Consider the following 144179-nt stretch of genomic DNA (forward strand, 5'->3'; position numbering starts at 1 on the left):
ACTGCCTCGTTAAAAACCTTGTTAGGAAAAACCTAGTGGGATAAAAACCTGATCGAAGGGAAAAAGAGTGCAGTACATATAATACTCCCCCTGATTTCAGCATAGTTTACGGAGATGTCGCGTTCCGATTTTGTGAACTAACTGCTCAAATTTCTTCGAAGGAAGTGATTTGGTAAACAGGTCGGCAAGATTGTCACAAGACTGAATTTGCTGGATATTTATTTCCTCGTCCTTTTGCAGATCATGTGTGAAGAACAGTTTTGGGACAATATGTTTCGTTTTATCTCCCTTAATATATCCTTCAGTTACTTGAGCGATACATGTTGTATTGTCTTCAAAGATGATGGTTGGATTTCTGTTATTGCGTTCATTCCACACTCCTTTTGGATATTACCGATCATCGACCTCAGCCATACACATTCTCGTCCTGCTTCATAAAGAGCTATTAACTCTGCATGATTTGATGATGTCGCGGTCAATGTCTGCTTTGTTGATTTCCATGATATTGCAGTGCCGCCATAAGTGAACACATATCCATTTTGTGACTTGGCATTTTGAGGATCTGATAAGTATCCAGCGTCTGCATACCCAATGAGAGCAGCATCTTGTTTTGGTTGGTAATATAAACCAAGGTCTTGTGTCCCTCGTAGGTACCGGAGTAAGTGTCGAACCACTAGGCGAAAATTGCTAATGGCCACCGGTTGAAAACCCCCCATTGCCACCGGTTTTGAACCGGTGGTCATTTGGGGGGTGGCAATACTCAGTTGAAAAGCCATCGGTTCAAAACCGGTGGCAAAATTAAGTATTGCCACCAGTTAACCAGTGGCAAAAACAGTTGGCGCTTTATTTTATTTTTTTGTATTAAATATAAATGCCACCGGTTAACCGGTGGCAATGTCCATTATGTAAATTTTTTTTTTTTTTTGCCTTTTTCTTAAAGAAATATAATAGAACAATAAAATAAAAAAAATAAGAACATCAAAATCCAAATCAAACAATAACGATAAATATAATCGAAAATTTATAATATATAATCAAAAATAAATTACAATATAGATCAATAAAATCGAAAGTATTTCCTACAAAAAAAAAACGAACAATTACAACATATAAATAAAAAAAATTTACAATATAAATCAAAAAAAAAAAAATTTAACATCAAAATCAAAATTCTTGCATCTTGATTCTTCGGCTTGATTTTTCAATTTAAATTAAATCAACATACCTGCACCAATTAAAACAAAAAAATAAATCTATTAAAATAAATAAACTGCAAAAAAAAAAAAAAAAGGACGATCTGCATGTACCCTTTAATCGAATAAAATCAAACCCAGAAAAACAACCCACAAATTAGTTAAAAACCCAGAAAAAAAAAACCCAGATATTGATGACCAAGAACTCAATAAAAAAAACCAGAATTTAAATCGAAATCAAATCGATTAAAATAAAAAATAAAAAAAAATCGACTTCAAATCGATTTCACCCCAGAAAATCCCAAAATAGATTAAAATAAATCGATTAAAATCAGTTTTAAACCCAGAAAAAACACACAAATTAAAACAAAACCCAGAAATTTAATAAAAACCCAGAAAAAAAAAAAGAAAAAAAACTCAGAAAAAAAAACCCAGAAAAAAAAAATAAACAAAATCCCAGAAATCAGTGAAAAAACGAGAATTAAATGGAACTCAAAAAAACAAATCGAATTGATTTTCAAAACGAGAATTAAAAACAAATTGAGAATTAAATCGAACTCAAAAAAACAAAAAGAGTTGAAAACGGATTGATTTTCACGAACTCAAAAAAAAAGGAAAAAAAAACCCATAATTAAATCGAATTAAAACCCTAACCTCGTGCATGTCTTCGCGGTGTTGGTCTTGGAAATGAAAGAGAAGGAGACGAGAAGGAGATCGAAAGATCGAAGAAAGATAGGGGATGAGAAGGAGAAGGAGATCGAAGATAGGGGATGAGAAGGAGATGAGAACAGAGAAGAGAGGGGAGAGCAGGAGAGAGAAAGAGGAGAGGGGAGAGGAGAGAGAAAGAGGAGCGGCTGATGAGAGGTAAAAGAGGTAGGGTTTGGGGTTTATAAGGGGGGCTTTTTTTTAACTGATTATTGCCACCGGTTCAAAACCGGTGGCCTTTATCATTATTGCCACGGGTTTCTTTGAACCGGTGGCAATGTGGTTTTGCCTCATCCCGCCCATTTATTAAGCCATCGGTTTTCAAAAACCGGTGGCCATTGAGCGGTGCTTTTTCAATTTTTCTACTAGTGAACTACCTTCCAATGCCTATATGTTGGTGCATTGCTGTGCCTGGCTAACAAGTTCACAGAGAAAGCTATGTCGGGTCTAGTATTGTTAGCTAAGTACATTAAGGCTCCAATTGCACTTAAGTATGGTACTTCTGGACCCAGAATCTCTTCATTTTCTTCTCGGGGTCTGAATGGATCATTTTTCATATTCAAAGAACGAACAATCATTGGGAAGTTGGTTGGAGTTGCTTTGTCCATGAAGAATCTTTTCAAAACTCTTTCTGTATAGTTTGATTAATGGACAAAAATACCATGACTCAAGTGCTCAATTTGCAGTCCAAGGCAAAATTTAGTTTTCCCAAGGTCTTTCATCTCAAATTCTTTCATCAAGTATTTTGCAGTTTTCTCGAGTTCATTTGGGGTTCCGATGATATTTAAATCATCAACATAAACTGCAATGATAGCGAATCCTGATTGTGATCGCTTTATGAAAATACAGGGACTAACTTGGTTGTTTTTGAATCCTTCTCTCATAAGGTATTCACTCAGACGGTTATACCACATCCTTCCAGATTGTTTTAATCCATAAAGTGACCTTTTTAGTTTTATGGAAAGCAATTGTTTAGGCTTGTGGTTTTCTGGTAGTTTTAGTCCTTCGGGGACTTTCATGAAAATGACTGTATCGAGTGACCCATACAAATACGCAGTCACTACATCCATTAATCGCATTTGCAGTCCTTTTGTGACTGTCAAACTTACCAGAAATCTTAATGTGGTTGCATCAACCACTGGAGAATATGTTTCTTCATAATCAATCCCTGGAATTTGAGAAAATCCTTGGGCTACAAGTTGATGAATCACATTTATATAGGATTTATAGGCACATTTATGCTAAGTTTATAGTTGCTTTTTAGGTCTTTTAGTCGCTTTTTAGGTCGTAAATACATAAGTTGTTTGTTTTGTACTCTATTACGCTCCGTTTGTGTTTTTCTTAATGTTTCAGGTGATTTGATAGACATTTGGACGCTTTCGTAGTGTTTGGAGTTGATTCGGATGATATTTGGATGGAAGCCGATGAATTGAGTTTATTAATTAGAGATCCCATGTATGTGGATGTTGATTTTGATTAATATGTGCATGAGACATGAATATAGCATTCACAAGGGTCATTATGTACTTTACGGAAATGAATTTGAGTTAGAAACGAAGAAAAACGAAGGTTTGTAAAGTGGCAAAACAAACCTTTGATCACTCTTTTGATCATAACTTGAGTTTTAAAGATCGGATTGAAGCGATTCAAATTACGTTGGAAACTAGACTTGAAGAGATTTCCAATGATAGGTCACACGCCCAAAGAAGCTTCCTAGAACAGAAGATATGGCCGTTTCAATCTGAGCAATGCAATCAGCTAGCGACGAGGTGTAACACCGCAGGGCTGGCTGCGCCTCTGCCCCGCGCCCACTCGATGCCACCTGATGCTACTGCCAGGCCGCGGCTAGGCCTGCGCCCGCAGGTCTGGTCGAGCAGCCCTTGAAGCCTCGAGTAGCTTCGTCGTCCCACATCGTACTTAGTCTTCGTGCCACGTCATCCTTTATCATCCAATAATATTGCAACTTATGTATATATTATTTTCTTATTTCTTTTCTTTAATTATTTTTAGATTAGATTAGGAAGTTTATAAATATCCCAAGTGATTAATATTTTCCCTTATGCCTTTTATATCTTTTATTATTTTACATTCTTTTTAGTTTTCTCTCGAACCCTAGTTTCTCATGGCATCTCCATGGATTCTTCCATGGATGATTCTTGGGTTTATTATTTCAATTCATTGATCTATTTCTTGTTTTTAATTATGTTTTATTCCTTAGATTTAGTTTTAATTATTTATTTCATGCTAGAGTAGTTTATTTCTAGGGTTTGGGAATCCATGTTTATATTATGAATCTTGATTGATAATTTTAATATTTTGATTATTGATTTCTCTAATTGATAGTGTTTTATTGTTAATCTTGCAACCTGATCAATTTTTTGATTAATTCATGTTAATAAGAGTTTGAATCGAAAGACCTTACTTTTAGAGGCTTCCCTACAATTAGCAATTCTGATTATGTTAGCGACCGAACTATATATGTTGAATTGAGAGCGTTAAGACCCGGCCGTAGGCTTAGCAATTGCTCTAGATAATTGATTGATTGAATTGTTATTGATATTTGATAGATTTAGAACTATAAACATGGTGAACCATAACCCTAGGTCTTTTTATTAATTATTTTATCCCTCTTTTAATTTAGACTATTTTTCTATCCCAATTTCGTGACATAGTTGAGTTTCTCCATACCTTAGAAGTTAGATAGAATAACCATCTCTAGCTCTGTGGATTCGACCCTACTTACCCTACTACATTGTTAGTTGGTTTTGTTAGGAATTTATTTTTGATAGGTGTACGACAACCTATCACAAGTCTTGCCTTGTATCTAACTATTTCATTTTTCTCATTACGTTTTCTCACAAATACCCATTTGTATCCAACGGGTTTTACACCTGCTGGTGTAAGGGTTATATTTCCAAAAACTTCTCGTTTTTCAAGTGACTTTAACTCAGCCAGCATTGCCTCCTTCCACTTTGGCTAATCACTCCTACGTCGACATTCTTCTACTGTTCTTGGTTCAACATCATTTTCATCAGACACAATGTCGATTGCGATGGAATTCGCAAATGTTTCATCCACGATAACATCTTTCCTATTCCATTGACTCTTGGTAGAGACGTAATTCATTGAAATCTCATTGGTATCGATGTTTTGAACATCTCGTTCATTTCCCGTAGGGTTGTCTTCTTGTTCGTCCCCTTTTGAATTATCATCATTTTCTTTACTTTCATCCACATTTGGTCTTTCTTGACCTTCTGGCGGGGGAACATCATTAGTCTCATTTTCTATTCCATCCAATCTTTTCAATTTTCTTGGCTTAGAATCTTTTGAACCAAGTGGTCTACCACGCTTTCTGCGTGCTTGAGATTCACTTTCTATGGCCTTATTCCCAGTTGGAATTTCGATACGTGCAGGGGCATTTTCTGCTGGTATATGTGATTTTGTCACCTTCTTTGTGTCTACAAATGCATCAGGCAATTGATTTGCAATACTTTGTAAATGAACAATTTTCTTGACTTCTTGTTCACACATGTTTGTTCGTGGGTCTAACATCAACAGTTGTGTTGCATTCCAAAAAAGTTCTATTTCTTTCTCACGTGGGTCCACTTTCTCTCCCCCTAAGGCTGGGAATACTATTTCATTAAAGTGACAGTCCGCAAATCTAGCCGTAAATAAGTCACGCACCAGTCAATGGTTCAAGATATTTAATTATAGAAGGGGATTCAAACCCGACATAAATTCCCAGTCTTCTTTGTGGTTTCATTTTTGTTCGTTGGGGTGGAGCAATGGGAACATATACAGCACAACCAAAGATTTTTAGATGTGACATACTTGGTTCTCGACCACAAACAAGTTGTAGTGGTGAGAATTTATGATAAGTTGTAGGTCTCAATCTAATTAGTGCTGTTGCATGTATTATAGCATGTCCCCAAGAAGATGATGGCAATTTTGACCTCATTAATAATGGCCTTGCAATCAATTGTAATCTCTTAATTAGTGATTCAGCTAGACCATTTTGTGTATGAACATGAGCTACTGGGTGTTCAACATCAATTCCAATTGACACACAATAATCATTAAATGTTTGGGATGTAAATTCTCCAGCATTGTCAAGTCTTATTTTCTTTATTGTATGATCTGGGAATTGTGCTCTTAATTTGATGATTTGAGCAAGTAATTTTGCAAAGGCAACATTTCTACTTGAAAGTAGACTAACATGTGACCATCGTGTAGAAGCATCAATTAAAACCATGAAATATCGAAATGGTCCACATGTTGGAATAATTGGCCCACATATATCGCCCTGAATTCTTTCCAAGAATTTTGGAGATTCAGTAGCAATTTTGTTCATAGATGGCCTTATTATTAATTTGCCAAGTGAACATGTAGAGCATGTTAATTCATCTGATCGAGGAATTTTGACATTTCTTATTGAATGTCCAACTGAATGTGCTATTATTCTTTGCATCATCCCAGTTGCTGGATGTCCCAAACGATCATGCCATAAAATAATCAAATGTTTGTTATCTAACTTCTGGTTAGATACCATATTGATTTCCAAGGGTCGTATGTTTATACGATATAACCCCAAAGAGTATGCTGACAATTTCTCATATATATGTTTCTTGCCATGTTTCTCTGACGTGAGGCATATATACTCCTTTTGATTTGTCGTCATTGTTTCTAGATGATAGCCATTTTGGCGTACATCTTTAAAGCTTATGAGATTTCTTCGAGATTTACTCGAATATAAAGCATTATTTATTATTAATTTTGTTCCATTTGGAAGCATTATACAAGCCTTTCCAGATCCTTCAATTAATTTAGCTGACCCGGAAATGGTGTTTACATTTGCTTGAAACAACTTTAGTTGTGTAAAATATTTTCTATCCTTTAAGATAGTATGTGTTGTTCCACTGTCCAAAAGGCATTGATATTCGGAACTAACTTCAGGCAGATCCATATCTTCATAAAATAAATTTGAGATTAGTTTAGAATAATATCATACAAACTTTTATTGATGGTAGAGATTTAAAGTACATGACTAGAAATTTAAAATACAGGACACTAAGAAAATACATTAAAACATAGCATATGTTACATTAGTAGATGGGAAACCTAATCATTGTTGTTTTCTCCAAGAATGAAATCATTTCCAATTTCAGCATTATCCATGAAATAATCAGATACATCAAGGCTGGGACAAGGAGCATTTTCCTCATTAACATAATTTGCTTCTGCATTTTTCTCTTTGCCTTTTACAGAAGCCTGGTAAAGGTCTACCAAATGTTTGGCCGTACGACAAGTACGTCCCCAATGTCCTGTCATGCCACATCTGTAACATGTGTCTTTTCCTTTCGAAGGATTTTGTTTGTGGCTTCCAGACGACTGTCCCTTCTGTTTTTCAAAATTTTTGAAATTACCGTTTCTTTGAAAATTGTTTCTACCACGACCACGGTCGCGTTCGCGATAATTTCCACGGCCTCTTCCACGGCCATTGTAATTTCCACGTCCACCTCTTCGTGTAGCATTTGACTCGGGTGGATAAGAATTTGTTGCATTTGCCTCATGATGAGTAGCCAAAGACCCAGTTGGTCTCAGGTTATGATTTTTCAACAGAAGTTCACTATTTTGTTCCGCAACAAGCAATACACTCATTAATTCATTGAACTTTTTGAAACCTCTTTCACGATACTGTTCTTGCAACAGTATGTTACTTGCATGAAAGGTAGTGAGTGTTTTTTCAATCATCTGTTCATCCATAACTAAATGATCACAGTATCTCAATATAGACACTATCTCACGTATGGTTGAATTATAATCAATTACATATTTAAAATCGAACCGTAAATTTATCCAGTCAAATAATGTCTTAGGAAGGATCACCCTTTTGTGGTGTCCAAATCTTTCATTAAGGCAATCTCATAATTCTTTGGGATCTTCAACCATCATGTACTCAGTTTTAAGGCCTTCATGTAAATGATGCCTTAACAACACTAAGGCTTTTGCCTTATCTTGTTCAGTAACAGGTTTTACAACAGGCATTGCAGAAGTGGTAGTATCAGTTGTTTGACCAGAGGGACTTTTATTTTCTTTAACAGTGTGTTCCAAGCCTTGAGCTTTCAAATTCATCATTGCATCCACTTTCCATTCCAGAAATTTCTTTCCAGATAAATCTAAGATGTTGAACTGTCTTTTCATAAGGTCTCCCATTTTAGCTACAACAAATTACGTGATAATTAGTTTATAATGACAAATTATATGTACAACTCACATGTTTAGTTCTTCCATATTTATAATTAGGTCAATAAAACACGTGATAATTAAATTTAATAATAATAAACCATAAATAATTTAGTCTTTTCTCCCCCTTGGTTTATTATTGTGAGTAATTACATGATTAGGCAAAAATTAATCATGTTAGTTGCAAAAACGACAACAATAACAGTAGTAACAATAATTATAATGATAACGGTAATATAATTCAATGATGATTAATAACAACAAACAAACATAATAAAACAAAAACAAGTTTTTAATATACTAAAACGACAAAATAAGTGAGTTTTACTTATACATAATGACAAAAATTAATATTGCTACTAATAAAACTACAAGCGCCGTAATTAGAAGGAAATATTGTTTTATCTACTTTAAATCTTCTTCAAAGGTGAAGTTGTGGGTGTTTTGGGTGTTCTGGTTGCCGTCGTCGGGGAACATATCGGAGAAGAAGGGGGTGATAAAATATTTAGGTGATTTTTGGATAAAAAGTGGGAAGGGATAAGGGACTTGTGGTGAAATCGGGGAAAAATCCGTCTTTTATAGAGGTAGGTTTTTCCGTTACTGTTCTGTACAACTGTAAAAATATCATATAATAGTCTAATGTACTGGCATAAAATTATGGTCCATATATATATTTATAATTGTAAAAGGTTATCACACTGGGAATGCAAGCCATAGTGGCCCAAGAGCCCTAATATCTATAAAAGATCATGAGTTCGAAAACGGAAAGAAACACAAAAAGTATGTAAAAGTAAGAAAAATAATAAGTATAAAAGGCTGCATCTTTTTGTTAATCTAGTTAATAATATGCATGCAAAGTTTCTACTAGGCAATTACAATAACTAAAATTTTTTACGTAAAATGAGTATGTAATATCAACATGAATCAAACAAAGAAACATCGACATGAATAAAACAAAAGATGATAGTAATGAATTCACAAGTAAGAGAACTTTCACCGTTGTTTTTGAGGTATATATATATAATACAGTAAATGTTTGAGTTTCTGGTATAGAGGATCCCAAATATGGGCAACTATAGAGCATACTCCTCGAAACATTTAGAAGTAGATAGTATTATTTGTTATAAATTTTTATAAGTAGGTATAAATATACCTGACTGGAAACTGGTGCTGATAACGTGTTAAAGGTTTATCAATAGGAAGTCTTTTAATCAGTGAAAGGAGAAGTAAAGAAGAAGTAAAAATGGGATGAGTAAATTGTAGTATTGCACCGGCAACATGGCTTATATAGCCAAGAGCTTTACATATAATGCCATACAAGCAGTGGCGGAGGGAGAGGAGTACAAGGGGGGACAGCTGTCCCCCCACTTTGGAAAAAAAAAATCAGTTTTTTATTATTAAAAAAAAAAAAAAAAAAAAAAAAAAAGCCTTGCAAATCACGCACAAGGTACAAGTTGTACTGATCCACAAACAAAAAGAGAGCAAAAGTAAGGAAGTTAAGTCACATCACATATCACATATAAGACAAAAAATATAAAGAATAAAAAATACTAAAAGACAAACATAAAAAGTTAAAAAAAAATATTAAGACTTTTACAATTCCTCTAGACCAAAATTGTACTCCACGGACCAGTGGACCACGAGGCTCGAGGCACGAGACACGAGTGACGTCACTGACTGACGAAGTGACGAGACCACGTCCGAGTGTCTGACGCCGGCGACGCTGATTGCGACGGCACACCAACAATTAATTTGTCTCTGATTTTTCCCCAAATTCAAAGTAAGTAACTTCTAATTATAAATTAACCCTCTAAACCCTAAATCTTATTATTTTTTTTAATTGTTTAAGTGCCAATTTTTTTAAAGTGTTAATTGTTTAAATCCTAATTTTCTAATGGTTAATTGTTTGAATTCCAATGTTTAGTTAGGGTTGTCAAATAGTTCACTTTATAACTTGTTATTTGTGTTTAATTGTTTGGTTATTTGGATTGTATGATATGAAATTATGAATATACGATGGTAATTGATATGATATGAAATTATGAATATACGATGGCAAGTGTTCTTACAAGTTCCTGATGAAAAAATCATTGATCGTTTTCAAAATATGAAGACTCGAAGGATGCAATTATAATTTAATAATAAACTTTATGTACTTTTCTCATCTTTTTTTTTTTGAATTGTAGGACTAATTATAAGTTGTCGTTTTTTTATTGGAAAAATACACTTTAATAATCCCAACTATGGGCGATTTACCTACAATAATCCCAACTATCGTTTATTCTACAATAATCCCAACTATTAGGTTAGTTTTCCTCCACCAGTCCCAAACCGGTCAACAAAAGTCAACAACCTATTATTGTAGGTTGTTTGACACGTGTCAGTGTGTGAGTGGTTCTAAAAAAAAAACAAAAAAACAAAAAAAAAAAAACCAAAAAAAAAAAAAATTTGGCAGCCAACACTAACCACCACCTCCACCTCCTGCCGCCCAACCACCACCTCCACCCCTAACCTCCACCTCCACCTCCTGCCGGAAACGATTCCCACGACCCCCAGCCGCACCACCGAAACCCCCAGCCTCACCCACGACCCCCAGCCGCACCCCCAAAACCGGCCAAACCACCCAAATCGCACCAGCAGCACCCATCTAACCCACCCCCGACCTCCGAAACCACCAACCTAGCTTACGCCAACCCCGAAAACTACCAACCTAAGCTACAACAACCCTCGAAACCTGCCCCCTACTTGAATCCGCTGCTATAACTGCCCCTCCTCCCTTCTCTCACCACCGAAACCGACGAATTTAACAAGGGTGATCTGGGTTGGTGGTTGCGGCGCAGGAGAGAGAATCCAACGGTGGTGTTGGTGCAGATTTGGGTTGGTGGTTGCGGGATTGCGGCGAGGATAGACGGTTGCAAGCTTGTGGCCGGGGAAGGAGGATGGTTTTCCGATAAGGATAGGGAGGATGGAGGGGACGGGGCTGGGGAAGGGGACGGTGTCCCGATGGTGGCTGAAGGGAGGAGGGGTGGTTCGGGTGATTTTTGTTTTTTTTTTTAATTTTTTTTCATTAAGCCAATCATGTGTTGACATGTGGCATTTAAAAAACAAAAAAAAAAGTTTACCTTTTCAGCAGGTAACCGGTTTTTGGGACTACTGGAGGAAAACTGACCTAATAGTTGGGATTATTGTAGAATAAACGATAGTTGGGATTATTGTAGATAAATTGCCCATAGTTGGGATTATTAAAGTGTATTTTTCCTTTTTTATTTGTAAAATTTTAACTATAAACCTATCGTTGTGTTTAATTTATTTTTTTTTAATATATTTTTGTCAAATGATGCGACGTTTAGTTGTCGTCCCCCCGGTTGTATATTCCTGGCTCCGCCACTGCATACAAGTTCACAAGTCTTTGGACTTGTGTGAACATTGTGAAATCAAATCAAATAATAGGCATTCACATTTATCTTCTAACATTTTTTAATTTGATAGATTTATCATAGGAAATAATTATTATTATTCTTCTAAACTTTATGTTCCCTATATAATGAATAATGTATTTTGTAACATTTTTAGTGGGGAAAGATTCATAAATTAAAGGAAAAATTGCACCCAACTGGTCATCTAACTTATAAAAAATAACAAAATTAAAAAAAATAACAAAATTACCAAAAAAAAAATAAAATAAAAACCCCAACCTTTAACAAGCAGTACGTGGCAGCGGTGCCTCTATCGTTTCCGGCAGCGACTACCACAAGGCAGCTGCGCCGACAGGGAGAAATCCCCACAACCCATCGCCGGCAAGCCCACCCGACTACCACCCTCGAAACCTCCGGCCTCCTTCACCTTCAAATCACCATCAGCCCCCGTCAACCAACCCCTGTCAAACCTAATCACCACCAGCCCCCATCAAACCCAATCGCCACCAACCTCCATCAAACCCAATCACCACCAGCCCCCGTCAAACCCAATCACCACGCACCATAAATAGCTCTGACAATCGAAACCCTAACTCTGACCACAACCATAAATAAGGTCGTCGGAGCACACGGGTTGTTATTGAAGGTTATGGTGCCCAGTTCCCCCGCCGTTTTCGCCTCCTTTTCATTCCCCGATTTCCTTTCCCCGGATTTGGTGCGTAAGAGGAGAGACGATGGGGCTGTGGTTGTGGTCGTGGAGAATGAAGGAGCAGGGGAGGATGGGTGGTGGTCGTGGCGCCGACACCAGGGTAGGAAAGGAGGTCTGGGCGGTGGTTGGTGCTCCAGGGGAAGGTGTTGGCTGGCTGTGGGTGGGTGGGTGCAGGTTGTGTTGGTTGGTTTTGTTTTCTTATTAATTTTTTTTAATCTTTAAATTTTTTTATTTTTTTTTAATTTTAACCTATCATGATGTGACACGTGTGCAACTAATCACAAGTCAGCAAAATTTACCTCTTCAACCGGTTCCAAGTCATTTGGGTGCAATAAAAATTAATACCCCCTAAAGTTGGGAGTGACGGTGAATAATCCAAAGTAGGGATTATTATTAGCGGACGAGGCAAAGTTGGGATTAATGGAGACAATTTTTCCTAAATTAAATAAATTGGTAATGTAGGTCGATGAGAAATATGCGTAATTGAGAAGACAACCCTAGTTTATAATTAATAAACTTCATACCGTGTGTGTTGTTTTTTTTTTGAAAAAATTGTCAAAATAACTCAAACAACCACCCTAATTAAGAGATTTAATTCCAGTTCACGATTACCACGCGCGAAAAACCATTAAAGTCTTCTTTAATTTCAAGTATTTATCTTTCTTATTTAAGAAAACCACATCACCTTGTACTGGTTGTACATAATCCTCATTGTACACCAAATGTATACATGTGCATATGTAAAAGAACATGACATTATGATAAAAGAACCTAACGAATGACCAAAAAATGACCAAAGACTCCCCATGGTTGCCCAAAATAACTTTGGTCATGATTTTGCAAGTTCCCATTTCCTTCCAATAGTATTTTGCCACCGATCAACTATTATACTCATGACCAATGCTTTGTCTTGATCATTCCAATGACCGAGTCATCACAATCTCTCCTCCCTTATTTTCTTTCTTCCAAATTTTTAATACCAAAAGTTCTTTCTCTCTTCTCATGACCAGGTCATTGGTCATCCAATGGCCTCCCTCTAAGAGCATCAACATTCATGGGGCTCGCCATACTTTCTCTTACTTCACCTCATTTATCCACATCACTTTACACTAACTTTATCACATACCCCCCATATCTTTCCTATTTTATAATTCCATATCTACATTCATAACTTCCCCATTTACTTTCTTTCTCATAATTTTCCATACCCCATCACCTTTTCTCCCTCCTACTTTCAATTTATCAATTGAAAAAGGTGCATGGTTAATGGGTTTTGACATTCAATTGTGCAAATTGGGCCAACTTGAATTTTTGGAAGGCTTCTAATCAAATTAACATCCCAAAATATATTTAGTAAATGAGAAAGTAATAACATCGATAGAAAGGTCCCCATCTTCATTTTTTATCAACGAGATCTTGATTTCCAATGAATGTGGATGCTCTAATAAGATCAGAGGATATATATTTTTTTAAAAAGAGAAAAGTCCCTTTATTGCAGCCTTGCAGGTGTTGGTATGCAACATTAAAATCATGTACACTTATAATTATAACAAAAGCTTAAACTAAATAATTGTTTTTGGCCCATTGATGAGACTACAATTTAAACTTCTAAATTGATCCATCATACATGCTTAGCATGTCTTAGCATGTACTAAGCAACCTTGATTTTCTATGTGGAACTCCCTGTATGTTGAATTTGTGTATCATGCTTATTCCATTCCCTATGTATTGAACAATATATGTTCGATTCTCATGAAATAAATCATACATGGAAGCAGACATAAATCACACTAGATGGGAGCAGTCAGCCAGATATTCAGTAGGAAGCAGAAGGCTTGTATACATAAGATGGGAGCCAAGAATTCATCTCCTTTGTGAATATTTGAATCGGATAACGAACGCTCCTCTGCGTTTCAGTTTATGAATCCTCACCACTCAGATCACCCCAGCGGACATTATGCTTAGCAGCAAGGTAATGAGATCCAACAGGTCCCCTGCTTCCATAAGGGTATAGCTCTGGTGCTACCTTTTTCTCCTCTAGTGCCTGTAACAACGGCGTGAACAACGACCAAGCAGCATCTAGCTCATCACTTCTAATGAACAGCCTACGTTCTCCTTCTATTGCATCCAGAAGTAATCTCTCGTATGCATCAGGTATTTCTCCTCGATACCTTCACAAGTTAGTAGGCACTGTCAGGAAGTTGCGGATAGACCTTATCTACTTTTTTCTCTCAGGTCAATAACAAGAATCCTTGTTACTATCCACCTAAACTTGCGTTTCAGCACTTTTTAGGAGGAAAAACAAAATCATATGCAAGCAATTGCCTTGGGAATAAATGTTTCCAAGTCAAAAGGCCGGAGACATATCTTCCAATGAAATTTCTGATAATATTAACACATGGTTGCAAAAGTATATACGAGTAGTGACTAAGAAAGCTGAATTTTATAATATTACTTCTGCTCTAGCATAGTAACTAGGTACGGAATACTTTTCAAAAAAAATTTATATGCTTACCTAGCACTGTAACACAAATTAAGGTCACTGCGGTCTAATCTCATACCAAGGCCAGGAACCTTATTGTTGATTTTCAAGAAAATCGCTTCATCAGGTTGTACCCGGAGCACAAGCTCATTGGTTGCTTTATCCAAATCAGTACCAAAATTTTTCTTGTATAAGTTTCCAGGGACATGTCTAAACTGCACTCGTATTTCAGCTCTGCATTTCATATGGCATTAACTTTATTGCCAAATGTGACCAATTCTCAAAAACAAAAAAACATAGGAGTAATAAAGATGTGTGCAAACCTCCTTGTATGAAGAGCTTTCCCAGCTTTCATCAGGAAAGGAACTCCATCCCATCGAGCATTGTCAATGAACAATGCTGCAGCTGCAAAAGTTGGAGTGAGACTATTCTTTGGCACCGTTGGATCATCTGTATATCCAGAGTAAGATTTGTTCCCTTTGGTGTGACCCTTGTATTGACCCACAACCACATCTTGAAGCTGAAGTGGTCGCATTGACCTAAGTACTTTCACCTAGATGCATGAGAGAACGATAAAACATCTAGTCCAAAAGGGAAGCAAAAGAATTATTTACAGAAATACTACGTAGTATAAGAATACCTTCTCATTTCTGATGTCCTCAGCTTCTAAGCTAACAGGTGTCTCCATTGCAAACAAGGCTAGTATTTGAAGAAGATGGTTTTGCATTATATCTCGGATTATTCCATAGTTATCAAAGTATCTAAGAGCAAAATCAGTTGAAAAAGTTAATTCATATGCTTAGTGATATATTAAGCAAATTTGAGCCTTTATAACTTACCCCCCTCGTCCCTCTGTACCAAAATCTTCAGAGAATATGAACTGGACATTCCGGATGTAGTTCCTTGACCATAGAGGCTCAAAAACAAGATTTGAAAAGCGTAGAACAGATAGATTCTCAACCAGCTCCTTCCCCAAATAGTGATCAATCCTGAACAGACATTCAAGTTTAATATGGTAAAAAACCTCTATATCTAATAATACAATAAAATATTTAACACATTAAAAATATATCAAGTTATCAACTGTAATCACACCTGAATATCTGGTCCTCAGTCAAGTACTGCTTCAAGCTTCTAGTAAGCTCACGAGATGAATCTGAGTCACGTCCAAATGGCTTTTCCACTATAACCCTTGTCCATCCACTTGTGGAAGAAGCTCGATGGCTTAAACATCGGACTACATCCACAAAAATGTTTGGTGGTATTGAAAGGTAATATAGCCTATTTGGCAGTCTACCAGCCTACAGAGATAGAAGTCAAAGTTCCAATTTTTAAAATCCCAATAATTGAACATTATCCAACCAGGAAAAGATACTTCTCGGCTTTATACAGCATATTATTGATCAAGACCTCTACATGTAAGAAAACTTATACTATAAGTAACATTAACCAGTAAGTAACAACAGTACTTTGTCTGAATAAAATGTGGCTGTGTTCAGTTAATGGCTAGCAAAAAATGTGGCTATTCATCTTATATACATTGGAACATGGGACATGCCTTCCATGTTCAAGCTTTTGGCTACAAGATATTTCAAATGAACACCAATGCAGTAGCTATTCTCTGATATATTCAGTGTTTTTGATTGACATTTAAAAACATGGGAAGTGGAATAATGTGGATTTGTACGGTCGGCAAAAAGATAAGATGTTCTAGTGTTCTATTACCCACAAAATAAATAAGTTGCTTACCAATGTCCCTCTAGGTAGGTAGAACCGTAGAACTTCCTATGCTCAACCAATTAACATCTTGCACTTAATTGGAAGTAAGACTACATGGCAGAAACAACTCGTAGGAAATACTACTTCCTTTTTTTTACTTAGCTTGTTCGAGTACTAATTCAGTGTTAGGAAGAGGAGTGAATAAACAAAGATAAATACATGTAATAAGGAAACAATAATGAGAGCTTTCTTGCTCTTGTATGCAAATGGAGAGGTTCGATGTCTTGAGTACCCTTGGGTAGTTTTGGAGATTCTCTAACCTAGATATATCTTACATTTTATATGACATAATGAATGGTTTGGTTAGTAGGTTGGTTGACTTAAGCAACAGGAGTACGGGACAGAATATGATGAAGATTATTCAGTTAGTCTTGCATATGCCAAGTAGAGTAATGAAAGAAATGGAGTAAAGAGAAAACTAAAGATTTCTCAATGTATGCTGGCATAAATCCACTACGAGTTGCACCAATTTCTTTTGATCAGGTGTGTTAAGTCATGAACTTACACCACCTTTGAAGTTCTATTCCAATCATACATAGAGCACGTATACGCTACCTTCCAAATTTTGTATCACATCATGCACTCATAAAGTCCTAACAGATAGGATGTCGAATAAGGATCAAGTTACCAGACCTCATACAATTTTTTGTTGCAGAGAGCTTAGGAGATATAGAAGGATTATAAGGTATAAAGCTGTTTGTTTCCTGGAGATTATTTATATTCTTATCTCCTAGTATAAATGCTTGTGCTCGTTTCTTTATGCCTCAATATTCAGCAGAGTAGCAAAACTCTTTACAACCCTATCAGTCTATCACTTGACATTTTTCAGTCCCGGTGTCAAGATCTTTTTGCTTACCTATTTCCTTACATTCTTCAGTCCCATGGACAATTTTGAGGTGCCAAAGTAGGCAGCCTCCATTGGATCAAGTAGTAATTATCGTATTTAAAATCAGATACTTTACCTTCTCAATATATCAAAAATAAGTTCACAGGCTCACAGCCTAACCCTAGAAGGTAACAAATAATATACACATTTGAGTTCAGTTAGAGAAAGTCACTAAATAGCAGGTGTTTTACCTCTTTTTCCTTAAGCTTACAGTCCAATCCTGAAAAGTCGTCCTCAGAATTATACTGGCCTGAATGGTAAAAGCATCTTTGCAAAAAATGATCCATTTTTTCACCACAATTTTCCCTGAAAGATCTCATTTTGTTAATAAATGCAAAGTTGTTCATGAAAAACTAAGCAAAACAGAAGGTTAACGTTCGACATACCTCTGGTCTACTCTACAGGTTAAGGTTTTACTGATCATGTTCCGCAGGTCTTCATCGTTCATTTTAGTTCGTGAATAACCAAAGATTGTGAAGCTCTGCGTTAAGTTGTTGCATGTAACACTTATACATACAGTTTCGTTGCAGTTGCACATCACATTGATACAATAATGAAAGTAAATTTAACATATAATTCATATCTTAAACAAAGACAAATTACCTCAGGAAGAAAGTTTTCATAATAGAGAGCAAAAAGTGCAGGAAAAATCTTCTTTTTGGCAAGATCTCCGGACGCACCAACTACAATTATGCTCAGCGTGGGCTCTTCTTTGACAGATTCCAATAGGGGAAGTGACTGAAATCCTACTGACGAATCAATATTCTTTGCAACATTTGGGTTTGCGGCCACACCTTCACAAACCCCAAGAAATTGAACATTCATAATGAAAAAGTGTAAGAGATGTACCATATGATAATGCAGATGAAGGATTTTTATGATTACAAATTTTGCACAAAGCTATCTAGAAATCAATCACTAAGATCAAAATCAAATAGTTTATAATATAGGTCTTAATGCCAATATTTACAAAAGCAAGAGATCCAAACAATGCAAGTGGGTGAACCTGCCTAAACTCCTAAAGTGAACCCCTTATCATTCTGTAAAAGGGCAGACAAAACAAAACAAGATTCTATTGTCAGAATTCAAGCATTGCCATCTTTTAGTTCCAAATTGATTAAGGGAAGAAAGATAAGATTGTTAGGAGCAATGCCATCATTGGAAACCAAATACCATTAACAAAATAGTTACTTGGGCAAGTAACTATGATTAAGAAGCAACATGGTGTAATTTTGTGAAAATTATTAAAATTTTAAACACGTCACTTGAGGAATTGATAGCATGAAAGCAATAATTTAGTATAGAAACATAATTATTCTGTATACTATGAGAAGACAGAAGAGTATAGAGCAATGTACAACCAAAAAAAATGAAAAAGGGTGAATATGGGAAAAGAACAGGATAGTATAGCGACAATTCATAAGAACAGGACAGAAAACTACCTCATTGACGTAGTAGGCATTCAAATTTTGGATTATATTTAATAGTACTTCACTGAAATTAGTATGTTGAAGATATTGCCAAATTGGCAACTTCAACAAGCTCCTGCTGATTACATAAACTCTTTGATAACCAACGATTTTAACAGATGAAGAAAAGCTAAACTAATATTTGTCCTCATTCCTCACTTTGGAAATAGTAGTTCCCTTGACTTTTTGGACATTGTAGTTATCTTCCAGAATGATACGAAAAGAAAAGGCAGATTGCAGAAAAGAAGCAATGATCGAAGAAGGTAAAGAGTGTTGTTCCTTAAGTTTCATGTACCTTCATCTCCAACTTGCAAGAAGTACCTAACCACTTATGATCCAGAAAACTGGGTTGATTATATGGTCCAGCAAAATTATTCCTACCACGTGGCACTTAGCCTCATTTCTTGGCTACCATCACCATGACATACACTCAAATGACTGATGAACCTAGGCCTAGTTATCCTGCAGCATTAAAACCCTGCTATATTCTCCTATAAAGTCGAATTTAGAATTTCACACATTTTTTCACAAGATACAACAACAAGAGCAATCTAAGTAAAGAAGTGCTTAAAAAGTGGTACTAGGGGAGAAAACCATAGATTGGTCTGGATATCTCAGACCATTAATTAAGCTAAAACATCTTCCTTGGACCCTTACTAACTAATCCAAGCAAGTAGTTGCTTAAAGCCTCAATTTCTATTATCTACTATATGAGTATATGACCATATCTTACACCAAATGGAAAGTATCATTCACAATATTTCCAAAGTAGTGCTCCAAATGCATTTTCTCACATTATCAATATTTATTCCATTGTTTGAATTGAATAATGTAAATCTTAACCACCATTAGGAAAAAGAACTCAGTAGCAGTTCAAAATGTGGTCGTTGAATACTATAGTTGTTAAAAATCATAGAGGCAGTAGCTTTTGATTATCCAAATCACAATAATGCCACAATGTATCTCCTTAAAAATCACAGTTAGACCCAAACTACAATAAACAATCTAAATTTCAGCACAATTTTAAGGCATCCCTAGACAAAAATTTATGATTCTTGTAACTAATAATTCTACTATATGAATGAAAGCAGCTATGATAGCACAGCTAAATTGAAATTCAATCGGAAAAATGAAACTTGCAAGAAGCACTATATCTACCAACCAATTTCTTTAACAATAATTATAGCAGCCCAAAACAAGAATAACTTATGTTACTCTGCTTCTTTGTTTCACCTATATACCCGTGTCGTATACTCGACACTTTGGACCAACACATACATCACACTCTATTTTGGACCAAAATCAAGCAAAAATTTCATAACATATGAATGTGTCACATTTGGGCACGTAATCACGTCCAACGCTTCTAGTGGAGTCTGATTAACATATATATTAAACTATTAAATATTTAATTCAACTAAAAGAGCACCACATTAAAGAAGAAAACTTACCATCTTGAAGAGAAACATCATTTAAAGGATGCCCATTTGAAAATTCAGAATGAAAACACTTTGTTTGGTAGAATCTTGAAAGAATGTGAGACACCCATTTGGAGGAATAGAGCTTTGAAGGCATAATAATGGAAGAAGATGGCAAGAAACAAGTTCCTCCATTTTTAAGGGTAATTGGAGAAACTTTAACAGCTGCTATGGAAGATGAACAAGCACTCAAATGCTTAGCCATGCAATAAATTGGTAGCAAAATTTAGAAGTTTTTTGTAAAAGATCAAATTTTTACATGAAAAATATCTTGGGTTTAGATTTGAAGGAAAGAAATTGAGGATATTTTTTATACAATTTGAAAATCAAGAAGATCAGTAAGTAGAAAACTGTTCAAATGAGTAGGATGGTAGGGTCATTTGTGATCTTTAATATGAGGCTATGAATATTTCTTGCTTTCTTTGTAATATACCTATCTTTGCAAATTACATGGGCAATGGGCGGTATCTATATTGGCTTTTTAAGGTGGGATTGGCCACATTATTTAGTTTTTGGATGTTAGCACCCGTCCTATTAAGAACATAGCCAATGGTTGCCTAAAATAAATTGGTCGTGAAATATATAATTTTTATGGATTTATGTAGGGATGACCATTAGCAATAGTCCAGTCCGAAAACAGTATAATGTATCACTGTGAAAAAGTCTACAAACACATTTTTAGGTAAAAATCTTAACTTGACTTAAAATAAACCCAAAAAGTCCAACTCATTTTTATGGGGTTGAGTGTGATATTTCATGCTAATGTCTGGCTTGATTGAATTTTTATCACCTTTAGTTTCATCCCAATTGTAACACACATTAGTTTGCTATTATCTTGTGTTTGTGAGTCCAAAATTGTGGTCTCATGTTTTAGGTCCAACTAGAAATTTATTAGTTGACTTCTAAAAGAAGCTTAGAGTGGTGTATTTGTTGTATGCTTGTATTGTATAGTCAACAAGGGGCAAAGGAGCAGCAAAAAGTTACATGCACAAAAAGAAAATCACATAAGGAGAGGAGCAAAGAATGTTTGAGAGAGTTACAGTTTGAATTTCTCAAGAAAGGCTTCACAAACACATCATTTACGTGATATTATGACTGTTGGATTTTGTTGTAACTTGATCTGATTGTTGTTGAGGACACATAGAACCTCATTTTGAAGGGTCTAAACAACAATTTGAAAGCCTTAATAAGTTAATACGGAGTAAGTTTTTGCAATATAGGTTTCCAACAACCAACTTCAACAATCAGGTTGATTGGTAATTGCGACAATTCATCCTTATCTTAAGCAAACAAACCAAATTAAGCTTTAATTAAGTGCTCATTTTAACTTTGACAATGAGATACAAATAAAACACTTTGCCACAAATATCGTGTTTGGACATGCCTATGATACTAGTTTCTCTGTATATCACGAGCGATTTCTACACACTTGCTTAAAAGCTATGTGCCATGGCAAAAACAATTGAAAAATAAAGATTCTTTTATGATTAACCTATCATCTAGTATACTTTACAATATGTAATTCACATATATAAACGACTCAATTCTATCGATGCACCACTAGCTGACTATGGCCCTGTTTGGAAGTAAGTTTATTGGGGGTATATTAGCTTATTTGACTAACTTTAGCTGATTGACTAGTCAAACAAGCTAATACAAGTGTTTGGTAGTAAGCTTATTGAAAGAGCTTATTCTACTAAATAAGCTCTTTTTGAAAAAGCTCATTTTAGGAGCTTTTTCATTAATTATTGTGAAATGATACTTATAACCTCATTTAATTTAAAATCATATCTAAACTACCTACCCCACAATTAGCTTATTGGTAATTTCACATACTCAGTCACCTTTAATCAGTTGATACAATAAGTTAGTCAAATCAGTTAATAAAATCAGCTAGTCAAAATCAACTAACTCAATCAGTTTCAGCTTTCAGCTTTCTCCCAAACAGGGCCCATATATGAAGGGTAAAAGAATTCTAGACACAGGAAAAATGTATGGCCCTATTTGGTAGTTAGCTTATTGGAGGTATATTAGCTTATTTGACTAACTTTAGCTGATTGACTAGTCAAACAAGCTAATACAAGTGTTTGGTAGTAAGCTTATTGAAAGAGCTTATTCCACTAAATAAGCTCTTTTTGAAAAAGCTCATTTTAAGAGCTTTTTCAATTAGCTTATTCATTAATTATTGTGAAATGACACTTATAACCTCATTTAATTTAAAATCCTATCTAAACTACCTATCCCACAATTAGCTTATTGGTCATTTCACATACTCAATCATTTTTAAGCTATCAACTATTTACCAAACACTTTTATATAATCAGTTAATACAATAAGTTAGTCAAATCAGTTAATAAAATCAGCTAGTCAAAATCAGCTCACTCAATCAGCTTCAGCTTTGAGCTTTCTCCCAAACAGGGTCTATGTTTTTTTGGCCTTTTGGGCTAACCATATAGGTGACTTCAGATGCGTGTAATCAGTCCAAAAACTCAGGAGAAATTTGGCCAAAGATATCAGGACATGATTCCCAGTTGCCCTGTTCCCTGGCCTCCTAATACCCTCCGACTAATAGATATGTGTCGGTTTCTTTATCCTTGGCAAACCACCGTGGCTTCCAGCCCCTTTCTTGCATTTTTCGAGCCTGGAATGGCAAGCAAAAAACAGTTTTTTACTACATCGTCTTTCAAAACTACAACCTTGAAAGATTTGTTCCCTCAGAGAGAAAATTAAGGAAAAACATAGGGAGCCAAATTCAATAATTAAACATTGCTATCACAAATTTAATTACCTGCCGCTGCCTTTGCTCTAGCCGCAACTTCTCTGCATTTTCCTTCTCATACTCCCCGTTTTCCAGGTACCGCTGGTCGGCCTTAGCCTAGAATCAGTAGGGGGGCAGCTTCTCCTATAAAAACAAAAACATAAAATAAATAATCCAAACCCACAAAAAGCACATATAACCCTCTGAAGATATATTCCCAAATTCGTTAGCTCTCAATAATAATAATTGAAAAATAGAGATTGATTACATTTTGAGCTTACATTTTTGGGTGGTAATTTGAGCTTACAAAAATCGGGGAAAAAAAATCAGTCAAAAGGGTCAAAATAAGTGTTAGATGGGGCCTACAAACGGAAAATCCAACGAATTTTTGAAAATGGGTGGTAATCTGAGCATTTATTTAATTTAAAGGGTGGTAATTTGAAATAAAAAATTAAACGGGTGGTTAGTTTGAAAATGGTTACATTTTTGGGTGGTAATTTAAAAATTAACCTAAAAATAATAATAAAAAAGAAAAGAAAGTGAGTCATTCAAGGACTTTGCTTTGCAGTATCCATGCTTAGCAATTGCTCAGGAGGTCTTGTTTAACTAGACTAAGGCGCAGCTCTTAAAAATGAATCAATCTGCAAGCTCTAATTCAATTAAAACAATGAAACTAACCAGATTGATCATTCCAACAACTGAGATAGTCCAGGGATGACCTTACTCTTTATGGGTGGGCTCAAAACATTTATATTACCAATCAACAGTAATTAAAGGTAAATCAGGAACTGTAGCAACTAGCAAATAGAATTTGAGCAAAATTAAAGAAGGGACATTGAATTTCAGTAGTTACCTTAAATCCAGGAGTAAGCTCACTCAATGTCATTGCAAAGCGAGTTAGATTATATCTGGTAGGATATCTGGGAGGCTTACTTCGCCTCCACAATAATCGGGCTTATGAGACAGCATCTCCCTTTCCTTTACCTAAGCAGTCACCATTTATCATAAGCATAATGCATGTTTTCATCCCACTTTCCAAACAATGTAACAACTGTTTTCCCATTTCTTTCTTGCACTATACCTTGAACCTGGAAATAAAGATGGGCAACGGGCCGTGCCGCGGTGGTGGGCGTGCCGTGCCGTGCCAGCTCCGCGGCGGGCCGTGCCATGCCGTGCCTAAATTTGGCAAACCCCAGCCCACGGCACGGCACGGCCCACGTTCCTGTGGGCCGGGCCGCGGGCCAAATCGTGCCACTTTTTTTTTAATAATAAAAAACGATATATATATATATATATATATATATATATATATACATATATATATATATATATATATACATACATATATATATATATATATATATATATTTTAGCACAACTTAATTTTATATAAATATTGTTATTAATTTATGTTTAGGTTAATGTTAATATATTTTGTTTTGAACAACTTTATTTTAATTAAGGTTAATAGGTTATATAAATTATTTATCTAATTATGCTTAAGTTTATATAAATAATTTTATTAATTTAGCAAAAAACAACAATACATATAATAAAAAAAAATTACGAGTGTCGTGCCGACCTACGGGCCGCCCACCGTGCCTCGTGCCGTGCCCGTGCCGATTCCTAGATTTTTGTTCACGGCACGGCCCACAGGTGGGCCGCCGTGCCAGGCCCGTGCCGCCCGCATGCCGGCACGTCCCGTGCCCATCTTTACTTGGAAAGCAATCAGATATTTAGAAAGAAGGTAAAATTTTCTTGATGTGTTAAGCATCAACATAAACCTAGTCCTCTTAGTATTAGAACAACAAGGCAAGGTCAACTGTCAAATTTAAGATCACCATCTTCAAATAACACACAAGGTTACTAGAAATTCAACTCTAGAACAAGAACGCTGTACAATTTTTAATCCAGGGTATAAATAATTATGCACAATCCATACATTAACTTATACACTACCAAGTACTTGCTAGAATCTTAAACACGAGAGCAAGGTATCCAATGGAGAGAGAAACAAGTTCACTACAGTTGAAAACTTGAAATAGAAGAAAAAACAAATGTTATGTATTTCTGCTTTAGTTTTCCACATTTTCTAGACCTATTTAAGGGCAGACGAGGGTAATGAGCCAGAAGCTTAGGTGTTTTCTACATCAAATCTACCTGATTTAAAAACACAACCGGAAAAGATCTTTTAAATTCATTTGAGTGATTTAATAAATTAGTAATGTTACCCATGATAGGTCAAAAGTATATTAAACCAACTCCTCACAACCACACACACACACACACACACACACACACCCACCCCCCCCCCCCCCCCCCAAAAAAAAAAAAAAAAAAAAAAAAAAAAAAAAAAAAAGAAAAAAGAAAGAAAGACTGAACAAGGCTGGAAATGCAAAAAGAAAAAGGCCTTGATTCTCTGGAAAACAAACAGTAGACAGTGACTAAAAAAGACAGGATGTTAATTTACTGTTGGTGAAGAGTGAAAATCATCCAGGTTTGGCTCGGGGAGGAAGAGGGACAGTACCTGTCGAGGAGTTCGGTCAATAATAGACTGCTCCTTGAACTTCATCTTGCAGGAATACTCCCGATTTCCCTGTATAAGCATCGTACCATAGTGTTTGCAATATAGCTTTCCTAATATAAGGTTGTATATGGATGTGGTTACCTAAAAATAAAAATAACTCTGTAATTCAGAAATTGAGCATAAGGGAACACTTCATATTAGCCAATAGCCCAATAGTAGTTTATATAGCTCACCTTACTCCATTGAAAAACTTCTCCATCATCAAACCAAGGTAAGAATCCCAACAGGATCAAGTTGTATAAAACTTACTTTTCAAATTGCTGTCTCCCCATAATCTCCAACCATTTAGATCACAATGACAGGCAACAATCATAGGATGATGACTTACCTAGCACAAAATAACAAACCTAACGATTCAGTATCCTTGTTCTAAAATAATAACCCAGGCTATTTTATTTCCAGAACTTCAAGGTCTCAATTCCGAATCATCAAAAGAAAACTAACAAAATGACATGAAAAGCATTATCCACTACAAAATATAATTGAAAAATTGAAATCACTGATAAAATATTAACATGGCACTTTCAGGTGAGAGATAGAAACCTTTTCTGGGAAAAACCGGAGTCCTTTTTCAGGAATATCAGCTTCATAAGTTTCTCACAACAATGGATTAAATGGCTAGCAGATTCGTCCCTCGGTGGAGACATAGCCAGGAACAGCAAACACAGCTACATTGAAGATAATCATTTTAACTACATAATCAAGAATAAGAATGTAAATTAGTTCACGGATAGATTATGCAATGAGCACAAAAAACCAATCCTAACAAAGGTTTGAGCCATATGAAACAATTGTTAAGCCTTTGTAATTTCTATACAGCGCATGGATAAGACACAATTTCAGTTTTCAACTTCCCAACAACAACAGGCCAGGTGGGGAGTACGCTAACCTAAATTCACACATCTGAAAAATGACTGGAAAAAGAAAATGAGAAAGCATCCTCAAGGGAATCAAATTGAACAAGATTTTCATAAAAGAAATAAAATACATCATGAAATCTCATCTCTGTCCAATTAATGCAGATTGAAGAAATTTGACAAAAGCTGCAATATTTTTGTTTGAAGTAGGCACACAATATCAAGCACAAAGACAAGGCACATTCACCAATTGTGGAATTCTATTTCTGGCAATACAAATAGCATATTTAAAAGACGATAAAGATGAGACAAAACAACATGACATGATTTTGAATATTACCTTCTTTCCCCATGCGTTTGCCCTGTCAAAGAGATACGAATACTCCAATTCTTCGAAGCATTTTTGAAGAGAAGAGATTGGTTCATTAATATAAACAGGAAGACAAACTTTTGTAAGATCTTTTCCAATGTTATCTTTTATCATAGACCAAAGACTAACTCCTTTCTCTTTCTACTTAGGATCAGGCAATTTCTTTCTCCAAATATATATATATATATATATATATATATATATAATCTGTTCAAATGCAACATTTTCGAGCTCCAGATAAGTCCATCTTCAATTTGATGTCAGAAGCTGACAATAGGGATACCCAAGATTAAGTCTACACCCTTAGATGGCATTACTGCAATACTCCCTTGATAGAAGAAAATGCAGATAATTAAAAGCAATGGGGAAAAGGGATGCACAAGATGACGGCAACCAAGGGAAGAGTATTCCAGCTGATATCAGTTGGATACTAATGAACAGATTTCACTCATATCATGCATAATAGCTCGTCTGCCTTGACATCAAATCCAGTACTCCACCATCAAACACCCCAACTTGAGTACACCATAGGTACTTGGAAATTGAATTCATCACCAAATATTCACTTATCACAATTGGTGTACAAAGTTCAATAATTAATTTATTCATGTACACATAAAAAGAACAAAGTAGCCAAAACCAAAAATGTGCGAATAATATGATTATTAATATAATACTACATACTTATTACTAATGATGTAAAACAAAAAACTATGGAAGAGAAGATAAGGCATCCCTGACAAAAGAAAATAGTACTAGAAGGCCAATCAAGTTCAGTTGATATGAATAGTTGATCTGTTTGATTGATGAAATTGAAACGCTAATACTCCCCAACAAAGATGATTAGGATTTGATTCCAGAGATTTCTCTCTCTATCTTCAATTCTTGGCTGTTGACTCACTCTGCCAAACAACAATTGGTCCTTTTTTTAGTCGCTTTCCAGCTCAATCTCACTCCTGCAGCCTGCAAGTGCAACATAAATACCATGTACTACTTTTTATTAGATCACCTGTTTCAGGCATCACCTTCAGCATTCTATATCTCACTATCTTGTTATTTCTAGAATATATTTCTTGTATAGTACATGTAAACTGCCATTACGCATGTCACTCTAGAATTCCGGCTTAGATGGGAAGATAGATTTGCTGTCAAAATCTATAATAAATGTTGCTGTACTTCAGATTATTCACGAAAAGTTTATTAGTTTGTTCGGCTTAAGCTTAACCAATCATTTACTTTGAGACACATAACAAAGTAATCTTAAGTTTCTTCAATAACTAGAGATGGACTTTGAACAAGCAAGTTTGACATGCACAACTGTTAAAGTGAAGCAACAATTCAAAACTAATTTGATAAAAGGATAAAGAAGCTAAAAAAGAGTATTCAGAGATTTAATCACAGAAATTAGTGGTGGGCATTGGGCAACTTCAAATAAATGCATAGGGTAACTGGGATTTGAAAGCAACAGAAGCTTTATGCTTGAGTTGAAATTTGGTCCACCATTGTGTTACTGTACAAGTCCAATGTGACTAAACCAGACCAAGACAAGAATGTCTATGAGGATGAATCAAACTCTTCTTCTTCTGTTAAACAAACTGCCCCAAAAAATCTCTGTTTCCATTTTTGTCATACTGCTATTATCTATTTACCCACATTTATATAATCGTATTACGTAGTATTATTATTTATGTATTTTCATTAGCTATTCTTTATTTCCGAGGTAAGGAAAATGACGAACCCTAAGGTCAAATTTCTAAAGGCTGAGGCCACCTTCCTCATACAAGTACAACCAAGTCCTTTTCAATATAAATGACTTGGTTGTACTTGAAATTGGTGCCCACAAGATACTTCATAAGACTTCAAGTCTGCAAACAAACAAAACTGGGTACTACGGCTACTCTTAGGGCTTATCTCATAATATCATGATAATCTAACATAGGAAGCATTATTATTATATGCATGTTACTCGTATACTCGTATTCTAACAGACAGCCATCTATTTTTCAATTGTTTTGGGACGGGCTCTTGCCCAGAACAACAGCTCAAGGGTACCCAATTGTTCGAGCCTAACATAATATTGTGAATGTGAAAATAAATTAATGGTCTTTCATAGTCATTATTACAAGACAATATTTAAAGGACATCCTAAAAACAAAAAGGAGCCAAACAAAAAAGGATGAGTATTCCAAACCTTATTAGATATTTAGATATGAGTACACGAGTGTGGACTGTGGGTGTGATGAAGTCAGTCACAAATGCTATCTAAGTTCTTTATGGACCACCTCTAATTGCACTTCCAGACTGATGGAGTAAATAATTGTAAGCTTTTACTCTTATAGAAAACAGCAAAGTCAGGGCAGTTAGTTCGACAGGCAAATGGATAGGGTCAGATCGAACAAAGTTGCTTGCTGACATTAACAACGGATGAAACTTTGAATCACAACAATTAAACACACCAATAGCTAATGCAACCAAAATATCAAGTACACAAGCAACAAACCCAGGCACATCCCCCTAGATGTTATTTATTTTGTCATTCTGTATCACCAAAACATTGGTCAACATATTTCAAATTGTGGCAAATGAAATATAATAAGATCTAGGTTGAAAATAGACACCATAAATCATTCAAATCAATGATATCTGACATGCTTCCAAAAATACATTAAATCCGACTCTGAACAGGATTGCACTACTATACGCACAAATAAAAAGGCAAGATTTAACATTTTTTTAATTGTATCTTTTAATAAATAAATGAAAAGAGAGGTAAAGAAAACCTCATAAATAGCACATGAAAAAGAATGGTAGAGCACTCTTCAACTCAATTTGTGTCTGACTAGTCCTTTGAAGAAGTCAAGGCTGCCACGCAATAAAAAATTAAGTATATTAGTCATTAACTGACAAAACTTAAAAGATATAACTGAATCATCAAATTAAAAGTTGTTGACTTGCAATGTCCTCGGGTCTTTAACAATTCATGTAAATTAAGTTAAAGAAACTTTGAATGATTGATCTAAAAAGAAGCAATTAGAAATCAGAGGTGCTAATACAGAATAAGATGAAATGATCAATAATATCCAGCCGGTCTACCAACCCACCAAAAAGAGTAGCATAATAATTTTGAGGAAAAGAAATAATTTGGCACGTTTCTTTAGTATAATATGATAACAATTTGCAAGTACCTTCAAATATAAAATTTTAAACAAATTTGGATTGAAGCCATTATCAAACTTCTCAACCTCTTCCTATTCCTTCAACATGCAGACAATAGGAGATCATGTAATATTGGTAATAAGACTAATAACCTCCTATATTTTCCTGCCTATGCAAACCCACACAATTGATTCTTCTTTGTCATAATACTCTAATTATTTTGACAACAATTGTCTGCCTTATGCTAATGACCTCTAATAAAAATGACATCAACTTTTATTCTTTTCTTCTATTAATACTTGTTCTTTGAGATCATCAACAGAACATGAGAATAATAATTAGATTCAAAAAAAATCTTTCAATCTTACATCATTTATAAACTTCTTGTCTTTTCAATCCATGAAATAATTCTTCTAATCATCCAGGATATAAAAAGAACATCTATAGATCTAATACTCCAATATTTTTTTGTTGTATTCCTGCTATTAATAAATTGATATCATAAAGTTGTTTTCCAATGATCAGTGGGATGTGTGGAGAAGGGAGATAAGTCCTTAACATTCCTTGAAAGAGAATTTGAACCAATATTCAAAACACTCATACATAGCACACCACTTACGTGTATCATGGTTCACAAACAATTAAAGGGTATCCTCTCACAATATAATCCTCCGTCAGTCCGTCACTCAATGATGCACAATGGCATTGCTTTCACCTGCTTGAAAGGCATTATGCTAAAGGGAAATGATGCTTTGGAGCAATTAGGAGATTTCCTAGAAATAGAGCGGAACTCTGCTTGTGGCAACAACATGCTATTGGGTACCACTCCCAAATATGGGTTCAAAATCAATACGTTCAGTCCCATAAATTACAGATTCGATACTAATAATCACGTTTATAAAATTTTAAATTCAAAGGATATTATAGATTTTTGATCTAACAGTAATTTATATACACAGCTTGAGAGCAGAAAACTACCAAAAGAAAATGGTGAAAAGTTGCAAAAAAATATCACAATGCATGTATCCACAATATGAAAAGGTTAAATAGTCCTCTATAGACTGCAAGAGGCTAGTAAAGACCCATGGAGATTGCACATCACTTTTGGCAAAGAAGGCTTTCTACCAGGGTCCAATAAAGGTCTCCATGGTGTCACATAAGTTATGGTGATAAAGTGACCACCATAAGGCCTCCCATTGGTTCTACTCACATATTAACCCCAATCTCATAATGGTCCCATGGGTAGCCTTGTCTTCTTCTATATCAATACAAAACTCTTCATGCTGCAGACAACAATTATCTTCTGAAAGTGGCTAAGGGCGTAGGAGACTTACCAGCAACATCAAAACCGAGTTATGTTAGACATTAGCTATAGCCTTTAGCAAGACAGTTAGCATTGGTTTTAACATTTGCAGGCTTCACAATAAATGTTGACATTTATGATTGGGCAATGGGAGGGTCTATTACTCTATTATTCATGATTAAAGGCTGCAAATTCTGCAAGAATGAGCCACTTCATATCTATTTTCATTTATGATCAGATTACCAATATAGGCTGTTTTAGAGCTTGAAAGATTTCTACTCAGGCTTTCCAAGGTGCTAGGTAATGGGTCCCCAAAGCCTACTGACGGTTATAATACATCTTGTACTGGTGCCCCGGGAACCCTCCCACATATCCACTAGTTGTATTTGTTCACTGGGTATCGGAAGATCTTCAAGGGCTTGCTTTACAGCCTCATAAATAGTATGTGCTAAATGCTATCTGGATTAGGCCCATTACCAGTAAGGTGGGCAAACTCGTCCCATGCTTCACCTCTAAAAGACAAAAGGAAACCTTGGAAAGACCTAGTCAGCATATGAAATCCAAGTAACTGAAAAGTCATGCTCTACCATACAAGCGGATCAATGTTTGGCCATTATGCAGAACAAAAGACTCTGCAGTAAAAGTATCACGAAAAACCAGCTAAGACGTCCTCATTTCATTCTTTACAAGTTACCACTGATATTTTTGATCTTTCAACACTACACCAAAACCAGAAATACACTATTCAATTTGACACCTTTGTCAATAATGCAAGGATTCACCTCTTTTCCAAACAAGGCTGATAGAAGTGAAGGATATAAACTGCAGTGTGGCACCTATAGAGAGCTGCTCCCACAAAGCATTCTAAAAGGTAGGCTACTATTGTGAAATAAAGCCAATAAGCTGTCCCTCAAATGAACAATGCAGGTTCTTTATGCTACGAAAGCATGTACTTAATCAACATTGGAAAAAAGAAGAACTATGATGACATTATTACAAACCTATTGCCATCTGGGTGAAGTTCACACATTTGACCATCATCTCCAATTGCCAATAGATATCCCGATGATGTCAATCCCTGCAAGAAAAATCAATATATAGTACAAGAACCAAAAAATGCCAATATATCCAATGCAGATACCAACAAAACAAAACTTGCTAGATACTAACGCCAAACAAATATTTAGGGGTCTAAGCTGCCAGTGGCGTATACAGGATTTTGGAAGTGTGGGTTCGGAATCATCAAAAAATATAATGTTTAGGTTATCTGTTTTTTTTTTTTTTAATTGCAACGTTGGTGATTTCATGCTTGTCAATGCACATTTTACAATTAAAATATCTTAAGTTATATTTTTATAAAATTTATAAAAACTTGATATCATGAAAGTACTTTTACAAGACGAATCTAACCAGATCCCACTTGCTTATATAAATTTTTTCCAACGTATGAATCACAAAAATTGATCAAAGGAGTGTAAATATCGTAAAATTATGAACATTGCAATTAAAAAAGAAGGTAGGAAGTATAAATTAAAATTTAATACATACGTTCGAATTTTGAATTACAATTGATAACATATAACTTACTATAATGGAATACCCATAAAAAAAATGGTCTACAAAAGTTAGGGAGAGAAAGTAAAGGATTTGAAATTTTGAGTATTGGGATTTAGTGAAGTAATTAAATCCAAAGGGAGAAAAATTAAAAAGGATATTGAGGTTTAGTAAAGTAATAACAGCAAAAGGGAAAAAAAATATTAAAAGGCAAAAGGGGGAAAAAATTACTGAAAAACAAAAGGAAAAAAAAAATACTAAAAAGCTAAAAAATAAGCACCAAGAAATCGAACAACAGACCTCAAAGCATAAGCAAAGATTAAAAACACTGAGTTACCAGTGAGCTACGTTGTACTTCCTGTATAACTTGTGCACACAAATTGTATATAAACATTTATTTTCGGATCCACGGTGGGTTCAATGAACCCACCGTGGATCCGCCACTCTAATAAAGTTATCATTCATCAATTATACCTTGGAATTTTCTAAATGTAAGTATTCAAACTAACAATTATGCTTTTCCCATTATCTTTCAAAGATCTTACTGTGCATGCATAACCACATAAAAAGTAATGAAGAATTGGAAGTACTAGACCAGGGCACATGATTGACATTATCCTTTTATGACATGTATATGTGCATATGCATTGCTTTGAAGTATTACCTGAATAGTAGCAGCATTATCCACTGTTTGGCCTTCACGTGTATCCTGCACAATAACTCTTTGTCCACTGCAGGTATACAACAAAAGAACATCAAGTCAATACAACTGAATACTTGAATGTGAACTATATTGGGTGATTAAGAACTAAACATAACATGATTTATATCATCAGTCAAGGAGTTTTTACAAGATTTTTTTTGTAAGCAATGATCAGAAATAAAGCCCATTTAGAATCAACAACTATTCACATTTGGATGCAGAAGATTATCCCTGCTCCAGAAATTGACAAAAATTTCGGTCCCTAGAAGAATCCATCAAGAAATTTAGGGGAATAAAGATATTTATTGAATAAAAACCTAACAGAGGTCACTATACTTCTAGCTAAATATACTACAGAAGCTGATCAATATGCAGTGTCTCAAGTATTACATTTATACACACTTAACAGTCTCTATATTGCAACCCTTTGAAACTCTGCATGAACCTTAAACTTTTGGAGGATCTATATAGTTCAAAATATGGTTTATGCCTGATCCCAATGCAAATTTGTGCATACTGTTTTGAATAATTAATGAAGGCTGCAAATATAAAATACCCTCAACCCACTTGTTCTGTAAATGTAAGAAATAAAAGCTTTGCATAGTGCAGTCAACTTCGTAATTTAGGCAACAGCAACAATTTTCCCCTTTGTCTTGCTAATGTCATCCAGTTAAAATAAGAAAAAGCATTTGCAAAAAAACGCTTGCACATTATAAAATCCAAAACTTCTGAATAGTTTATACCCCCAAAGTAAGTATTTCTAGTTTGCTACATACCACAGGGAAGGCTTACAAGGCATTATAACTAAGGGGTATGAATGTCCAAATACTTGTAAATTGCGAAAGTAATCAAGAAGATAGGGTTATTGAGGCAAACCAATATAAGACAACCAGTATAAGCAATTTTTTTATGTAATTGAGGTTTAGAAAAGACAGGCCTGCATCTAACCTGTGCAACCAAGTCTGGTAGTAGAGTTCCTCTAAAGGTTTGAAACCTGAAAGAATAACAGAATCATCAGTATTCTACAAAATAATACCTTTTAATTTTCACCATTTCTAATAAAGCTCTCCTCTCAAGTATCAAACGAGTAGATGAGGGAAGTCAATTAAATCTTACTCCATGCAGAATGACGCAAATATATGTAGTCACTGTAGAATGATTGATCTATCATAATTAAGATTTCTTTGGAGTTTTATGCATCCATTTGATTAAATTCAAGCTTTTGTCAAAATTCGTGAATTTTACATCTCATTAGCACCTGTATTAGTAATAAGTCTTTTATCGAGTTTGAAGCAATTCACATATACTCCTTCAGACAAGCAGGGGTAAAGTGGCATAAACATTAAACAGACAGTGGAAAGGAAACTAAATAGAGCTAAAAGCTAACTATAAATAGATTGAAAAGAGTAAACTTGGTTTACCTTGGCTTAAGAATTGGTCAAAGAAATTCTCAAACTTGTTAAAGAAGGAGGCCAAGATGTCTTCTTTCCGTAGTTGGCAGGACATAGAGGCTATTTGTTGCAACCTTGCATTCAAGCAAGTCGTTGGCTGTTTATTATCCACATTTAATCCAATCCCTGAAAGAGAAAACAATGATCTTGGAGTAAGATATAGGCATACAAGCAATACAACAGATCATTTGCATCAAACTACAACAGGATGGCAATAGGAAGTTATAATAACCATTGAAAGGGGGGGAAAAAAGGTTTGCCGGCATTTACCCACACTGATATTGAATTTCTTCGATTTATAAGTGGATGTGCAGAGTACCCCACCAACCTTTAAGCCATTTAAGTAAAGGTCATTTGGCCACTTAATTTTAACCCCCAACTGAGGCAGGCCATTGTTAAAACAAAGATCTTTAATAGCTTCTGTAAGTGCAAGAGAAGCAATATATTGCACTAAAGGCACTATTCGTCCATCCTCCATCTGTAGCGTAAATGAAAACATAAGACAACCTGGTGGAGATTCCCAAACATTTGCTGATCTTCCTGCACATTTAAGCAACAAGTACACTTATATCAGCAAAATTCACATTCCTTCATTTGTTAAGATGAAGCACTTTGATTCATTTAACATACTATATAATATCAATTTATAATTATTTATACTCTGTAACACAAGCACGTGTGATCTTGTTGCATTCGTGCCAACGATTATTTTCTAAATATCAAAAAAAATTTAATTCAATTTAACTTAATAACTTAACGACATTAATGATCAAAGTTAGGCATTGACAAGCATGAAGTAGTTATATGTTACTCGGACTCTTCATTTCACCTCACGTACGCGGACACTCGGACATGGGTATGACACCCGGACACTTCATTTTAGTTCAAAATCATAGATTTTTTTCCCAAAATAGCCGAGTCGGATGCTTGGATTCGCACCCGACGTCGGACATGGGTACTCAAGTCCAAGTAACATAAGTTAGGGGTTTGAAATGATGCATAATTCACTGATTTACAGAATGAGTTGTAATGTTGAGTAAATTATAACCAGTACAAACTATATGTGAAAGCTTAGCACAACAATCAATGTAAAATGCAGAATAAACTGAAATAATAAAAGCTGATATTAAAAAAAAAAAGGTACCTTTGCCTTTGAACTGAACATCAGCAACACAAACTGATCCAACAGGAAGCTCACTGAAATTACTGTTACATCACCAAAAATACAACAATGAATATCTGAATAAGGTGATTGAAAGAGTAACAATAAACAATGAAAGAAAAGGAGAAGTGAAAGAGGGATACTGTGAAACGACGTCGTGGGTAGAAGGTAAGCGAGGAGACCAAATGAGAAAGCGTCCAAAACGACGAGTAGAAAGAGAAGTGAAGAAGGATTCCACATTAAACGATGCGTTGGTAGGTCGGGGAAGGTGAGATTGAAGACGAAGAGATGTATTCGCATTCGTATTGGGGAATTGAAATTGACCACTATTATTAGAATTGGAAAACAGAGAATTAGCAATATCTTTCTCGGCCGACGATTTTCCGCAGAGAAATAAGAGAAGATGATCGGATTCCATGGCTTTCACTTTTGGAGAACGACAACTCAAACCCCGGAACATTTTGGATATACTCCATTCATTTCCAATGAAAGATTTCAATTAGGGTGTGCCTTCGATTTTCGGTTTGAATTTAGCCCAAATTTGATCCAATTTAATTCAAAATATAATTTGGTTTTCAATTTTCAATCTAATTCGATCCGAAGTTCTCTCCTGATCCAATTCAAATTAAAATTTGGTTATTTGAATCCGATTCGAAAATCTAAATCATCAATACTTCAATATTAATATACTAAAGTAATCCCCAACCTTATCCCTATTCCCTAAGGTATACGTGTTGCGTTTGTATTAAAAAATTTCCCGCCAAAATTGTTTTTTTTTCTCTTTTTTGTTCATGAAAATTAATAACATATCAAATAAAATAAAAAAATAAAAAAAAAAAAAAAAGAATATGCAACCTAAACAATAGAGCAACAATAAAAAATTTAATAAATAAAATATTTTTTTGTATATTCCCTTGAATCTTTAATCGTTAATATATAAAATTTATTGTTCGTTTTCTATTCTAAATAAGGATATTAACTTAATTTTAAATTAATCAAATTAAACCCAAATCTCCTTTTTCCTCCTTTCTCTCTCCTCCTTTCTCTCACCAAAACCCTAGCCTCCATTGTTGAATTTTGAAGGGGCTTCCATCGATTTTAATCGGTGGAAAGCCCCAATCCTTATTTCTTTATTGTTTTTTTAGGTTTATAATAATGTTTCCTCCTTTTGGGAGGAATTTTTCTCCCTCGAAAGAAAGGGTTTCCGATCTCCTTCGAAAGACAAGGGTTTTTCGACCTCCTTCGAAAGACAAGGTTTATCTCCTCTTTTCAAGGGAGAAATTTCTTAGTTTTAAATCCATGGTAGCAGATCTAATGGATTGTCGTGAAATTATTTCGTCGGTGAAAAAGTTATCAAGTAATCGAATACGAACAGATGAATCAGAAGGAAAACATCCTCACGGCTACAAAGGATCGTTAGATTGTCTCTCCAACAAGGCTGTAATTTTCAGCGATATAAGCGGGAGATGCTCCGCAGTGCAAGATCTACTCGACGATCGTAGTTTTTATGAAGGAAAATTCTATTTGATTCAATATCTTATGTATTTGTTAACGTCGAATCTCTATTGTAGATGTCGTATGACTTTTAATTAATGAAATATTTTTGCTATTCAAAAAAAAAAAAAAAAAAAAAAAACTCAATTTTAAATTCATAAGATCTTAGGAAACTAAAATTAGTGATAGATACTCTACATTACTGTATCTAATCTATAATAATTTGATAACATAAATAGATACTTCTCAAACTTATAGTAATTTATAAAATAATTTATTTTCTTGTGAATATTCGAGCATTGCTCGGGCAAAGAACAAGTTATATTATACAAAGTATTATTTATTAGCGTCTAATACAATTATAAAAACAAAGCTTTAATATCAATACAAGTCTTCAAGATCATGTTTAAAATAAACAAAGCTTTTTTAGTGCAGCAGGCCACATAAGTCAGTAAAAATAACGGATTACGCGCGCATAACGGGGTTATTATTCATTCGCATAATGGGTTTACTGGTTTTGTCCGGGTTACTTGTATTTTTTTTTCAGGACTTGTATTTTTTTTTCAAGGGTTACTTATATTTTTTTTTAGGGGTTACTTGTATGGATTACTTATTCAGGGGTTACTTGTATTTTTTTTTTCAGGGGTTACTTGTATTTTTTTTTTTCAAGATTTACTTGTATTTTTTTTTTCAGGGGTTACTTGTATTATTTTTTTTTAAGGGTTATTTGTATGAGTTACTTATTCAGAGGTTACTTGTATGAGTTATTTATTCAAGGGTTACTTGTTACTTATTCAACGGTTGCTTGTAAAGCCCATACCAAACCAGTAACACCCTACAAGTAACCCTTGAGCAAAACTAGTAGCATCCTACAAGTAATCCCTAACCAAATCAGTAACACCCTACAAGTAACCCCTAACCAAACTAGTAACACCCTACAAGTAACCCTTGACCAAAACCAGTAACACCTGACCAAACCAATAACACCCTCACCAAACCAGTAACACCCTTGAAGTACCCCTGACCAAACCAGTAACACTCTACAATTTTTGACGTAGAATGTTTGATCTAAGATTCCACAAAGAAAACGAGCTCACATTTCTTTGGTTCTCATCGATTTCACTCCTTCAAATGTTGTTGATGATCTTAAGCATAATTACTCACAATTTTCCATAGCAATTTAACTCCCAATTTCTACAATTTCGGGCTTTAATTGCAGCAATTTGGCAAAGAGGAGAGAGAAAATGGCTGGAGTAGAGATATGGTTGTTGGTGATGTGTGGTTTGGCTTGAAGAAGAAGCTAAGAAAAGAGGGGAGAGAAAATAGGTGGAGTACATATATAGTTGTTGGTGATGTATGGTTTGGCTTGAAGAAGAAGATAAGAAAAGAAGAGAGAGAAGAGTTGTGGTATTTTTAAAAAAATAAAAATAAAAATTGTGGCCGGCCACACCATGTGGCCAGCCACATACAAAAATTTGTGTAAAATAAATAGTTCAACATTAAGTCATTAATTAATACAAAGTTTCCCTAATAATTTTATGTAGTACTCTGTAGTAATTATTTGAGCTAAACTTCAAAAAACAAAGAAATTCATCTTTATACAAGCTTATTTTACAATTTGGTTTTCGATTTGAATTGGATCCAATTAGGGTCAATTCGAATTTTCAAAAAATCTCAATCCGATCCGATCTGATTTAAAGTTCGGATTCGATCTGAATTGATAATTCGGTTTATATTGGATTGGATTTCAGTTTTAATCCAAATAATGGATACCTCTAATTTTAATTTCATAATTTGAATTCTTAGAATCCTTAGAATTCAATTCCAAAGTATTTGTTTGGGAAATAGCTAGTAGAATTTCAATTCCTGGATTTCAAATTCCATATGATGTATGAAGAATTATAGATTGTCTACCGATTAGACCATGTATACTTGACCTTAAAAAAACTATTCAGTTAAAATAAATTCAGTTCAGCAAAATTAATTTCAGTTTAGTAAATTAATTTTAGTTTAGTAAAAATGATTTCAATTCAGTAAAAACCAATAACATTAAAGAGAAAATATAACATAAAATCAGTAAAAATAATTTCAGTTTAGCAAAAATAATTTCAGTTCAGTAAAGTTAATTTCAGGCTCTGTTCACTTCACCTTATAAAAATAATATTCAGCAAAAATAATTTCAGTTCAACAAAAATAATTTCAGTTCAATAAAAATAAGTTCAATTCAATATAAATCGGTATCTTTAAGAAGAAAATATAATAGAGAATCAGTAAAAATAATTTTAGTTCAGCAAAATTAATTTAAGTTCAATAAAATTAATTTCAGCTCATTAAAAATAATTCAAGTTCAGCAAATGTAATTTCAGTACAGTAAAAATAATTTCAGTTTAGCAAAAATAAGGTGAAGTGAACGGGGCCTTAGTCCTCTAAAGTTCAGCTAAAATAATTCCAGTTTAGTAAAAATAATTTCAGTGCAGCAAAAATAAGAGCGTGAGCAGGGCCTTATTCAGAGTAAGGCTCTGTTCACTTTGCCTTATTCTTACTGAATTGAAATTATCTCTGCTGAACTTATCTATATTCATTAATTAAACGTTAGTAATAGGTTAATGACTTGTAATTTTGACCAAACTTACGTACATTATGATAATCGTAGCGTTGAGGGGTGTGCGTGTAATAGGTTAGTGACTTGTAATTTTGACCAAACTTACGTACATTATGATAATCGTAGCGTTGAGGGGTGTGCGTGTAGCGCACACACCAACGACTAGTTTTCTTTAAATAAGGAAAACAAGGGATGATAAACAATGAGCGATTAAAACTCTTAGGCCTTGTTCTTTAGAGTTATTCTACTATGCTCTGCTTTGTTTAGTAATAATAATATTAATCAAATTAATAATTAATATACTGCAGTTAATAATAAATAAATTATTTAATAACATAAATAATTAATAGATAATAACGTTAAATCATTTTGTCCATATAAGTCCAAATTAGAAGTCGATTTCATATCAAATTGGGTCACATTGAACCTTTAAATTGTACTAAAAAAATTCCTTTTTTTTGGGGGGGGGGGGGGTTGAAAGTTACAAGAGCGGGTGATGATAATCAGATAATCGATCTCAAAATCTCCGAAAATTAGAAAAAAAAAAACTCTAAGCATTTAAGTTATCCCTCCCTTTGTACTCGGAAATTTTAATTGAACCTAAGGACTACATTTAACATTGGCCCTGTTTGGTAGTTAGCTTATTGGGGGTATATTAGCTTATTTGACTAACTTTAGCTGATTGACTAGTCAAACAAGCTAATACAAGTGTTTGGTAGTAAGCTTATTGAAAGAGCTTATTCCACTAAATAAGCTCTTTTTGAAAAAGCTAATTTTAGGAGCTTTTTCAATTAGCTTATTCATTAATTATTGTGAAATGACACTTATAACCTCATTTAATTTAAAATTCTATCTAAACTACCTACCCCACAATTAGCTTATTGGTCATTTCACATACTCAATCACCTTTAAGCTATCAGCTATTTACCAAACACTTTTATATAATCAGTTAATACAATAAGTTAGTCAAATCAGTTAATAAAATCAGCTAGTCAAAATCAGTTAACTCAATCAGTTTCAGCTTTCAGCTTTAAGCTTTCTCCCAAACAGGGATTGACTTGGTATTTAAATCCGCTGGCCAATTACCAAAGTCAACAATGGCGTATTGACCGAGTTCGTTGTTAACCGTACGATACAAATACAAGTATGAAATATACAAATACAATTGTCTGCCCAATAAAGATTTATGTACGTGCACTAGACAGCATCACAATATAGACAGCATAAAGTTCGCTGATAAAGATTTACTCCGTATTATTAAGAAAATCAAACTTCGAGAAGTTTAGCTTACTACTCCATAATTACTGGAATAGATTATAGATGTGATCCTTATAATCTTACATTTCTTACACCCTTGATGAGGTTAGAGACATGATTACCACATTTACAGAGTACCATATTAGACTATTTTTTCCAGAGACCTTGGTTGTCATTCATTCAATCATTCTAATATCCAATACATTCCTCGGACATACAATAATAAGACATAAAAAAGTCCTTATGAATCAAATTATTCTAGCAATATAATAAGATTTCTATATTTGATTAATATAAATTTTGATGAAATTAGAAATTAAAATTTTTACCTTATGAATCAAATTATTCAAGCAAAGTACCAATTGGTTGTTGGTGTAGTGGTGATTGGGACTACACTTGGTAGGGAGGACCCGTGTTCGATCCCCCGCAACGATAATCGGGAGGGGACTGGAACCTAACCACCCAGAACTGATCCCCGAATCCAGATTAGCCCAAAGGGTGAACCGGATGGAACACAAAAAAAATTATTCAAGCAAAGTCAACTTTAGGAAAGTGATCTTATCATGCTATGACATTATAAGTGCACTCATTTCAAATTATAATTCATTAACTCTTCTTATCACTTATAACCCTAACTCTACTAATTAGTATTGTTGATTTTTACCACAAAATGTGAAACTTACTAGTGACCTAACCCATTTAAATTAGAGAAAAACCCCCTTTAAATAAACCTGCTTCAACGTGTTGCTAGTTTGACTTGAGTTGTTTACAATCCGAGACCCTTATACCATCAACCATTTACAACTTGTGATCCATTTGATCTAACTGTTTCTACTAATTTGTGAGTTGTTTAACTACTAATTACTACTTGTAGGGAATACACAATCAGGCGTTTACACTTCTACACGAGCAGGTTAAAACTAATTAAGCACATCGTAACTAGTACATACTAATATAATTTTTTATTTTTTTTTTGATAAGATAGTACATACTAATATAATTAACTAGACTTATAAATGTTATAGTGGGTTGTCAAAAAAAAAAAAAAGTGTTATAGTGTTGTAATCTTGTACTCATTATAAATATAATAGCCCATAATCTGTAGTCTAATAAACGATGATCCATGTATAACAAAATTTGGAACTTAATCTAATTATGAATCAACGATGATATGTATATAACCTGATATTGAAATGATGACCAGATATAAAACTATACTTGTTAATCCCCGTTTACAACCTATTTGTGTCAATAAAATCTGAAAATGATTCTATAAATCAATTTAAAATCAGACAAAAATTAATAAAAAAGAATCGACCCACTAGTTATCTTCCCACCGAAACTGGCTAGCTAGCTAAATGATCTCGTTTTATCCCTTATTAACGTGTAATCGATAAACCAAATGCGATCCATACATTATAGACCCAACTATGAGCTAACCCGATATGACTCAAACCCACTTTAATCCAACTAAAACATCTTCCAACCCAACCAGGTCAATCCAACTCCATTATAAGCTGACTAGATTATGACCATATTGAAATTAAAATTATAATTTTACAAAAAAGAACTACTAATTCCGTTTTAGCCTCACTTGAATCCAAATCATCAACTCGAATTGACAGTGCTATTGTCCATGACTGCCACATCATAAGATCCTTAATTAGGACTTTCGAACAAAATTTCACAATTGACGGACAACAATTAATTTGTATACGGCGGGGCTGTTAATGATTAATTAGTATTGCTTATTAAATCACATTATGTCTTCAATTAGCAACAAAAGAAGAAAGCAAGAAAATATTAAGTAATTCATCATTGAAGAAGTATGCCACGGGGCAAAAGGTAGGTAATAAAATGGTTTGGAAATCTTTTTTTGTCCCACCAAAAACCAAAAACATTTTTATAAAAAATTAGCTGACTTCAATTTGTTGGTCTCCTTTGAAACTTCCACCTTTCTTCTCTTGTTCTCAAAATTCCACACAAATTCTGCCAAAAACATCAATTTTAATTTAACCCCACCTTTAATTTCATAATTGCATTCTCAAAAACTTTATATTATACCACTATATAAATACCACTTCAATATCAGAACATTCAAACCATCTCATTTCATCTCATATTATCTATTCACATATTTTCTCTCTTATACCAAAGTTTCCATTTTTTTTAAAAAACTTTGGTATATTAAGATTTTGATCAATCAATCAAAACCCAGAAATTTACTCAAAAAATGGAGCAATCAGTGCAATTCAACATAGTTAAATCAATGAAGAAAATGCAATCTGCATATTTTTACTCTCTTTTCTTGTTCTCTTCTTCATTAGTTTTACTAATCTTACACTTGATGAAATCCTACAGTAGTGTATATCTTACTTCTATTCTGAAATTCAACATTGACAGGAACCATGTGTTCCTAATCTGTAATGGGATTTTAGTAATCCTTGTGAAAAGCTCGTCTTCGCTTTCCATGTCACCGTCTCAGGACAGCAACTCTGATTACAGCAGTAGTACTAGTAATGCAGCTCAGAGTTTGCCAAGACCAGTAGTACTAGGTGATCAGAGAAAACAGCAAGAAGAGTTTTCTGCTGTAAGTTCAGAACAGAATGTTGCTACTGATGTAAAAACAGCGCGATTTTTGACAGTTGAAGAGACTGTTATTACTGAAGTACTTCAGGTTCAGCATCAGAAAGTGGTGGTTTCAGAAGGTGAAGTTGTTCATGTACATCAGCACAATGATGATGATGTTTATGATGATCATAACGATATTATCGATGATGATGAGGAAGAAGACGACGAGGGTGCAGAGGAATTGAACAAGAGGTGTGAGGATTTTATTAGAAAGATGAAGCAGGGGATTATTTCTGAACACAGAAATGATCTAGGATTAGCTAGAAATTATATCTGCTAACTATTTCATCTTTTATTTTTGGATCACCTATTAATAGTAGCATCTTGTAGACTATGGTTGTAGTTTTTGTAATTATAGTGCAACCAAGAAATATAATTCTCAAGGAAATTTGGCCACTCTAATCCTATTCTTGATTTAAATTTAATCTACAATTCACGCTATACTTGAATTTTCTGAACAAAGAGCAATTACTTGTATAATCAAAAGCGCATAATCGGGATTAAGACCCAATTATTCATTATATTACCTTAAGATCCTTCGGAGGTTTGAGTAACTAAGGGCCTAATCTAATTTACTGAACTGAATTAAAAAATTAAGCTGAAAAGAACAAACCTAAGAGTTAAAATAAACTATTATTACTCTTTCATGTGAGGGGAAGTGATAGAGCTAGTATAAAACATATTCCTGGATCTCAACCATCAACTTAAGTTTTGGTTGAGTTGGTCCACACCATCAACTTAAGTTTTGGTTGAGTTGGTCCACTAACATGGTATCGGAGCTAGTGTGACATAAAGGTTACGGATTCGAATCTCATCCACCCCTCACTTTCAAGTGGAATATTAAGCGTTGGGTATGAGGATGGTCCTTTAACATGAACTATTATTAGATTGCAATGGGATTGAGTCAATTTTTGATTACTCTCTAGATTCTAGATGTGTGAACATAAATTATGTATTTCAAACAAATTGTCAAAAGAAAACACGAAGACTTGGAAGTTGGGATGAAAGTAAACCAAGTCAATGATGCAAAGATACAGTTCAGAAAGTAGAAAATTGACAATTATTGAGCATTGACGTGAGTATTTAGCTTGACTTCCAGTCTTCCAGAGATATAACGAACGACCCAAAATTTAGCCTCAACCTCAAGGCATAACTTGTATTCTTCTTCTACAACAAAGACAACGACAATGACGACGACGACAACAATGCAACAACAACAAAAACCACCTTGGATGGGCTATCATGAGCCATCATTCGAAACCGGCAGTAAGCATTGGAGCAAGGAATGCAAAGTCGATTAAGAAAGGAAACAAAATAGAGTGCAAATGTAAAAATAGGACAAATTAGATGATATGGGAGAAAACATATAGATAAGGAGTGGAAAAGTAGTGCTAAAAAAATTAATTTGAAGATGTAATTAAATGAAAAGAGGATAAATGAAAAGGGTTGGAAAAAAATAATGAGAAAAGAATAAAATATAGTAAAGTGAGTGGAAAGAAAATAACGTAAATTTCATCCGTTTCAAAATAATTGACACGGTTAAACTTGATACATATGCTTAAACTCATATCATCGCTCTCAACACTTTTCATCCAAGTTGTCGTAGATCTTACTCTACCCCTCACAATCTCATTATTTTGCCACTCTTCAAGCCTCCTAAACGATGCATCACATCTTCGTCTTACACGATCAAATAACTTTACGCGATTCTAACTTGTCTTATACTAATATGTGTTATTATTAGCTAATTGTCATTTGTCACCTTCCTACTTAGCTTCTTTTTTCAACTTATCATTTCTAATTAAGCTAGTATGCATTGATCTCTAATGTTTCTAAGTTAGTATCCTCTCTAAGTTGTCCCATGCATCCATTGTGGCATACACAGTATATAAAAAGACAAATTTACTTTTCTTAAAATCTATGGGGCATGTCGGAATCATATAGGAACCCCCAGTAGCATTCTTCTACTTGAACTAATTCATTATTATTTTTTGTATTTTGTAAAATCGATAGAATGAAGAACCAAAACCCTTGTAAAGTCACTTGGATTGTAATATGACACAATATTGCTCTATAATAATCTCGTTCATTTCATACACTCTCCGCTACTCAATCTTTGTAGGAGTATAAAAATTTGTTTCAATGGATCGATCCATTACAAACAAATTTATTCAAAACACATCCTAAAGTTGTACATGCATGTGACTATTAATTTGGTAACAAACTAATTAAAGGGATAATGCAAATTAATCTCTGTAATCCAAAATCAAATAAAATAGTTTAAAGGGATAATGTAAATCAATCTCTCTAATCCAAGATCAAATATAACAGTCAATGTATGAATTGGATTAAAATAGATATGAATGTGACACTTGATATAACAAGGTATCCAGACAATAAGCCGCTGGAATGGGGCCTAAAAGATGAAAAAGAACGGAGAATTGAAAGTAACAAAGAAAAGTGCATCTTTTTAGTGCACACCTCCTTTACATTATTTTTCCCATCTTCAAATTTTAACAATAGTACTAGTAATTTCTTTATCATAAGTTGGTCCACAAGGCACATGACATGAAAAAAAAGAGGGACAAAGGTGGATATTTCATTTGCAAGTTTTGTAATATAAATCTTACCCATGTTGATTTTTTACATTATTCATATATTTTTCGATCAATTATTTTAATTAGTATATATTTATAGATAATTATGTTGTCAGATTAGTCTCAATATATATACATGCTTTCAATATATTGACTTTTAAAAAATAATTTATGCTTATATGAATAATCAAACACAGTAAGATCAAAATTGTATGTTTATTAGCAAACGTGAAATCTCCCTTAAAAAAATTACCTCTTTTATCCCTTAATTATTGCTCTACATGACGGACTATTCTTAAATTTCCATTTATAATGCGTCTTAAATCATACATACATCATTTCTTAAATACACATAAAATTATGAAGAATTATTAAAACTTGATGTTATAAAATGAGCTGTGCCCAATTAATTCCCTAGATATTGTCTTTTTAAGTAACAGTGGAGGGGTACATGTGTCTTTTCGTGTACTATTTGAGAGGTACATGTGTAATTTCTTAAATGTAAGTTGTAAACAGTTAATTAAACAGCTCACTAAAAGTACTGAATAAATGACCAAGCTTTTTCAATATATTTACAGAAATACCACCAGATTAACAAAAATTCGTTTATGTGACAGATAAACTTGTATTTGCCCTTATAAAATTATGCATTGAGACGAGTCTAACAAGACGGAAGACCTCACTAAAAATTAGTTTAAGATGGGAGGAGTGTAAAATGGGTAAGATATCGTGCGATGAAGGGAATAGTACGTAAAATCCACCACTTTGAAAAGCAATAGTGTAATAAATAACAAATCTCAATAGCGTGCAAAGACCGCATCATCTCTTGCCCCATTTACTCACTCTCGCTTGGTCTTTGAGTGCTTCATATAGGGTGCTACATTGACAAAGCGAACCCACAACAAACATTATTAACTTGGGACAAAATTATAATGCATGTGTTCTTACTACTCAAAATTATATGCAATATATGCTCGTGCTCTTCTAAATAATGCGTGCTCCTTATCAACATTTGTTCTTACTTTTAATGAGAGGAAAGGCCATGATTCTAACTAGGGGATGTTTTATGCTACTCCGTATGAGTTTTCGTATGGTCTGTATTGTTTATAGTGGCGGATCTTAGACTAAAATGTACTAGGCTCTATGTTTAAATTGTCTTTAAACCTTTAACCTCTATTTGAAAATTATAGATATTTAACCTCTATGACACAAGAATTTATATCTACATTTAAGCTGATCAATTCTATTTATCTAATAGCCTAAAAAAAAGTCATTGTATACCATATACCTTTGAGGTTGAATGAATATCTTCGTCTTAATCATTCATGATGATCTATTTTACACTTTGGTGTGTATAAAGGTTGAGATATTTGTTCATGCTCGTCTATTGACATCTTGTATCTTACTTCTTTTTGAATCGATTTGGACGCATCATTAACTTTAATACAATAATAATCACACAACATAGTGTTATTGGTTGATATATATGTTAGGTTGTGGATAAAATGTGACATAACATGAAATACACAATGAGATGAAATGATCATTAAAGTTATGAGGAATATTTTGTGCTTATGGATTGAGCTTTCATATACCAATTTGAGATATGCTTTAGTTAATAATTTCAAAATAATTTGGAACTATCTTATGCAAGATATATAAACAAATGAAGTGGATTTTGAACTTTGTGGAATTCGAAAATGACAGCGCCAATAAGTGCTAGCTAGCCTTACTAATCACCCTTATCTAGCTCCTACTAGTAGTATTATTGACAATGTTGTTCATTTACGATAAAAAGAAGTAATTAGGTCATCATCAAACCAGCTCAATTAACAACCTTATCTATTACGCAAAAGCTAATGAGCGCCTCGGGATGTTAGATAAGATAATTAAAAGTGGAAATATTAGAGTAAAATTAACATTAATTATACCGAACGACACGTGATTTTGTCATGCATTCCTAACTTAATACCATTTGAACCAATATGATTATTCCTTATCTAACACCTCGTGACGCTCGTTAGCAATATCCTATCTATAACTCCTTTTGTTTCAAAATGATCTTTGTGTATTTCAAAATGATTTTTCCACTTTCCATTTTAATTCCTCACTTATCCTCATTATTTTCCTATATTACCTTCATTTTATGGTCTCAATTCAACAAAAAAAAAAAAAAAGAAGCTCAATGTACTTTATTCCAAAATAATAAGTTGTCCCAATGTACTTTTTTTCAAAAAAAAGTCTTATATTTGAATGGTCCAAATGTACTTTATTCCAATACTCTTTCCTTAGCTTAATTTACACAAAAGATTCCAAATAAGAAGATCATTTCGAAACAAAGTATATATACATTGTAAAGATCTAGCCGTCGTAGAAAGTATCTTACTCCCATTATACCATAGTATAACGTATCAAACCCCAACCTATCTACTCTGTATCTAGGTTAGGATCTCCATCGGCTCAACTCCAATCAAATGTCTAGACCGATGAGAGCCAGCCTAGCATAAATCATAGCTACCTCTAACCAAACCTCACACACGATCCGATCAAGCTTAAAGCTTCAATTCTCAAAGTACAAATCTCTTTGATTCTTTACTATGTAAGTGCTGGAAAGAGAAAATTAAGATCTAAACAAAAACAGGTAAAACACATACAAAAACTATTGTAGATTGAATTAAGTTTCCTAGTACCCAAACAAGATTAAGTGGGTAGCTATACACAAGCAGGAAGACACAACACAAGCCCTACTAATTATTCCTTTAATTTTATTTTTAGATTTTAAAGCCAAGATGATAGTATGGTCCCCAACATTGTAAACAATAACAAGACATAAAGAATATTTCTGGAGTTTTGTCCCAGTAACATAAACTTAATTATCCAACCGTGCAAGATTATTATTAATAGTATGCTTAAGACTGAAATTAATGTATCATTTAGCCATAATATTGTTTAATCTAGCGGTCGGAACTTCATTAATTAGGCATTTAATGTTGTTAACTTAAGCAAGAGGTCTACTCCGTACTAATTTATACTCCATTCGTGCTCATATAAGCTTTCATTTTTCAATTTTTAGGTCAAATTAAATGAATCTTTTCTACTGTGAATTTCAACAAAAATGCTACTATGACTTTCTAGTACTCCATCCATCCCTTAATATAAAGCCTTTTTCTAGCATTTATTACTCACATAATAAAGAGAAAACGACTTTAAATTTAGGAAGGGAGGGAGGGAGGGAGGGAGGGAGGGAGTAATTCAAATAAGATTAATAGATAATATTCTTTATCTATTAGATAACATTTTCTATGTTCATTTTGTTTTCATATATGCATTCTTATTACCATGCAATTGGCAACCAGGAATATAAGAGATATATAGAGTATATTTATCGTACAATTGGGTGTATGTACTTTGAAAAAGGTACTTGTATAACATAGCCAATTTTTTTGTGCATGTGCTCACAAGGTATAAGCACATGCAAATACAAATTGAACCTTAATTATTTTACACAAAGTATTTTACACAAAGTACAACCGATTGTTCATTAAAAAATTAACTATCATGAAAATTAGCAGATAACCCCAGGTATGGGGCGATTAAAGTTAACACAGTACAATGAAATCAAGATTGACATGATAAACAGAAAATTAAAATTGATATTCCACTTTTCTCTAAATTTATGAGATTTAACTTTGGATAACTATAAATTAATCCTACTTTGGAAATATTAACAATAACAATATCAGATTATTTACTTTATTTATTGGTTATATGAATAAATTTCAACAAATATAACTCTGTTTTAGCAAAAATAAGTTAAGATCAGCAAAATAAGTTAATGTCGTACATAATGGACAGTGTGTTTTTTCCTTCACAGGAAGTAGCTGAAAATGTAAACATTAGCCTAATCCATTGAATTAACACGTCGACCCAACGAATTTCTGATCAGATCGGGTTAACTTTCCCTGGCTGTAATATTTTTACCATTCTTTAAAGTGAGTAGCTAAGCAGTTCAGATTCTGTCAGAATGTATGTCAGCTGCTACATCAAAGCAATTCGTACGCATCCGATGTCTCAAGAAGGACAGAAGGTACCAAACTGACATAACACCAACAGATGCGGAAGGCAGCAGCCAAAAGAGTTGAAGCAGAGTTGTCATGTTTCTTCTATGAAAAAGAAATCCTCAGTAGTCAGTACTGCTGATCTGATACTATGTGAATAATTTAATTAGATCTGATACTATATTTAATCTTCTTGCTTAATCTCGACCTCTAATCCCATATTTCGAGTAACAACAATTAACGCTCTGATAATAGCAAAACTAAAAAAAACTAGAAGGGCACAAACAGCACAATGATATTAAGATAGTTGATTCCTTGCATTACCTTCAAATTTCCATTTGACAAGTAGAAACACCGAGCTAAATTCTTGAAGTTCGGGGTCCTCAGCCAGTCATGCGACTATTATAAACTTGACAAATCTGTTTGAGGAAGGTTTCCATAGCAACATATATAGATGCTGCAAAAGTGCAAGGCTGCATCCAAGCCACCTATAGAAGCAAACAAACATCATATACCAGTTGGGTTAGCCACAACGAAATCTCATGTATCCCAACTATGTAAAAACTGAACTATGTGTCATAAGATGGACATATGTTGGACAGTAAATCAATGTGTTTACATCAACTAGATGAATGTCAGACCTGAAAATGCACACAAACAAAGACGATAAGAGACTCATGATATGAAAATTTTTGGGGGCCAAAATACAATAACTACACTTTAGAGGTTAACTAACTGCACTGCTATTTTGAGGTTGATGTTAACAGAATTGAATGTGACTAATCTCCACCGTTTCACAATCTCTGCAGACGATGTGGCACATCATTAGTGTTACTGGCATATGTTTATCCATCAATCCCAATTTTAAAAGAAACTTTTACTGGCCCACACAACATAGAGGTAAAGGTGTAGAACATCAGAAACAAAGTCCCTTACTCATGATCATGGTTTGTTACTGGCCTTACTGCAAAAGAGAAACTTTCAGTAATCGAAATTCTGCAATACAGAATGGGTGGTGATTTGATCACTTAAATAAAGGGTTATAACTTCAAAGGTTACCGGTTTCCCAGCAAAAAACTCTCTTAACTTCATTTTCTATTACGAGTTTAACATGTAAAAAGAACACGCAACAAGAGCAGTAAACTCACCTGCGATCTTGAATTCTGATCAGTCTGCAAGGAGCGAAGAACATTGACTTCTGTCGGACCTGTCAAAATTTGACCAGTCTAAAACCTGACCAGATCCAAACCTGACTATAACTAACTAGAATTCTTGAGAGCCCATGGACAATTTTTTTTACCAAAACAAAAGAGAGTTGAAATTTGACCTAAAATCCCCACCCAACCCAAGTCCCCTTAATATAAATTGCAGATATGAATTCCCCACTAAAAACTGGTTGAATACAAAATACACTTCACACTTCAAACCCCAAAAATTGAATTGATTGACCCGAACCACCCTATTTGATGCATATTCTATTATTCTGTGACAACATCAGAAAGGTTCTGAAATAGAAAAAAATTAGACAAACAGAAAATTTTATTCTGAATCCTTTTTGACAAAGACTAATTCATTAGCTCCTTGTAGCAAAGAGATTCCACGATGTGACAAGTACATTACTATCCACCAATTTCAATTACAATGAGAGTGAACCATGCATATATGATGTATCTACTAGCTAATACAAGATCTAGAACTACTTATACTCATTTCTCAAAGATTTAGAAACAGTAACATAGCATGCATTGTACAGAAACAGCAATTTTTTTTTTTTTTTTTTGAATAAGAATTCACATTGCAACATTGCAAAAGTCATGGATGACAACGCAACATCATAGCTCCATCTCTGATAATTCTATTTACTTGAACCAGTATTCCAACCACAATTTAATTTGCAGAGTAGTCTACATTGACTTATTTTTGTAATCTTCTAATGTCTTGTAAACCATGGCTAGACTCAGCAATTGCTATTGTAGACAGCTGATCCACTAGAAAATTCAAGATTCACTAAAATTGTTAGTTAATATTTCTGGAACTTCATCAACAGGCATATTTTTAACTTGATCAAGGAGTGCTGTGAGTTCCTTATGGGCATAGTTAAACCGCTCCTTAGAAACCAAGGACTCAGTCAGAAGTGCGTCTGTAAGAGAATGTAAGGCACGATAGTACTCTTCTTTGACCAGTTGAGAACTTTCCTGGTCCATAGGTAAAAAAGAATTTTCCCATCTCCACCTAATTGGAAAATAATGGTATGGAAGTTGAAAATAATTCTTAGTAATAAATAGTCGAAGAGCATGCCTGCACAGGACTCCTGACTGTTCAAATCCCTTACACGAGCAGTGGATTTGCTCACCTTCCTGAATCCATAATAGAAGATACTCTTCTTCAACTTTCTTATAATGGCGCGCGACATAAGATCCTTTGGCCATTTCTATAATTGCATATTGCACAGACAACACGAGTTCATGCTGATACACACTAAAGGCATATGGTGTAAGGATACCTTGTGCATGTTCCTCAATAGGCATGCACGTCTTGAGATGTAAAAAAGGTAAATCCTCCTTGGCTCCATAACCCAACTTTGCAGCAAGTCCAACCTGCAAAACAAGAATGCTAAAGCTTACAGATATAAGCAATAAACAATTAGATGTAATCATACATCATAACAAGAATACCTGCTCAAAGAAGACTTGCAAGCATGTTTGCTCATTCAAGACGCCTTTCAGGAAACTATCAACAGATCTCATGTATTCAGCTGTTGTGATTCGGGCGACAAAGCAATCCTTAATAAATGAAAAAGCCCAGCATGCTCGACATGACCATAAAAGAGAGATGTGTTTATCCGACCCAAGTCCAAATTTTGTGATCAAATGGCTCCAGAGATGTCCAAAATCCTCTGTACTTTCCACATAGCACACCATTTCAAACTCGGACTTAAACTCCGAATATTTCAGTCCAAGAGGCAAAGAGAACCAACTACTCAGCTTAGACATAATGTACCACAAAGATATAACATGTTTTGTATTAGGCAATTCGCTTACTATGGAGTCTCTTAACCCTGGCTCAAGATCAGTCACTATCGTCTGCGGTCTTCCTCGCATGAATCGCACAACTGTCTGTTCGAAGAAATAAAGCTTTAATGACAGGGAAAAAAAGAAGTTTAAGTATAAAGAAAGAGAGATAAAGTTAACCTGTAAGGCCCACACAATTGCATGGGGATTTTCTTCCTGGACAAGAGCACAGGCAAATACAATTGGCTTGCCATGATTATCTATACCAGACAATAAACCCAGAAGCATCCCGTAAGTAATGGATTGATAAGTAATGTCGAATTGAACAGCATCACCAAAAAGGTTAAAGGCACGAACAGAGTCGCCATACGACCATGCTATGTTTTCGACCTTGCCATTTGCATCTGTTAAAAAATCAAAGATAAAATCCCCATCCCTTTCTGCCATGGCCTTGCAAGCTTCAAGCAGCTCCATCATATCAGTTACCCTTTTCTCAGTAAGAAGAGCATCATTTTCTTGAACTGTTTTCTTGCAAGTACGGAGAAAGTTTCTAATGTCTTTCTCTATGAAAGGCAGTTGCCCAGGTTGAACACCCTTTTCCAGTTCCAAGATCTTGATTATCCTATTAACAGGAAAACCAGTTTTGGAGAGTAAAATAATCCGTTCTTGATCAGCTTCTTGTATTTTCCGGTATGCAGGAAGTAAACGCACTTGATCATCTTCTAGCAATTCATGGTTATGTACATTACTGAATTGGGAAACATACCACTGAGTAACACAATTCACGATTTCCTTAGTCAAGTATAATTTTGCATCACATCCACAACGTACTGATTTGCGATCTCTGGGATGCTCTACATTAACCTTTTTCCTAGGTTGATTGAATCCGGAACGATAACAAACAAAATCCCTTCTATAAACACCAAGATTATGGCTTTCAGTAGATCGTGCTTTCCTAATTGAAAACCCATTCCTCCGAGCAAAGTTACTGTAGAACTCAAAAGCTTCATCATCACTTTTAAAAATCTGACCCACATAAGGTGCAAAGATAACTTCAGAAGAAGACGATAATGATGTCCCATTTTTTGTTGGTTGACAAGCTTGACCTTGTTCCTCCCCTTCATATTTGATAAAACACTTCCAGTCTCCACAGGGGCATTGCTCCTTTTGAATCCAAATGTTATTTGCTGGTTTCATTGCTAATTTAAAGGTACAATAAGAAATATTTCCAAATTTCCATTCCCACCAGCATAAGAAATCCACTCATATTTGACATGTTGAGAGATTACATGTATTAAAAACTAAGCTGATTTATTTGGTGCAAACTATCTTGGATATATCCTGAAGACCTAGTAACCCAAGCTTATTTGGTGGTCTTAGTAGGTTGACAAACAGAAGAAAAATGCATTTCAACACAGGTGAGATAAATTAAAATGGGCCACTTTAGAGACTTACAGCAATCAGGATTTATTAACTGTATTTTGAACTATACAAGCTTCATCATTTCTTTCTCAAATTCAAATCATTTACTTTCCTTCCTTAATTAAGGGATTAAACAAGATCTATAACATATTATTTAGATAAAAAGTAATACTTTTTCACTAAAAAGAACATACATCTAAAAAGGATCAAGAATCAAGAGTGAACTTAAAAGCCCAACAAAATGATAATGCATGCCTATCACATTAAAACTATCTATTAAAATTTAACCTAAAAGTACAAGCATAGAACAACACTGTAAGAAGCAAGAAAAACAAATCTACCCCACCAAAACTTCCCAATGAGAAAATTTGCTTACTTTATTTCAGTCCCATTTTTCCATCCACGTCACCCAGGGATAGCCACGCCAGCTGATTTCTAATCTCTTATTCCCACCAAAAACATAGTTAACCTGCAAATGCTCCAAAAAAGTCTCTATAAGAAAACCTGTCTAATCTCCAAAACTGTATATAAATTAAACCACTTCCACATAAAACAGAGCTATTCCACAATGCATGAACATCTGGCTCCAAAATTCCACACTACAAAGACACAAGATTAAGGGTCAAGCACATAAGTGGTTTCTGTTTATAAATGTAATATTTGATGCTCATCCTATCCTACATGTAGTCCACATCAATGACATAATTACCTTTAGGATTTGACTTTATTAAGTTAACTAGAGAGTGGAAAATAAAGGAAGTAGATGGAGTGGTCTTCAAGCGCTTAAAAAAAGCCTACATGAAGAAGAACCTTTAATCTTTAACCAATTTCTCTTATCCAAAGACCCCCAAAAGAGGTGCATTTTTCTAAAAAAAACACAGCTAATTTGCAAGTTCATCCAACCTGAAGAGCAAGTTTAGCCCCAAGTCTTAAGACTTGGGGTGACATCATCATTTTGAGTCTTAAGATTTATACTTAAGACTTTTCCCATTTTTCTTCAAAAATCTCAAGCATGTCTTAAGTTGAGTCTTGAAATTTCAAGACTCAACTTAAGACTTGAGATTGGGACCCACTTCACTTTTATTTTTATTATCCTTTTTTTTTTTTCACTTTTCCACATATAATATGTCATATATTTAAGTCTTAAGGCTAAAGTGATAAATTTGTGTAAGTCTTAGTGAGTCTTAATAAGAATTTGATGACATCATTTTCAATGGGGAGCACCAAAAAATGATGTCACATCCAAGTCTTGGGGCTAAACTTGCTCTTAATATAAAGGGTTTAGCATTATTTTATATAATTGCAGAGTCAATTCACCATAGCCCTACAAATCCCCAAAACTCAAATCTCATGCATTTGAGTTTTTTCATTTATTTATTTATTTATTTTTAATTTTACTTTTTTTACAAACCAATAAGTACCCAAGTACCCATCCCACATTCCCACAATATTATTTATGTATTTTTTAATTTAAAAAAAAAAAGATCAATAAGGACAATAACTACCCATCCCAACTTTTTTTTTTTTTTTTTTTTTTTTTTTTTGTATTTTTGTATTTTTTCAAGGGACTGCAACAATTAATAAAAATTCACTTATTTTTAAACACTACTAACATTTTACTTTGTGTTACTTTCTTTCGAGTATAATATATGTTGTGCATTAGCACGGATATACAATTCCTTTATCAACAATTCGTCATAGCACTCTAAATCCCCAATCCTTCAATTATATGCATATTTTTTTGGGACTATCCTACAAACAATTTCCACTTCTCTAATCATAAAAATAAAAAATGTACAGCATGCTATTTGCGCGACTGGCGTCACCGAATAGCTATTTGTACGACTGGCGTCACCGAATAGCTACTTGCAAAAGACCAAAAATAGACCTATGACACTAACTAAGTAACCCCTATAAGGCTATAACAGAACGGGTAACCTCTATAGATTTAACAAAGTAGCCCCCATAATAGCTAGCTACATTGCGTGGCCACCCACATATAAGAGTTGGCCCTGTTTTTTGAGTTTCTCACAGATTTCAGCAGAGCACAACAGGTGTCGGCAGCTAGATTACTAAAACTCAATAGGGCAGATTTGAACAAAACATTGTAAAGCAGATTAGACCACAACAACTCTAAAAAAATAAATGGCCTAAGTTACTGCATCAAATCAACTTCCCTATTTGAAATATATTTTTTCTAATGTAAAATATATCTCATGCATTTTGCACGACTACAATCTAGTTAAGCAAATGCTACAACGAACAATACGTCAGTACTCTCTAACAAAGATTAAAAAATGAGAGCAAGTATGTGCAATGGACCGAGCCAAGCAACCTGTGAGATTCACCTATGCAAGGAAGAGGCGAGGCCAAACAGGAAACTTGGCCCATGAAGGGGAGAATACACATATGAACATCAGCACGGAAGAGCACAACAAGACAAATCACACTTGAAGACAAATTGCAATCATCAGCCACCAAATCAGTCTGAGAACTTGTGTATATAAATGAAAGGGGCGGGGGGGGGGGGGGGGGGGGGAGTTTTAGGGCAGGCATTTTGTAATAGAGTTATCTCTGAGTGTTGTGGGCTAAACCCACTGTTGAGAGTTGTAGGCTAAACCTACTGCTGTGTGAAACTTTTTCTGCCATTGTTAGACATAATCAAGATTGAAGCTTTCTCCCTCATTTGCTCTGTTTCTATCTATTTCTTACTGTTGTTAGTAGAGTAGTTGTCTGAGTCCATCACAGACTCAAATAAGTAAAAAGTCAATATTGACGTTCCAAATACCACATTAACACAAGGTTTGTTGATATAAGGGCTTCTTGATCTACCATAGTACCTAAGCCTTTTAGGCTCAAATCCATCATCAAGATGCGAAAAGCTCCCATGCTCCTAAATTATGTGGCATGAGCAGAACTTCAGGATTTAAGACAGAATCGGCAAAAGCTTACATGTCAGAATTCAATAGCTACTGGACATTAAATTACATCAAGACTTCAACCAACTCGATAAATCAATGTGTCTTAAGTGGTTTGTCCATTTCCAATAGTGTCAAAGGTCCTTGATACATGACTTGTGGAATGTAATAAACAAAACCAAAATGGTTAAATTATTTCCCTGTAGTTCTTATATGTTGTGAAGGGAAACTTTATTGTCATGTATCTCAGGTAGCAAGGCAGAAACAATTTTTCAGGGCATAGAAACAAATCAAACCATAAATGCCATGCACGAACATCTTGGCAAGTTGGCATATCTCAAGTAGAAAGAAATTTATGTTGTGTTCTCGGTTGTTTATGTTGAAGAGATAGTTTATGTGGAAGATTTCAGATTTCAGGTTTCGCTTGCAAGCATACAATAATGATTATACATCACAATAGGGAGGACCCTTATTATATTGTTCTCAAATTTACTCAAGTGCAACTTATAAAGCATTTTATGACATGAACATATTCCCTATGACTGACCTAACCCATTGGCCGGAAATAGATGTTCCGAAAATTTGCCTAGGCCTGTTAGAACAACAATTGGTAAACCTCCAAGAAATAGGAGAAATGAAAAAGGAGAAGAAAAGAAGGAACAAGAGTTGGGACCATCAAATGCTCTAAATGTAATGAAAGTTGAAGTATGCACATATTGAAGAAACTTCCACACACTAGATATCACTCTTTGTCTTTGAACAAAGTATACATTTTGAGAATGAACGTAAACTGACTTTTTTTTTTATTTTTTATTTTTAATATTATTATTAAATCCCAAAACATTCTACTGCAATTGTTGCATGGTATTAGCATTGAGTTGACTTTCAATGTATAGTGAGCAACTATTTTTTCGGATGAACTTAATATTATATACTAACGTTGATGTTTAATAGGTGTTCACTGCTTAATTTCAATGTAGTATGGATTGTGAATGAAAGGATTTATAATTTATTGCTTGGATTATTTGTTCAAAGGAAAGGTTAGATCTTTGTTAAAAGGAATGGATGTCAGTAAGAGTAAAATGATGGTTGTCTTTGTAAAAGAAGAAATGAATGGGTTCATTTAATTAGCGATTAGCTATTACCGTACAAAGTAACAGATTTATGAACTATCACCGTACCTTTTCATTTATTTTTTTTTCGAATTTAGGCTCATTTTGAAGAATGTTGTATAAGTTAGGGTCATTTTGAAAAAAGTGGTATACTACAGGGTCACAATAGATAATTTTCCTTAAAATTATAATTCATTGGTTGAATTCTACAACAAGGAGAGATAAATAAACTTCTGGAAAGCCTTTCTTCAAAACTAATATGATTAGACGACATGACACAAGTACTATATCCATCTAAGCTATACAAAGTCCAAAACAATTTCCTATGCTAGCAAAACTCCATCCTGCTTAAAATAGCATTATCACTGAATGTTACATTTAAAGCCTAAATAAGATTATCATCCAATACCAAACACCTGAATGCCTTGCATTTAAATCCAGCTAAAAATCATGAAATGAAACATTGAGAACATAAGTAAAGAGAATTTTCTTACAGAATGTATCGTAATCAAGTAGCTAACAAAACTACACTAGTTCAAATCACAATTGCAGAAATTACAAGTCAGAAGTATAATTTTCTAGTTAATTTCTAAAAATTTACTTCATTTTTACAAAACACTGATAGCCAAACCTGATCAAGCGACTCTTTTGGCGGCCCTTCCAACTTTATCGAAAACAACCTAATCTTAACATCTCCCTCTTCCCCACACACAGATACCTCCCCCTTCAACCCAATCACCACTACCAAAAAAAAAAAAAAAAAAAAAAAAAAAAAAAAAAAAAAAAAAAAAAAAAAAAAAACCTAAAACTTTGAAGAATTCCACTTTATTCAACAATTAAGAATACAGAACATGCCTAATAAATACTAAAATCCACCAAGCAAGAAGATGTTAATCAGAAAAATCAAACCCAATTACACAGATCAAATGCCTACTTAATCAAAGAAGTTTTACTTAATCAAAATCAGAATAAGTAGGTTTGATAACTAATAACTATGCAGCTTCAATTATGAATATAATGAAAAGAATGAGACTTGATTACCAATCCCTAAAACAATTGCAGGAAAATAATTTTACAGTGCGTATAATCAATCAGATTTCACGTAGTTGACGCAAATCATTTGGTATGATTAACAATTAGAAATTTGGAATTGAAAATAAAATTCTAAACAAGAAATCAACAAAATAAAAAATTAAAAACAGAAGTAGGGGAAATTTGATTGACTTACCTTTGAAAATGGGAAGAGAGAGAGATAAACCCCTTGAAAACCCCTTTCTTTCTCTCTCTTTACTCTCCAGTGCACTGCATTGATACTGCAAAGATGAAGAAGTTGTAGTTTATATTTTGTAAGTCTTTGAATATTGAATTTAATTACTTTTCCGAATGCTACATTGCTAGTAAAAAAAAAAAAAAATTGTCTATTTATATGCAAAGTACCAAATTAACTTGAAGATTGAATAAAATTTCCCATTTGGGATAATTGGATAAACCCTTACTTACGAACAAGTAAACTACTCCATCTGTATTTTCTCAAAAAAAAAAAAAAAAAAAATCACTCCATTTGTATCTGAAATACTCAAATATTTAGGCCTTGTTTGGTAGTAAGCTTATTGGGGGTATATTAGCTTATTTGACTAACTTTAGCTGATTGACTAGTCAAACAAGCTAATACAAGTGTTTGGTAGTAAGCTTATTGAAAGAGCTTATTCCACTAAATAAGCTCTTTTTGAAAAAGCTCACTTTAGGAGCTTTTTCAATTAGCTTATTCATTAATTATTGTGAAATGACATTTATAACCTCATTTAATTTAAAATCCTATCTAAACTACCTACCCCACAATTAGCTTATTGGTCATTTCACATACTCAATCACCTTTAAGCTATCAGCTATTTACCAAACACTTTTATATAATCAGTTAATACAATAAGTTAGTCAAATCAGTTAATAAAATCAGCTAGTCAAAATCAGCTAACTCAATCAGCTTCAGCTTTCAGCTTTCTCCCAAACAGGGCCTTAGTATATTATTTTATGTGTAATCGTTGCACGTAATCTGTAACGGAGGTAGTATAAGAGTATCATTTTGACCTTACACCACATACGAGTATTTGATTTTATTTATTTTACTAATACTAAGCTACTCCGTAGTATATTATATGGTATATAAAAAAATGTTACATCGTATTATGTAAATTTTTATTGGATTACTAGATTAGCTCCCGTGCGATGCACGGATATAATAAAAAGAATTTATAGTTGTATACATGCATTTTCAATTATCACTCAAAATATGTAAAACCTGTTGAAACCCATTGTAGCCCACTTATGAGTGTCCCACATTGGAGAAAGAGGAGAGATGGTTTCACTTTATAAGGTAGAGGAGTACCTCCTACTATTGCCAATTGGTTTTAGTATGGAAGCTCCAAAGCCTTGTTTGTGGACCAAATTCTCCTCCTCCTTGTTCAGGTTGCCCAGGCCCATTTCATATTTTTTCAAAAATTTAACATGGTATCAGAGCTTTCTTCCAAATTTTTGTTTATGTTTCCTATTTCTTGCTAGTTGTTTGTTCAAATTTCTGGGTTAATCTTCGTCTTGAAGTTTGGTTGATTGATTTGGTGCGTTTGTGCGTATATAGCTGTAATTTCTTATTGATTGATTGCTGGATTTTTCTGGGTGATTTTGTGATTGCTGAACGATATTTGCTTTCTTTCTTGGCTGGAAATTGTTGAAAGTGTTCAATTGAACTCTGGGTGTTTGTTGAAATTCTGGGTATTACTTACTTAGATTGAAATGGCGCAAGAAACCGTGAGAGATGTTAGTCAAGATCCATCTAGCCCCTATTTTTTGCATCCGTCTGATTTTACTAGGTTGAAGTTAGTTTCAAATGTTTTTGATGGTACAAGTTATGGGAACTGGAAGAGGTCAATGATAATTGGTTTAACAGCAAAGAATAAAATGGGTTTTATTGATGGTTCATTGCCTAAACCAAATGTGAATGTTGTAACTTTTAAGGCGTGGAACAGATGCAATAGTATGGTTATTGGTTGGATTATTGATGTTCTGAACCCACAAATTGTTGGGAGTATTCTTTTTGTTGATACAACAAGAGAAATATGGTTGGATTTGGAAGAAAGGTTTGGGCAAGCATCTTCTGCTCAGTTGTATGCTCTACAACAGGATGTGCTAAATGTTAATCAAGATGCATGATCTATCAATTTCTGAGTACTACAATCAACTCAAGAAATTGTGGGATGAATTGGACAATCATTGTCCCTTACCAACTTGTACATGCAACAATTGTTCTTGTTTTCTGGCACAAAAGTACCTCAAGATTCAGCATGATCAGAGGTTGATGGTGTTTTTGATGAAATTGACAAACAATTATGCTAATGTGAGGTCTAATATACTCATGATGCCTGCTTTGCCTACTCTAGCTCAGGCTTACAGAATGGTGCTGCAAGAAGAGAAGCACAGGACACTTAGCATTATGAGTCAAAAGTCAGTTGATTCAGTTGCTTTTGCTGCAGACAGAAGAAGATATGATGATAGAAATCAATTTGGAAATAGAAATACTGGTTGGTCATATGGGAGAGGAATAAGAGAACTATAAACTACTATTGTGACCACTGTAAAATGACAGGGAACAGCATGGAAAGATGTTTTAAACTGAAGGGCTATCCACCAGGTTATAAGGGTCCTCAACAACAGGCTCAGGGAAGAAAGTTTGCTAACTTTGCTGATACTTATTCAGAAGATAGCAAGGAGAATTTTGATTAGTTTTCTGAACAAACTGATATGACTGGTTCAACTGGAGTGCCCAACCTGACACTTGAAGAGTATCAACAGTTCAAGGCATTTCTAAGCAAACAACATGCAGATAATGCAAGTGGAGGTGCCATGTTTGCAGTTCAGGATCAACACAACCTGACTCCTCCTCTTGTTCTTGGTAGAGTTGGGAATGGTCTATATTTTGTTGAAGATAAAGAGAGAAATTCAGACACAAGGACTGCTAATTCCTCAGTTGTTAATGCTACCAGTCTGGCTTCTATAGAACAGGCTAAGTTGTTACACCTAAGATTAGGTCATATTCCTTTTAGCAAGTTAAATATAGTACAGAATAAAGTTGATTGTTCTAGATTGGCAGATGATGTAATTTGTAACATTTGCCCTACAGCTAGACAACACAGAAAGTCTTTTCCTCACAGTAGTATTAAGACTACTCACCCTTTTGAGTTAATACATGTAGATGTGTGGGGACCATATAAGTCAGTTACACATGATAAATGTAATATGTTTCTGACAATTGTGGATGATTACACTAGGACTGTTTGGGTTTATTTAATGAAATCAAAACTTGATTCAGTAGATATTTTGATCAGATTTGTTACTTTTATTAAGAATCAGTTTAGAGCTTCTGTTAAGGTTCTTAGGTCTGATAATGCAAAGGAGTTGTGTGAAGGCAGAATTTTGGGTTTGTACACATCAAAAGGGATATTGCATCAGACCAGTTGTAGTGATAACCCTCAGCAAAATGGAATTGTTGAGAGAAAACACAAGAATTTGCTTGAGGTGGGCAGAGCATTATATTTCCAGTCTAAATTGCCAGTGCAATATTGGGGAGATTGTATCCTATGTGCAACATACTTGATTAATAGGATGCCTTCTGTTTCCTTGAGTAATGTAACACCATATGAGAAGTTACACGGGGTTAAACCAGATAAAGAGCACTTGAGGGCTTTTGGGTGCCTATGCTATGTTTCAACTCCAAGACAGAACAGGGCTAAATTGGATGCAAGGGCTGATATGTGTGTTTTTGTGGGATATTCACCAACTCAGAAGGGCTACAAAGTTCTGAATTTTGATACTAAAAGGATTAGTGTTTCCAGAGATGTGGTATTCCATGAGAAACACTTACCATTTCATTTCAATCATTCTTCTACTCCACCTTTTCCATTTTTTCTCCCTGCTCATACACCTTTCCCTTCTGTTCTTGACTTTGAATACCCTGATGTTTTTCATAACCCAGAAACTCATACACAAACACATATTCCACCAATAAACAATGTTGTTAATGTGTCTACTCATTTTGATACACCAACAACTACACCTAATACTGAGACAAGTTCTTCTACCACTATTCCTATCAGACATTCTGACAGGCCTAGGAAGCCTCCTAGCCGGATGAGTAAGTATGTTTGTGGTGTTGCTCTTCAAATCCCTCCTAATCACTGGTGTAATCTGGTATCATATTCAGATTTCTCCTCAGAACACAAAGCACTGATTGCAGAAACAACTTGTATGAAAGAACCAGTGTCCTATAAAGAAGCTATGACTAACTCTAATTGGGTAGTTGCAATGGAAAAGGAGCTGAAGGCACTTGAAGACAACAGAACTTGGGAATGGGTTGATTTACCAAAAGGGAAGAAGACTATAGGCTGTAAGTGGGTTTTTAAAATAAAACTCAAGAAGGATGGAACTATAGAGAGGTTCAAGGCTAGATTAGTGGCTAAAGGCTACAATCAAAAGTATGGGATTGATTTTGAGGAGACTTTTTCTCCTGTTGTCAAAATGGCAACTGTCAGAAGTATCATTGCTATTGCTACTCATCATAGTTGGCATATTTTTCAACTTGATGTCAATAATGCTTTTCTTCATGGGGATTTACATGAAGAGGTTTACATGAAACTGCCTGAAGGTGTCTCTAATCCTAGTAGTAAAGTCTGTAGGTTGAGAAAATCTCTATATGGATTAAAGCAGGCTAGTAGACAATGGTTTGAAAAATTGGTTGCTGAATTGAAGTTTTTGGGGTTTGTCTAATCTAAGAATGATTACTCCTTATTTATGAAGTTATCTGGTTCTCAGGTTACAATCACAGTTGTATATGTTGATGATGTGATTATAACTGGAAATGATTTGGTTCAGATTCAAGCCTTGAAGTCTCATCTTCACACTACCTTCAGTATTAAGGATTTAGGACACCTCAGCTATTTTTTGGGAATGGAAATTGGTTATTCTGCAGCTGGTATTACAATGTCTCAAGCCAAATTCACCGGGGAACTTCTGGATGACAGTGGACTGGAAAATTTTAAGTCTGTATCCACCCTCTTCCTTTGAATACTAAATTGCAGGCTGATTTGGGTTCTCTTTTGGATGATCCAGTTTACTACAGAAAGATGGTTGGGAATTTGAATTTTTTGACTAGCACAAGACCTGACTTAGCATTCACAGTTCATAGTCTAAGCCAGTTCATGCAGTCACCTAGGGATTCTCATTTGCAGGCTCTGACTCATACCTTGAATTATGTTGCTTCTACAATTGGTCAAGGGATCATTTTCAAGGGTGGTCTTGATTTGAAGCTGCAAGCATTTTGTTATTCAGATTGGGCAGCATGTGTGGATTCCAGAAGATCCATTACTGGATATATAATGATGTTGGGTTGCTCTCCTATCAGTTGGAAGTCAAAGAAGCAGCCTACAACTTCAAAGTCATCTTCTGAAGCAGAATACAGGGCTATGGCCTCTTCTTCCTCTAAAGTTGCATGGTTGGTCAGAATACTTGGAGAACTTGGCATTTCTGATTTGTAGCCAGTAACTCTTCACTGTGATAATATGTCAACTATACACATAGCCAGAAATCCAGTATTCCATGAGCGTACCAAGCACATAGATATTGATTGCCACTTTACAAGAGATAAAGTGCTTGAAGGGTTGATTCAACTGACATATTTACCTAAAGGTTCTCAGATTGCTGATATTATGACAAAGGTGCTTCCTTCAGTTCAACCTGTTGAAGTCCAAGCTTGGGATGTTTACTCCACCCCAAGCTTGAGGGGGGATGTGAAATATAGAGTTGCAACAACCAACTTGCCACGCCAGCCTTTGGTAGTTGGAATATTAAGTCACACTATTATTACTTGTTTTGGTTAGTTAGAATTGCAGTAGCTTAGTATAAAAGCTTATCTTCTTTACTTTTCTATTTCATTCAATAATTGTAATAAACACAATAGATTTACTCTCTCTCTCTCTCTCTCTCTCTCTCTCTCTCTCTCTCTGTGTGTAATCTTTCAATTCATTCAATGAAGTTTTAGTTCTAGTGCTTGAGCTCAAAGACTCTGCGGATAGAGCTATGATAGCAAGAAAATCTCTGTGTTCTTCTTCCTGATTTTGCGTAAGTTTTGCTTCCGATTAATCAGATAACATGTTAAATTTTTGAAACAATATAAAATAGGTCTGGGCAACCCGAACAAGGAGGAGGAGGAGAATTTGGTCCACAAACAAGGCTTTGGAGCTTCCATACTAAAACCAATTGGCAATAGTAGGAGGTACTCCTCTACCTTATAAAGTGAAACCATCTCTCCTCTTTCTCCAATGTGGGACACTCATAAGTGGGCTACAATGGGTTTCAACACTCCCCCTCACTTATGAGTGTCCTTAGAACTTCAGAGCTAACTAGATAAGGCCAGATCAATAATCCTCTTAGGGGCTAGACATCTTGTCGAGGTATTTCCTTATCCAGTAGCGATTAAATACCCAGTTTAGAAGAGACCCACAACATGGGCTCTGATACCATGTTATCAGATTAATCGGAAGCAAAACTTAAGCAAAATCAGGAAGAAGAACACAGAGATTTTCTTGCTATCATAGCTCTATCCGCAGAGTCTTTGAGCTCAAGCACTAGAACTAAAACTTCATTGAATGAATTGAAAGATTACAGAGAGAGAGAGAGAGTAAATCAATTGTGTTTGTTACAATTATTGAATGAAATAGAAAAGTAAAGAAGATAAGCTTTTATACTAAGCTACTGCAATTCTAACTAACCAAAACAAGTAATAAAAGTGTGACTTAATATTCCAATTACCAAAGGCTGACGTGGCAAGTTGGTTGTTGCAACTCTATATTTCACAAAACCTTTGTATTAATCAACACCAAACTACAAAAATTAAAATAGTACTCTGTATAATGAAAAAAAAAAAATAATGTTTACAACAAAATTCATTGGAAATTTGTAATTAGATGGACTAGTCGCATATATATAGGGTTAATATTTGTTTTCCTTAAGATTAGCTATATCTAACTTAAGATAAAATTATTTTGTAGTCAATATTTAGCTTTTCCAAAAAAATAATTTTTTTTTAAAAAAAATAAATAAAAAAAATTGGAAGAGAAAAAAAAAAGTTTAGGTAGGAAAAAATTTAAGGAGAACCTGATATGTATACAATTAAAAAAAAAATGATGTCAGCGGTTATTATTTTAGTATTAATTATAGATAGATTATAGATTTACAATTGCATGTTTTTATAATATCAAATAATATAAGTGACCCCCAAAGTATTTTATCTTTGGCGGAACTTGATTTGCAATAAATTTTCCGGCTAACTTTTCCTCAAAATATAATATAAGTGAAAGTACAAAACAATTAAAGATATTAATGATCAAAGTTATGCATTAATAAGTATACCAGTCAATATATATATATATATATATATATATATATAGGGGAGGGATCCGGTAAGAACCCACATCTATGTAAGAACCCAACCTTATATAAGAACCAATATCAATCGTAGGATTAGATTGAAATAAAAGGTTAAGATTATTAGAGATTATATTAGAGAGTAATTTCATTCTTGTAAATATCAAAACATTCCACCTATATAACATAATCCCTAATTTTCTCTCTTCAAAATCCCTAAAACTATGAGAAAATACGACACTTTCTCTCTCCTACTCCCAGAAATCTTCATTTTTGCTGCAATTTGAAAGAAATTTTTGCGATTTTCGGTCAAATTCTCTTGCAGTTCGTCAAATTAAGGTATGATTTGTTTGATTATTTTTGTTTGTTCGAATTTTTTTTTACCATTCGACTTTTTGTCCGTAAAATTTTCCAGATGGATGCAATTATAGTGAAATGTAGTTAACTAGTTATTATCAGATCGAATTTTGTTTGTTTGTTCGATTTTTATGAAAATTTGAGAAAAATATTTAGATTATGGTACGAAAATGGCATTGCTCTTGGGGAGAAGGAGTGAAGGATGGAAAGTTAAGGTTTCTTATTGTTTTGCAATGGAAAATGAAGTTCATTTGTGGCCGTGGGAAAATAAAATGAATTAAGTATGAGTATTGGAGAAGTTGTACAAGCCATAAATAAATTTTTGAGTAAGGAGATAATTACAAATTTACAATAGCTAAGCCACCTGGAAGCTAGAAGGTTTTTTTTAGATTTTAGAACATAGGTAAAAGAATCTTAGAACACAGGGATCGGAGAAAAAATTTAGAATATTGGAAAAAAAAAATTTAGAACATAAGTAGACTAAATTTAGAACATAGGAAAATATACTTTAGAACATAAGTAGACTAATTTAGAACATAGGAAAATAAACTTTAGAACATAAGTAGACTAAAAAAATTAGAACATAGCAAAATAAATTTAGAACATAGACAAAATAATTTAGAACATAGGTAAAAGAATATTTAGATTTTAGAACATAGGAAAAAATTTAGAACATATGGAGAAAAAATTTAGAACATTGGAAAAAAAAACTTTAGAACATAAGTAGACTAAATTTAAAACATAGGAAAATATACTTCAGAACATAAGTAGACTAATTTAGAACATAGGAAAATAAACTTTAGAACATAAGTAGACTAAAAAAATATTAGAACATTGGAAAATAAATTTAGAACATAGACAAAAGAATTTAGAACAAAGGTAAAAGAATATTTAGATTTAGAACATAGGAAAAAAAAAAACTTTAGAACATAGGGAGAAAAACTTTAGAACATTGGAAAAAAAAAAAAACTTTAGAACATATGTAGACTAAATTTAGAACATAGGAAAAAATACTTTAGAACATAAGTAGACTAAATTTAGAACATAGGAAAATAAACTTTAGAACATAAGTAGACTAAATTTAGAACATAGGAGAAAACTCAAAGTATAAGAATAAAATTTAGAACATAAAGAAAGCTCACAGTATAAGAATAAAATTTAGAACATAAGTTGAAAAAAAAATGAGAACATAGTAAAAACATAGGGGAAATTAGAACATAGGATAAATCATAGAAAATGAGATTAAAAAGGTTTAAATCATAGGAAGTAGGTGATTAAAACATAAGTGAAAAAACTTTCGCACATAGATAGAAGAAATTTAGAACATTAGAAAAAAAAAAATTAGAACATTAGTTTAGAACATAGGATAAAAATTTAACACATATGAAGAAAATAAAAATTTAGAACATAGTAAATAATTAGAACATAAAAAAAAAATCAGAACATAGACACAAAAAACTTAGAACATAAAGAAAAAAATTAAAACATAGGCAGAAAAAATTTAGAACATAGAAAAAATATTAGAACATAAGAAAATTTAGAACATAAGAAAAATTTAGAATATGAGAAACAAATTAAGAACATAAGAAAAATTTAGAACATCCAAAAAAAATTTAGAACATACAGAAAAATTTAGAACATATAAGAAAAAAAATTTAGAACATAGAGAAAAAAACTTAGAACATAAGAAAAATTTAGAACATGGGAAAAAAATTTAGAACATGAGAAAAATTTTAGAACATATAGAAAAAAAAAGTTAAAACATATAAATTTGGAACATAGAAAAAAAATTTAGAACATAGGCTGAAAAATTTAGAATGTAAGAAAAAAGATTTCGAACATAGGAAAAAAAATTTAGAACATAAGAAAATTTTTAAATCATAGGTTTAGTTCATAGGGAACATAAAATTGAAGTATCTGTTTAGAACAAGAAAATAATTTAGACATAATATAAAAATTTAGAACATAGACAAAAAATAATTAGAACATAGGAAAAAAAAAAAACATATTTTAGAACATAGGAAGAGAATTTAAAGCATAGTATAGGTTAAATTTCAAGTTGGAGTACTCTATTTTTTTTTTTTTTTTTACAATGTATGGTAAAACCTATTAGCTCAAGTGGTAGAGCACTATGCAAATGCATAGGGGATGTAGGTTCGATTCCTACATAGGTTGTGTCTCTAAAAAAAAGAAATCAAATTAGCACTAAGTTATCCAAAAAAAATTAAACATTGGGTTTAAATGATCAATTACTATGGAAATTACGTTACAACTAAACTTTTGTGCAAAACTCACGTCGTTACATTAGACAAATGAGCCTACGTGGGATTCGAACCCACATATTTTGTGCATTTGCACAATGCTCCCCCATTGAGCTAGTAGGCTAATGTATATAAAACATTCGAACTTAAAAAATTAGTAAACAAGTGAGCAAAGCATTTGTACTATGTTGCTCTACAAAGCTATTTGTCACTACATACAATCCAAAGTGAGGGATTTGTAGTTTCATACCCTTAAGCATGAAGCAACACATTCTCTACAGTTGGATTTGACCACAATGCAAGTTTAACCTTGTAGGGATACTAAGTAGTACATACAAATGCACAATTCTTTAACAAATATAAGATTCATATACATACGCAAACCTAAGGGTGGAGAGATTTCATAGGTGCTACTTTGCATCCTAATTCATAAAAATATTGACATTTGTTTTAATGATCAAAAGATGAATGAAGGATCATTTTCCTTGTCTTGGTGATTTGAGGGAGCTTTGACACAGTGTGCTCAATGTGCCGTGGTGAACTTAACTGGTGCTTACTAGATACATATTCAAATCTGTAAAATATTATATGCAATCACTTAAAAGGATATATGCAACTAATGACTTTCTTGGACTATAGCCTACAAAGAAACTCAAGCTTTGTGAGAACAGGTTACTAGCATATGAGTGCCCTCTAGTGACTCAAAGAAACAGTTCTTAGTTCTAACTATACTCCAAAATTCCTTCTAATCAAAGCTTAAGAAGTCAAGACTATTGTCATCAGTAGCACATCATTATCTCTTTGATGCAAGACACACTAGGAACCAAGTTGGTAAATTACAACAAAACTCACATAGAGAAGATACAAGTTAATGATATATATATAGGGATTGAATGAAGGTACAACTTGAGGATTTTTAAGACTATTATCTTTAGAAAAACAAGCTTACTGTTCATTATTCACAACACCAAATACAATAGAACATGAATAACTTTAGAACATTTGCGTAATAGTTTAGAACATGTGCACAAATATTTAGAACATGATCAATTATAGTTCAAAAAAATATGAAATGAAGGGTCATACATTTAACCAACAAGCTAGAAATTAACTTGATTGAAGAACATTGATGAAGAAGATGCCTACATTTGATTAACTTTAGGATCCAAAATAAGATATGATAAACTTGAAATTCAAAATAAACACACTTAGTCACACAATCAATAAAATGCAGAAAATTAGACTCAAAATTCAATCAAATGCAGAAAAATTAGACTTGATAATTCGATAAATGCAACAAAATCATTAAAATATCATCAACACTATTGTACTACGTAGTCCTTGTTAGAAAATGCTTAACAACCACAAAGCTAGATAACTCTTTAGAACATAAAGATCAAACTTTTGAACATGGAGAGAACATTAAGAACGTACATAATAAACTTTGAAACATACATGTACAGTTACATTCCTCAGACACAAAGAAAACAAGAGCCGAGAACAAACTAGCATCAAAATCGAAAAAGAAAATCGAACAAAAAAAAATCAAAATTAGAGCAGAAAAATTGAACAATCAAACTGATAAATAATCGAACAAAATAAATAGAAATCGAATAGAAATCGCCAAAAAAAAAATCGAACCTATAATCACCAAAAACAAAATTCTTTAGAAATCGCAAAAATATTGACGAGAACCTTAATTTAAGAAGAATTGGCACAAAATTGGAGAGTTCAAGCAAATTCAAATGAACAATTTGATGAATCTTGCTTTAAAAGCTTTAAATAATTGAACAAGAGTTGCAAAATTGGGGAAGAACTTTAGAGAGAGAAATTGGGGAAGAACTTTAGAGAGAGAAAAATGTTGCACCAAAGAGAGAGAAAGAGCTGACTTATTTTATAAAGTTTCTATTATACCATAAAAATTTCATTAATTACAATACTGCCATTATTTTGATCCGGGTTAATGTAGAGCGTTAGATCTCAATAGATCTAATGGCTGAAAATAGTTCTTATATATAATGAGTTCTTATATAGAGGAGGGTTCTTACATGAGCCTTCCCCTATATATATATATATATATATATATATATATATATATATATATATATAGGGGAAGGCTCTCGTGGGAATTTTTCTTATATGAGAATTTTTCTTATGTGAGAACACTCTTTATGTTCTAAATTTTTACTCGTATGTTCTAAATTTTAAATATGATGTTCTAAACTTTTCCTTAGGTGTTCTAAATTAAATCAAATGTTCTAATTTAGTATTCACATGTTCTAAACCATAAATTAGTTAAGTTTGATGTCATAAATTTTAAATAACTTGTTCCAAAATTTTAATTTATATGTTCTAAATTTCAAAACGTGTGTTCTAAGATTTTTAATTATATGTTCCAGATTTTAAAGCGTATGTTCTATTTTTTTACACGTATGTTCTAAATTCCTTACTCACACTTTCTATATTCTATATCAGTTTGTTCTAAATTTTTATTCACATGTTCATAATCTTAAATCAGATGTTCTAAATTTACTCATATGTTTAAAATTTCATAAAACAAATTTTATAAATTTTTAATCACTTGTTCTAATTCTTAAATCAAATGTTCTAAACATATTACTCACACAAATGTTCTAAATTATTACTCATATGTTCAGAATTTTAGTTTGAGTCACATGTTCTAAATTTTTACTCACATGTTCTAAATTTTTACTCATATGTTCTAAATTTTAAATCAGTTCTCATATAAGTATGAATTCTCACATATGAACCTATTCTCACCGAATCCCTCCCCTATATATATATATATATATATATATATATATATATATATATATATATATATATATATATATATATATATATATATATATATATATATATATATATATATATATATATATATATATGGAAAGGCTCTCGTGAGAAATTTTCTTATGTGAGAACACTCTTTATGTTCTAAATTTTTACTCGCATGTTCTAAATTTTAAATATGATGTTCTAAACTTTTCCTTAGGTATTCTAAATTAAATCAAATGTTCTAATTTAGTATTCACATGTTCTAAACCATAAATTAGTTAAGTTCGATGTCATAAATTTTAAATAACTTGTTCCAAAATTTTAACTTGTATGTTCTAAATTTTAAAACGTGTGTTTTAAGATTTTTAATTATATGTTCCAGATTTTAAATTGTATGTTCTATTTTTTTACTCGTATGTTCTAAATTATTTACTCACACTTTCTATATTCTATATCAGTTTGTTCTAAATTTTTATTCACATGTTCATAATCTTAAATCATATGTCTAAATTTTACTCATATGTTTAAAATTTCATAAAGCAAATTTTATAAATTTTTAATCACTTGTTCTAATTCTTAAATCAGATGTTCTAAACATATTACTCACACAAATGTTCTAAATTATTACTCATATGTTCAAAATTTTAATTTGAGTCACATGTTCTAAATTTTAACTCGCATGTTCTAAATTTTAATTCACATGTTCTAAATTTTTACTCACATGTTCTAAATTTTAAATCAGTTCTCATATAAGTATGAATTCTCACATATGAACCTATTCTCACCGGATCCCTCCCCTATATATATATATATATATATATATATATATATATATATATATATATATATATATATATATATATATATATATATATGTATATATTTTACTTCTACCGTACTTATTTGTTTGCGCTACTTGACTTTTTACGGTTCTCAAGATAGGTTTAAAACACATAAATTTTTTTTTTTAAAAAAAAATTGATATCGGTAAAATACAGAATGAGACGAAAAACTATATGATATAGGCTAGTAACTCTCTTTAAATTCTCCTATGCAATATGATTATGTTTGTTATCGTTGCTGCTATGCCTGCTAGAGTAATCATGACCGATTGTGGCTGGTATATCAAGCAAAAATACACCTACTAACATATGCAGAAACATCAGCAGGCCTGTTGAAGAAATATGTAATTTTCACAGTAGATCATCAAACAAAATTTGAAGAATAGGTAGTGCACCCCGAACCACAAAGGCACAAACATAGGTGCTTGTTATACCATGAACATCGTTCCAATCTTCCAAGTACACACACTCATTTAGACATCAAGTCCCCAAATTTGGTCGGTGATATACAAATCTCCTTTGAAAAGGGTGTTGGAAGTATCAGAATGACATTCTGTAAATGGTATATTATTGCTTGCCGATCAGAAATCAGGTTCACTCAGGTCCCTTTGGTAGATGATCAATTGACCATCATCATCTAAGACCAGTTTTCAAACACATAAAGAAAGAAAGCTCATGAATAATACTAGCTACAAACAAAGCTATAAACATTAAGAACGCCTCAATTAGAACTTGTCCCCAATCTGAAGCCATGTCACCAGGGCCTTTTTTCTGTCGAAATTCTCTCTTGCTCCGATCTATATGCCTTGAGCTACTTCAGAAAAGCCTTTTTTGCTCTAACACAAGGCATTGTTCCAAAGAATCTCTACTATACAAAACCACTGTCAATGAGCTTTCTATTCAGACTGACCTCATCCTGGGATTTCTGTGAAGACAGGCAAAATGATCTTGGAATTAGTCAGCTTCAACTTTAAAGGATGAATATACTGGTTTTTGCAACCACTTAGCATAACAGCCTTAAGGGAGACATTACAATCACCTGATTGATTAGATGGCTTACAAAAGGAAGTCCCTTCATTAGCTTTGTTTTACCTTTTGCTGTTGTATGGCTCATAGCGGGCACAGCCGGCAACGTGCTCTCGTATACATAAACAACTCGACTACTTAAAAATTTAAAATAATAAGATGAATACATGACACAAGGACAGGTATTATCTGTTTTTGCTGTTTGGGAGGCCTGATCTTGTTCTTTCTGCATATTTGAGAGACTGGCACCAACACCTTTAAATTGAAAAAGAAGAATGTTGCTTTCATTGACAATTTAAAGGTAGCATGTGACTTATTCACAAACCTCTACTCCCTGCATCATAAGAGATACACATACATTTGATGGATATATCAATTTATCAAAGAATTAGAATCTAATCATCTTTACCACCCCCCTTGCCCCCACCCCAAAAAAAAGGGAAGAGAAAATAAGAGAGCATTCATCAGTTTCACAGAAATTTGTAAGTAGTCTGAAATCTCTGAAGACATATTATTATTAGCCAACATTCGTTTTGTTGCATCCTAGCTTTATAAAAAACTCTCAATTCCTAAGTGATGTCCTATGTGAGTTCAATGGCTTGTACATAACAAATTTGAGATCTAGGATATTGCGCAATATCTGGAAGGCAATATTTTACAGGGTAAATTATTGCTGCAAAATCTAATTGATAATGGTAAGACGTAATGTTTATGTTCAGACAAGCAATGGCTATCTAAAATGAAATATTAAAGTGTGTGTGTCTGTCTGTCTGTCTTGCAAACTAATTGGAAAAACAATCCATTTACAGCCACTTGCTTCAACCAAAATATAGTATGAACTTACAGTGCCTTTTTAAAAAAAAAAAAAAAAAATGGAAGTATATACCAGGAACTTTAAAATGACGATAAAACTGCTTATTAATAAATATACAAGTAGATTTCTATAAGTTGAGGAGAACAGTACCTAAGGCCACTAACCCTGAATGGATAACAAATGGAGCTAATAAAACCTGAACAAGCTATATAAAACTTTACCTGGTGAGGAAGAGACAAATGAGCTTCCAATGGTCGATCTGTCCATGTAAAAGATGCACGATAAGTAAATGGCAATAAATAGTAAATTTATAGAACAGAAGCAATTTCTATGGAAATATTTTTTCCTGTTGCCTGTTGGTTGCACTAAAGATGAAGAAAGAACATTTAAAGTAAAATTCTTACAGCTTACCTGCTAGTTTAAATAGAAACAATTTCTTAAATTGGAGCTTGATTGACAAGAAAGAGTTTCCTGACACTTGCAAATCCAGAGATGGTTTTAGAAAGCTCTTGCTCCTAACCCTTGCAAAGTATTCCTTTTTTTCTCACATATTGCTCCAACTCTCCAAGAAACAGGGAAACCATACCCAAAGGCCCCAAGGTTGGAGGAGACGCCATAATCTTATATAAGCCATATATCAGTCCCCCATATGACCGATGTGAGACTCCAGTCCCATAACCTAGCAATGGACGGGCACCCTCTCCTGTTGAGCTCAAGGAGTAATACAATCCATTTGCAAGTCGGTTCTTCCTGCTGCTGAACCTGATTTTTACTGTTGAGAAGTTTGAGCATTGCTTTATATTTGGCAAGTTGTTTTTGGTTGCTAAATCATTTTTATGCTTCATTAACAGCATAAAATCAAACCATGGCAAAGCAGCATATCCATTTCTTAAGCATAGTTGCCCGGCTAAGGTTTCCGGCAAGTGCTATAGAAGAGTGCAACCAAAACTGAAGCTCGGCCTGTTCTGCTAGACCCTGTATTGATAGGGCCTGTTTCATTCCCCAAAGCTTTTTCAAAGTCCCAAAAAAAGCACCTCTCAGGCTCGCAACCATAAGGGCTTTCCCTTTAAGGCTGCTTCCCATTACTCAATAGAGCAATCTCTCACTCCTGTTTGCTTATTCAGGATGGAGCAGGCAGCTGTGTACATGAAGAGGAGAAGAGAGGGTGACAGGGTGGTTGCTTACCTTTAAGGTTTGAAAAAGGGTTAACAAACAAAGTATATCTTTTGAATAGGGCTGCTTTTGCCACTGTTTGTGTAGACTTCTGATTTACCAGCATAATTCAACTGCAGTCCACAAAACAAGATTGCAAGATTATTCTGCTTCACCCACAACTCATCATATTAGTGTTCTACACGAAATATTAAAAGATTAGTCACAGCAGTATCATTTCCACTTCCATGGTTCCATCTCATGTTTGTAAACTTGAAAGGCCTGAAAGATTTCATATTCTGTGGACATAAATGTCACCAATAATCCCCACATGAACACTCACCATCAGTAAAATGATGGAATCTGTTAGAGTCTCGCAGCACAATTTGGCGACCAACAATTTTTGATATGTATCGAAAAGCTGAGTGACAATCACCACAAACTCGCAGATTTTTCATTATCCTGATGGTGGAATTTGATGTGCGAGTAAGGACAAAGGCAATGGCCAGTTTCTCACTGTGATAACTCAGGAGTTCTTCCTTGCTCTCTGATTCAAGATCATACAAAGCAAAGCTTGTCTGTGGTACATAACCAGCCTCCCTCATCTTTCTCAGCAGTTCTCCAAGTTTTTCATATATTGCATCTTTCTCTGGGTGTGATTTGTCTCCTGCAACAAACACATGGACGCCATCCCTCATAGTGACCCAACTGCACCCAGCTTGCTTCTTTGCTGCTGCTAAACTCATTGCAGACCGGGTAATGGCCAAGTTTTCCCAATTTGATCCTGCAGCATACATGTTACCAAGAAGTACATAATTTGCGCCATTTTCGGGCTCCAGCTGCAAAAGCATCTCTGCAGCTCGCTTACCTAATTCACTGTTGCGACCACTGGTCCGACTGCAAGACCCCAGAACTGTTCTCCAAATAAGATTGTTTGGCTTCATAGGCATTCTGTCGATGAAATCTTCAACTTTATCCAATTTACCTGATCGCCCAAGGAGGTCAACCATACATGAAAAGTGCTCCATTTGAGGTTCTAATCCGTAGTCGCTGCTCATAGACTCAAAGTACTTGAAACCTTTTTCAACTAATCCACCATGACTACAAGCTGATAGGACTCCAACAAATGTGACATGATTTGGAGGTTGACCTTCTTCCTTCATTTGTTCAAAAATCTCTAAAGCTTTGTTGGCAAACCCATGCCTTGCATACCCCGAAATCATGGTATTCCAGGTAAATATATTCTTCACTGGCATCAGGTCAAAAAATCTTGTAGCATAGTCTATCCTTCCACATTTTGCATACATGTCAACAATTGCACTTCCCACCACAACATCAGATTCCAGATGAGCCCTGATTTGACAAGCATGGACTTCCATCCCACGCTCCAAAGTAGCAACTGAGGCACATGCACTAAGAACAGTTGCAAAGGTGAAGTGGTCTAACTTCTGACCACTCTGCATCATGAGCCAAACGAGATCAACAGCCTTGGATAAATACTCATTATGTACGCAACCAGATATCATGGTGTTCCAACTAACCTCATCTTTCTGAGCCATTCTTGAAAAGATTGATTCACAATCTTCCATTCTGCCGCATCTCCCATAACAAGAGATGAGCGCATTTTCAACTGTAATGTTATTTGCAAAGCCATAATTGAATGCCAATGCATGAACCTGCGGGCCTAATTTAGAAAGAGAAAGAGAATCAGAAGAAACTGCAGAAAGTATATTCACTAATGTCACCCCATTAAGCCTCCAGCCCGATCGCATCATCTCCAGGATATACTTCACAGATTCCGATGCATATGTTTCCGAGTCAGCCAATGCACCAATAATAGAATTCCAAGAAACTTGATCATGCTCTGGCATCAAAGTAAACAGTTTCTGGCATTCTTTGAAACTTCTAGTATCTGCATACATCGAAAGTAGTGCATTGGAAACTGAGACATCAGAGTCAAGTCCTAATCTAAGTGCTTCTGTATGTACTTGCGCCCCTTGCCTCAGCCAACCCAAGCTAGCACATGAACTCAAACAACTTATCAATGCAAAATTTGTGGGCCTAATTCCAGATCTCCTCATACGGCAGAAAGTAGTAAAAGCATCTTCAAACAGTTTGTTTTGATCAAGACCAGCTATCAATGAGTTCCATGAAATTAAGTCTCTCTCGTCCATTTGTTCAAAAACTGCACAAGCGCTATCTATAGCCCCACATCTTGCATACATATTGATAAGGGCATTGGCAACTGCAACTTTAGCATCCCTTAGGCCACTTCTGATTGCATAAGCATGGAGTTCTTTACCCTTTCTTCTCCCTTCTTCCAGTTCATCAAATTCAGCAAAAGCACTTAATAGGACCACATAAGAGTCCGGATTGACTTCAACCAAATGTTTCATCCGTTTGAAAACATCAACAGCTTGTTCTCCTCGCTTTTGATTTACTAACCCAACCATTAAGCCATTCATAGTGACTGCATTTCTAGTACTCATACACTCAAAAATCTTCCATGAATCATCAATTAAACCAAACTTGGCCAATCCACTGACTAAAGCACTTCCTACATACAAATCATCCAGAAATCCAGATTTTTGCACTCGCGAGGCTATCTGCTGTAGTAAGCTTGAGCCAAATAGTGAAGAGGAAGATGCAACAGCGATTAAGCTACTCAATGTATACGCATTAGGCTTAAAATTAAACCCTGAACCTTCATGTTGCATCCTTGCAAACATCTCAAAAGCACCGATCGCGTCTCCTCTTTTAGAATACACTGAAATAATAGAGTTCCATGATACTGCAATCTTCCCATCTATTTCATCAAACACTCTCCTAGCATCATCCCCCGACCCCAAGCAACAGCTTCCATACATCGAAATCAACACATTACCAACAAGCACATCATGAGCATAACTCATCTTCGATATCATACCATGAATTTGCAAACCAAATTTCAGATAATCAGGCCCCAAATCTTGGCAAGCGCGTAAGACACTACCAAATGCATAACTATTAGGGGCATAACCCGCAGAAACCATGTCCCTAAAAGCAGCACATGCTGCAAGCAGCATACCATTTTGACCGTAACCCGAAATCAAGCAAGCCCAACTAACCAAATTTCTCTCAGGCATTTCATCAAACACCTTGCGTGCAGAAACAAGATCACCAAATCTAACATAAACATTAATAAGGGTATTAACAAGAAACAAATCTGCTTCAAACCCATGTTTGTAAATTCCAAGATGAAGCTGGTTAGCTTCAATTGAGGAACAAGAATGCTGGTACCGATACACGAAAAAGTCTCGAATTTCAGAGCTACAAGTGTGTTGCAGAGGAGGGTAAGAGGAGGAGAAAGGAAGAAAAGTATCATGGTGGTCGACAATGGCGGCGCAACGGCTTCTAGGATGCGAAGAAGTGGTGGCTGCTAGCGTAGAGAAGCGAAAGGAGCACCAAGTGATGAAACTCCGTTGGAGCACTCGGAGAGACATTTACAGTTTACTTGGCGTTCAATTCGTTCATACTTTATATATGGCGCCAAAGTTTAATACCCGTTATCACGGGTTTTACGATTCAAAAAGGTGGTTGTAGGTTGTGACTTTGTAAAGCCGGTTTGCTTCATGTTGGCTAGTTCTTGATCTACAAAGGTCCTATTAGCTATGTGTTGCGCCGTGATGACAGACGTAAAAGGCTCGATTTTTAGCACAAACAGAATAGCAGCAAATATGGTGGGAGCAGGATCTTTTCATTGAGCATTTTTGTGAAATTTTTCTGAATGACTGCTACAATATTCTTGCTGCCTTATATATGACAGCACCCAAAAGTTAACCTAGGGAATTGGCCTCTTAGGACCACTAGGAACATTACAGATCATTACAGAGCAAACAAAAATATACTGCTAGCCTATAACAGCACTAACAGACAAACAATACTCTACCTACTACAGCATATATTACTACTCTCTATTTCATCACTCCCCCTCATGCTTAGAGTGAGGAAAGTGACTGAACTCCAAGCTTGGACAAGAGTTGATTCATTTGTTCCACAGATAGAATTTTGGTGAACACATCTGCTAGTTGTTGAGTGCTGTGAACATAGGTAGGGGCAATAACACCTTCATTTGACTTGTCTCGAATGAAATGACAATCAATGTCAACATGCTTTGTCTTCTCATGATGAACAGGATTAGCTGCAATAGCTAAGGCTGCTTGATTATCACAGTACACAGAAGTTATTCCTAGCTTGTTCATTCCCAGATCTTTCAAGAAATTTTTCAACCACATTACTTCACAAACAGTCAAAGCCATTGATCTAGTCTCTGCTTCAGCAGTGCTTCTAGCAACAACATATTGTCTTTTGGATTTCCAAGAGATAGGAGAGTTCACAAACAGAATACAGAACCTAGATGTTGATCTTCTGGTATTCTGGCATCCTGCCCAATCTCTATCACAGTAGGCCTTTAGTTCTGCACTACCCTTTGAAGCAAGAAGTATTCCTTGTTGAGTGGAACCTGACAAGTACCTAAGCACTCTCTTAGCACATTGATAGTGCACATCAGTTGGTTTATGCATGAATTTACTCAATACATGGACTGTAAATGCTATGTCAGGTCTTGTGATTGTTAAGTAAATTAGTTTTCCCACCAGCTTCTGATTTGGCTCAGCATCCTTTAGCACACTTCCAGTGTCATCTTTCAGCTTTAAATGAGGGTCCATGGGGAGCTTGAGTGGTCTTGCATTGGTCATTCCATATTCTTCCAAAATATCAGCAGTATATTTTCTCTGTGACAGAACATTCCTTAATCACTTATGTCAACTTCAATGCCAAGAAAATATCTCAGTTCACCCATGTCTTTCATATTGATTTGAGAGGCTAGGAATAATTTTGCTTCATTCACAGCTTCTATGTCATTTCCAGCAACTATCAAGTCATCAACATAGACTAGGATCACAGTCAAGCTTTTGCCCTTTTTCTTACAGAACAAAGAGTAATCATATTTTGACTGTGAGAACATGTTGCTTTTCAGTGCTCCACTCAGCTTTGCAAACCACTGCCTAGGAGCTTGTTTAAGCCCATATAGTGATTTTTTTAGTTTGCACACTTTGTCAGTTTTCAAGGCAATTTGCTCCCCCTCTCCTTGAACACTTATTCTGCTTCCAATTCCTGTATACCCTTGTGGCAACTTCATGTACACATCTTCCTGCAATTCACCATGTAAAAAGGCATTTTTAACATCCATTTGATGCACATTCCAGCCATCTAGGGCAGCAACAGCAAGAAGAGATCTCACAGTAGTCATTTTTGCTACAGGAGAAAATGTTTGGTCATAGTCAATACCATACACTTGCTTGTTCCCTAGGATGACAAGTCTTGACTTGTCTATTTCTTTCTCTCCATTAGGTTTGTATTTGGTTTTATACAACCATTTACAACCTATTGCCTTCTTCCCTTCCGGCAGGTCAGCTATTTCCCAAGTGTCATTGTTTTCTAGGGCTTCTAATTCCTCATTCATAGCATTGACCCACTCTTGGTTCTTAACAGCTTGTTTGAAGGAATTTGGTTCAGGGTTTTTTGTGACTTCAGACATGAAAACAGAAAATTTATTGCTGGTTGGGATATTGGCAATTGGTTCTATCTTTTCAGGAACAATTTTGAAACAAAGATTGGACTTTCCTATCACATAATCTTTGTGCCATTTAGGTGGCACATGTGGTCTACTTCTCCTTCTCATTCTATCTCCATTATCATTTTGATCATTATGAACAGTTTCATAGTCACCAATATCTTCCTCAATTTCCTCTATATGCCCCAACTCCAACTTTTCTTCCATTGCTATCTCTTTATTATCTTCTATTCCCTTATTATCAATTTGAATTCCAGTGTTGTCTATAATTTCAGTTTGAGTTTTACTATGGGGATGAAATAATTTTTAAGGGCAAACAGACTCAAGAAATTTCACATCCCTACTCACAAAAACTTTATTTTCTGCCAGGTTCAGCAGTTTGTACCCCTTTTGATTTAAAGGATATCCTAAGAATACACATGGCACACCTCTCATGCTAAATTTGTTTACATTTCTACTTGGATTACTTGCCGTAGCCAAACATCCAAAAACTCTTATGTGACTATAAACTGGTTTAGTTTCAGTGAGTACCTCATATGGACTCTTGTGATTCAAGAGTGGTGTGGGCAACCTGTTGATTATGTACACAACTGTTTGAACACTATCACCCCAGTATTGCAAAGGAATTTCAGCTTGAATGAGAGCTCTTGCCATCTCCAAAATATTCCTGTGCTTCCTTTCAACTCTTCCATTTTGTTGTGGTCTGTCCACACAACTTGTCTGATGAACCATTCCCATCTTTCAGAAGAGCTTCTTGCAGCTCCCATCATCAAACTCCAAAGCATTGTCAGATCTTATCACTTGCACTTTCTTCCCATATTGAGTTTTGCTCATATGAACAAATTCCTCTATTCCACTAAATGCCTGTGATTTCTCTTTCAACAGCTTTACCCATGTCACTCTAGAGAAGTCATCCACAATTGTGAGAAAATACTTCTGATTGCATCTAGTTGCCACTTTATATGCTCCCCAGATATCTATGTGAATCAGTTCAAATGCCTGTTTTGCTCTAGATTCACTCAAGGTGTAGGGAAGCTTTGTAAATTTTGCAGCAAGACATGTCAGACACACATCTTCACATTTCTTTTCAACCCCCTTCAACTCTTCAATTTTTCTAATCTTAGTCATAGGAGCATGACCTAACCTCTGGTGCCATAGAGTTGGCTCACTCAGCTTGTTCACATTCTTCATAGTCCCTGGTAGTGTCATTGTTGATGTTGCCTGTAAAGCCACTTTCTCACTATGTTTCTTCAGTTCAGCAAGTTTCTTGATCACATCTTGCATTGGCTCATTTATGAGATAGTACAGACCATTCTCTGCCTTGCCTATCCCTCTGATTTCTCCACTCTTCTTGTCCTGTATTACACAAAACTTTGCATGACTCATTCTCCACCAACTTTTGTACAGACAGCAGATTATGTTTGAATACAAGAACATACAAAACCTCTCTGAGTTTTATTCCATTCTCTAGGCTCACACATCCTCTATGAGTAATTCCAGATGTATGACCAGTTGGCAGGTTTATTTTTGCCTCATTTATGCATTTCTCAGCATTTTCAAGCATCTCAAGGTTCCCTGTCATATGATCTGAGGCACTTGAGTCAATGATCCAGGCTACCTTTGTTGCATCAGCATAGTGACAGCTCACCATGCCTGCATATGTAAAGTCAAGGTCATCTTCTTCTTCTTGTCCTGTTCCAGCAGGCTTTCCCACATTTGGCCACATTTTTACCAGTTGTTCCAGCTAATTTACATTGAATGGCAGTGTAGAGGAGCTGTTGCTTGTGCTTCCTGCTTCTGTGTGCATATTTGCAGCAATTCTGCCACCTCTTCCTATTCTACCTCCACCTCTATTGCCTCTTCCACCTCTGAATCCACCTCTATTATTGGTTTTCATTTTGAAGTCCTATTGAGCTTTTGGATGTCCACTTGGGAATCCCTTCAGATACCAGCATTTTTCCTTGACATGACCAAATTTTCCACAGTGTGTGCATGTGGTTTCTCCTGTCACACCCTCACTATTACCCTTGCTAAACATTGCCAAGGGTTCAACTTCTTCTTTCACAGTTTTCAGCATTGTTCTCTGATTCTCTTCTTGATGTAGGGTGTTACATGCCGAGTCAACACTAGGCAAAGGAGTTTGCATAAGCAAGTGACTCCTTAGTTGACTGTGACTCTCATCCAGTCCATTTAGGAACTGGAATAACTTCTGTTCATCCTGATGTTGATTCAGGGCAGTAAGAAATGTTGTGATTTCTGCATTGGTGGTGGTTATAGGAGGCAGAGTCGTCACGTTTTCTAGCTCTTCCCACAAAATTTTTAATTCTGTGTAATAATCAGTCACACTTTTGCTTGACTGCTTTGTTTCATAGATTTCCTTGTTCAACTGATATTTCCTTGAACCATTTGCAATATCATACCTTTGTTCAAGTTGTTTCCAGATCTGAGAGCAGTTGCTGATGAACATGACAAATTTTTTGATAGAATCTGATACATTTCCTAGTATCCATGCTATTATCATGTTATTACAGACATCCCATGCTTCTTATTTAACCCTATCATTCAAGTCTCTTCCTACAGTTCCAGTCACAAACCTATATTTTCTTTTGGATCCAAGATTGATTTCCATTGACCTTTTCCAAGATCTATAATTACTTGATCCTTCCAGCTTTTCTACACTAATAGAGTTGCTTCCATCAAATGGATGCAAATATAAGGGGCTAGTATTCTCTATTACAGTCGACATATTTTAGTATGCAAGGAAACAAGGGATTTCTAATAATAAATATATCAACTTTATATATTACTTTCACAGATCTACAGTTCACAATATTAAAGAGCAAATTTTTAAACTTTACTGTATAAATGTTGCTAGTATACTGACCTTTGCTCTGATACCATGATGAAAGACATAAAAGGCTCGATTTTTAGCACAAACAGAATAGCAGCAAATATGGTGGGAGCAGGATCTTTTCATTGAGCATTTTTGTGAAATTTTTCTGAATGACTGCTACAATATTCTTGCTGCCTTATATATGACAGCACCCAAAAGTTAACCTAGGGAATTGGCCTCTTAGGACCACTAGGAACATTACAGATCATTACAGAGCAAACAAAAATATACTGCTAGCCTATAACAGCACTAACAGACAAACAATACTCTACCTACTACAGCATATATTACTACTCTCTATTTCATCACGTCGAGTTTTTGAAATGCTTTGAGTTTTTGAAATGCTAGTCAAAGTATAATTTAAAAGTTAGGGTGCAAGTTTAATTTTCGGTTTACATATATTTGACTTATTTTCAATTCTATTTGAGTTTAGTTTCAAGTTTTAAATTTTCAAACTCCACAAACTTTAATCCAATCAAAGCTTCAACCCATGTATCAATTAAAAAACAAAAAAAATCACACATTTTAATTTATATCATTGTAGACACCCATTTGTGTCTCCCCAAAACCAAACTCGGTGATGAGTACCTTTCACGTCGAATCATAATCGAATGAAACGCAAGTGTGGAAAGGTTTAGTGTTGCGGAAAGTTTTATTTCTTTTTCTCTTCTCCCTGTTTTTGAAAACTTTATTTTAAAGAAAACAGCCAATCCAGTTTGGTTGGTCCATGATATGGGTCCAATAGTGGTGTAGTTGGATGGGGTTTGCAAAGACCTTTCCAACGATATATTATAAGCCCAATTCCGATGAATATTGAGGAAGTTATGGCCAATTTACTAAACTGGGCCCGGTTTGAGCTTTAAGTACGGCCTAATGATCTAGGGGAGGGCCTAATATAATTTATCATTCCTAATTCAATTAGGACTCTTCAGAGTTTTAATCAAGATCAAATAGCTTTTTCGATGGAAATTATATTATTTTATCTTCTAGTACGGTAAGTTTATCAGATTTTCGAAAACGCGTTGAAAATCGCTTTGGCGTCCAACCCCAGGCCTTGGCGCCTGGAACCAGGATTGGCGCCAGGCGCTAGCCACTGGTGCTGGCGTCAACTAGCCAGGGCTGGCGCCAAGGTGTTTTTGCGATCTTCAGACTCTGTTTTGTTAAATTATCTTTTTTTGGATGATTTTCTCTATAAATATCGTATTAAAAATTCCGTTTTCATTCACGAAGAATCATCAATTCTCTTCTTCATTCATTCTCCTCATTCACAAGTCATTCATTAATTCTTTTCATTCATTCATTCATCCCTTTCATTAGAATTCTTTTCTTTTATTCTTTTTTAAACTTTGCTTTTCTCATACAAAATTCCGCATTCGCAAGATCTAGAAACACCTAGCCATATTCGAAGTTGCCTTCGCCCTAGACGTGAAAGGTTTTAATTTCTGAGGGTTTGATCCCAAATCTCTCTTTCAATTATTTAATTTAATTGCTTTGATTATTATTTTTTCCTTAAAGTTACTAACATGTGTATTTTGTTATTAGAAAGAGGTACGAGGCATCCAAGTAAGTATTTTATTGATTAATTGATTTATGATGTAGAATCATGTTTATATTGTTATTATGATATTCCTAGTATCATGTCTAGGATATTTTTTTAATATTAAGTATGATCAAAAGTACGATGCTTCCTATATTCTTCCTAATATTTATGATTGTTAGTATCATGTTAGGGCTAAAGATTTGATTTTTATTGCTTAGTGACATGCTAGGGTTTGTTATTAATCTTGTTAGTATCATGCCTAGGATCTTGCTATGTTTATTATGCTTTAACATGATTATGATTATTATTATTATTAATGATGTTTATTATTTATTATGTTGCTTGATGCTTATTATTTTATTGTTATTGCTTGATCACCTTTATTGCATGTTTAAAGGGAATTTGTATTTGCAATCACGCTTAATAAGATAATTAATAATCTTGTTGAGGGTTAATGTGATTATAATTCAAGTGATCGCCAATAATAGTTTATTTGTGCATTAAATTCAACCAACATAGATAAACAGGTTTAGGGTTAATCCTATTGATTGCATGTTAGTCAGAAAGCGCACATGAATACGAGCAGAATAAAGTAGAGGCCTATTATTAGGGCAGGTTCAATCTCTTTTAGGTAGGATTTGTACCTTCATCCCCGAACCCTTATTTGGTTCATGACCTTATGGAGTTGACGATCTCTTGGATCGTTAAGGGGTGTAACCTTCACCTCGTGAATGGTTTACAAGTTCCTTAAAAACTTGTTGGCGACTCTTTTGCTCTATCTTCTTCCCTTTTGGACGCCACCGTACTTTAGTGTATGATCACAGTGGGGTTCAAGCTAGTGGGATTTTAAAGGCTTGAAATTATTCCCCACAATCATAAATTTCTTTGTTATGCATTTCTATTTTAATTTGTATTTTACAAATATGTCGTAAAATCTTACGAAGTAGTATATACTTTTATCTTCTGAAAATTGAAGTTTTAAAGGACACTACTACTCCATACTCCCTCCATTTTTGACAAACACATCCACTACAAAAATTTGGCCTTTTAGCAACAGGTGAAATCCGTTGCTAATTGCTAAAAATCCGTCGCTGGACATAGCTAGCTACGGATTTATCAACGGAATCACTCCGTTGGTAAAAACCTTGTCGCTAAATGAATTTAGAGACGGAAAAACAAAATCCGTCGCTGGACTTAGCAACGGAAAAAAAAAAATCTGTCGCTGGATTTAGCAACGGAAAAAATAAATCCGTCGTTGGATTTAGCAACGGAAAAATAAATCTGTCGCTAGCTTTAGCAACGGATTAAAAAATCCGTTGCTAGATTCAGCAACGGAAAAAAAAAATCCGTTGCTAGATTCAGCAACGGAAAAAATATTTTGAATCGAAAAAAAAGCTGCTATTTGGGTCGACCTCACTCGGGTCAACCCGACTCGGCTTTCCATGTAACGCTCCTTGAATCTCCAATCGCAATATTACTGTTAGTAGGAGTCGAACCCGTGACCTCAATGTCAAATATTGATACTCTTACCAACTATACCAAATATTATTTGTTTACTTTTACGCACATAATTGATAATAATGAAAGAAATATTAGAGACGGAATTTAAAATCCATCTCTAGTTTAGAAACGGAATTTAAAATCCGTCTCTAATTTAGAAACGGATTTTCAAATCCGTCTCTAATTTAGCAACGGATTTTCAAATCCGTTGCTAAATTAGAGACGGATTTGAAAATTCGTTTCTAGTTTAGAGATGAATTTAACTTACATAATTCGTCTCTAATGTAATATTTTAAATAATTAGTTTAAAAAATTATCTAGAGACGGAATAAAAAATCCGTTGCTCATATTAGCAACGGAAAAAAAAAATTCTGTCTCTAACTTAGCAACGGAAAAAAAAAATCCGTTGCTAACTTAGCAATGGAAAAAAAATCCGTCTCTAAATTTAGCAACGGAAAAAAATCCGTTGCTAAATTCATCAACGGAAAAAAAATTCGTTGCTAATTTAGCAACGGAAAAAAAAATCCGTTTCTAATTTAGAGACGGATTTTCAATTCCGTTGCTAATTTAGCGACGGAATTTTTAATTCCGTTTCTAAATTAGAAACGGATTTTTAAATTCCGTCTCTAAATTAATTTAGAGACGGATTTTTTGATTCCGTCTCTAATTTAGAAACGGATAAAATTCCGTCGCTAGAATTTCGTTTCTATATGGACATTTTTTTGTAGTGATCATAAAATCTTACTTTATACTTTGGGGTTGTTTGGTAAGTAGCTTTTTGATGGCTGTTTGTATAGCTTTTGGCTTTTGGAAGTGGTCAAACAGCCAAAATTTGTGTTTGGTTAATTGGCTTTTTGGTTGGCTAAAAAGCTAGCTTTTCCGCCAAAAGCCAAAAGCTAGTGAGAGTAGCTTTTTTGGGTTGGCTTTTTGGCTTAAATGATAACAATCCCTCATGACACCTATTATCATTCTCATCTCAATTACCTTTCTCTCTCCAAAAATAAAAAAAACCCACTATTATACTACAGATAGAATTTGGGAGAAGTTGGGGTGAAGGTATCACTTTCACTAAAGCGTCGGGAGCGGCGGAGCATAAATTCATAATCAAGATCCGGCATCTGCATGACTACATTATTCGGTAACTTTTTTTTTATTATTATTATCTTGTTTTTGTGGTTATTAAGTTATTTAGATTTGTAGAAAATACTCATTTAATTTGGTGAAATTTGATGTAGAATTTACCATGAAGCTCTTCAATTATCTTTTAATTAGGGAAGAATTTAATAAGAAGCCTTATTGGTTAGTTAAAACAAAATTGTTGAGATCTCAATTTGCAAATGTATGGGTTCTGTTTTGTTTTTTATAAAAAAGAAATTTTTTTTTTTAAAAAAAAAAACAATCTCATCAAAAAAGTGAGATCCCAACTAGCTTAATGCATGAGCAAAATGAAGAGGAAGCAAAATGACGTCTTTATTGGTGTTTGCTCCTTAGATTTACTACTATCACCTTTTTCAACCAAAATTTAATTATACAAAATTAATTTGTACAGTAGTTGCTAACATGTATTAGAACATTGAATTTGCAATTTACATCTTTTAGGAATGAATTTGCAATTTACATTTTTCGTATGCCCTGTCCTTGTGAGTATAATTTTCAGAGTTTGAGTTTTAAAACTTGCTATTCTATACGTAATTATTTTGTTAAATGTAGTTGTTATTTACATCTTTCGTATCACAATTTTGGTTTTTCATTATGTTATGTAGTATATGAGCTGAAATAGCTGTGTAATAATGTTTTTACTTACTTGTTTAGATGGCCCCAAAGAAAAGCAAAAGTAATCACATAGGGGAGAGGATAAATGATGGAGAAATCCAAGAATTGGTGAATGTAAATCGACTAACTTGGTCCAATGAATTAATCCACATACTTTTTTATCTTTGTATTAAAAACACATTGTGGAGTAAAGGAAAAAATGGTGCTATTACTTCACACAAGTTGTGGAAAAAAGTGGTAGAAAATTGGGAAAATACCACAAACTTAGCATGGGATAAAGGTCGGCTTAAAAACAAATTGGATGGAATGAGGCCTAAATGGATACTTTGGAAACAATTGAAATCGAAGGAAACCGGCTTAGGGTGGGATCATGAGAAAGGAACGGTTTCCGCAAGTGATGAGTTGTGGGCTTTAAAAATAAAGGTTAGTTTTTTAATGTTATCATAAGAGTGTTGTTTAATGATTAACAAGATGGGGGGAGGTAAGAAAAATTTTAACTCTTTTTTTTTATTTGATAGGAAAATGCAAAATTTGAAATCTTTCGTGATGAAGGAATTGAACCTGAGCTTGAATACAAAATGGATCAAGTTTTTGGGGGATGTGCCCAAGGAGCCGAAAAGTTTACTCCAGTGGCCGATCTTCCTACAATGGATGATGAAGCATATGTTCCTTCTCCAACCATTAGTTCTCATCAGGCTCATTCTCCTTATGTTACTGATTATGATGAAGTAGGTTCTAATTTGGGAAATGAATGGGATGCAATGTGGAGGGAACAAAGCCCTTCATCCCCTAACCCCATATCCACCCCTAATGAGATCAATGATAAAGGAAAAGGGAAAAGGGTAATGGAGAGTGGTTCCTTTCAAAGTAACAAGAGTTCAAGGTCTGAAAAAAATAAAAATAAAAAGTCTAGAGGGAGTGCTGCCCTTAGTGATAAAATTGATGGAATGATGGAAATAATTGCTGAGAGGAATAGTTCCTCTAAAGAGTTTCAAACTGCTATGGTGAATATGATGAATTCTATGAATGTTGCTACACCAAAATATAGTGTGACTGATGCTATGGCTAAATTATGTTCCATGGATGATTTTGATTCTAGCTCACTTGAATTTTACTATGCTTGTACACTCATTGAAGATCCACAAAGAAGGACAATCTTTTTAGAATTTCCGGATGATAAGAAAAGAGTTGAATACATTCGGTTTATGTATGCACAAAATGTGGGACACAAGTGATATGTGCTACTGACTTTACTAACTACTTAGAATTGCATATGGTAAATTAGGAATTAGATTAAGAATGTAACCATATGCACTTTTGGAATCTTATGCTAGCTTTTGTTTGTTAGAACTTATTCCAAAATGGCTCTTTAAGTCCATAATTCATATATATCTTCTTCTGTAAGTGTACAACAAAAAGAAATAGGAAATGTTGTACGCATCCCCAACCCGTGTATATGTTTATGTTTTATAGAGAAAAATTGTATGGGTGTTAATGGGATTACTTTTGCTACTTTTGTTGGATGATTAAAATTCATCCTTGTTTTGTACATTTAAATCTTATATATATCATATTAATATTAGTTATGTTATATAATTGATTTTGAAATTAAACTTGTTTGTTTGTAGGTATGGATTATGATATGCAACTTAAGATGCTCTTGTTATGCAAAGAGTACTTATATGAGGAGGATAATTTTTGGGATTTGATTGCTTGCAACACATGTTACATTACAAAGTATTATTTGAACCATATATATAAGGAACCTTGTATGACCTCGTTTTTAACCGGCCAAATGTGGATGATTGAGTTACTTAACGGTCATGAGACACGTTGTTTTAATTCTCTTAGGATGTACCCTCCTTTATTTATGGAATTATGCACAGATTTAGAAAGCAAGTATGGTTTAAAACCATCGTATAGACTGGAGTTAAGGGTGAAAGTGGGTACTAAACTTTGCCCAAAGTCGCAAATAAGGGACTCAAGTTTCAGTTGTTGCATTTTGAGTACTGAACTTGGGTAGAGTACTCAATGGAGGGAATATTCCGTGCCGGTAACTTCCATTTACCTGTTATAACCGGTTTTGATGAATATATATATAAAAAATTAAATATAGGCAATGATGACACTGCCTTGAGTAGAGAGAAAGGAGCTGTTGTTCTTTCCCCAATGCTTGCTCTCCTCAGTGTAATAAGTGGCGGGAAATGGCCTTCATGAAGCTTCTTGGGTAAGATTTCCCTAAATTACCCTTTCATCACTTCTAATTTCAGACAAAACCCTTGAGTTCACTCTTCCCTATATAAAGGATCTAAAGGGGGGGGGGACCTTTCAGACACATTTACTCCATTAACACCCAAAAAAGGAAGGTTTCTATATTCTTCATGTCTTGGCCCGCCACTGATATTTTTGAGGAGCAACGACACAAACGTGCAAGGTTGACAAACTCAGAAGGTATATTCCATTTCTTTTTCTGTTTGTCCATGATTGTTGTGTTTGTTTGTTGTTCAAAAAGTTGTATTTTGTGTTGATATGGAGTTAAAAAGTAATTTAGTTGTTGATAAAGGTTTGTGGTGTGATTAAACTAAGGTTTTTGTTAATTATCAATTTTTTAAGTGTTTGACTTTGATTAAACTAAGGAAATAGTCTTGGTTGTTGTGTGAAGCTCTGTTTTTAAGTGTTTAACATAAGGGTGTGACTTTGTTTTTAAAACCCTTAGCTTAAGCAAAAACTTTACCTTACTATTTGAGGTAAAAAAAATTGGCCTTTAGGTATAGACGCTCTTGCCGATGCTCATCCCCTTTTCAGCCAACAAGATGTGTTGGTCACTAACATCTTCAACCGCCTACTGTGGGAGGACCAAGCTGCTGTGGAAGGCGTCTGTGTGAAGTGGAGGGTGTGGTGGCGCCTACGCAACCTTGCCTTCAGTTACCCCTTCTCTGGCCCAAGGGAATCTATTCAGGAGTGGATTCTCCGGGATATCCTGTTCAATGACGGTCGTGACCTCCACGCTTGGGTGAACAAAGACATGACCGTCTACTTTGACGGTTTCCCACTCCTCTTTAAGGAGGACTAGGTGATGAGGGGTGGGTGTCTAGGGGGGCAACACTCATATGCTTGTTTTTGGGGGTGTTGCCTAGTTTATTAAGCTTTTGGGGATCCTTTTTAAATTTATGTAAAAATTAATCATGTATGTAGGTAGTTTGCTGATGTGTCATGGCATAAGTAGGTTTTTGGTGTGACAAGATTATAGAACTAGTTGTTCTTGTCACTTTGCCATGACACACTTAGATGGTTAAGTTTCTTGTAGGCCGTAGTTCTTGTTAAGCCTACCTTTTGAATGACTGTAATCAATGACAAATATTATTATGATGAATGAAAATGGAATTATGTTTTATGTATACACTTCTCTTAGTAAATTTGTTGCTATTGCCTGTCTATTCATTGTCATTGCTTTCTTTGCACTTTGTATGCACACAAAATGATCATTTCTGTATAAGACATTTTTAAAAATACACCTCAACAGTGGACATGGATTGACAACCTTTTATCATACACAGATATGCTGCACTTGAAACCATGTGTGATTGTTCATCATGGTGGTAAATGGGTTGATGAATTTGAAATGGTTTACAGTGGGGGAAAAGTGACTACATTTGATGAGTTACCAGAAGATGTTGATGGTAACTATGTCAAGCAAATTATTGATAGCCTAGGATACAAAGACATTGTCAAAGTGCACTTTTGGGATCCTAGAAAGGATTTTGGAAGTGGTATAAGATATTTGAGGTTTGACAATAAGACATGTGATCCTTTTTTAACTTTTTTACTTGAGTTTAGGGCTGTAAACATATACACAGTACATGAGCTAGTTGTGGTTAGGAACAAAACATCAAATTTAGGACATGGATTAGGTGGCCATAGGTCATTTGTTGAGCTTCTTAGGAGTACTGATGTCCCCAGTTGTGATGATCCTTTCCTAGACTTTGATCCTGATGGATCATATGAAGATGATGATGAAGTTTTAACAGCTAGAACAATGTTGAGTGATGACAAGAAGTACCAAAAGTGTTATGATGATGAACTGGAGATGTTGAAGCGTTTAGAAGAATCAAAAGGGAAGGGTATTGGTGGATATGCTAGTGACTCTGAGGACAGCAGTGATTATGGCTCCCCATGTCAGTCATCTGATGAAGATGACATTGGTTATCTGGTACAACCTGGTACCAAGGCAGTGAGGGAGAGGAAGGGAGCTCAATTAGGCAGTGGTAAGTTTTATGTTGGGCAATCATTTGAGAATGCAGCTAGCTTCAAGAAAGCTCTTAGTGATTATAGTATTGAGACAGGTAGAGACATTGCATTTAGTAGAAATGACAAGAACATGGTTGGTGGTCGCTGCAAGAACAAAGACAAAGGATGCCCATGGAAGATATGGGCATCTTGGGAAAAGGGTAAAAGAAATTTCAAGATTAAAACACATTTAGGTGAACATACATGTGGTAGACAACCAAAAAGCAAAAAAGTAGCAGCTTCTTGGGTTGCTGCAAACTTCCAGAACAAATTCAAAGTCAATCCCTATATGAAGATACATGACATAATTGAAACTATATGGCTTGAGAAGGGGTTGAAAGTCAGTAGGTATCTTGCATATAGGGCAAGGAAAATAGGACAAAGGTTGATTGTGGGGGGAGTATGAGGAACAATTTGGTCTCCTACCAAGGTATGCTGCTGAGGTGTTAAGAAGTAATAGGAACAACACTGTGAAAATAAAGATGGCTGCCAATGTCTTTGAGAGAATTTACATGTGTTTTGATGCACTCAAGAGAGGATTCATAGCTGGTTGCAGGAGGTTCATTTCTCTTGATGGTTGTTTTCTTAAGGGACCTTTTGGTGGTCAACTTTTAGCTGCTGTGAGTAGGGATGGGAACAACCAAATGTTCCCAATAGCCTGGGCAGTGGTAGAAGTAGAAAGCACAGACACATGGACTTGGTTTTTAGAGCTTCTAGGTGCTGATTTAGGTCTTGTGCAGGGTGCTGGTTACACTTTCATGAGTGATCAACACAAAGGGCTACTTGCTGCAGTGGCTAATACCTTTCCAGAATCTGAGTCTAGAGTGTGTGCAAGACATGTTTATTATAACTTTAGAGGTGTGTTTGGTGGAGGTCTTGAGTATAGAAAACTTTTTTGGAGGATTGCCAAAAGCACAACTGAGAATGAGTTTGAAGCTAATATTCAGAAGTTAAGGGACATTTGAGAAGATGCAGCCAATGACCTGATCAACAGGAATTACAAAAAATGGTGCAGGGCATTTTACAGCCCTCTCTTATGTTGTGATAGTGTGGATAACAACATGAGTGAGGTATTTAATGCTTACATTCTAAACTCTAGACATAAACCCATCATAACAATGTTAGAGGATATAAGGGAGGGTTTAATGGATAGGATGCACAAGAAAAGGGATCAAATTGCCAAAAAACAAATTCAGCTTTGCCCTAGGATCCAACAGAAATTAGAAAGATCCAAAATATGGGCAAGGGGTTGGAATTCCTACTGGGATGGGGGGTTCTGTTATGGTGTAAGGGAGGGTGCAACTCAAGACAAGTTTGTTGTTAACCTATCTGCTAGGACTTGCAGCTGTAGATCTTGGCAAGTGAGTGGCATCCCTGGTAAACATGTAGTGGTTGCTATGTGGAGTAACTCAGACAGCCCTGAGCCATATGTGAATGAGTATTTCACAAAGGCAATGTACTTAAAGGCTTATGCACACCTGTTAGAGCCTTTAAATGGACCCTAGGAGTGGCCAGTAAGTACTGACCTTGTGCTGCCACCAAAGTTAAAAAAGATCCATCACAGACCCAAGACAAAAAGAAGACTACAGGCAGCTGAGCTTACAGGTACAGGGAAGTTAAGGAGAGTTGGTACTGTGATGACTTGCAGTTTATGTGGTATTCAAGGTCATAACAGTAGGGGATGCAAAAATGTGCCTAAAGAACCAAGGAGCAATGCAAGACACCAGCCTACTACTGGAGACACTCCAACAGACACTCACTTGCCAATGCATATGAGGGGAGTGGGAATTTACACTTACCCAAATGGGTTTCAAAGAGTTTCAAATGTAAGCAAATAAGTCTGCCTTAATGAACATATTACTTACTTAAAAGCTTTGCCTAAATTGACTTGTAATTTTTTTATTTTTTTTTTTAAATGTAGGCTGGATCTAACCAACATCATACTAGTTCAACAGTTCAACAGCCACAGCCTGTTCATAGAGCATTCTACTCAGATTTTGAAGGGGATCAGACTGTTTATTCTTTTACTCAGGATTATCCCTTTTCTAGCCAACAAAGCCAGGAAGATAAAACAACTATAACAACACTTGCATTGCAGGTAACTTCATTATAGAAACTTCATTTATTAATCAGCAATTCAACAACAACTGAGTTTATGTCAATTGCATTACAGAACCTAGCAAGACAAAGAAGAAGCAACAACTCTTAAGGTAAGCTTTTACTAAGCTAAGACTACTTCAATACATAACATACAAAAGAAAGGCAAGAAAAATTACAATAAAGATCCACATTTGCCACCTGCAGGAACTTGGACTACCCCTTTTGAACTTCAACAAGGTATGTTCTGCCATCAACTTCCTCCCATATTGGTTGGCTTCACAAAGTCGTTTCCTCATTGCAATAATCTCATTTTTCAAGATTTCTTTTTCCTGCATCAAACCTAGTATAACCTCACTCTGCCAATCTGTTGGTGGCTCAACATCTGTCCACTTGAAGAACTTACAACCCCTGGTATCTGTCTCTGCATCATAATCTGGACATGCCAGAAACCTTCTACTAGGGTTGTCCTTTGTCCAAGCCCTGGCCCTAGACTCAATTAAAACACAGTGACACCTTCACTAGTGGAAAAAAGGCCATCCGTAGCGGGCAAAAAGGGCCCATCCGTAACGGGCAGCGTTCGTTACGTATGCGGCCGTTACGGATGGCCATCATTATTCGTAACGGGCACTGTCCGTTACGAATAACCCATTATTCGTAACGGTCACCTAAAATGTCCGTTACGAATAACCATGTCCGTTACGAATAATGGGTTATTCGTAACGGACATTTGAAATGTCCGTTACGAATAATGGGCTATTTGTAACGGACATTTGAAATTTCCATTACGAATAACGGGGTTATTTGTAACGGACATTTCAAATGCCCGTTACATACAAATAACCCCGTTATATGTAACAGACACATGTTTTGCCTGTTACAAAAAACGGGTTAATAGTAACGGGCATAATATCTGCCCGTTACAAATAGTGTTTGTCCTAATTAAAAAAAATCAGCATATGCTGGATAGTGGATAGTTTAGTTTGGTTAATGATTTTATTAATTACAAAAAGTAAATAATATTAAATAATAATTTATACAAGTATACACTTCAAATATAATTAGCAAAAGCCATACATTCAAATGATTTTATCAATTAAAGAAATTAAAAGAAGTCATGTACTTGCTAATTGCTATTGAAGCCGTGTAGTCCGCATTGAACTATTGAAGCCGCCGGAGAAGATCTCAATAGAATTTCTTGCCGTACTCTCGGCTTACTCGTCACCATACCCAAACTTGCATCGCCATGATAACCAGATTTTTTTCTAGCCTTATCCCAAATTCGCTCCCCTACACATCAAACCCGAACCCCAAGTTAGAGATATATAAAAGATCTTGATAAATCATGCTCTATAGTTGCATAAACGACTCTTTTTCTCTTAAGAAACGAGACTATGAACAAGAATATAAACCCAGAATTTATAGGCAAGATGATCGAAGGAAAGGAAATTAACATATATCCAAGACTTCATTAATTGCATGTTCGGTAATAATGCAAGATGATTTCATGCAAACAGCTATGAGCGTAATGATACATAAACAGAAAAAAAGACATGTCCGAACCAATTCTATGAACTTTTGAGAATGAAGCAGAAAACAAATGGGAGAGTTGTCATCCTGCAATAGGAAAATATTGACCAGAAACCAATTAGAACTGATATATATTCAAATAGAGCAACAGGAAGTTCTGTGCATGCAAAGTATTTGCAAACAGCAAAGTACTACCGTTTCGAAATCATGGTTACACTTTCCTAATTTGGCTGTTTCAAAATAATGGTTAAACATTGACTTTTTCCAATTTATGACATGTGATGTGAGTATGTGACCCACATATTTTATTCATTTCCTTACATATCATTACACTTTTGGGTCCACGAATTATTTTTTCCGTTATTGTTTTCCTTCATGATTCAACTTAACCCATTTCACTCTTACTATGAAGCTAAACTATGAAGCTCAAACAACTCACCAGGATAGTCTGAGGATACCAGTCACGAAGTTTATCAAATGCAGCATCAATCTTCCCTGTTCTGATCAACTTCATAACCAAGACGAACATGTCAATACCAAGACTCAAAGAGCATCTGGCAACAAATTGGACGCTAAGAAAGAATGACAAATTATAAAACAACCAAACAAGGTAATTCTTCTAGTAAAGAAATCCCACTTTTAAACAGATTAAGCAGAAAAGATGAAATGTACAACATTTTTGTTTTTGAATATAGTACTCCGTAATATAGTTGTATAAATGTGGATTCTGTCAAAGCTAAAGCATTCTAGATTCAAGGTATAGCAAGTATACTATCTAATCAAGTATAGAGCACAGTAAAACTAGAAGTTGCATTATTACTGATAGTATAAGGAATTAATGGATGCAAACTCTACAAAGGCATTTTGTCTAGATATACGAAAGGTTGAAGTGAGCAAATAATTTAGAATGTGATCAAAATTGGTAATCAAAATAGATAGATTTGTTACCATTAACATATATCCAAATGACATACATCAGATGAATCATGTTCGGTTTACCATTAACATATATCCAAATGACGTCAGATGAAGCATTGTCTTATGGGAAGACACGAGTATTAACAAGCACAATGAATACTAATGAAAATAACAGTGTTGGTATACACAGACCTGCTTCAGCAAAGCTTCATCAGTTGACAGCTTCAAGTCATCCTTAGTGTCACCACTACCAGTCAGCAGGCTGACCTGAAATATTATTTTGGTTAGACACACCCAAATATTGGAGAACAAAGCCAAACAAAATCACATTAGCGACTAGTATACTTACAAAACCATCCTCAGTTATGTCAACGAGTTGATAATCAGTACGAGTGACATGGGGAACCTGCAAAACAAATATGAATTCCATTAAGTTCAAGAAAAGGACAGTATAAAGAAGAAAGAAGACGTGGATAGGGCCATACATCACAATTGTGAGAAGATGGAACAATATCCTCAAGCTTCTTCCCATTGAAAATATCAATACCAACAAAGTTAAATTTGGCATGTCCGTGCTTGCCAGTCTTAGAAGTGGATACTTCAACAACCTGCAATATCAAAACAAATATTGTGGTGAGTAATTTGATTTCAGTTAGCATTCTGAGTTCTTGCAATGCTAACAGAAGTTCTAAACTTTGATGTTATACAAAAATTGCTCTTGGCAACGAAAAGAGACACGGGAACACAAGAACCTTTACTAAAAACCATTGACAACCCTTTTGATTCTCGTCCCTTGATCTTCAAATGACTAAGAACTAACCAAAATCAAGAGCATCCAAGGATCACAGAAAGAAAACACATAGTACAGTCAAAAGATTCATTAACGTCTGCACATCAATAGCTCAAAAACTTTATCAACAGCCATCTCCGGCGTGAAAAACCTGTGCCCACAGTTGGATTTCATCGAACATCAATAACATACAGCATAAACAAATGAATGTGATTGTATATATTGTTTCACATAAATAACACTTTCCAAAAAACATGCTAATTAACACAATAAATAACAACATTTATATTATTCAACTCTCCAAACAAATCAAAATGCTTTCTGAACCTTGTACATCTAGCTGACTGATTTCCTACGCAACTAAAATCCCTCATAAAACTATCAGAGCAATCAATTTCTAAGAAAAATAAAATAATCTCAACCAAAAAAAATGAGGACTTTATAAAAAAAAAAAAACCTAGTCATATTCATATTCAACTGAAATACCTAACCATATTATCAGGAATAAAAAAAAAACAAAGAAAAAACAAAAAATAGAAATCAGACTAAAACACAATAAAAAGAGGGGAAATCGCAGCAGAAATCGAAAGAGCCATCATTATCATACAAAAAATCTGACAGAAACCCTAGAATCCGAGCCAAAACAAAGTCAAAGAATAAAATACATATAGTAGTGCAATCAAAATGTTCGCAACAAACACACAGCTAGTCTCAGAATCAATAAAAAAGTACAAGTCAGAACTTTAACTACACAATCAGCTAACTACTGCAACATAATAATCAGGGAAAACAGCAACAATAGCATAAAATTCCTACTAAATGCATCTTTATGACCAATTTAACACCAAAAAATTCAAATTATCAAACAAAAAAGACCAAGAAAGTAGTTTATGCGCTGAATAAAACCCTAACTCAAGATCTCCAGAAAAAAAAATTACAGAAAAAACAAAATAAATACCTCTTAATCAAGCTTTCCCGGACAAGACCAATAGAAGGAAAAACCTTCTCATCATACTCCAATCTGATGACGGACCCTAAGAGTCTGAAAAATATGAGGAAGACGATTCTGATCAGGGCGAGACAAAACCCTAAGAGTAAGATTCACCATTTGAAGATCCTTAGTACCAGAAATTGATGAAAAATTGTGAGGTCGAGTACGAATATCGAAGGTGTAAGGCTTCTGGAGCCATGGAATTCGGACATGAGTACCTTCGCCGACAATTTCATCGAGAACTCCGCGAAATTGGTCGAAGATGACGGCCTTTTCGCCGGCGTCGACGGTGTAGAGGGAGTACGTAATAGTTCTTCAGACATTCTAAACACTCTAACAAACAAGAGAATAAAGGAATTAGGGTGGTGAAATGTAGGAGATTGAGTGAATTGAGTCGTAGAAGAGAGAGATTGAATTAGCAAAATCAGAGAGGAGAGAGGAAAGAATGGGGGATGTGTGTGTTTGACGGCTAGGACTAAGAGTGTGAAACCCTAATCTACTAATGGGCTCCTCTTTTCAGTTGGGCCAAATATTCGTAACGGGCACATGGTGTCCGTTACGAATAAATATTTATTCGTAACGGGCACATGGTATCCGTTACGAATAAGCTAAGTATTTATTCGTAACGGATAATATTTTGCCCGTTACAAATAATATAGGATTCGTAACGGACACCATGTGTCCGTTATGAATAAATATTTATTCGTAACGGACAATATTTTGCCCGTTACGAATGTATTTAATGTAACGGGCATAGCTTTGCCCGTTACAAATAACCCGTTACAAATGAAACTTTTTCCACTAGTGCTTGTTGGATTTGAACTACCATATCCTAACCTAACTCTTGACATGTTTTCACTGATTTTTTTTTTCCTTCACAGATTCAACCAGAATGGAGAAGCAGATTGTTTTGGATAGCATATGATGGATGAAACAATGCATATATTCTTTTTATAGTGTGTATCATAGCTGTTTAGGGTATTTTTACCCTAGACACGTGGACCAATGAGCGGTCGCCACGTGTCTTGTTCAGGATGGCCCACGTGGCTCAACATCCTCTTGACACGTGGGCCGATGAGAGGTTGCCACGTGTCGAGCTCAGGATGGCCCACGTGGCTCAATGTCCTCTTGACACTTGGCGTCCTCAGATGTGTTTCTGGAATGGCGGTTTTCAAAGGCCCAAACTTCTAGGAGCGCCGTAAAACGGCGCAGCTCACTAAAATCTAGGTCAAGTGACCTAGGTAGGGGCACTTTTCCCAACGACCCTATAAATAGGGAGATATTTCCCCACTTTGGGGACACATTCAATCATTTATTACACCCTTATTCTCTCACAGCAGAGAAAGACCTGAGCTTGGAATCCGAGCAGATCCCCACCTAAATTTCCGTTCTCTTTATTCCGTTTCCAGTTACTGACTTGATCGTCGGAGGCGGAGCTCCAACCACCCGGGGTCTCCGTTGTTTTGCAGGTACAGTCCAGCCGAATCAGACTTCGTGACGTAACTCTCCCAAGGGACAAAATCACCCAAAACATTTGGCGTCGTCTGTGGGGAGAGTACCTCGAAGATGGTTCAAGAGTCTGTACCACCCCCTAACCGTCTGGGTGAAGACCCAGAAGTTTTTACAGACCATGAGGAGGATGAAGACCCTCAGGTCGAAGCTTTTACAGCCGAAGACGGCTCTCTCAGAACTAAACGCATCCATCCCAGAGACACTCTAGAGCGGGGTGCCTCCCAGGCGGGTCCAAGTCGACCCTCTGGGCAGCCGGAAGGGGAAACCCAAACGGCAGCTGGATCAGCCCCTGTCACCCGAGACGAACTCATGAGGTTCATGACAAGTTTCAAGGGTGAAATTAAAGAGCTGATCACCAAAAGCCGGGCTACCCCAAGTAAAGGTCAGTCGGCGAAAAAGAATCCTCCAGAGAAGGGGAAGTCAGTCAGAAACCGGCAGCCCACTCCCCATCCAAAGGAGAAGGCAGCCGGGACCATTGATTGGTAAAAAATTCTCCTTCCTGGGAGGAACACCAATAACACTCGCCGGCCTCAGCAGCCGGTGAGAAGTAAAAAATCAACTATTGATGCCCGGGAGATCATCAACCGGAAGAGAAACCAATCGCTGTCTGAGTCGGCTTCAACGTCGAATTTTCCAGATAGCTTCAACAACATTTCTGCAGGGAGTGCACCCTCCTTGCATGAGAGTCAGACAGGCGGTAATACCGTCCATTCTGGCCCTCATATGATTGGAGCTGTCCCGTATGTGCCTACTCCGGCTTACGGGCAGTATCCTCCTCACTTCATGCAGCCGACCTTTTTTGGGGGTCAGGCGGCATATCCAAATGTCCAGCCATTGGACTGGCAGCTTCGTCTGCTGCGCCTGGGTGAACAACCTTCTGCGTTCACTCGGAAGATAACCGAGGCGGCTCAGCCGGCCAAGGTTAAGAATGTGTTGGTTGGTACCTATGATGGTACCACCAATCCGGAAGATCACCTCATGGCTTACACCAACCTCATGTATCTGCAGGGGTTGGATGATGCCACTTGGTGTCGATGCTTCCCGGCTACATTGAAGGGCATTGCCCAACAATGGTTTGACAATCTGACAGCCGGGTCCATAGATAGCTTCAGGAAGCTTGCCTTCCTGTTTGCTTCCAACTTCTCAATGAACATCCCTGCTAAGAAAACAAGCCTTGATTTGAGCATTGTTAAGCAGGGAGAGAGAGAAGGGTTGCGCTCATATGTCAGGCGGTTCAACCTGATCAGAATTCAGATTCAGGGGCTGTCTGATGAGGTAGCTTTTACAGACTTTTTTAAAGGTCTGAGAGACGGGTCGACCTTTAAGTTCGACCTAGTCAGAAAAGGGGCTTTCACCCTACAGGCGGCCCTGAGGGAGGCGGAAAGCTACATTCAAGCTACCGACCTCTGCTCGCCTGGTAGCTAGTCGGACTCTAAGAAGTCTGACAAGCAGAAAGACAACCGGCCTGCTCATCCGGCAAAAAAGAAAGAAGATAGCAAGAAGAGAAAAGAGGTCTGGGCGGTTAGTGACTCTGACCAGCCGTCCCAGAAGAAGAAGAAAGAATTAAAACCGTACGTCCCAAAGTACGAGTTTAACAAGGACTGCAACTCTATCCTCATGGAGATAAAGGACCGGCTGTCCCTTGAGAAGCCGAATCCAATGAAAAGTTTCGTTCAATCCAGGAACAAAAATAAATTTTGTCAATACCATGAGGAAGTTGGCCATGACACCAACGACTGCTTCAGCCTACAACGGACGTTGGACCATCTGGCTGACAAGGGGATGCTGAAGTCCTATATTTCTAAGTCCCCAGCCGGGGCAAAAAAGAAAAACAAGGGTCAGTCCTCCAAGACTACCCCCCAGCCTGCTAGTAGTTCGGATACCGACAAGGAGTCGGTCTACACTATAGCAGGCGGGTTTTCATGTGGTGGCCCTACCATAAGGGGCACCAAGAGCCATCTTCGAAAGATAGATAAAGATGATGATGAGCAGGCGGAAGCCAGCTCCTCCTTCCCAGACGTCTTGATCACTGAGAAGGACAGGGGCAGCGTCCGCCGCCCGCATGATGACCCGGTGGTCATTGAATGTAAGGTTGCCAACCAGCTGGTTGGACGAATCCTTATTGACACCGGCAGCTCATCAGACATCATCAGCCTCCGGTGCCTGCAGAAGCTAAAATACAATATCAACAGCATGCATCCGGTCACCCACCCCTTGGTTGGTTTTGGGGGTGGGATGGTCTACCCAGCCGGAAGGATCGACTTACCCATCCGGCTGGGAGAGAAGGGACAAGGGCGACATATTGTCGTCAGGTTCTTGGTCGTTGAGGAGTTGACCGCCTATAACATTATCCTTGGCAGGCCAACCCTCAACGTAGCCAAGGCGGTAATCATCCCATCTCTCATGCTCATCAAGTATGAAAAGGATGATGGCACTGTTGGTTCCCTGAATGGGGATCAGAAGACGGCTCGGGAATGCTACCTCTCAGCCGTCAGGGACACTGTAACCCCAGGCGTCAAGGAACCAATAGACCTTGACAATGTCAAGGATGTTGATCCAGCACCTGCCCCACCAGCAGCCGGTAAGAAAAGAAAGGCACCTCTGCTGGTGGAGGTGAAGAAGGAGAAAAAATAGCAATCACTGACCGGTGAGCGATCAGATGAGCTCCGTCCCCAACCGACTGGCGAAAGCATTGATCTCGTTCTGGATGACAGCCGTCCAGAACGTACTGTTAAGGTTGGGACGGTTGCTCATGCTACTTTAGGTGCAAGCTTGCACCTTCTGCTGAAGGAATTCAAAGACATTTTTGCCTTTGAAGTGGAAGAGATGCCAGGCGTCAGCCCGGATCTCGTTGTCCACAAACTCGCCGTGGACCCCAAAAAGAAGCCCATCCGGCAAAAGAAAAGAAACCACGGCGAGGAAAGAAGTCAGGCGGCAGCTGCCGAAGTCAAAAAGCTGCTAGACGCCAGGTTCATTCGGCCTTGTAATTTTCCCGACTGGGAGGCCAATGTGGTCCTTGTTAAGAAACCGAATGGGACCTGGCGCATGTGTGTTGATTACACGGACCTCAACAAGGCATGTCCAAAGGACAGTTATCCGCTTCCAAAGATCGACAGTCTGGTCGACTCTACAGCCGGTCACGCCTTGATGAGTTTTATGGATGTCTACTCCGGCTTCCATCAGATACCCATGTGGAAGAAAGATCAAGAGAAGACGGCCTTCGTCACTGATCAGGGGCTATTCTGTTACACGGTGATGCCGTTTGGCTTGAAAAATGCGCCGGCTACGTTCCAACGGATGATTAATACTGTCTTTGTTAATCAAATTGGGAGGAATGTAGAGGCATACATTGATGACATGATAGTCAAATCCAAACAGCAGACGGATCACCTTGCTGATCTCCGAGAAACCTTCACCACACTCAGGCGGCATAAGGTCATGCTAAATCCTAAGAAATGCGTCTTTGGTGTTGAGTCTGGGAAGTTTCTCGGATTCCTAATTGATCAAAGAGGGATAGAGGCTAACCCTGAGAAGATACAGGCGGTGATTGACATGAAGTCACCCCGCACTGTAAAGGAAGCAGAGAGACTAACCGGTTGCCTGGCTGCTCTGGGGAGATTCCTCAGCCGGTCAGGTGACAAATGCCTTTATTTCTTCCAAGCAATCAGGAAGAAGACCAGATTTGAATGAGGGGATGAGGCTGAGGCGGCCTTTCAACGGCTAAAAGAACACCTTCATTCTTTGCCAAGACTTGTTAGTCCATTGCCTAGGGAGGTGTTATACATGTACTTAGCTGTCTCAGATCATGCCCTCAGTGCCGTTCTCCTTGCTGAGAGAGACGGTGTTCAGCTTCCGGTCTATTTCATTAGCCATGTCTTAAAAAATGCTGAGCTCCGGTACCCCATGATAGAAAAATTTGGCCTTGCTCTGTATATGGCTTTCAAGAAATTGAAGCCCTACTTCCTGGCTCATCCGGTGGTAATCTACACCGACCAGCCCCTCAAGCGGCCAATGTCTACTTTGGAGTCATCCGGAAGAATGTTGAAATGGGCTATTGAAATGCAAAGTCTTGAAATCACTTTCGAACCTAGAAAAGCAGTGAAAGGTCAAGCGTTTGCCGACTTCATTGTTGAAATGACCCGACCGGTGCAACCGGAAAATCTTGACCAGGTTTGGAAAGTGTATGTAGACGGAAGCTCAACAAAGAACGACTGTGGTGCAGGAATTATATATGAGTCCCCAGAGGGGGACAAATTTAAATATGCACTGCGGTTTAAGTTTCAAGCCTCAAATAATTAGGCGGGATATGAAGCCCTGCTAGCCGGAATCCGCATGTGTAAGGCAGCAGGGGCAACGAAGATTGACGCCTATTCTGATTCACAGTTGGTCGTTAGCCAGTACGAGGGAACATATGAGACAACTCATCCGGCTATGATCAAATATCTTCAGGCAGTCAAGGAAGAGACTGGGGCACTTGAGGAGTTCCGTCTGAATCAAGTGCCCAGGTCAGATAACAACCAGGCGGATGCATTGTCCAAATTGGCTTCATCCGCCTGCTGTGATACTCCTCGGTCGGTCTTTTGGGAAGTTCTTGAAAAAAGAAGCATACATGAAGAGCCCATTGGAAACCTAGACCGAAGCTCCACCTGGATGGATGTCATCCGGGCTTATCTTTCAGACGGCACACTTCCTGATTCACCACAGGAAGCAGCCGTCTTGAAGAAGCGAGCTGCAAGCTTCGAGTTGAAAAATGGAGAACTCTTCAAGGCTGGGTTTCTTAAACCCATATTGAAGTGTGTTACCCCAGAAAAGAGGAAGGAAGTTCTCAAAGACTTGCACTCGGGATTCTGCGCCTCCCATATAGGCGGCAGGTCCCTAGCCGTCAGAGCCAGACGACACTACTTTTGGCCCACTCTTGAAGCAGACGCCAAGGAGTTGGTGAAGAAATGTGACAAGTGCCAAAAGTTTGGAAAACTTATTCATCGCCCGGCTACTGATCTGACGGCAATCCACAGCCCAATCCCATTTGCCAAATGGGGCATGGATATCTTGGGTCCTTATACGCCTGCTCCAGGCGGAAAGCGCTACATTTTGGTGGCTGTGGATTATTTCACCAAATGGGTAGAAGCTGAGCCGGTTAAAAACTTCAAGACAAAGGATGTCATCTCTTTCATCTGGAAGAACATCATCACCCGGTTTGGGGTACCTATGTCTATGGTGTTTGACAATGGCCCTCAGTTTGAAACTCCCCAGCTCAAGACTTGGTTAGGAGATCAGGGTATCTTACATTGTTTTGCATCAGTTGGCCGACCCTAAGCAAACGGCCAAGTTGAAGCCTTCAACAAACTCATCTCAAACGGCATTAAAAAGAAAATTGAACGGGCCGGTGGCTTATGGGCAGAAGAGTTAATTCATGTCCTATGGGCCATCGGGACTACTGTGAAAGGGGCAACCGGCGAAACCCCATTTCTCATGGTATACGGTGCTGAAGCCGTTTTTCCTATTGAGCATTATGAGCCGACTCTCAGAGTTATGCTCTATGATGAAGAGGCAAATTGGGAGGCCATGCGGCTGGCATTGGACTCCCTCCCGGAGCGTAGGGGCAATGCTGTCCTGCGCCATGAGATATACCGTCTGAGGATGACCAGAGCCTATAACAAGAGAGTGCACAAACGTCCTCTTAAAGTGGATGACTTTGTGTTACGGAAAATGGAGGCAACCGGTAGGGCCAATGAGCTGGGAAAGCTAACTCCAAATTGGGAAGGCCCCTACCGGATTTATGAAGAAGTAAGGGATGGCACCTACCGCCTGGAAACCCCAGACGGCAGGCGTCTGCCTAGAACTTGGAATGTAGACAATCTAAAAAAGTACTACTTCTGAGATTGTAAACTTTTTGTAAACAATAAGTCAATTAATGAAGATTCAGACTTTGTTTGCAAAATCGAGTTATTGCTTAATTATCCATCCGGGTAATACCCAGGCGGATCTTTCTTTGCCTAACTAAGTTTGACGCTTAGTAAAGGTTACATTTATTGGACCGCCTGGGTAATACTCGGATCCCTTGTTTATTTAAATTTAATACTTTGTTTATTCAACTGCCTAATTATCCGCCTGGGTAATACCCAGACGGACCCGCTTGCTTAAAAAACTAAAGTTTGATACTTAGTGTAAATCCAATACTGACTAAAAACTAAGCACAAAAACGTTTAGTGGCTATACAACCGGTCTCAAACAAGACCCGAGGCTAAAAAGCCGGATGGTTGCTCATTTTATAAAATCACCTGTCCCAACATGGACAAAGGTGTCCGGCGACACCCCTTCGGGTGCAATCGTCGCAGAGGACAGGCTATGTGTCGGTTCTACGTACCAATGCAGACGGCAAAAATTGAACGACCAAATTGGCCAACTCATAGCCGTCTGACCAAAATAGCCTTTGAAGAGCGAACAAGTTTCCAGATACCGGATGCCAATATGCATTAGTCGGTCCTTGGTAGAAATTCTTACTTGGGTTATTTATTCCAAAGTTGCACTCACCTCCCCTATTGGGGCAAAAGATTGTGTAAAGGCTACGCATTAACCCCAGACGGAATTTAACCGCCTGGGTAGGAAGCTCAAAGAACCCGCTTTTATGGCCGGCTGTGCACTTGGTTTGGGGCAATCACCATTGTGATTGATTGGCCTAAAAACACTCCATACTTCTCCAAGTATCAAGTGTTTTCAAGCCAATCAATCAGCCTGGCACTAAACCAACCGCACAACCGCCCAGGGGCAAGAGCACCCGGATTGCAAAATTGCCGCATGCTTTTTTAAGTTAGGCAAAATACTATAGAATTGCAAACATATGAATAAAAATTCAAATTGAAAAAACTCGAAAGACATATATAAAATCCGACTGAGTCGGAATACTTCATTTATATAAAATGGCACAAAGGCCAGAATAATTGTTAACCGGACACATCCGGTGACGAAAGAAAGTGGAAATGTTAATCTAACCCCATGGTTGGTAAAAAGATACAACAAAACACGGCATGCAAGCTGGTAAACAACATTGTTGGCATACTGCCGCAGAAAGGTGGGAGGACCGCCTAAGGCTTAGGCAGAGTCTTCTCCGGCTGAGTTTGGCTGGCTTGGCCCTCTTGCTGATCATCCACCTGCTCCTCATCATCAGAGACTTCATATCCCTGCTCAGAAGCCCAGTCTTTGAAGCGAGGCGGTGGAGCATCACCCAGTTGCTGGGCATCATACACCTCAGTGGCGTAATCATACCTCAACTTATAGACCTCAAAGTCTATTTCTGGGTAAAGGAGGCCCCAGGTGATCTTCAGTCGGGCCAAGTTGTCCCGCTCATTCTCCTCGGTCAGCCGGGTCTGCTCTTGGGCCAGCTCATCCGCCTGCTTGTTGCGCAGGGTCATGAGCTCGAGCTTCAGGCGGTCATTGTCAATCCGGAGCTGGGCATTTTCTTTGTCAGCATCCTCTAATGCCTTGAGATCAGACTTGGCATCTTTCAGCTGCTTGTCAAGGTCATCAGCCCGGTTGTTAGCTTCGTCGTTTGCAGCCGTTAAACTCCGGATCAGCTCCTCCTGTTTCAACTCTACTGCTTTAATCTTTAAATTACACATATAATCAGAATGTTCAGCAAAGTTGAGGTTTTCTAGGGCCCTCCGTTTGGCGTCATTTACCTCTTCTTGCTTCCGCCTGAAGGGGCCCCGGAGATTGTCCACCCTCACCATAGCCTGAGTCAATAACAGTCGGTTAAAGAGTTACTTAGTCAAATTAAAGATGAAAGACATCAATATAGAAAAATCATGTACCTCAGCCAGAGAGCCCATTATCCGGTCAAAGTCCACAACCTGCAGATCAGGTATGGATGCCTTCTCGGACCGGGTGAGGGTCCTCACCATCCGCTTTGCGAAGCCTGGAAGGTCCGGCTGGTCAGAAGTCGGACCTGCATCAAAAGTAGTGCTATGTGAGATAGAAGCAGCGTAGCTGGCATTCATCCGTTGCCGGCTGCTGACGGACCCTTTTGAAGAATCAACCTTAGTCTTAATTCTCATAAAATTAAGTGGCCAAGGTATTTCAGTCCGTTCCTTACCGTGAACTTCCGGATGGGTCTCCGGCTTGTTCTCCTCCCCAATGGTTGCCGCACCGCCTGCAACCTTAGGTGGCTCGCCACCCTTCGAAGTCGTAGAGGCTTCCGGCGCTTTCTGCTGTTCTGAGATTTCACTCAGTTTCTTCAGAACAACAGGGGATTTTCCCCCAGTCGTTGGACGACCGGATTGGGCAGAACTTTGCTTCTGGGGGGGATCCTTCCTTGCGGCTTTGGCAGCCGGAGCCTTCTCCAGGTCATCTCCCTGCCTTTTGAGAAGCTTGGAGAATGATCGAGGGATTCTCTTGGCGGACTCCTGAGAAAGAAGCAAATATAAGTATACCCAACCGGTATATATATATATATATATATATATATATATATATATATATATATATATATATATATATATATATATATATATATATATATATATATATATATATATATATATATATATATATATATAAATGCAAACATTAAGTCAGGCGGTCTTACCCCGTCTTTCTTGTTGTCCTTTGCCTCGATGGCTGCCTTTTTGGCAAGAGACGCCTCCTTGCGCAATTGCGCCGCTGATTTAGCAGGAGTCTTGTCCTGGTCAACCATATTCAGGGCTTCTTCTGCAAAATCAAGAATTTCAAGTTAGAAAGAATCAAGGCAAGTTTGCAATAAAAAGAAAAATAACAATTGTTCCGGGTGAGAAGTATTCTACCCCTGGGAAACATTGTGCTCAGTCCGCAGGCGGATAAGAAGCATTCATCTTTGAAGAAGTCCGGATGGGGGATCCAGTTCTTAGGAACAATAATGTGAGTCCCATCCCCCATGGGCTCAGTTGTAGTTTCAAAAAATCCCGGCTCCATGATTTGCTCCCGGGCTTTAGTAGATAGTGCCGGGAGAGAGCATTTGCGTCCAAGAAGAGCCGGCTCGGTGTTGTACCGGCGCAGTGTCCGGTTGTGTCTTAGGGTGGGGGAAGAAACCAGATAAAACTTGTCCTTCCAGGCCACCCGGACCATTTGGACACTTTGTCCAAAGTCATTAAGTATTGGGGCAAGGTAGTCAGAGTATACCATGCCCCATGGCCGCCTGGAGCCTTGCTCAAATAGTGCATGTGAGCGAAGGCAGAGAAGCTGGGGTTCAAATTTTGGAAATCGCAGGCGGCAATATAACTTAAAATGTTCACCCACGAGTTTGGGGTGAGCTGCCAAACCCCCATATCGTACCCCTTAAGGATTTTCCTAATCCCGGGGTGGAGGAGGAACCGGAGGCCGGCTTCTATTACCGCCTCATAGCAGATGAAGTAGTCATATGCATGATCTATGTCGTCCCCCCAGGCCATCACAACATCAGCCGGAGGGACAATAACTTCCCATCCCCTTCCAAAGGGACGTTTCTCTTTAAAGGCCCTGAACCCGCTGTTAAGAAGGGCAATGTTGCTCGGCAGCATCCGGGTTCTTTTAGGGTTGGGGTTGTCAGCTACTTTGGGCGGCTGCTGATAGTCAGCCGCAAAATCCCCCTGGTCAGAGCCGGAAGACTCTGCTCTTGATCCCTGGCCGGCCTCAGTGTCGCCGGCTTCATTGGAGGAGGCGGTCCCTCGCCGTCTACCTCTCTTACTCCAGAGCTCCCGGATGTAGAGGGAGCCTCTTCGTCGGAACCACTCTCCTCCCAATCCCTCTGATCCCCATCCGGGAAAACCTCATCGGCTGGCACTCTCATGGTGCGCTGGCTCTTAGACCGCCTGGCCGTTTGTTTCGTTCTGGCCATTGTGTCCTGCACAGACACAGAGAGGGAGGAATTCGGAGATGAGCATATTGGTTCCGACAGTCCAGAAGAGGCACCCCCTGTTCTAGACTCAGCCGTTCCGGGGGATCGGCTGAGTGTCCTAGGCAGTGCCGAGTGGGTGGATGGGGAACTCATTTATATTTTTTATTTTCTAAAGAAAGCCGGACATACAGGCGGAAAAAATGGTATGTAAATCGAAAGGGAGAAAAGCTAAAATGGTACAGGCGGTTACCTTGCTTTGACTCTGAAAAATCTGAAAACCGCTACAGCCGGTGAACTTCCCTTTATGGAGGGTGGCCTCACCGAATTGACAGACTCACCTCAAGCTCAAAAATTATATGTTTCGAGCATTAACCAGAAATCTTTTATTGAAATCAATGAGGAAGGTACCGAAGCTGCTGCTGCTATTGCTTGTACAATAATGCCATTGTGTTATAGAGAACATGAAACATTATTGGATTTCGTAGCTGATCATCCATTCTTGTTTCTTCTAAGGGAAAACAAAATTGGAGCCGTGCTATTCACTGGACATGTTGTGAATCCGCTTTGAGAGTTAAAAAGTTCGAGTTTGAGTTTGAGTAGTGTGAATCAATAATAATCCCAAAGATTTATATATATAACAATAACATTTCATGCTTTGGTTTGATTAGTATATTTGGGGAGCATTAATTTAATTATGTATTGCTTTTCAAAAAAAAAAAAAAATAAAAAAAAAAAAAAATTAATTATGTATTTATTTCAATCGCCTTATTTTTGTTGACTTTTTATTCTATTTTATAGTCCTTCATTTCAATTGCTTTATTAAATAACTATGTCTGTATTGAGCTTTTGCATGACCATTATTCATACCTAACTGACGCATATATAAACCATTGTTTGTATGTTTGAAATTGTATGTTTGTACTAGCGGAATTGGATTTAATTTTGTAATTGCTGTGATCAAATAGATCGAGTTGCTTGAATTTTTTGCAATAAGCTATGACAATAGATCAGACATTGAAATAGAGTTGGTTGAATTTTTTTTGCAATATGTATCCATTCCAAAACAAAGAAAACAAACAAGAAAGATCGAAGAGATTTAAAGGATTTTTTTTTAAAAAAAAAAAAAGAAAAGAAAACTGATAAGAACGTGATAATTTTTTAATTTATTTTGTTCAAATTTTTAAAAAAAAATAAAATACAAAGTAAACTATATCAACGGTTCAAATAAATCAATAAAAATAAAGGGGGTGTTAAACACCGCCAACAATATTTATTAAAATCGCCAACATTTGATGTAAAGGGACAATAATATCCTTATTCTTTTTTTTTTTCCTCTCTTTGACCATCCACAACTACCAACCCACCATTGCTGTCACCAACTACCATACAACCATTGTTCAGAAAAACTACCGTACAACCACATTGGGTAGAGGTAAAGGGCAGTAGCAGCATAACAATGAAGGGTAGCGGCGGTGCGACAATGTAGGGTAGCAGCCACATGGTTATGGCTTTGTGACAGTGAAGGGGTCGGCGAGTAAAAGGCAGCGGCGACCGGCGAATACAATGGTGAGGTATTGATGGAACGGTGGGGAAGGGGTTACATTTTTTTAATTTATTCCGGCGTCATCAATCAGCATTCAAAACCGGTGAACGTCACCGGTTTTGGCCTCCGGTTGACCGCGGTTACCAGTGTCCAAAATTAGTCAACCAGCACAGTAACCGGTTTTGAACGCCTATTACCATGTCGATTGACCTGATTTGTGCGTTGGTTGTGTTGGTCGCCGGAAATTAAAAAAAAAAACACCTTCATGCCGACGAGGGAAGGTGGTGGGTCATCGTTTGTTGACTGCCTTTGTTGGGTGACACATAAAAAATAATATGGTATCTCTTGGTGGTGTGGGCGTGGGCATCGGTGGTGGGTGGTGTGGTGGTCGTGGACTTGTGGTGGTGTGGGTGGTTGCTTTAATTTTGTGGTGGTTGATGGATGAGTTTGAGTCTTGATGGACTTAGGAGAGAGAAAGCCAAATGTGGATGAGTAAGGGTGATTTTGTCCTTTCATCCTTTTGTTGGCGGTATTTAGCGATTCACAAAATAAATGGCTGCCTGTAGACACCCATTTGTGTCTCCCCAAAACCAAACCCGGTGATGAGTACCTTTCACGTCGAATCATAATCGAATGAAGTGAAAGTGTGGAAAGTTTAGTGTTGCGGAAAGTTTTAATTTCTTTTCTCTTCTCTCTGTTTTTGAAAACCTATTTTAAGAAAATAGCCAATCCAGTTTATTTTAGTCCATGATAAGGGTCCAATAATGGTGTAGTTGGATGGGGCTTGAAAAGAGCTTTCCAACGATATATTATAAGCCCAATTCCGATAAATATTGAGGAAGTTAGTTATGGCCAAATTACTGAACTGGGCCCGGTTTGAGCCTTATATGCGGCCCGATGATCTAGAGGAGGGCCTAATATGGATTTATCATTCCTAATGCAATTAGGAATGGTTTTGGTCTTCTAGGTTCTTCTAGAAGGTTCTTTTCATTCCTAATTCAATTAGCATTGATAAATTGACTTTTGTTGACTTTTTAGAGTTTTAATTAAAATCAAAGAACGTTTTTGAGGAAAATACGATTTTATCCTCCTTTACGAAAATTTATATCTGATTTTAAGAAAACGCGTGAATTTCTGAGTCAGCGGCAAACGCCAGCTGTAGCGCCTGACGCTAGGCTTGGCGCCTGGCGCTACGCTTGGCGCATGGCGCTAGCCTTGGCGCCTGGCGCTAAGGTCAGCGTCTGGCGCCAATGGTCGGTGTTGGCGCTAACATCGTTTTATCCGCGTTAGAACTTTGTTTTGATATTTTATCTTTTTAATTTGGTTGATTTTCTTTATAAATAGCGTTCTAAAAACTCCGTTTTCAATCATCAACAATCATCAATTTTTAATCTTTCTAATTCTCACCAACTCTCATCAAGATTCTCTTGATTACTCTTTCTCTCTTTTCTAAACTAGCTTTTTCACAAATACAAAATTCCGCATACATTAGACTTAGAAACACCTAGCCATATTCGAAGTTGCCTTCGCCCTAGACGTGAAAGGTTTTAATTTCTGAGGGTTTGGTCCCAAATCTCTCTTTCAATTATTTGATTTAATTCTTTGTTGATTATTATTTTCCTTGAAGTTACTAACGTGTGTATTTTGTTATTAGAAAGAGGTACAAGGCATCAAAGTAAGTACTTTAATGGTTTTAATTGATGTTATGATATAGAGTTCATGCTTAGGTTGTTATTATGATTCCTAGTATCATGTCTAGGTTAAATTTAAAATTAAGTATGATTGTTATGATGCCTTTTATGTTCTTTCCTAATATTCATTTTAGTATCATGTTAGGGTTAAAGCTTTGATCTTTATTGTTTAGTGACATGCTAGGGTTTGTTATTAATCTTGTTAGTATCATGCCTAGGATCTTGCTATTATTATGCTTTAACATGATTCATGATTATTTTTAATTGTTTTGATTATGAATATAACTTTATTTTGATTATAATTATTATGATTATGTTGCTTGATGCTATTTTTATTGTTATTTCTTGATCACACCTTTTATGCATGTTTAAAGGGAATTTGTATTTGTAATCACGCTTAATAAGATAATTAATAATCTTGTTTAGGGTTAATTTGATTATAATTCAAGTGATCGCCAATAATAGTTTTATTTGTGCATTAAATTCAACCAACATAGATAAACAGGTTTAGGGTTAAACCTATTGATTGCATGTTAGTCAGAAAACGCACATGAATACGATCAGAATAAAGTAGAGGCCTATTATTAGGGCAGGTTCAAGCTCTTTTAGGTTGGATTTGTACCTTCATCCCCGAACCCTATTTGGTTCAAGACCTATTGGAGTTGACGATCTCTTGGATCGTTAAGGGGTGTAACCTTCACCTCGTGAACGGTTTACAAGTTCCTAAAAAACTTGTTAGCGACTCTTTTACTCTATTTTCTTTCCCTTTGGACGCCACCGTACTTTAGTGTATGATCACATTGGGGTTCAAGTTAGGGGTAATGCTTGAAATATTCCCTACACTACCATATCTTATTTATACTCCCTATGATTTTTTTTAAGGAATGGCCTTTTCTTTAACACAAATTATCCAAAAAGGCAGGTGTACGTTAATTATTTGTAAAACGGGTTAAAGTTACGTTAAAAATACTTAAATTAGCCTTTATAATATGTAATCACGTATTTATAAGAAATTACACATTAAAATAAAATTCCGACCAAAGACAAATTAAATGTTACCCTTCAAGTGGTTAAAGTTACCATAAAAAAAATTTAAAGTTACACTCAAAGTCTCTAACTGACCGTTTTACAATAAAATTAATGTACTCTCGTTGTACACAAGACTTATTCTTTCTTTAATTGACTTTCTATGATTATCTTAGGGCCTGTTTACATTTACTAAACTGAATTGAACATATTGGAGCTGAAATGAACTGAACTGAATTGATTAGAGCTGAACTGATTGAAGTTGAATTGAACTGAACTGAATAGCGATGAAATGAATACTTTATGAGAGAAGAAAATTAAGAGCTGAAATGAACTGAACTGAACTGAATTAATTGAAGCTGAACTGAACTGAACTAAAATTATACTGAAGTGAATAGGTCCTTAATTTTTTTTTGAATAGGAATAGGTCCTTAATTAATTCCTTTGAGTTGGTTATTTCTCCTATAGTTTCCTATTAAGGCAAGGTGATATTATTGTGATTGCAATATTATTGGAGGAATTATTTGTAAAGTTTTTTTTTTTTTTTTGAAGAAAAGTTAGTGCCTAATTATATTAAAAGAGTATCCGCAAATACATATGTGGAAATCTCGCTAGGGGCATGATTTTCCCAACATTGTTCAACACCACACGTCACTAACTTAGCTAGATGATGAGCTACAAAATTCCCATCCCTCTTAACATGAGACCAAACAAGAAAAGAAAAGCAAATACTAGCCGCCACAAGATCGACTAACACACTGTCAACCAAAGTAAACGAAAAAGAGTTTTTCTGCATTCTAGATACTAAAATCTGGGAACCAGATTCAATGATCACACGACCATAACCATGTTCCTTTGCCTTCTTAACACCAAAGAGCGCAGCCCTGCATTTAGAGACTAGGGGATCCCATCGAGCTCTGACCCTACGAACCGCAGCAAACAGTACTTTGCCCTCGCTGTTTCTAGCCACTGCACCCATCCCAATCCATCCTTCTTGGCTAACGAAAGCATCAACATTTATTTTAATAACATCAGCAGGGGGCGGTGACCAGACAACTCGACCAGATTGCTTCGAAGCCTTGATTGAGCCATAGATCTTCTCTAAGTACATCCCAAAATCAGCCACCAATTTACTCTGTTAAGCACCAAATCCTCTGGATCACAGACTTGTTCGAAGACCCATTTGTTGCATCTATGCCAGACAAACCACGCAATAAATAAAGAGCGTTGATATATGTCAACACTCAGCTTTTTCGCCCAATGCACCAGAATATCACTAAAGCAATCAAGCTCCCCGTAGTCGAGAGCAGCAGCACACCCACTTCTCTCCCAAAGCTGGGTAGCTGAGGGGCATTCAGTAATAGCGTGGACAATTGTCTCATTGGCACCACACCACGGACATCAAGGGTCTTCCAATAGATGTCGATGAGCAAGAATCCCTTTGGAAGGGAGGGAATTTGAACAACACTTCCAGAGGAAATGTCTAACTTTAGGAGTCACCTTAGCTTTCCATATTTCTTGCCAACACCAATCAAAGGAATCAGTGCTGTAGGATTTGCCCAAGTGATACGCTGAACTAACCTCATAAGATCTATGTTTAGACCATGGCCATATTAAAAAATCCGCAGGAAAGCGTTCACTAATAGGAATAGCCAACACCACTTCTTTGTCACGGTCTTTGAAAACACGGTCCAGCTTGTTCAAATCCCAACTTTTGTCCCGCACATTGATCAAGTCAGCTACCATCTGAATATTCTCATCAGTTAATCTGTCACTCGTAGCAAATTGATCCCCATCCTTAAAGAGCCAAGGGTCATCCCAAATCTTGATGCTTCTCCCATTCCCAACTCTCCAAGATTCCAACACAAGGGCTTTGGAAGACCAAATACTCCTCCAAGAGTAGCTCAAATTAGGACCAAGAGCTGAATCAAACACCGATGAATGTGGGTAATATTTTGCCTTAAAAACTCTGCCAAGTAAGAAGTTCTCATTATTCGCCAATCTCCAAATTTGTTTTCCAAGTAAGGCGTCATTAAAAACCCCCAAATCACGGAACCCCATGCCCCCTAAAAATTTAGGATGACATAATAGGAAGTCCCAACCCTTCCAATGCAATTTCCTCTCCTTCAAATTCGACCCCCACCAAAATCTAGCCATCATAGCATGGATGTCGTGGATAAGAGAATTAGGGAATTTGTACACCCCCATCAATTATTTGTAAAGTTGGAGAATGTATTATGATAGAGTTATGGCCGGGAAGTGGGGAGTCAACGGAATCATTTTACAATCGCCTGTAAATTGATTCTTGGGAGCATGTGAACAATTTGATTTATTTTGTTTTCAATAGATCGATATCAGGATATTATTTTGTAAATGGCATATGCATTATCTATACTATATATTAAAAGGTGTTTGTAAATTTGTGTGTGTGCCACGTGTATCCTTTCTTACACCAGTGCTATGCCAAATCATCATTCAATGACCTTTAACATCATGCCACATCATCCTTCAATGTTCTAAATTAAAAATGCATACAGATTAAGAGAATCGAACCAAAAACTTCATTGATCAATGAAAACTACATATATTACCATATTAGCTAGAAATAAATTATGTCCTATTGACTCACATTTATATATAATTATAAATATTATAATGTAGAATAAAAACTAATAAATCTAAAATAAGTTATTTTTGTTCATTGTATTCTAATTTACCCACAAAATAAAAGTTAATAAAATTTTAAAGCGTCTAATATAAAAATAAAATTATTCAAAGTATCACCCGGAGCGAAGCCCGAGTCACACACTAGTTTTTAATGAATAGACGTAGTGAAAAATTGAGAGAAATTATAACATCCTCGATTCACTAGTTAATACGAGTAATAAACAAAGTAAATCCAACGAGCAATTTTCCCTTAAAAAAATTAATCGAAATACTCCCTCTGTCCCATAATATAGTTTTTGTCTGTGTTATTTCACGGTATTTAAGAAATAGGAGGAGAAAGTGGATAAAGTATATTAATAAAAGTGAAAAGTACAATCATAGACAAAAATTAGAGAGAGAAAGTGGAAAAAAATACTAGACATGCGCAAAATTCAAAGGTAAATTAGGAAGTACAATTAATAAAGTTAAGAAAATGAGGATATAATGGTATATACATACTACCCAAAAATGGAAGCAGGAAGAACATTTTGGTTCTCCAAAATAGAAAAACAGGAACTATATAATTTACTTCCTCCGTTTTTTTTTTTTTTTTTATTATTGCACTATAAGGGTTGGGTACAAATATTTTGGTAGTTGAAAAAGGTAAGAGAGAGAAAATTTTTTTTTATTATTGCACTATAAGGGTTGGGTACAAATCTAGCAAGTTAGCTAAAATAATCAACAGTTTCTTCTTTGTGCAGTGAGTAGGATGAGCTTGTATGTCTTCAAGGATTTTTTTTTTTTTTTAATTTTTTTTTTACTTTAATTCCGAGTAAAAATTTTAGCAGTTTTTACTAATTATTTTAGAGTACAACTTTTTATTTGTATTTATTTATTACTAGGTTAGTTCCCGTGTCTGGTACGAAAATTTTCAATAACCATACTTAAACTATCATTATACTTCCTCTGTTCTTTTTTACTTGACCTGTTTCTTTTATTACGCTTGCCAATGCAAAGTTTTAGCGATCAATAACTTTAATTCTTTATGAGTAAAAATTATAAAAGTTGTATATTCACTACAAAAATAAAAGTTTTTTAGCAACTAAGTTTGACAACAGATTTTTTAAACGTTGCTAAATAGCAATGAATATAATTTTTTTCATTGCCTAATTAAAAGCAACATTTTATGCTTTAGTATTTTTAATAATTAATGGCTACATGTTTTTTATTTGTTGCTTTTTAAAACAAATTGTCTTACTAGTTGTTACTAGATGGCATCATATTTTTCTCTTGTTGCCATGTAGTAACAAACTATGCCAACAAATATTTTTTTTGTATTGATTTAGAAACAAACAAAGGCAATGAATTTTTTAATTGTTGCCATTTGAAACAAGTCATCTAAACTTTTGTTGCTAGATGATAACGTATTTTTTTTATTTGTTGCCATTGGAAACAAGTTGTGTTACATTTTGTTATTAATTTATATGTAGGTCAGTTTTTGCTATTATGTATAAAATTATTGTGAAGACCCTTTTCTTATTATTTGTTGCTATAATGACTTCAAATAGAGACAGATTTCAATTTTGTCTTTAATTTGGAGACGGAATTTTTATTTTGTCCCTAATTTAGAGACAAATTTTTCAATTTTGTCTCTAATATTTCGTTCACTTATTATAAATTATATGTATAGAACCAAACAAATAGTACTTTGTATAGTTGGTAAGAGATTTCAGATTGGTAAAGGTCGAGATCGGGTTGAACCGAATTGCTATCAGGGATTAGGTTTTTTTAGGAACCAACATTAATAATTTGTTACTATTTTAGGAACTAATATTAATAATTTGTTGCTAATTTTAGCAACGACCAATGGTAATCTGTTGCCAAAGTTGGCAACAAATGTACCTTTGTTTCCAACCCGTTGCTAAATAGAGTTGGCAACAAATTTTTAATGAATAGCAACAAATTTTAGTTGATGTTATATTGACTTAATTTTGTAGTGATTACAATAGTACTTATTGAGACGAATTAAAAAAGATATCATATAAATATATTTTTCTTTATTTATCATTCACAAAAGACGGTCAAAGGAGAGGTGGTAAATAGTGTAAAAGTCAAAGCGGATCAAGTAAAAAAGAACGGAGGAAGTATTTAGTACTTCCCCCGTTTTGAAATACTTGCAACACTTTCCTACAGTGAAAATGTCACAATACTTGCAACACACTATAAATTGAGAGAGGTATATACGACCACATTACATCACTACACTAGTTTGTAACAAACAGTACATGGAAGCAGGAAGCAGATCTTTTCAAAACACATGGGTAGAGAGTCAAGCAGAAGTCCCCATTCCTACAAGCTATCAACACACGAAAATCCAATAATAAATATGTTGGGCAATGCAATTGTTACAAGTTTACAACAATAAATTGTATTCCACCATTGCCAGATGAAGGTCTAGACAAGCATTCAACACATTATTATTATCTTCCAAAGCCCTCAACTATATTGGCAAATAGCCAAATACAGTCTACAGATGACTGATAATAACAAAAGGAGCTAGTGTGCTTCAAGACAAACTTCATCATAAACTAATATCAAGCTGAGAAATCAACCTCCATCAAATGACATAAAAATAATTTTTGACTAAATTTAGAAAGGAACAAAAAAAAAAAAAAAAAAAAAAAAGAAGTCCAATGTAATGCTATAAGCTTGCAGAGAACGCTATCACCTTGAATTGCTTTAATCTTCTACTCTTGCTAGTCTTCTGCGAAGCTGGACATCAAAATGCCCAATTTTTGTAAAAAAAAAAAAGTTATAAACAAGCGAAGTGAAATACCAGCGTGGCTACCCAACCACGTCATGTGAAATAAATGCAGCTGAAATACCAGCGAAGGGCCTTGCTGTACGTGGTAAAGCAATCAAAGAAATACACTTGAATTTGTCGTTTAAATAGATCGCGAGACTATTTAAAAAAAAAAAGATCGTGACCATACCCATTGGTTTCTCGTCTTTCTCTTCCATACCAAAGGGATCGATGGACCTTGAGCAATCAATCTCCGATCAAACCGACGTCGCATTGACTCTCACCGGAAGCGTGTTATCTTCAGATGAAGCGAAGAACAAAAACATTGTCATGTCACCTATCTCAATCCATGTCATACTGAGTTTGATCGCTGCCGGTTCATCTGGCTCGACTCGTGATCAGCTTCTGTCGTTTCTCAAGTCCGATTCCCCCGATCATCTCAACAAGCTTTGCTCAAAGCTCATTTCACTCGTCTTCGCTGACGGCAGCGCCATTGGTGGGCCGAAGCTGAGCTATGCCAATGGAGTTTGGGTGGATCAAACACTTCCTCTTAAGCCTACATTCAAACAAGTTGCTGATCATTTTTATAAAGCCGATTCTAATCAAGTTGATTTTGTCAACAATGTATGTCATTCTTTCCTTTTACTCCGCATTTTTATTTTTATTTTTATTTTTTGTGTTTACTGTACTTATCAATTGCATGCTATAGTTTTTGAATTGGATTCGTCAATCTTCTAGGATTGCCGTTGACTTTTCATTATTCTGGAGACAGTGAATATGTAAATGTACATAGTGTTCTGGGAATTTTGATAAAATTACTCATTTTTTTTAACACCTAATTTTATTGTAAATCAAACAATTTCATGTAATTTAGCTAACTAACATTATTAACATTCATACAGAGTAGTCATTTCTGAAAAGTCATTCCCAAGTTCAATTATTGATTTGAAATTTACAGAGTGTGAGGCTTTATTTATTTTTTGAAATAAAAATATATAGTCATGCGGAATTATAATAGAGGATTATGAAAATAATTTTAGTTCGGTAAAAATAATTTTAGATAAGCAATTATAATTTCAATAATTCAATAAAAATATGATGAAGCGAACAGTACATGACCTTAGTATAGACATAATAATGATTGAATTTATGTAGTGGTAAACGTGGTATAATAATGAAATAACAAAGAATATTCCCTCAAAATAAAATAAAAAAGAATAAAGGAACTACATGAGAATAAGCTAATCTCACCTTTACTACTTAGATCTTGATATGATTATATATGATGTTGTACCATGTTAAAAAAAAAAAAAACATTTTATCAGTATGATATGCTAGCTATTTTGAGACTAATAAGGCTTTGTTTTCTCCACCTTAAAAAACAATTAAGTAAAAATAAGTTTAGTTCAGTAAAAATAAGTTCACTTTAGTAAAGTTAGTTTCAGTTCGGAAAAATAATTAATTCCAAAGAAGAAATATAAGACGACCTTGTTCACTTAACCTTAAAAAAAATATTTAGTAAAACTAATTTTGGTTAGATAAAATTAATTTCAAGAAAAATAATTTCAGTTTAGTATAAATAATTTCAGTTCAGTATAAATAGTTTCAGTTCAGTAAAAATCAGTAAACACAAAGAAAAAATATAATAGAAAATCAGAGAAAATACTTTTGATTCAACAAAAATAATTTCAATTCAGTAAAAATAATTTCAGTGCTTCAAAAATAAGGTGAAGTGAACAAGACCTAACTACTTTTTTAATGGAAACCTAATTTAATGTGCACACTGGTTACATCTATATATTCATTTATTGTAGGCAATTGAAGTGGTTGCAGATGTGAATTCCTGGGCTGAGAAGCAAACTAGTAGTCTTATTAAAGAGTTGTTGTCGCCTGATTCCGTTGATAATCAAACAAGACTTATCTTGGCAAACGCAATTTACTTTAAGGGTGCATGGTATAAGAAATTTAATGCATTACTAACAAAGGAAGATGACTTTTACCTTATTGATGGTAGCTCAGTAAAGGTGCCTTTTATGACCACCAAAAAGAAGCAATATATCACAGCTTTTGACGGTTTTAAAGTCCTATGCCTACCTTATAAACACGGAGAAGATGAGCGTCGATTTTCCATGTATTTCTTCCTTCCGGATTCAAAAGATGGGCTTCCAGCCTTGGTACATAAAGTAAGCTCTCAACCTGGTTTCCTAAATGAACACCTTTCATTCGAAAAAGTTAATGTGGGTGATTTTAAGCTTCCTAAGTTCAAGATTTCGTTTGGATTTGAAGTTTCTAAGATCCTCAAGGGCTTAGGACTAGAACTTCCCTTTATGGAGGGTGGCCTCACCGAATTGACAGACTCACCTCAAGCTCAAAAATTATATGTTTCGAGCATTAACCAGAAATCTTTTATTGAAATCAATGAGGAAGGCACTGAAGCTGCTGCTGCTACTGTTGGTCAAGTAAGACTAATGAGCTTAACAATATATGAAACATTGGACTTTGTGGCTGATCATCCATTCATGTTTCTTATTATAGAAAATATGACTGGAGCCGTGCTATTCTCTGGACATGTTGTGAATCCTCTTGAAAGTTAAAAGTTCGAGTTTGAGTTTTAATTTGAGTGTGAACCAATAATAATCCCAAATATTTATAAACCTTTTGCTACACGTGTACCCACAAAGACAATTAGCTTTTAAGTCGTTGCAATAAATAATTTTTTTTTTTTTTTTTTTTTTTTGTTTTTTTGAAGGGATAAATGGTTTTTCTTGTAGTGTTATCTATGCTATAAGCAATATAACAATAACATTTCGCTTTGTTTTGATTAGTATATTTGGCAGCAATACTTTAATTATGTGTTTATTTCAATCGTTTCAGACAATTACATAACAATATTTGTATTATATTGTGGGTGCATGACCATTATCAATACCAAACATTACTCCCTTCGTTTTTAAAGGGAAATTCCCTGTTTCTCATGGTGATAAACGGAATTTGTTTCTTATGGGGGCATTTTCGTGAATTAATCAACAACTTTTTCATTATTGTGGGCTCCACAGTTGAATAAAGTTGTTGATTTATTTACGAAAATGTCATGTGTTGTTTCTCACCATGAGAAAATAGGGCACCCTTGTTTTTAAATACTTGCTCCATTTCTCCATGCGCGGAGTTTTAGGAGAAATTGAAGAAAGTAATAAAATATAAAGGCAGTGGGGTAGTTGAGAAAATAAAAAAATTGTAAAAAGCAAAAGTAGTGGAAGAATAGGAGAAGAGAGAGTATTATGTTGGGTCCACTAAGTGTGAGAAATGAATTAAATATTATAAAAACTTTCCATAAAAGGAAATGGAGCAAATATTTAAAAACGGCTGGAAAAAAAAAAGTGGAACAAATATTTAAAAACGGAGGGAATATTATATTTATTTGTATACCAGCGAACTAGCGAGAGGGCCTTGATGTACGTGGTAGAGCAATCAAAGAGATAAACTTGAATTTGCCGTTTAAATAGTTCGTGAGACTACTTTAAAAAAAAAAAAAAAGATCGTGAGACTAACCCATACCCATTGGTAGTCTCTTCCAAACCAAACGGATCGATGGACCTTCAGCAATCAATCTCCGACATAACGGACGTCTCATTGATTCTCACCGGAAGCGTGTTGTCGTCCAATGAAGCCAAAAACAATAACACGGTCATATCACCTCTTTCACTCCATGTACTACTGAGTTTGATCGCTGCCGGTTCATCCGGCTCGACTCGTGATCAGCTTCTGTCGTTTCTCAAGTCCGATTCCCCCGATCATCTCAACAAGCTTTGCTCAAAGCTCATTTCACTCATCTTCGCCGACGGCAGCGCCATTGGTGGGCCCAAGCTGAGCTGTGCTAATGGGGTTTGGGTGGATCAAACACTTCCTCTTAAGCCTACATTCAAACATGTTGCTGATCATCTTTATAAAGCTGATTCTAATCAAGTTGATTTTGTCAACAAAGTACGTCTTTCTTTCCTTTAACTCAGTTTTTTTTTTTTTTTTTTTTTTTTTATTTTTTTTTTTTTATTTATTTTTTTATTTTTATTTTTATTTACGTTTACTGCACTTATCAATTGCTATGATTCTAATCTCTACAATTGCCGTTGACTTTTTATTATTCTGGAGAGTGTATATGTAATGTACATGCTACATGGTGTTCTAGGAATATTATTCAAGTATATACTTTGTATTCTTTGATTTTGTAACTACAAATTAAAAGCTACTACAAAATTTTGTTTAATAATGCTAAAAAGTTCTATGTTTTTGACTTGATGCTTTAATAAAAGTCTAAGCTTCTAGTTTGTGTCAAAAAAGGTTCTATATTTTTAGTAGTCTCTTTTCTTGTGCATTTTTTCCATCAACCCCCTCCACTATATCCTCCAACATTGTTATTATAGGTTTATGCCTTGATAATAGTATATAGGCGTTAAAAACCTCATTCATATTGTTGTCAATATTGTCCAAAAGCTTGAGAGTGAAAGATGGGGAACATGTTCTATTTAGGTGTTTGTGAATAAATAAACAAAGAGAAGAAAAAATAAAGAGGTGGAGTAATATAATACGTAGCAGTAATTTGACAAAAAGACGAAGTGTTTAATTTTTTCCCCTTTCGATTATATGATTTTAAATAATAATAATAAAAAAAAGATAAAAATAAAAAAAAATATCATTGGTTAACTAGAGGTGTCCAACTTTTTTAACTAAGGGTCTAACTTTTTGAAAGAGAATTAATTAATTTGGCCGGAAAAAAAATGTTAGACCCCAAAAACTAAATAAAAATAAGTTAGACCCCAAATACAATTTTGTCAAAAGTTGGACCCATTTATGATCTTAACTCAAATAAATTTGGTTGTGTAAAAATTAAGGATATTTTGTGAAAAACTACCTTTTAAACTTTGAATTTTGCGAAAAACTACCTTAAAAACAAAATGTTGTAATTAAAAACTACCTTATAAAGTATAAAATGTTGTAATGAACTACCTTATAAAGTATAAAATGTTGTAATTGACTACCTCCCACTGGAATAACACATTTGATTTTTATTTTCCGGTGTTGACCATGTCATGTGAGGGTCACATGACCCTTTAATGACTTAATTCCCTTCTTTCTCCCAAATTTTTTCGCTATATACCAACTCTTTTTTTTTTGACAACCCGCAAAAGCTTAGCAATTTATTACTCCATCATAGAGTCACAATCAGTACATATAGCATCATGTATCTCAGTAGGATACTCTTCAAGCCAAATACGACATTCATCATGCTTACTACTAAGTTTTGCTAAACTATGCGCTACACTATTTCCGGATCTCTTAACAAAAGAAAAGGAGACAAAATGGCAATCGGAAACAAGCTTAAGGATATCTTTCACCATATTTCCAAACGCATTCGGAGGAGTGACGCCTTTCTTCATGTGGTGGAACAACTTCAGATTATCAGTCTCGAGAATGAGCTTATTGAAGCCTGCTTCCCTAGAGAACAAGACACACTGTCGCATCGTCATTGCTTCACCCACATCAACCTCCACCTCCCCAACTGAGACACAACAGCACGCCATCAAAACATCACCTGCTGCATCTCTCAGCACCCCTCCAAACCCAACTTGCTGCTGCCCAAGAATTGCAACATCCGAGTTAAGTTTATACAGCCCAGTTCCAGGAGCCTACCAACTCGAACCAAGTACCTGCAGGGGCTGGTTGATTGTGACCTTTTCAAGTGCATTTTCGTACTCACCAACAAGGCTCATAGCCTTATGGATGATATCAGTAGCAGGTTTCATTTTCCTTTCGAACACCCACCCATTTCTTCTTAACCATACCCCCCACGCCAAGCCCCAAAAAATGTCCCACCAAGTGCTCTCCTTAACTTTTCCTTTCATAATTGAGCACCAGCTACGAAAATTAACACATCCTTCCACCTGAGTATCAAGACGCAAAGCTGAATATCTCCAAATTGACGCCACCTCTGGACATAAAAGCAACATATGCATTAGAGTTTCCTCTCCATTTCCACACATAGGACATATATTATCAACACTCATGCCTCTGGCCACCAAGTTGCTTCTTACTAGAACCCCATTTTTTGCACATTTCCACGCAAAAATCTTCACTTTGGGAGGGACACGAGCTTTCCATATTGCCTTCCATTGAAAAGGAATGACCTCTGCAGACGAGGACGCCTTCTCTCTTTGCTCTTCTTCCACCAGCAGGTTGTAGGTGCTGCGAACATTATACATACCATCCTTCGAGTGATGCCATGTCCACCCATCCTCTTCTTCGTACATGGGAATCGGGATGCTGCAAATTTCTTTGACTTCCCTCTGCGTGAAATGCTCATTTAGCATACTCAGGTTCCACCTTCTGTCCTCCCACAGCTCGCAGACAAAGTTTGGCAAATGTTCCCCGTCCTCTTTGCTTGATAAAATGCGGAACTCAGGCAAATTTGGAACCCAAGGATCGTCCCATATGTTGATAGTGCTTCCTTTTCCAATCATCTTTCTAGCACCTTTTTCAATCACGCCCCGGACACTTAAAATCGACCTCCAAGTGAAACTCATATTTGACGATGGCTTTACATCAAAAAAATTTGAGTGGGGAAAATATTTACCCTTCAAAACTCGTGACATCAACGAGTGCTCATTTGTCACAATTCTCCACGCTTGTTTTGCTAGCATTTCCCTATTAAAAAGTTGCATGTTTCGGAAACCCAATCCACCTTGGTTTTTTGCCCGACGCATTTTATTCCATGCTACCCAACAAGTCTTCCTTTCTTCCCCTTTTTGACCCCAGAAAAAATTCCAGCACAATCTTTCCACCACATTAAGGATGCTGCTCGGGATAGTAAAACATTGCATTGCGTATGTAGGGATAGCCTGTGCCACGGACTTGATAAGGATTTCCCGGCCCGCTTGTGATAGAAATTTTTCTTTCCACCCCTTGAGCTTCTTCCAGACCCGATCCTGAATACTCTGAAATACAATTTTTTTAGAGCCCCCAATGTAAGTCGGGAGACCTAAATATTTATCATGTCCTTCGACAGCCTTAAAAGATAACTTCATCTGAAGCATATTCTTCCTTTCAAGATCAATGTTTCGGCTAAAAGACACTTCCGATTTCTCCATATTCAGTTTCTGACCCGACGCCACCTCATAGGTTGAAAGAATGTCAAGAACCTGATCAGTTTCCTCTTCATTTGCCCGGACAAATAGGAGGCTATCATCCGCAAAAAATAGGTGCGAAATTGGTTCAACATGTCTTCCAATTTTAACACCATGAATGAGCTTTTTCTTTTCTGCATCCCGAAGAAGAGCAGATAACCCCTCTGCACACATAATGAAAAGAAATGGGGAAAGAGGATCACCCTGCCGGAGGCCCCTACTAGGCTTGAATTTCCTAGAGGGTTGCCCATTCACCAAAACATCAAAAGAGGTCGATGACACACAATTCATAATGTTTTTCACAATAACCTCCGGTAATCCAAATTTATTCATCATTTTCTCCAAAAAGCCCCATTCTACTCTGCCGTATGCTTTGCTCATATCAAGTTTTAGACCCAAGAAGCCTTTTTTTTCCTGAAGTTTTCTTCCGCAAATAATGAAAGCATTCATACGAAATAAACCAGAATATTATCTGTGATTAATCTACCCGGGACAAAACCACTCTGGGACTCACTAATAATAGTAGGTAGTACTTTTTTAAGTCTGTTTGCCAGCACTTTTGATACAATTTTATACGACACATTACACAGACTTATAGGCCTAAAATCAACAGGAGACTCACACTCTTTTTTTTTCGGAATTAAAACTATGTGAGTCTGGTTAATAGAACCTATATCACCTACATTATTTAAAATATTCAGGGTATTTCTAATCACATCATCACCAACGATATGCCAAAATTTTTGAAAAAATATTGCAGACATACAATCAGGTCCGGGGGCTTTAGTTGGATGCATTTGGAATAGAGCTTCACGCACTTCTTCGCCGGTGAAAGGAGCTGCTAAATCAGAGAATTGAGTCTCCGAAATTTTTGTATCAACCTTGTCTATAACACATTCCGCCTCACCTTGACCCCCTGACGCAAACAAATCATCAAAGTGTTTCACCAGCACCTCCGAGATTTGTTCTTCATCCTTGTAGACATTATTCGCAGCATCTTTTATTTGACGGATATGATTCCTCTCCTTTCTTTGACTAGCTTTTTTATGAAAAAATTTTGTATTTTTGTCTCCGTTCCTAAGCCAGTCCTGCCTACTCCGTTGTCTCCAATATAAGTCCTCCCTATTTTCCAACTCATCCATCCTACTATCAAGTGCCCGCATTTGTGCTATTATTTCATCAATTTGGTCCTCCTTCATTAACGACTCCATCCGATTTCTACAGTCTTGCATTTCTTTTATGAAGTCTCCGAATTTGTTGCAGCTCCAAGCACTCAGATTAAGTGAAGTATGGGCAATTTTTGAGCACAAATCACCACCTATATTCCAAGAATTTGCTACAATATCCCCACACATATCATCTCTAAGCCACATCTCCTCAAACCTGTATTTTCTGATTTTCTTTTTCTTTTTTTGCTTGCCAACTCCTTCATCAATACACAACAAAATAGGTAGGTGATCAGATTTGCGTTTCGACATATGGGACACAAATGAACCCGAGAAGCGCATTTTCCATTCTTTATTTGCCAAGAAACGATCAAGACGTTCTTGGGTATTACGTTCACCTCCCCTATTATTTGTCCAAGTAAAATCATGCCCTACAAAGCCTAAATCTTCCAACTCACAACCATCAATAGCTCTTCTCAAAATTTCAGCCTCTGCTACATCAAACTCAGTCCCTCCTTTCTTCTCACTTGACATAAGCATCAAGTTTAAATCTCCCCCACATAACCATGGGCCCTTATCTGAGTTATGTAGAGCCTCCAAGAGCAACCCTGTTTTATACTTTTTATCGTCCTCAGGATGGCCATACAAGCCGGTAAACCTCCACCCTCCGTCTATCATCGCATTTACCCACGCATCTATATGGTTCAAGGAGTAAGATTTTACGACCACATCCAAATTATCTTTCCACAACAATGCTAGGCCCCCACTTCTCTTCCTTCCTTCACCAGCACAATCAACAACAAAACAGTTACTAAAGTTTAGCTTTAGTTTTACTTTATCCATTTCGTGGCCCTTCAGTCTAGTATCTGAGATAAACAGCAACTGGGGTTTTTCAAGAAACGTTACATTTTTTAAAGCATTAACAGATGAGGTGTTCCCCAAACCTCTCACATTCCAGCATAGTGCGTAATTCATTGTTCACCGAGAGCCCATGGTGTGGGGCCCGCCACAACTTGTGAGAAAGAATCAGTCCTGCGCTTTTTATATTGCTCATCAGTGAGATTGTCATCTGTTATCATAGCATCTTCCTCTATCTCCTCCTCCCTCATACCCCTCTTACTTCCTGCCAGAAAATTCTCCACTACTCCTTTTTTATCACCCTTCAAAATCATCACTTTTCTGAGTTTTCTTCCTTTTTCAACAGGGGATACATCCTCTCTCATATCACCCTTTTTCTCACCTAGCTTCCCATCTTGTGCTCCTCGTAACATTACCCCCCGTGTTTCCCTTATTTTTCCTTCACCCCCCTTCCCTTCCTCTTGACTACACCTATTATCTAAATTAATTGCATCCATCCCGCTATTCTCATCCTCGCTAAGCTTCCTTATTCTCTCCTCTTTATTCATCTGTTTTTTCTTATTTTTTTGCTCACTCATCTCCTTCCCAATAGTTCTCAAGACCAAATTCGAGCCACTCTGATCAGGGACAGCCACTAGCATTTCTTCCCTGTCTTTTAAAGGCTTATTTTCTTCCCCAATAGCAGGCTTTCTTGGAGAAGCAAACATTAGTTTTCTTGCAGCTCCAATCGGACCCAACTTTACAACATTTGGGTCATTGTAGGATGTCATCTTCTTATTATTTCCAGAATTTCTCAATCGATCTATCCATGCTTTCTCATATTCTCTGTCAACAAGATCGACCGTAACTTTCTTCTTCGGAGATGCCCGCATCCATGGTCCATATTGATAGACCATCTTTGAGTCAGTAGCACTTTCTTGCTCCTTGTGCTGGCACTCTTTCTCAGTATGGTCAAGTCTCCCGCAGAAGAAACAGAAATCAGCCAATCTCTCATATTTTAAATCAATCCACTGAGATTGATTTTTCCCTGTTGCAAGGAAGAGACCTCGCCGTAGGGGTTTGTTTATATCAACCTGAATCTTTATTCGCATATGCGCACTCCATAGCAGAGGATCTGACTCATCCATCTCCACGAATCCCCCAAGGAACTCCCCTACATCATACATCACCTCCAGCGATCGCTTATTCAAAGGCACATCGAGAAGACGAACCCAAATAGGCGTGTATTTGAAGAGTATATCGGATGGTTGTTCGTCTCCTTGAACCTCCTGTAACAGAAGGAGTTTCTCATCAAAAAACCATGGCCTCCCTTCTAGCACACGCTCTTTATCCTCTTCGCAAAAAAATTGAAACACGAATAAGTTCGATTCCACAGTCCGAATTGCAAATTTTTCCTTAAGCCTCCAAACATTCGCCAAGGTTCGTTTCATAGCCTCCAAGTTATATGGTTTGATAGTCCATAATTTCCCCACCAGTGTAAGATTCAATTTTGCTTTTGTATCGTCACTAACAATTTCAACATAATCACCCCCTAATACCACTTCTTCGTCCTCTGTTAAACGAAGCTTCTCCCACTCTTTCACTAACTCATCCCCCATACTTCCCAGATTAACGCTCATACGAATTCTCGATTAACAATGGTGAAAAAAAAAACAGGCAAATTGATGAATTCTGGTAGAAAAATCGACTGTCACTCACAAACCCTAGGTCGGGACTTACTCACCCTAACGAGGGACTTGTCAATTTTGCTATATACCAAATCTTTTCCTTAACATTACGATTATTCATATTTTATATTGTTTATTTGCAACCCCTTCGATAATTATATGGTCCGAATTGGTGTAAAGCGGGAAAATTTGGGGAAAAGAGGGGAATTAAGTCATTAAAGGGTCACGTGACCCTCACTTGACATGGTCAATGTCGGGAAATAAATGTCAAATGTGTCATTCCGGTAGAAGGTAGTCAATTACAACGTTTTATGTTTTATAAGGTAGTTAATTACAACATTTTGTTTTTAAGGTAGTTTTTCGCAAAATCTGGAGTTTAAAAGGTAGTTTTTCACAAAAAATCCTAAAATTAATAACTTTAAAGAATAATCATAATATAGAATCAGTAAAAATAATTTTAGTTCAAATAAATTCAGTAACTTTAAAGCAGAATTATAATGGAGACTTAGAAAAATAATTTTAGTTCAAATAAATTCAGTAACTTTAAAGCAGAATTATAATGGAGACTTAGAAAAATAATTTTAGTTCATTAAAAATAATTTCAATTTAACAAAAATAGGATGAAGCGAACCAGACCTTAGTATAATTCAATAATTATTAAAGATATAATTATGATTGAATTTAAATTATGTGGTGGTAAACGTGATATAATGGAAGAAAAAAGAACATAGGAACAACACGAGAATAAGCTAACCCCTCCTTAGATCTTGATATGATTATATATCATGATGTAACATGTTACAAAAAAAAACATTTTATTAGTATATATGATATACTACTACCTATTTCGAGGCTTACTACTTTTTTGATAGCAACCTAATTTAATATGCACACTGGTTACATCTATGTTTTCAATCATTACTGTAGGCAATTGAAGTGGTTGCGGATGTGAATTCCTGGGCTGAGAAGCATACTAGTGGCCTTATTAAAGAGTTGTTGTCTCCTGATTCCGTTGATAACCAAACTAGACTTATCTTGGCAAACGCAATTTACTTTAAGGGTTCATGGTATAAGAAATTTGATGAATTTCTAACAAAGGAAGATGACTTTTACATGCTTAATGGTAGCTCAGTTAAGGTGCCTTTTATGACCACCAAAAAGAAGCAATACATCAGAGCTTTCAACGGATTTAAAGTCCTAGGCCTACCTTATAAACAAGGAGAAGATGAGCGTCGATTTTCCATGTATTTCTTCCTTCCAGATGCGAAAGATGGGCTTCTAGCCTTGGTACATAAACTAAGCTCTCAACCTGGTTTCCTAAATGAACACCTTCCATTCGGAAAAGTTATTGTGGGTGACTTTAAGCTTCCTAAGTTCAAGATTTCGTTTGGATGCTTCTGATATTCTCAAGGGCTTAGGACTAGAACTGCCCTTTATGAAGGGTGGCCTCACCGAATTGACAGACTCACCTCAAGGTAAAAAATTATATGTTTCGAGCATTAACCAGAAATCTTTTATTGAAATCAATGAGGAAGGTACCGAAGCAGCTGCTGCTACTGCTGGTAAAATGAGATTAATGTGTTTAAAAAGATATAAAACATTGGACTTTGTGGCTGATCATCCATTCATGTTTCTTATCAAAGAAAATGTGACTGGAGCTGTGCTATTCTCTGGACATGTTGTGAATCCTCTTGAGAGTTGAAAAGTTTGAGTTTGAGTCGTTTAAGTTTGAGTTTGTGTCTGAGTCATTTCAGTTTGTGTTTGAGTGTGAAACAATAATAATCCCAAACATTTATAAACTTGTCTATGCCACAAAACATTTCATGCTTTGTTTTGATTAGTATATTTGGCAGCATTAATTTATGGATTTTTTTTTGGGAAAACTACCTTTTAAACTCCAGGTTTTGCGAAAAACTAGCCTAAAAACAAAATGTTGTAATAATTAACTACCTTATAAAATATAAAACGTTGTAATTGACTACCTTCTACCGGAATGACATATTTGACTTTTATTTCCCGACGTTGATCATGTCACGTACGTGAGGGTCACGTGACCCTTTAATGACTTAATTCCCCTCTTTTACTGTCTTACACCAATTCAACCCATATAATTATCAAAGGGGTTGCAGATAAACAATATAAAATATGAATAATCGTATTGTTAAGGAAAAGAGTTGGTATAAACCGGGAAAATTTGGGAGAAAGGAGGGGATTAAGTCATTAAAGGGTCATGTGACCCTTACATGACATGGTCGACACCGGAAAATAAAAATCAAATGTGTTATTCCGGTGGGAGGTAGTCAATTATAACATTTTATACTTTATAAGGTAGTTATTAATTACAACATTTTATACTTTATAAGGTTATTAATTACAACATTTTATTTTTAGGGTAGTTTTTCGCTAAATTCAAAATTTAAAAGGTAGTTTTTCACAAAATATCCTTAATTTAATTATATATTTATTTCTATCGCTCCAGACAATTACGTAACAATATTTGTATTGTGCGTACATGACCATTATCAATATATCAATACCTAACTGACTCATATATAAACCATTGTTTGTAATTGCTGTCTTTCTAAGTGCTATATTTTAAGGCTATTTTGATGCCTTACATTGTGTCACAGTTAGAGCTTCCCCATCTCAACTGAATGATTGCGTCTACATCTATCACACATATATAAAATCTATACATGTACCCGTTCCAACAAATATATATATAAATATATATATATATATATATATATATATATATATATATATATATATATATGTAAAAATAGTGTGGATATGTATTATTATGTTTTTCGCATCAATTTTATATGGGAAAACCATGGCGATTGTAAAATAATACGACTTCCTTAATTAATTCACAAACAGACTTGCATATTATAGCGAATGTACAATCACTACGAAATAATCGCTACGAAAAGACATTTTTCTTGTAGTAGTTTTTATTTTTAGTTATTGAACAACAGTGTTAACAATATTATAAATAAGGGTCTGTTCACTTTAACTTAATTCAGTTCAGTTCAGCTCTAATCAGTTCCGAGCCGATCTCAAACTCGAGTCGAGCCTCGTCGAACAGAGCTTTGACCGAACCAAGCTCAAATAGTTCACGAATAGCTCAGTCTCATTATCATATATTTATATGTTATATCCCTTAATTTCAATTGGCGGCTGGGTACAATAATGTGGGTTTAGGGGTGTCAATTCGGTTAAACAGTTCGGGTTTGGGTTGGGTTTATCAGTTTCGGGTTATAACGGGTCGGTTTATAACGGATTGAAATAATAAACGGGTCAGTTTGGGTCGGTTTTGAAAATTATCGGGTCAGTTCGGTTTGGTTTTTTTAATAGCAGTTTCTATTCGGATCGGGTCCTTATCGGGTCGGGTTCTAGTCGGTTCGGGTCATAATCAATTTGGGTTGAACTGGGTCGGTTTGAAAACGGGTTTAGCCCATTTAATGTGGGTTTCGGTTAAAAACAGTTCGGGTGTTAATCAGGACGGGTCGTAATTGGTTCGGGTCATTATCAGTTTGGGTTTAACTGGGTCGGTTCGAAAATGGGTTTCGGTTCAAAATAGATCGGGTGAAATCGGGTCCAACCATTATCGTTTCGGTTATAATCGGTTTAGATTGAACTTGGTTGGTTTGAAAACGAGTTTACCCAATTTGAAACGGGTTTCTAATCAAATCATATCGGGTTAAAATTGAGTCGGATGATTATCGAGTCGAATTAGTCATATAATGGGTAGGAACGAGTCATGTTATAATCAAGTCAAGTCATAAATAAGTTGGGTTTATCGAGTAGTGGGTTGAAACAGATTAGATCATAAACATATTGGGTAACAGGTTGTAAATGACTCAGTCATAACGGGTTACGGGTTTTAAACGGTTTGGTCATAACGGACTACGGGTCGTAAACGGTTCGGTCACAACGGGTTACGGATTATAACCGGTTCGGTCACAACGGGTTACGGGTTGGAACGATTTAGGTTTATCGGATTTTTATCGGGTTTTAACGGTTTTCGGTTGAAAACGGGTCGGGTTACTATCGGGTTTAAACGTAATCAGTTTGGGTTGCTTTCAGTTTCGGGTTGTAACGGTTTGGCTTGATAACGGGTCGGGTTAGTAACGGTTTGCACAAATTCGGTTTAGTTCAGTTTCGGTTTGGAAAAAATTGGGTCGGGTCAGTTTTCGGTTTTCAAAAAAGGGGTTTTAAACAGTTCAGTTCCTTTTCGGATCGATTCGAAACAGTCGGGTTTAACGGTTCGGGTCAGAAACTGACAGCTCTATGTGGGTTACTTAATTTCCCACCAACACCAACATACACAATTTCATCTTCTTTTTAATTAATTGTTGCTAGTTTTGTGGGTTGAATCGCTAGAACTAATGTCGGTGTGTTTTGTTGCCACGCTATTCGCTTGAATGGCAGTTGGTGAGACGTAAGGAGGTAGAGAGGGGAGTGTGCTGGAGTGGTGCTGCCGTGATGGCATGCGAAAGTGCAATGAGAAATTGCGAAGGAGTGAGGGTTTGTGTTGGCCCGGTTGTGGGGATGCGTGAGGGTGGTTTTTGGGATGTTTTGTGGCAGTGAGGGGTGTAGTTGTGGTGGGTCGAAATGAAGCGGTGGTGGGGCAGTAGTGTAGGAGGTGGCATTGCTGGTAGGGCATGGAAAAAATGGTTTTAAAAGGTAACGTGATCGGCACATGGGTAACGCCGGAGAAATTAGTTAACGGTGAAAATCCGATTAAGGATAGTGTTTTTTCGAGTAAAGCACAATACAAGGGTCCAAACTTTGCCAAAATGTAAGTTTAGGGGACTCACCTTTCAAATGTTTGAAAGAGGGGACTAAGGCTACTATTTTGGCCAAGCTGACCTTCAATAACCGATTACAAAGCTAATTAGAATTTAATTTTTCTTTTTTTCCTCTAAATCACTGAAAGTTCATTTCATTGGGAAACATAAAAATTGTTGATAAACAAAAGTAATTCTTTTGCCCACAACCACCATGAGCTATTACCCATACCACCCTACACCCATCAAACCCTATCAACACCACAAACCACCACCACCCGAACCCCAAACGACCCACAAATCCTAAAATCCAGCCGCCAAACTTACCTTACAAAACTTCAATTATGGTTTTCTTTGATTTTCTCTAAAAATGCAATAGTGGGAATCACAAAGGTGAGAGAGAAGGGGAATTTAATTCGGGGATGAATCTCGTAACGGCTGAGCAATTACCGCCGCCGCCACAACCACCGCAGCCCCACCTGAAGTAAGAGGAGAGAGTGAAAAAGGGTTAAGATGGCGGTTGTAATATGGAATAAGGAGGATGAGGGAGAAGAGAGTGAAAAAGGTTAGGCTAACTCAAACAATTAAGACAATTTTATCTCTTAAAAAAAAAATTAAGACAATTTTAATTTTTTTTAAAATTGAAAATTTGAGACAACTGGTAATTGAGGGTAAGCAAACTGGTGATAACTTGCACAACAGGTTTGAGTCCCCTCTTTCAAACATTTGAAAGGTGAGTCCCCTAAACTTACATTTTGGCAAAGTTTGGACCCTAGTAATATACTTTACTCGTGTTTTTTCACATTTTTGTTTTGATAGGTAGTACAACATTTTTTTTATTAGGTAGTTTCTTACAAAAAATGGTTTTTGATAGGTAGTTTTTGACAAAAAAAAAAACCCTATAAAATATACTTCCTCCGTTCTTTTATTATTGCATCACTTGTCTTTTTAGGAAGTCTCATAAGTATTGCATCATTTCCTCTTTAGGAAAAAAATTATTTGTGTACATACTACAAATACCCAACATACCCTTACTTTTTCACACTTACTTTTTCACACTTACTTTTTAGTTTATCAATATGTCACATGGACAATTTTGTATTTTTACCTTTCTCTACTTTTTTCCACTACCAAAATATTTGTACTCAACCCCTATGGTGCAATAATAAAAAAACGGAGGAAGTATGAAAGATGTATTAAATTATTTTGAACCGAAAAAATCCGACCTGAATAGACCTGACCCAAACTCCATCCGATTATCCGAATTGACACCTCTAATTATCTCCTGATTCTGTTGATAATGAAACTAGACTTAACTTGACAAACACAATTTACTTCAAGGGTGCATAGTATGAGAAATTTGATGCATTACTAACAAAGGAAGGTGACTTTTACCTTCTTAATGGTAGCTTAGTTAAGGTGCCTTTTATGACCACCAAAAACAAGCAATACATCAAAGCTTTTGAAGGATTTCAAAGTCCTAGACCTAGCAACCTGATAAACAAGGAGAAGACAAGCGCCAATTTTCCATGTATTTCTTTCTTCCTGATGTGAAAGATGGGCTTCCAACCTTGGTACATAGAGTAAGCTCTCAACCTGCAATCGTAAATGAACATGCATCTTCTATTCGGAAAAGTTAAAGTGGGTAATTTTAAGCTTCCTAAGTTCAAGACTTCGTTTGGATTTGAAGCTTCTGAGATTCTCAAGGGCTTAGGACTAGAACTTCCCTTTAGGGCGGGTGGCTTCACTGAATTGACAGACTCCCCCCAAGCTTAAAAATTATACGTTTCAAGCATTAAACAAAAATGTTTTATTGAAATCAATGAGGAAGGTACTGAATTGTTGCTGCTACTTTTGCTAAACGAAAATATTTGTGCTTAAGAACATATGAAACATTGGACTTCGTGACTGATCATCCATTCATGTTTCTTATACGAGAAAACTGTGCTATTCACTGGACATGTGGTGAATCCTCTTGAAAGTTGAAATGTTCGAGTTTAATTTGAGTGTGAATCAATCCCATACATTGATAACTCATCTATGCCATAAGCGTATAGTTAGCAATAACATTTAATTATGTATTTATGTCAATCCCAGACAATTACATAGCTAGCTATATATGTATTGAGCGTGCATATAGGAAATTATGAACTATATTATGGGACGGAGTAAGTACCTCTATACTCTGTTATTTATTTATTTATTATATTTAATATTAGTATAAATAAAAAATAGACAATTTTATACAACATACAAAATATCAGTGGTAAGCCGAGATACAATCTAAGCCCCCACTCTTCTAGATATAGCAAATCCTATCCTAGTGAAGATATGACCGTCTAATCTAATTTAATATCATGTCATATAACTAATATATAAAGCTAAACTTTTAGCCAGGCGACGAGATAGCGACACTTGGCGTTTCAACTTTTCGCCAAGTGTCGCGCCACGTAGGATAAAGTTATATAGAATTCAATTTGTAAGATAAAAAAAATTAATTTAGAATTCTATTTTCAATCAAATTTGGATAGAATTTTAGGATAAAATTGTTAATTTATAGTTTTATTTTCGATAAAGTACCAATATTTCATATGTACAAATTAAATTATAATTTTATTAAAAAAAATTGTAACACTCCTAAATTATCATATAAATTTATTTTTTGTATCATAGTATTTTTTTTGGAGCAAAGGAATTAGCTCAAAATGCACCACATCCATTATTTATAATATATTCTAATCAATTAAAACAACATACTTTACAATCTAATATAATTTTATTACTGTGTGTAGACCTGTCAATCGGGTCGGGTCACGAGTCATTCCGGACAGGGTCATTATTACAGGTTACGGGTCAAGAAATGTTTTTCACCAATGTTATTATTATTAGTCATTACATGCCTACTATATAGTTTAAATCATCACAAAAGCACATCAATTCCTAACTTATTTTGTCTTATGTTTTAAAATTTGGCATATAGATTAAAAATTATCTTAAAATTCAATAAACAACCCGGGCATCGCACGGGCACAAAACTAGTAACTAATATATAAAGTTAAACTTTTAGCCAGACGACGAGATAGCAACACTTGGCGTTTCAAGTTTTCGCCAAGTGCCGCGCCACGTAGGATAGAGTTATATAGAATTCAATTTCTAGGATAAAAAAGTTAATTTAGAATTCTATTTTCAATCAAATTTGGATAGAATTTTAGGATAAAATTGTTGATTTAGAGTTTATTTTCGATAAAGTACCAATATTTCATATGTACAAATTAAATTATAATTTTATTAAAAATAAATTATAACACGGAACGAAGAAATTAACTCAAAATGCACCACATCCATTATTTATAATATATTCTAATCAATTAAAACAATATATTTTACAATCTAATATAATTTTATTACTGTGTGTAGATCTGTCAATCGGGTCGGGTCACGAGTCATTTAGGACAAAATCATTATTTCAGGTTACGAGTTAAGAAATGTTTTTCACCAATGTTATTATTATTAGTCATTACATGCCTATTATATAGTTTAAATTAGGGCTGGCAAAAGCTAACCCGACCCGACAACCCGACCCGAACCCAACCCGAAATAAATGGGTTTTGAGATAGAATTTCAACCCGTTTATGTAATTGGGTCAACCTGAACTCGACCTGAAGTTAAACAGGTCGGGTTCAGGTTGGAAATCCCAACCTGAAACCAACCCGCCTAAACCCATTTAATTAATTGGGTCGGTTTCAGGTCGGGTCAACCCGAACCCAACCCGCCTAAACCTGTTTACCACCTTATTTTTACAACCTAATTTTTAAATATGGGCCAATTAAGCCCAAACTATCTAATGAAAAACCCTAAAAAAAATTCATACCTCACGCCGCTACTCTTTCATTTTCATTCAGTATTTACTCATTCTCTTTCTCTCTCCTCTCCCTTCTCTAATTCTCTCTCTTTACCCTCTTGTTTTTAATTCTTTTCCATTAAAATTGTTGATTGAAGCTTGCTGAATATTCATCTCAACATTCCCAAGGTAATTTACTTGTTAATTTCATTCTCTTTACTTAATTTTTTTTGTGTTTTGATACGTTTTTTTCGTCAATTTCAGTAATTTACATGTTATTATGCGTTTTGTTTCTTCTATTTCAATAATTTACTTGTTTTAATCTGATTGAAGTTTGTTTGTTTATGGGTTTATTTGTTTATGATATTTTTCATCACTTTGATTATGCGATTTTATTTGATTTTTTATCATCTATTTATGCGATTTACTTTGATTTTTTTTTATGATTTTTTGAGAATATTTCAGCTTGTTTATGAGTTGATTTTTTCATCATGAGTTGGAAACTTGGAATGGTGTGAATGTTGTTAGCTAATTTTTGCATTTTTTGTGTGATTTCTCTCTACAATTGTCTTAATTATTTATTTAATTTATTCTTAATCAACAGATACTTGACAGCCTCATTCCTCCTGAACCCATTGAACATGCGAATTCGAATAAGAAGATGAAGATACTGAATTATGCCAAACGCAGCAGCACATGTTTTGATTTTATTGCCTAATTATTTATTATTTATTTGATAATACCCAACCAATTTATCATATTTAATTTTATTGTTGTAGGATTGTATGAACTATAATGGATTTATGTTTGCTTTGAATTTGTATTTTATGTTAGTTGAATGATACATTATAAATACATGTTAAACAAATTACAAGGGTATTTAAAAAAAAAAAAAAGGTTTAGACGGGTCGGGTTCAGGTCGACCCGTTTAAAACCAGGTCGGGTTCAGGTTGATTTATTTGACCTGTTTAAGTAAACAGGTCGGGTTCAGGTTGGGGGGTCCTGACCTGTTTATGTAAACAGGTCGACCTGAACCCGACCCGACCCGACCTGTTTGCCAGCCCTAGTTTAAATTATCAAAAAAACACATCAATTTCTAACTAATTTTGTATCAATGACATATTTTAAAATTTGACTGATAGATTAAAAATTTATCTTAAAATTTAATAAACAACCCGGGTATCGCACGGGCACAAAACTAAAGGGGAGTTTTTTCCCAAGATTTTAGAGAGCCGGATTTTATTTTCTTAGCGCACCATATAAGATTATGAATTTTAGTTGTAGCCAATTAAATAAGATATTATTAATTTCTTTTAGAATTAAATAATTCAATGTCACCCAAGCAAAATTGGCGAATGATATTTTTAAGTTTTAATTAGATGTAAAATATTATCTTTTGATAATAGGAATCTTAGCACGCCATGTAAGATTATAAATTTTAGTTGTAGTCAATTAAATAAGATATTATTAATTTCTTTTATAATTAAATAATTCAATGTTACACAAGCAAAATTGGCGAATGATATTTTTAAGTTTTAATTAAATATATAATATTATCTTTTGATAATAGGAATTTTATCTAAATATGTAACAAATTTTAGCACATACAATAAAAAATATTTTAAAAAATTCAAACGAACCGTGTATCACACGGACTTCATCTAGTAGTTTTTGAAAGATGAGTTAATGTTTGATTTCGCTAAAAGAACAAGACCAAAACACGCTATTTTGCCAAGGCCCGCGAACTCATGTATGATGTATTGATGCATATATAACAAGACTCTTTTTGCTTGCACTATTCGAAGATTCACGCGTATCAATCCAACACTAACCATGATTAGTTTTATTTGTATATGTAGGCTATCAATCCAACACGTACTAACCAACACTATGTAGCTTAGAAAAACCCTTTTTTTTTTTTTTTTTTAAGTATTTGTATTGTAATGTAATTGCATACATTAGTATGTACTTTTTTAATTCCCTGTTATATTAACTAATTTGTCTTAGTACATTTTGAACTTAGTGTTATAGTGTACATTGTCGGTTGTGCTACCTCTCCCCCTAAATCCTGGATCCGCCACTAGGCATGACTGCATGAGGCCTATGAGACATATCTACTATCTATTCCCCACCCCTCGTTGTGCTTTTATATCCCATCCGAGTCATACCTTATCTTAAAATTATGCTAACCAAACACCTCATTTTACAAGACAAACATGTCCCTATTTACTTTAACTTAAAAAAAAATATTAAATAAAAATAATTTCATTTCAATAAAAATAATTTTTATTCAATAAAAATAAGTTTAGTTCAATAAAAATAATTTTGGTTCAGTAAAAATAAGTTTAACTCGGTTAAATTTTGTAACTATAAAGCCCTTTTTCACTTTACCTTAAAAAAATAATATCCAGTAAAAATAATTTCCGTTCATTAAATATAATTTTAGTAAAGTAAAATTAATATCAGTTCAACAAAAAAAAATTCAGTTCAGTAAAAATCAGTAAACCAAAGAAAAATATAATAGAAAACCAATAAAAAATAATTTCAGTTCAGCAAATTAATTTCAGTTTAGTAAAATTAATTTCAGCTTAG

The 144179-nt window shown here is 35.7% G+C and overlaps 8 protein-coding genes and 2 pseudogenes across 14 annotated transcripts; 3 read left to right on the plus strand and 7 right to left on the minus strand.

The window, feature by feature from the left end:
* Window positions 1–13730: 13730 nt before the first annotated feature.
* On the minus strand, window positions 13731–20768 carry LOC145558309 (glucose-6-phosphate 1-dehydrogenase, chloroplastic-like). Its single transcript, XM_081619512.1, has 10 exons — window positions 20334–20768; window positions 18017–18207; window positions 17800–17894; window positions 17605–17719; window positions 15844–16049; window positions 15588–15737; window positions 15389–15509; window positions 15072–15301; window positions 14782–14982; window positions 13731–14437 (listed from the first exon to the last, which is right to left on the minus strand). The coding sequence occupies exons 1-10, from the start codon at window positions 20563–20565 to the stop codon at window positions 14185–14187; spliced, it is 1794 nt and encodes a 597-aa protein (XP_081475638.1). The 5' UTR covers window positions 20566–20768; the 3' UTR covers window positions 13731–14184.
* A 1805-nt stretch (window positions 20769–22573) lies between these two features.
* Window positions 22574–27046, minus strand: LOC145557365 (oxysterol-binding protein-related protein 1B-like; annotated as a pseudogene). The gene is made up of 7 exons (XR_014092299.1): window positions 26903–27046; window positions 26249–26467; window positions 25879–26033; window positions 25646–25786; window positions 23972–24102; window positions 23149–23262; window positions 22574–23001 (listed from the first exon to the last, which is right to left on the minus strand). The product of XR_014092299.1 is annotated as an oxysterol-binding protein-related protein 1B-like (transcript).
* A 433-nt stretch (window positions 27047–27479) lies between these two features.
* LOC145559457 (biotin--protein ligase 2-like) lies at window positions 27480–36796 on the minus strand. The gene is made up of 9 exons (XM_081620883.1): window positions 36405–36796; window positions 36244–36305; window positions 35370–35639; window positions 35070–35225; window positions 34597–34642; window positions 33610–33676; window positions 32393–32469; window positions 29713–29794; window positions 27480–27895 (listed from the first exon to the last, which is right to left on the minus strand). Exons 1-8 carry the CDS (start codon window positions 36719–36721, stop codon window positions 29752–29754), a joined length of 1038 nt encoding a protein of 345 aa, XP_081477009.1. The 5' UTR covers window positions 36722–36796; the 3' UTR covers window positions 27480–27895; window positions 29713–29751.
* A 13912-nt stretch (window positions 36797–50708) lies between these two features.
* Window positions 50709–60849, minus strand: LOC145558310 (putative protein FAR1-RELATED SEQUENCE 10). 3 transcript variants are annotated; one of them, XM_081619515.1, is made up of 8 exons: window positions 60801–60849; window positions 60592–60676; window positions 55710–55802; window positions 54092–55110; window positions 53576–54016; window positions 52049–53497; window positions 51225–51388; window positions 50714–51005 (listed from the first exon to the last, which is right to left on the minus strand). In XM_081619515.1, the coding sequence occupies exons 4-6, from the start codon at window positions 55106–55108 to the stop codon at window positions 52898–52900; spliced, it is 2058 nt and encodes a 685-aa protein (XP_081475641.1). In that variant the 5' UTR covers window positions 55109–55110; window positions 55710–55802; window positions 60592–60676; window positions 60801–60849; the 3' UTR covers window positions 50714–51005; window positions 51225–51388; window positions 52049–52897. The 3 variants fall into 3 exon arrangements, with proteins under 3 accessions (XP_081475639.1, XP_081475640.1, XP_081475641.1); XM_081619513.1 differs by having other exon boundaries at window positions 50709–51005; window positions 51225–53497; XM_081619514.1 differs by lacking the exon at window positions 60801–60849 and having other exon boundaries at window positions 50709–51005; window positions 51225–53497; window positions 60592–60759.
* Window positions 60850–62150: 1301 nt separating this feature from the next.
* LOC145557366 (uncharacterized) lies at window positions 62151–62567 on the plus strand. The gene has a single exon (XM_081618549.1). It carries the CDS (start codon window positions 62151–62153, stop codon window positions 62565–62567), a length of 417 nt encoding a protein of 138 aa, XP_081474675.1.
* Window positions 62568–76128: 13561 nt separating this feature from the next.
* On the minus strand, window positions 76129–80793 carry LOC145559458 (putative pentatricopeptide repeat-containing protein At5g09950). Its single transcript, XM_081620884.1, has 2 exons — window positions 76343–80793; window positions 76129–76190 (listed from the first exon to the last, which is right to left on the minus strand). Exon 1 carries the CDS (start codon window positions 80563–80565, stop codon window positions 77398–77400), a length of 3168 nt encoding a protein of 1055 aa, XP_081477010.1. The 5' UTR covers window positions 80566–80793; the 3' UTR covers window positions 76129–76190; window positions 76343–77397.
* Window positions 80794–84603: 3810 nt separating this feature from the next.
* LOC145557367 (uncharacterized) lies at window positions 84604–85218 on the minus strand. The gene has a single exon (XM_081618551.1). The coding sequence runs from the start codon at window positions 85216–85218 to the stop codon at window positions 84604–84606; it is 615 nt and encodes a 204-aa protein (XP_081474677.1).
* A 12514-nt stretch (window positions 85219–97732) lies between these two features.
* Window positions 97733–100937, minus strand: LOC145559459 (eukaryotic translation initiation factor 5A-like). 3 transcript variants are annotated; one of them, XM_081620887.1, is made up of 6 exons: window positions 99721–100935; window positions 99585–99641; window positions 99428–99502; window positions 98757–98825; window positions 98351–98404; window positions 97738–98077 (listed from the first exon to the last, which is right to left on the minus strand). In XM_081620887.1, the coding sequence occupies exons 1-6, from the start codon at window positions 99892–99894 to the stop codon at window positions 98009–98011; spliced, it is 498 nt and encodes a 165-aa protein (XP_081477013.1). In that variant the 5' UTR covers window positions 99895–100935; the 3' UTR covers window positions 97738–98008. The 3 variants fall into 3 exon arrangements, with proteins under 3 accessions (XP_081477011.1, XP_081477013.1, XP_081477014.1); XM_081620885.1 differs by having other exon boundaries at window positions 97733–98404; window positions 99721–100937; XM_081620888.1 differs by lacking the exon at window positions 98351–98404 and having other exon boundaries at window positions 97739–98077; window positions 99721–100932.
* A 21378-nt stretch (window positions 100938–122315) lies between these two features.
* Window positions 122316–124678, plus strand: LOC145559460 (serpin-ZX-like). The gene is made up of 2 exons (XM_081620889.1): window positions 122316–122708; window positions 123899–124678. Exons 1-2 carry the CDS (start codon window positions 122316–122318, stop codon window positions 124676–124678), a joined length of 1173 nt encoding a protein of 390 aa, XP_081477015.1.
* A 994-nt stretch (window positions 124679–125672) lies between these two features.
* Window positions 125673–134758, plus strand: LOC145559461 (serpin-ZX-like; annotated as a pseudogene). Its single transcript, XR_014092721.1, has 2 exons — window positions 125673–126065; window positions 133878–134758. The product of XR_014092721.1 is annotated as a serpin-ZX-like (transcript).
* The last annotated feature ends 9421 nt before the right edge of the window (window positions 134759–144179 follow it).

The sequence above is a fragment of the Chenopodium album genome, chromosome 9 (assembly GCF_948465745.1).
Source record: "Chenopodium album chromosome 9, dcCheAlbu1.1, whole genome shotgun sequence".
Classification (NCBI taxonomy): domain Eukaryota; kingdom Viridiplantae; phylum Streptophyta; class Magnoliopsida; order Caryophyllales; family Amaranthaceae; genus Chenopodium; species Chenopodium album.

Coding starts and splice junctions, on each gene's coding strand:
- LOC145559459 (XM_081620885.1), bottom strand. CDS start 99,894: ATGCTAACTGAAATCAAATTACTCACCACAATATTTGTTTTGATATTG. Junction 99,642..99,720: donor CATCTTCTCACAATTGTGAT/GTATGGCCCTAT, acceptor TTTGTTTTGCAG/GTTCCCCATGTCACTCGTAC. Junction 98,405..98,756: donor GGTATCCTCAGACTATCCTG/GTGAGTTGTTTG, acceptor TTCCTATTGCAG/GATGACAACTCTCCCATTTG.
- LOC145558310 (XM_081619513.1), bottom strand. CDS start 55,108: ATGAAACCAGCAAATAACATTTGGATTCAAAAGGAGCAATGCCCCTGT. Junction 54,017..54,091: donor CAATTGTGTGGGCCTTACAG/GTTAACTTTATC, acceptor TTCTTCGAACAG/ACAGTTGTGCGATTCATGCG. Junction 53,498..53,575: donor TGCAAGTCTTCTTTGAGCAG/GTATTCTTGTTA, acceptor CTTGTTTTGCAG/GTTGGACTTGCTGCAAAGTT.
- LOC145559457 (XM_081620883.1), bottom strand. CDS start 36,721: ATGTTCCGGGGTTTGAGTTGTCGTTCTCCAAAAGTGAAAGCCATGGAA. Junction 35,226..35,369: donor GAAATTCAATATCAGTGTGG/GTAAATGCCGGC, acceptor TTTCTCTTTCAG/GGATTGGATTAAATGTGGAT. Junction 34,643..35,069: donor TGACCAATTCTTAAGCCAAG/GTAAACCAAGTT, acceptor TTATTCTTTCAG/GTTTCAAACCTTTAGAGGAA.
- LOC145559460 (XM_081620889.1), top strand. CDS start 122,316: ATGGACCTTGAGCAATCAATCTCCGATCAAACCGACGTCGCATTGACT. Junction 122,709..123,898: donor AAGTTGATTTTGTCAACAAT/GTATGTCATTCT, acceptor CATTTATTGTAG/GCAATTGAAGTGGTTGCAGA.
- LOC145559458 (XM_081620884.1), bottom strand. CDS start 80,565: ATGTCTCTCCGAGTGCTCCAACGGAGTTTCATCACTTGGTGCTCCTTT.
- LOC145558309 (XM_081619512.1), bottom strand. CDS start 20,565: ATGGCTAAGCATTTGAGTGCTTGTTCATCTTCCATAGCAGCTGTTAAA. Junction 18,208..20,333: donor TGATGTTTCTCTTCAAGATG/GTAAGTTTTCTT, acceptor GGGTTTGTGAAG/GTGTGGCCGCAAACCCAAAT. Junction 15,510..15,587: donor GGTACAGAGGGACGAGGGGG/GTAAGTTATAAA, acceptor TTTTGCTCTTAG/ATACTTTGATAACTATGGAA.
- LOC145557366 (XM_081618549.1), top strand. CDS start 62,151: ATGGCGCAAGAAACCGTGAGAGATGTTAGTCAAGATCCATCTAGCCCC.
- LOC145557367 (XM_081618551.1), bottom strand. CDS start 85,218: ATGATAATAGCATGGATACTAGGAAATGTATCAGATTCTATCAAAAAA.